Here is a 144,179-nt window from a genome sequence, read left to right as displayed (position 1 = left end):
TGTGCAAATGCCATGTTGGAAGCATGCCAATTCAAATTTTTATACAAATAATTTATTTATAATAAAGGAATGTTTTTGAAATGTGGTGGGTGTTTGGACATTTATGTTTTTGGAGATGAAACTATGTAATACGTAATTCACAGTAGGGCTTCAACTAACAATTATTTTGATAATCGATTAATCTGTTGATTATCTGTGATTATTTTATTTATAATAATAATTTAAAAGCTAAAGCTAAGTCCAACAACTAAGATTTTATTAAAATGAATATTTTAGTCAACGTTATTGTGCTTCATTTCTTTGTTGCACTGTCAGCAACCAATAATGAAATATGGTTTGTGGATTATTCTTGTTTTGTTTTATAATAGTCTTTCATTGACATCAGAGACATCAAACAAGTGTCTCTAAAATCTTGTTTGCATATGCGCATTTTCAAATTCGGCACGTCCTGACGTAATGCATTGGTTCTCATGTCTAACAGTGCTTTTTTTTGGTCGGATTCTCCCATAAAGCTATAGTATAACTTCAGTAGACTTGTAAAGATTGTGTTTCACAGTATTTATTATTATTTTAGCTATATAGTCCCTGGTCACTTTATGCTTGAATTGTATGGAAAGGAGCAGCATGGACATTCTGTGAAATATGTTTTTTTTTATGTTCTACGGAAAAAAGAAAGACATATGAGTTTGGAACAACAAGAGGGTGAGTAAATGATTACAGAATTTTATTTCGTATGGTTTTTTTAGTGAATTAATCATACTGTTTGTAAAACTAAGGGTGTAATAGTGCTGAAGAATGTGTGTCATGCATGTATTTTCTGTTCAGGTGAGTCTAGACATTTCCAGGTGAGTCTAGCATATAAAAAATGCCAAGCTGGCAAGTTGGTATAATTTATGAGCTGAATCTGAGCAGGTGTACCGCGTTCCAAATATAGCAAGCATTCATTATCTTTCCATGGCAATACAATATGTGTTATTTATTCCCGTGCATATAGCTTTCCTTAAATCTTAAAGGAGCTTCTAATTTGTCCAACGTTCCTTATCCTCAGAAAAGTGGAGAACGCCTTTTAAAAAGATTTTAAAAAGCCTTACTGTCCACATACTTAATCTTCTGTCAAAATGACCTTTGACATCCACTACGCCTTCCTTTACCTGACCTCAATATATTTCTAAGCATAAATGCGACTCATTTACACACTTACCTCGCAGCAGTTTTTACAAAGGATGTTTCGGATCCAGTCGGATGCCGTTAATTGGCTCTCTGACTGACAGAAGATTCCTGCAACTAAACTACTTCCTTGTAACTATGTCTACCAAACCCAATTATCTCTCCTTAGAGCCTTTTCTCACTAATTACTGCCTCTCAGTTGCAATTTAAGACTCATGAGATATAAAAATAAAAAAAAGCATTGATAACAAAAATAAACAGGCCGTTAAATATTTCTGGCACTTCAGATGTTTCCGCAGTGCACAGCTTGGCGGATGGCATCCTTTCTCTTTGACAAACACACTGCGAATGGCTGGAGTACAAGAAAATAGTGGAGAAAATTGACCACGTGTTGTCGGTGATCAATATTTACTGTGGAGGAAGACGGCGACAGACAACTTACACCTGTGAGAGGAACATCAATACATACATAATAATGGCAACTTAAATCGTTTATGGGGAATTCAAACAACATTCGAAGCATTTAACAGCTTTTATTCACTACAGTGTTGCGTATAAAATCCACTGGTATCACTTTACCATGCCTCAAGACATTGTTTAGATGTTTTCTTTCAAGACATTTGTCAAGTTTTTGTCCTTAAAATGCTCTGTGTATGACTGATTTCTTACACATCTCATACCAAGCCTCCATTGCTAATTCCAAAATGACATTTTAGAGCTATAGTAACAGAGGCTTGCACCAATGATATGCAGAGTAATGCAGTTATTGGAGAGAGATTGATAGATTGCTTAAGCGTGTGTGAATTACTTGAGTCTGTTCGTCTCTCAACAGTGTTCAGCAACTAATAGCGAGGCTGTAAGTTTAGCTGCTTCAATAACAGCGACGTTACTGTCTCGATGCTGAGAAATGTCATGTAGTTTTGCAGATGCTGAACTATTTTGTTGATGAAGTCGCAGGGTAGCGCTGACAACGTGTTTCTGTGCGCGTGAATGTTTCCGTCTGTGTCGTTACTGTATGTGTGTGCGTTGTACGGGAGAGAGAGAATGCTTTTCATAGATAATTAAACGTGATTTTTTGTGGGGGAAACATGGAAATAGTTTCTAAGCATTTTTCTTTTGCTATCCTAACTATTGAAGTATTACACTGTTATTATATTATTAGTTGCATTTAATTATTAGCCTATTTAATTATTTTGCTAACTGTGACCCTATAAGAACAGACCTGCAGTCCATATTTCCTTCCCTCTCTTCTCCTTCCTTTCCTCTCTATCCTTCCTTCCCTCTCTCCCTCTCTCGTTCCTTCCTTCCCTCCTTCTCTTTTTCCTTCCCCCTCTCTCTCTCTCTCTCTTTTCTTCCTTCCCTCTCTCTTTCTTTTTTCTTCCCTCTCTCTCTCTTTCCTTCCTTCCTTCCCTCCCACCCACTCTTTCCTTCCTTCCTTCCTTTTCTTAGTCACGACTCACCATGTTGAGAACAACTGCAATGGTAAGTGTCACTATAATTTTTCATGATAAGGCTCGTTCACACCAGAGACGATAGCTATAATGATAACTATAATTGTTTTAATAATCATTCTAAGTCCACACTACAACTATAATGATAACACAGAGGAACAATATGATTTAAATCACTCTCAGAGGGATTTTTCCAGCTGATGAATGATAAAACATTGACAGCTAATTCACCCAAATTTAAAGACCTTGAGCATTTAAAGCAGCAATTGTTCATGCTTACAATAAACCTAACATTATCATTTGTTGGTGTGGACGCTAATATAGTTATCATTATGGCTATCTTTTTAGTTATTTTTTGTGTAAACATGGCTCTAATCATATGTAGGGAAGAATGATGAATCTTGTTATGTCTTAGGACACTAGATTTAGGGCTGCATCAGAGAATGCTGTGAATCTATTGATTTCAGTGGGGAGTGTGTCTTATGGGACTTAGAGGAAAAATTAAAAAGTTATAAAGAGCAAAAAACAGAAGCCCTGCCCTCATCTCATCATTAGAAATGTAATCTGCTGTTATTAAGTCAGTTTTTTTTTTAACTATGCCAGCCCTAATTGATTCAAATACGATGCGGGAGGCTACTTGATCACAGGATCGGATTCTTTCAAGCCTGAGAGCCAAGCGTGAGGGAGAATCTGGGTAAAGCTGTTTTTTTTTAATCTGCAGACTTTCTATGGGATCAATTTGCCCGGCATTGACCTAGACACAGATGTCCCAGAAGGCCCTTACTTTCTGCAGCAACTATACGGGCTTTGCTCTGGTAAGGATATCTCATTTGTACAACTTTCCTTCCTACTGTACCTAAGCAACCTTTCCTTTTTAATTTATTCAGCTCCGTACTCTAAACAAGGATGAAGTAATTTGCTTTATTCAGCATTAATGAGCTGCTGTGCTGCTTTTTTCAGGCTTGTAATTAAAGTATGTATAGACATTATAGACAACGTGCTATTTCAATTTGCCACTTATAGAGATTCCTGGTACCATTTTGTGACAGTGCAGACAACAAACAAACAAAACAGATGCATCATCAATATGTTTATAATAATAATAACTAGTATTTATAGGTGCATTTCAAGGCAGTCATGGATAAGAGCAAATCAATAAAATACAAAGCAATACAAAACGCAAACATACAAATCAAACAATAAAATCGATAAAAGCTATTCTAAACAAATAAGTTATGAATGGTATGGTCTGTGCTGTCGACACGATAGATCTCAGATCACAGTTGTTGTTGGTGCGTCCTACAATGTGAATAGAAGCCGATCCTTGACGCACATTGCCGGCCACAGGCGGTAAGGAAAAAACAGATTGCAATGAGTCCAGGGGCCTCATTTATAAACGTTGCGTACGCACAAAAGAAGGCGTACGCCGCTCTCTACGCAATAATTGGTATTTATAAAAAGCAAACTTGACGGTAAAATGTGCGGTCCTTCACGCAAGCTCTGACCCAGGCGTACGCACAAAAACGGGTGAAATGAGAAATGGCGACACCGTCGGCAGATGGAAGAAACACGTGAAAGTGTGTGAAACTGTAGACCGTTGTGTAAAATAAATGGCAATACTTCCTCTCCTAAATAACACGAAGACGTCACAAAGCAAGTATTACAATTAACAGCCTACACGAACACCCGTTTGATCGATCTGCAACAGAAATGCAAATTAACACATATTTGCAAAAAGAAAAGTGAAATATGTTCTGCAATAATATTGGCATGTTATACAATTCATCCTCATAAATAAGATGGTAAACAGAACGAAATAATGTACAAAACTGATATTCTCGCCAATGTGTCCGTCTGGCGGAGCAGATATAGCTAGATAGTCAGTCAGATAGATAGATAATTAGGGAGAGATAGATAGATAAATAGATAGATGTATTATTTGTCCACTGGGGAAAGTTGTTCTCTTACGAGAGTATCTCTCGTACTGCGTAATAGCTTACGCTAGGGGAAAAACTCTTTTCCGCGAGATATTGAAGCCAAAAATTATCCTTAATTTTTTATTAATGTAAAACGCTTTGCAGCAGCAAGCAGACATAGGCGAAACAGCTCGCGCGCCTATTGGTTGCTCTGCAGCAAATGTAGCAGCCTATCGAGAGAGACTCTGCGTGACGTAATGACCAATGGGGGCAATTCGCGCCCATATCGTCACGTCCCGCCAGAAGGGGCGTGGTCTCACCCTATAAATATGCTCGTTAGGCTGATACAAGCCGATTTTTACCTCTTCAGCGAAGCACACGCATCGCTGGATCCGGAGTGAGAAGCCGCGCCGTCGAAGCAAGCCTTTCAGCGGGACGAGCTCTGGAGTCGCTGGCCTCGCCGCCTTCAACTGCCGTACCTGCTGCGCTTTCCGGCGTTCTATATCCTTTCATACTCTGTGTGTATTTACTCTGTTGAGAGTGTTTGCTCGCTTACTTGACGCGACTCACACTTCTCTCACAAAAAGAGCTGCGTCTTTTTAAAGGGCGGATGCCCTCATTGCGAGCTTTTGCCCATGGTGACTCTGAGGACTCGCCTGGCATCATTCTCCGAGCCTTCACCGCAGCCCGCCGTGGTGCCGCGCCGCAAGAAGCGCCGCGCCCAGCGCGCTCCCGAGCTTTCTCCAGCCCGCCAAAGCTCGCCGGTTCGCCCGCCAGCTTCGCCGGCTTCGCTCGAGTCGCTCACTGACGGACAACGGCCGCCGCCTGCCGCCGCGTCCATCCACGAGTTTGACGAACCCACCGAGACGTGTTCTCTTCTGGCATCCGATAGTGAGGATTGGGCGAGCTCCGTGGATCACCCCTCCGCTAGCGTTTCCCGCCAGACCACTGGTAAGAGAGCCGGCATTGAGACTGAGCTGATGCGTCTGCTCTCTCAGGCCGTGGAAAGCATCGGCCTCGATTGGGAGGCGCCCGCGCAACCGCCGCGCAACAGGCGAGCTCTGTGGACCTCCGCCTTCTGTCCGCGAGTCGTCAAGGAAACGGGCCAGCATCAAGACCGCGAGCCCTAAAAACCGCGGCTAGCTTTCTTTACGTTATAAGAAATCTACCCCGCCCCCCATGGGCGTGCGTCACCGGCAAATGAGAAAAGAGTGTGTTTTTAGTCCCCGCCGAGGCCGGACTGATCTCCATTTCTCAAACATTTCTCAGCTCCTAGTTTGAGCGGCTGAAAATGTCATTATTGCAGCAATGAGCCTGTTGTATAACACGCACACCTGCATACAAACGCCGACACACACAAAACTGTGATGACGCTCTCTTATCTGCTTGCAGTGTAGTTCTCCCTGTGGCCCAGTGGCGGAACCTGAAGCTTTCACGCGAGAGACCCGTGTTCGATCCCGGCTCTCGCAGCAGATAAAAAATTTTGTCTCGCCGCGGCCAGACTTCCACCGAAATTTTTCGCTCGTTCAGTTCCAGAAAATGCGACTGTTCCAGTGTATTTTGCAGTAAACAAGCTGGTACCACGGCCCGCTTGCCTGCACATAAAGGCCGTTTCCATGGCGACCCAGAAAAATCATTGTATTTCTGGTTTTCCGGCCACAGCCGATGGTGTTATAAGTGTAATAAAATGCTCACAGCCCAGTGTTCATTTCTACACACAAACACAGCCCGCCACGGTACAGGGCTCGCACAAATGAAATCGACGCATGTCAATTGTGCATTAAATGTAGTGAATGTGCCCACAACCCAGTGCCCACAAACACTACCACGGTTTCTGTAAAACGAAACCAACACAAGTCTTCCTAGCCTCCTAGGAAATCGACGGTGTTTCAGTCTCGCCGTGGCCAGACTTCCACTGAAATTTTCGCTCGTTCAGTTCCAGAAAATGTGACTGTTCCAGTGTATTTTGCAGTAAGCAAGCCAGTACCATGCCCGCTTGCCTGCACACAAATGGTGTTCCCACGGCGACCCAGATAAATCACATAAATGGTGTATTTTCTGGTATTCCGGCCACAGCCGATGGTGTTATGAGTGTATTGAAAATGCCCCCAGGGCTCATTTCTACACACAAACACAGCCCGCAATAATGCAGGGCTCGCACAAACAATCCGGCCACGGCCGATGGTGTTATGAGTGTTGTAAGAATGCCCACCCAGTGCCCATTCCCACACCCAGACACAGCCCGCCACGGTGCAGGGCTAGCACAAATAAAATCGACTCAGGTCGATTGTGCAAACAATGTAGTAAACGCGCCCATGTCACCATGCCCGCTCACACTACATGCTGCGTGTCCCTTGGTTTCTGTAAAAACTAAACCAACACACATTCAGTCGGCCATGACCGACAATGTTTTCAGTGTAATAAATGTGCCCGCAGCCCCGCGCCCACATTTTCTCACAGACACGCCGATTCCTACGGGATCTCCCCCGCTCGCTTTTTCTGCACAATCTGCCATAAAAAAGCTCAGCGCGGCCAGGCCGCCCGCTGTGATCAGCGCGCCCCCCGCCTCGAACGCTGTAAACACGGTGTTGTGTTCCCAGTATGCCCGGGCTCTCGAGCTGCCGTTTTGTCGCGGCCGGAGCCCGGATTTTATTTTACCTCTAGCTATTCACGCAGATGCGTGGTCTAAGCTTCCCGGGGTATCAGAATGGGTGCTGAACACTATAAAGAGAGGCTATTCGCTACAATTCGCTCGACGCCCGCGCCGTTATACGGCGTGTGTCGAAACTACGGTGAAAAACGAAGTGTCTCATCTACTTCGTGCCGAGATAGCGAAACTACTGAGCAAAGGGGCTATAGAACCTTTATCTCAGGCTCAGAGCGAAGGGGGCCTATACAGCAGATATTTTCTGGTACCGAAAAAGGATGGGGGTCTCAGACCCATTTTAGATCTACGACAGCTGAACAGAGTGCTTGTGAAACGCCAGTTCAGAATGCTTACGACCAGGAAAATCCTCGCGCAAGTGCGCCACGGGGACTGGTTTATGTCGATAGATCTGAAAGACGCCTATTTCCAAATACAAATAGCGTCCCATCACAGGCGATTCTTGAGATTCGCCTTCGAGGGCCAGGCATATCAATACACAGTCCTGCCGTTCGGCCTGTCCCTAGCACCTCGTACATTTACGAAGTGCATGGACGCGGCGCTCGCACCCCTGAGACTTCAGGGCATGCGAGTCCTGAACTACTTGGACGATTGGCTGATTCTAGCTCGATCACGATCGGAGCTCATAGAACACAGGGCCGCATTACTCGAGCACCTCGAGGAGCTGGGCCTCACAGTCAATTGGGCGAAGAGCTCACTGTCTCCCAGTCAAAAAAAAAAAAAAAAAAATTCCTTTCTGGGAACCGTGTTGGACTCGCTGTCCATGACAGCACGCCTGTCACCAGAGCGCGGGCTAAATATTCAGCGCGGCGCGAAATCCTTCCGCCATGGCGCGATAGTTCCGCTCAAAAGGTTTCAGAAAATGCTGGGGCTGATGGCCTCAGCAGCCTCTGTACTCCAGTTGGGCTTGCTCCGCATGTGCCCACTGCAGATGTGGCTGAAAGCGCGGGTTCCACCCAGGGCATGGACAGCGGGTCTGTTTCGCCTCAGGGTCGACCTTCAGTGTGTTTCAGCTCTGGAACCTTGGAAAATAACCGACTGGTATCAGTCAGGTGTGAGTCTGGGGACCGCTTCGAGTGTGAAGGTGGTGTCTACGGACGCCTCCACCTCGGGGTGGGGAGCGCTGCTCGAGGGCAGACCGCTAGCTGGCCTGTGGTCAGAACGGGAAAAGCTCCTTCACATAAACTGCTTGGAGATGATAGCAGTCGACAAAGCGCTACGGCGTTTTTGTCCCCAGGTAACAGGCCACCACGTCTTGGTCCGGTCGGACAACATGTCAGTCGTGGCATACATAAATCGCCAGGGCGGCGTCAGGTCACGAAACCTTCACAGGCTGACGGAACGCCTCCTGGTCTGGGCTCAGCACAACCTGCTCTCACTGAGAGCAGCGCACGTGCCTGGTCACCTGAATGTGGGACCAGACAGACTGTCCAGGAACAATGTTCCAGCAGGAGAATGGTCGCTGCACCCGCAGACGGTCCAGCTGCTGTGGAAAACGTTCGGCAGAGCACAGGTGGACCTATTCGCGTCCCACGAAAACGCTCATTGCCCGGAGTTTTTCTCGAAAAGCAAGGACGCGCTGGCTCATGTTTGGCCCCGCTGCCCCCTATATGCTTTTCCTCCTGTCTCGCTCCTGCCTCAGGTGTTGGAACGAATCAGGGAGAACGGATGCCCAGTGCTGCTCGTAGCTCCGCTCTGGACAAACCAGACGTGGTTCCCTGCCCTGATGCAGCTGACCAGCACTGCCCCATGGCCTGTACCGTTGAGGAGAGACCTCCTCTCTCAGGCGGAGGGCTCGATTTGGCACCCTCGCCCGGAGTTGTGGTCCCTGCACGCATGGGCCATCAACGGGTACCCGCTAGCCTCCCAGAAGGAGTGTTAAACACGATCGGTCAGGCTAGAGCTCCGTCTACCAGGCGGCTCTACTCCTCGAAATGGTCTGTTTTCTCTGCATGGTGTCAAGCCCAGAGCTTTTCACCTGTGGAATGCGGGGTTTCGGAAGTGCTTTCCTTCCTTCAAGAGCTACTGGATAAGGGCAGGACCCCATCCACGCTCAAAGTATATGTGGCGGCCATAGCAACGTTTGCAAAACCGGTGTCTGGCCAGTCGCTGGGGAAAAACGACTTAGTCGTGCGTTTCCTTAGGGGAGCTCGGAGGCGGAACCCTCCCAGGCCCCCTTCAGTCCCGACGTGGGACCTTTCCACGGTCCTGGAGGCCATGAAAGGCGCCCCGTTCGAGCCAATCCAGCTGGTGGACATGAAACACCTGTCGTTCAAAACAGTGTTTCTCATGGCTCTCGCTTCAGTGAAGCGCATAGGGGACTTACAGGCGCTTTCAGTAAGCGCGTCGTGTATGGAGTTTGGGCCTAATGACTCGAAGGTCATTCTCAAACCAAAGCACGGGTATGTCCCGAAATCCCTCAATACACCGTTCAGGGCCCAGGTAATTTCCCTGTCCGCCCTTCCGGTTCTCAGTGAGGAGGAGGATGCGAGTCTCCTTTGCCCCGTCAGGGCATTGAGAGCTTATGTGTCACGCTCGTCTGTTTTCAGACAGACGGAGCAGCTTTTTGTTTTGTTTGGCGGGCGTTCCAAGGGACTCGCCGCCTCAAAACAGAGCCTATCCAGATGGATAGTGGATGCCATTGCGCTCGCTTACTCTGCGAAGGGCCTACAGTGCCCCTTGGGTGTCAGGGCGCACTCCACGAGAGGCGTGGCCTCGCCGTCTACATTTATAAAATACTATAACCTGGAGGTACCCGCCTTACAAGCTAAGCTTTTGGCGGTCTAAAATTCAGTGCTATCTGCCCCGCTGTGCGGCCCAGATGCTGAGTTTACTGCAGCCCCATGAGTGTTGACACACGTATGGCCACCCAGATCAGGCTGAAAGCTTTCACCCTGGCTGCGCGTTTTATTGTCATATAATAGCCCCGCTGGGTGCTTTTTTATAGGGAATGACGCTTCCAGCCTCTCTTCCTCCACTCTATGGGAGTTTATGGTGATTATGCACTACATGAGCCCTGGGCTTCGGCCCCCGGGACTTTGGTGTTGGATCCCTGTACGCACGGCGTGTTGCATTGTGTTCCCCTAGCGTAAGCTATTACGCAGTACGAGAGATACTCTCGTAAGAGAACGTACTCTGTTACTAACGTAACCTCGGTTCTCTCTAGAGAGGGAACGAGTACTGCGTATCTTGCCGTGCTTGGAATACGCTCTGGTTCGCTTCAGTACTAAAAACCAGCTTGTATCAGCCTAACGAGCATATTTATAGGGTGAGACCACGCCCCTTCTGGCGGGACGTGACGATATGGGCGCGAATTGCCCCCATTGGTCATTACGTCACGCAGAGTCTCTCTCGATAGGCTGCTGCATTTGCTGCAGAGCAACCAATAGGCGCGCGAGCTGTTTCGCCTATGTCTGCTTGCTGCTGCAAAGCGTTTTACATTAATAAAAAATTAAGGATAATTTTTGGCTTCAATATCTCGCGGAAAAGAGTTTTTCCCCTAGCGTAAGCTATTACGCAGTACTCGTTCCCTCTCTAGAGAGAACCGAGGTTACGTTAGTAACCGAGTACGTTTTCATAGTAAAAATGTCTTCATCAGCTACGGAATCATGGTATTCATGCAGGTATTTCATGCATATGCCTTTAGTTTGTTTTATTTTTGATAAAATAACGTATGACGTATGTCTCAACCATTTAGAAAGCTGCAAGAAATTACATTTGCGCTGAACTATTTCCCATTTCCAAGTAGATTATAACCGACATCTGTAGCTTGTCATTTCTTTTTTATTTCGGCCACAGTCCGAGGTTGTGAGGCTACAGCATTTACGGCGTCTGCAACCTTTTGCCACTCAAGTGCCTTTTTGGCATTAGTAGGCTAATGCCCACACTGTGCCCTCCAAACACAATTTTTTCTCCTCTTTTCCACCTCGCCAACGATAACTTCTACTTCACATTGAATGAAGTTAAGTTTTTTTGATTTCCTCTCTTTGTTTGCCACGATTTCGCAATCGTTGAATATTAACTTGTGGGCGTTTCACGGACTATTTATGGGCAATGGGCGTGACATGAAGCCGCAAAAGCTGCGTTACATTTAGAATTGATTGTGATTTATTAAGGGAAAAATGCGTAGGATGTGCGTGCGCACGGTTTTATAAATCCGAATATTTCTGTGCGTACGCACGTCCTATGTTTCATCCGTACGCCACTTCTGACGCAAATCCTACGCAAAGTTTTATAAATGAGGCCCCAGGTCCTTTGTTTCTGTTCCTGTTCCCTGTCCTGTGTTCCATTTTTGTAGTCCTTTGTAGTTTTTTAAGTTGATTAGTTCTGTGATCATTCCCAGGTGTGTCTCGTTTGCCTATAACTCCTCTTGTATTTAAACCCCAGTGTTTCTTGTGTTCCTTGTCGAGTCTTGTCCTACATGGATGTGCGATATTTGTTGGATATCGCCTACCTCACAGACTTCCCAGACTTTGCCCTCATTGACTTTTACTGCCAATAACCATTACCAACACATACATCCGTGATGGTCCTTGGGGGTCACTGACTGAGTTTCTGGTCTATGCACTTTTGTTAAGTGGTTCTTCCATTAATGTGGAGGTCAAGGAGGACCCTTCCCCTAAACAATTTTTGGGGGGTGGCTGCAGAGCTTGACCCACCACGATTTCCTGTGCTTCCTAGTCTGGTGATCTTAAGTCTGCTGCTCCCAAGTCCAAAGTCTCCAGCCGTCATGGTTGTTTCACCTGAAGCAACTAAGGCTGTTCCAAGGCATTCAAGGCTGGCTTCCAAGTTGCGGACCCACCGCTTATGTCGGTACGAGCAGCTGTCATATCGGTGGTCCCAACATTGTCCATCCAAATTCAGAGATCCCAGCGCATCAGAGTCCAGTGGTCCCAAGTCCAGTGGTCTCAGCGTATCCAAGTCCGGTGGTCCCAACATTGTCCATGCATCCAAATTCAGAGATCCCAGCGCATCAGAGTCTGGTGGTCCCAATATTGTCCACACATCCAAGTTCGGAGATCCCAGCGCATTACAGTCTGGTGGTCCCAAGTCCAGTGGTCTCAGGCCATCAGAGTCCAGTGGTCCCAAGTCCAGTTGTCTCAGGGCATCAGAGTTCGGTGGTCCCAAGTCCAGTGGTCTCAGCGCATCAGAGTCCGGTGGTCGTGGAGGTCCTACCGCCATCGGCTGCACTTTCTGTTGGAAAGGGATCCAGCTCTCCCTTTGTTTTTGAGTTCACCCAGTGTTGCAGAAATTACTTATATATTTGTATATATCAGAATATTTTATATATATATATATATATTTAAAATGTATTGTTTTATACTTGATATATACTATAATCTAAACTATAATTTATTCTATAATCAATGACTTTAAGTTAAGTGTGTTTTATTCAGTATTCAAAATTCATTAGTAATGCTTCATACATAGTTAATTCAGTCATAAAGACATAACTATTTTGCTCCAATTAAAAAAAAAAAAGCTTTTATTGTTGGTTGGTTTGGTTCATAGTTTAAAAAAAATTCATTAAAAAGAAATACGTTTTTTTAAATGTCATTGGAGAAAAAAAAAAGGGAAACACTTCCAGAGCCAAGGCCACTGTTGAGCTCTGTTGTTAATCGTTCGATGCAATACTGCTCAACCCTTTACTGTACAGGCTCCTATCAAAACAAACCTGAGAGGATGCATTTGTCTTAATTTTGAAATAACCTTTCCTGTTGTGGTTACATGACCCTGAATGTCTTTCTGAAGTTTTCCAAACCAAATATCTTTATATCACATCACATTCGCTGACTCCATTAGTGGATTTTGCATTGAATTTTAAATGCGTCCGCACGTCACTTTAGGGTCAGATTTGCAGGTTTCAGGGTCTGATTTCAAGTTTACAGATATTTCTGTAATTTCAGTTTAGCAAAACTAAACCTTTTAGGAGGTTAGAGCAACTCTACAGAATGTGATACATAAAACTTTGATTTTAACCTTGAGAAATATTCTTCATGTAGGAATAGCATTGGGCATTTTATGCAGTACCACTTGAACTCTGTACTTTTTAAAAAATGAATGGCTTTGTAGAAAAATGTTTTTCATAAAAGGTTATTCGAGACTTACAGAAACAGCTTCTTGTTACATTTAGGCACTTAAAGCTTATCAATTATGACTTGATTATTTAGACAATGGCAAGACAGTTTACTGAATGGAATTTATAACAGGATGGAAATGAATGTCAAATTTGACATTGCTCTTTAAGTGAAAAGCTTACACAACAGTATCAGTTTGATATTTGTAACCAACAAATTTTAAATGTTTTCATTTCTGTGATTTTTTATTTATTTTTTTTATTTATCACTCAGTGTGGGATTTTTTTTTTTTTAAAAACAACAACTAACACCACAAAACATGACAGAGCATTTAGCAAATCCACTGCTATATTTCACTTTGTGCTGTTTTCCCACCAAAATAACGTCACTCGCATGGATGATATAACTGAAGAACGTCTCAGGTTACGACTGTAACCGTAGTTCCCTGAGAAAGGGAACGAGACGATGCGTCACTTGACGCCTTGGGAACGCCCCCCAGCGTGAATGCGTCTGAGCATCAATGTCAACTAGTCCAATGGAAAGAATGAGCGTCACGGGCGGGTGACGCCATGACCAGGAAGGGATAAAGGCTCACCCGGTGAAACGCGGCATTAGCTTCAAAAAGTCGAAGCAAGCCGATCACAGGGAAGCAGGAAGTATGGCAGGGTGACGCATCGTCTCGTTCCCTTTCTCAGGGAACTACGGTTACAGTCGTAACCTGAGACGTTCCCTTTCGAGGGAACTCTCGATGCGTCACTTGACGCCTCGGGAACGAGAATACCCAAAACGCCAGAATTCCAAGTACCTGAGTGTCAGTCTGTTGAAACTAAGCACTAAGCACCTGAGAACCTGGGGCAGCATCCAGGTCTAAGCTGTAAAACCTAACGAATGTGAGCGGTGAGGACCAGCCTGCCGCATCACAAACGTCTTGAAGAGAAACTCCAAATAGTAAGGCTTTAGAGGCCGCCATACCCCTCGTAGAATGAGCTCTGACCGCCAAAGGACACGGCAGGTCAGAGTGCTCGTATGCAAGTGAAATAGCCTCAACTATCCACTTACTAACCGTCTGTTTAGAAGCAGGAAGACCCTTCTTAGGTGATCCAAAGCAAATAAATAACTGGTCGGACTTCCTCATTGACGATGTCCGATGAACATAAGTATCCAGTGCTCGCACTGGACACAAGAGGTTCAGCCTTTCCTGGTCCGCAGATGTAAAAGGAGGACAGAAACCTGCAGCACAATAGGCCTCGGAATAATGGTAGGCACCTTTGGAACATATCCATGTTTCGGGTAAGAATGCCTTGGCCATCCCCGGTGCACTCAAGGCAGGAGGGGACCGAAAGGGCCTGAAGGTCTGACTCTAATAGGGACGAAATAGCTAGCAGAAAATAGTCTTAAAAGAAAGGAACTTCTCTGAGACCAAATCTAAGGGCTCGAAGGGAGCCCCAGATAGGCCTTCTAGAACTATTGCAAGGTCCCAAGCCAGCACCCTAGTGCAAGTTGCAGGCCTCAGCCTCAAAGTGCCACGAAGGAAACGAGTGATCAGGGGGTCTCGACCCAAAAATGTACTACCCACCAGGGCGTGGAAAGCCGCAATGGCCGCCACGTATACCTTAAGCGTGGAAGGACACAGACCTGATACAAAGCGTTCTTGCAGAAACTCGAATACTGTGTTTACTGAACAGTTAACCGGATCCCACTGACGCTGGTAACACCAAGAAGTAAAAACTCTCGAAATAGTGAATATAGTTTCCTCGTAGCGGGAGCTCTGGAGCTTAGAATGGTCTCAACAACCTCGGTTGAGAGACCACTCTCTATGAGTTGGGCCCCCTCAGAGGCCAAACCCACAGTTTCCAAATCCCCTGCCGGGGGTGCAATATTGCATCCCCTGCCTGAGACGGAAGGTCTCTCCTGATCGGGACCTCCAAGGGAGGTCCGTCGAGGAGAAAAATTAGGTCCGCAAACCAAATTCAGCTCGGCCAGGGTGGTGCTACTAAATAGGCTTATTCCATCCTGGCGGAATCACTCCAGAACTCCTGGGAGCAGAGCAACAGGGGGAAATGCGTACAGACGTAGCATCAGCCACGTCTGCACCATAGCAACCAGCCCCGTGGGGACTGGTTGAGTGAGGGATAACCAGAGTGGACAGTGCGTCGTATGCTGAGACGAGAACAAATCCACTTCTGCCTGGCCATAAAACTCCCATATTTGCTCCACCGCCTCGGGGTGGAGTCCCCTGGCCTCAGCCCCTGCCTCGACAGGGTGTCTGCTCCAATATTCTGGCCCCCCTGGAATATACACTGCCCTCAGACAGCGTAATTTCCTGAGGGACCAAAATAATAGGCCACCAACGTGTTGTCTGTGGGTCAAGAACCAGAGTTTCCTCCATATAACCAAGGCGCGGGGATACTGCCGCGTGATCTTGATCGTACGGAGTGGGTTTCCCCTCAGGGAGAACCCTCTGGTCCTGAGCCACCACTGTAAAGGTCTCACGTACAGCAGGTCAAAGGGTATCACATTGAACGCTGCTGCCCTGAGGCCTAACAGTCACTGTTTCAGAACAACACATGATGGCCCCTCAGGTCTGGGAGGAGATGTCTCAACGCATTGAAGACGACCATCATCTCTAGGCAATTCATGTGCCAAGCGAGATGATGACTCCTCCCAAGCCCTGAGCTGAGCGGCCTTCCAATACCGCTCCCCAGCCGGTGAGGGAAGCATCTGTCGAGATAGCAACTCGATGGCAAAGAGCTCCCAACACCGAACCCTGGGTTAAGAACCAGTGTTTCCTCCATATAACCAAGGCACGAAGGCACGGCCGCGTGATCTTGATCATACGAAGTGGGTTTCCCCTCGGGGAGAACCCTCTGGTCCTGCGCCACCACTGCAAAGGTCTCATGTACAGCAGGCCAAAAGGAATCCCGTTGGACGCTACTGCCACAAGACCCAACAGTCTCTCGAACTGTTTTACAGTGCGTGACTGGCCTAGCTTTAGCTCTATGGTGGCTGTCAGGATAGCAGCTACACGAACGGGCGATAAAGTGGCCCGCATCGTCACTGAATCCCATACCACACCAAGGAAAGTGGTTCTCTGTACTGGAGAAAGAACACTCTTCTTGGCATTGAGCCTCAACCCCAACATCTGCATATGAGCGAGAACGACACCTCGGTGCCGAACCGCTAACTGTTCTGATTCCGCTAGAATCAGCCAGTCATCTATGCAATTCAGAATGCGTATACACTGCAGCCTGGCGGGGCCAGAGCTGCGTCTATACACTTCGTGAACGTGCGGGGTGATAGAGCTAGACCGAAAGGAAGTGCCTGATACTGGTGTTCTTTGCCCCAAAGAAAACCTCAGGAACCTCCTGTGCTGAGGGAAGATGGAGATATGGAAGTATACGTCTTTTAGATCTATCGTGACAAACCAGTCCTCGGATCTGATTTGAGTCACGATCTGTTTGAGTGTCAGCATCTTGGACTTGAGTTCCAGCACCAAACACTCCAACAGACGAAGATCTAGTATGTGACGCTGCTCTCCATCCTTTTTTGGAACAATGAGATAACGACTGTAAAGACCCGATGCAATGTCGGGTGAGTACACCTGCTCTATAGCTTTCTTTGCTAACAGGGCCTTTACCCCTTGCTCCATTACCAGAGAGATTACCATTACCCATAGAGATATATTTGGCAGTAGCTTCCGCGCTGCCAGAAAACCTACCAAGGGAACCAGCCCCTCGAGGCTGGCCTCTGGTGTAATAAAGACAGCCAGTTCGGGGACCTGAAACATACTGGCAGGAACCACCCGAACTGACTGTTTTCGAACCCCCCTCAGAGGGCGCGAGTCCGACGCAATGTCGAGTTGACGCTGCGCCAGAAGCTCGCTGGAGAACGCTGCGCCCCGAAGCACCAAGGGTGGCGGGGTTGGCAGAACGGTCCCCTGAGGGCACAGAGATGGAAAGGGCACCGTATAATGAGGTGTACACCATTCCACCCCGGTTGGGGCTGCCCTCACCGGTCTGACGCCGTGGCGCCAGACCTTTTCTTTTGAGCCGCAGCCTTCTCAGCATGAAGAACGGTCCTCGGATCCGGCTTCTGCTTTGAAGGCTTTGGCTGCTGTGTTGTGTATGAGAAACTAGCCGGCTGGAGCTGCTCACGCCCAGCAGCCCCAGTGGGTTGGACATAGCGAGGGAGAGATTATCTTGTATCTTACTCCATGATTCCCATCAAATTGAGCCAGAGGTGTCTCTCAGGGACCACATTTCTTTGGCTGCCATCCCTGAGAGATAAATCTGAGGCCCGACGGAGTTCTCAAACCCCATCGGGCCAACTCCCTCACTTCTGTCCAAATACCACAGCAGGTCAGCCTGATATGCTTGCAGCACTGCTATAGTGTGCAAGCAGGCTCGTGCTAGACCCACTGTCATATATGCTTTTCCCACTAGATTAAAAAATAGTTTTCTTTAATGGTTCAGTGAGAGAAGCCGACGCCTTCAGGGACGATACTGAACCGGGAGACATAGCTCGCAAGTGTCTGTTCTACCCGGGGTATTGCCCCATAGCCATACTCTCTTAACCCCCAAATATCTGAATATACATGAATGTGGGGCTAAAAAATGAGTAAGGCTTTTTCCATGATCTAGACAGCTCGCTGTGCAGATCGGGAAAAATGGAAGGCCCCGTGATGGAGGTGGAAAAATAGAGGGAAGGAAACTCGTTCAATTTATTTTAAGGACGAGTGCCCCCTTATTTCTGCTGGCCATTAAATATTTAATTCATCTACAGCCTCAGTAAACACCTCCACCAGCTTATTATTATATATATATTTTTTTTATATACATTCTTTATATATATACACTTTATTTTATATATAATGTATAAACTATCATATATATATATATATATATATATATATATATAGGCTATATATAATTCTCATACGCTGGGGAAGAGATGGCAAATCGAATCGGTTACCTAACGTAACCTCGGTTCTCTCTAGAAGAGGGAACGAGTATTGCGTAAGCTAGCTTACGCTGCGGGAAAGATTCATCTTTGCTGAGATATTGAAGCCAAAAAATTATTTCATAATTTTGTATCCATACACAACGCAGTTCCTCTGCGGCAGACCTAGAGCGGGCTAGCTAGCAGCTCATTGGATCGCTCAGAGAGAACTGCTTAAGCCTATGGGAGAGCGGGGCTGAACCCGCTTCCAATGAGAGGCGCCCTCGCGCTCATTGCGTCATGACCCGCCAGAATGGGCGTGGCCATGGTGTATATAAGGAGCTCTCCCAGGCTTATATGTTGATTTATTTCAGCGTGAAGCGAAACGCTAGTAGCGCAAGCACGGCCGGGAACGCAATACTCGTTCCCTCTTCTAGAGAGAACCGAGGTTACGTTAGGTAACCGATTCGTTCTCATACGAGAGGTTCTCTCGTATTGCGTAAGCTAGCTTACGCTGCGGGAACACCTGGCCAACGCCGTGCGCGCTACGAATCCACTCATGAAAAAACCCAGGGATATACCGGGGGAATTTTTTAACGTGGAGTGAATGTACAAAGAGGCCGCAGAGCGGGCTCATGAAGTGTACACATAAGCATGTATGGGGCCAGCAGAGCGGGCACATGAAGTGTATAAGCATTACAGGAGAGCACAAGGGGCGAACCGGTTGTGAGGGACCTCCAGAAATGCAGCTTCTTAGAGAGCTGTTCGTCAGACAGCTAGTAATTTTGCCTGCAAGGCGGGAACTTCCAAGTTATAAAACCTGACAAAAGTGGACGGGGAGGCCCATCCCGCGGCCACACAAATGTCATGAACGGAAATTCCACAGGACCATGCCCACGATGAGGCCATGCCTCTAGTGGAGTGCGCCCTGATGCCCAGAGGGCAGGGCAGGCATTTAGATGCGTAAGCAGAGGCGATAGCGTCCACTATCCATCTAGACAGTGTCTGTTTTGAGGCGGCCAGACCCTTGGTGCGCCCCCCAAACGACACGAAAAGCTGCTCAGCGCGTCTGAACGCGGCAGCGCGCGTAGTGTACAATCTCAGAGCCCGCACCGGACAAAGGAGATTGGCATCGCGCTCACTATCGGATGAAGGCAGAGCCGATAGGGAGATAATCTGAGCCCTGAACGGGGTACCAATCGCCTTCGGGACATAGCCATGCCTAGGTTTGAGAATGACAATCGAATCATTCGGTCCAAACTCAAGACACGCGGCGCTGGATGAGAGCGCGTGAAGATCCCCAACGCGTTTAACTGAGGACAGAGCCGTCAGGAAAACGGTTTTGAGCGAGAGGTATTTCAGATCCACAGACTCGAGCGGTTCGAACGGGGGTGCTTTCATAGCTTCAAGGACTATAGAAAGATCCCAAACCGGAACCGACGGGGGCCGCGGAGGGTTCATCCTCTTAGCTCCCCTGAGGAAGCGGATGACTAACTCGTCTTTGCCCAATGACTGAGCGCGTCGGGGTTCCGCGAACGCCGCGACGGCTGCCACATAAACCTTGAGAGTGGAGGGGGACCTGCCCTTGTCCAGCATCTCTTGAAGGAAAACAAGCAAAGACGGCACCTCGCACGACCGTGGGTCCAGCTGTTTGTCGGTGCACCATTTTGAGAACACAGACCATTTAGACGCATAGAGCCTTCTCGTGGAAGGTGCTCTAGCCTGTATGATAGTGTTTCTTACTCCCTCTGGCAAATCAACGAATAGTCGTTGATCACCCATGCATGTAGCGCCCAGCGCTGTGGATGGGGGTGCCAGATCGTGCCGCGAGCTTGAGAGAGGAGATCTGCTCTGACTGGGATGGGCCACGGGGCTGTCTGTGACAGCTGCGTGAGCTCCGGAACCCAATTCTGACTCTCCCAACGCGGGGCTATGAGGAGCACCGAGTGGCGTGTGTCCCTGATCCTCTGAATTACCTGTGGTAACAGAGCGATCGGAGGGAATGCATAGAGCGGGCGGCGAGGCCATTCCTGGGCTAGCGCGTCCTCGCTCTTCGAGAAATATATTGGGCAGTGAGCGTTCTCTTCTGACGCGAAGAGGTCTACTTCTGCTCTGCCGAATAGTCGCCACAGTAACTGGACCGTCTGTGAGTTCAGGGACCATTCTCCTGTGGAGATGAGGTTCCTGGACAGTATGTCTGGACCGTCGTTCAGATGGCCCGGCACGTGCGTCGCTCTGAGCGAGAGCAGGCGGCTCTGAGACCAAACTAGAATGCGGTGCGTCAGTAGACAGAGATTTCTGGATCTGACACCGCCCTGACGGTTGAGATAGGAGACCACGGCCATATTGTCCGAACGGATCAGGACGTGGTGTCCCTGGAAGCGCGGGAGAAAGTGCGAGAGCGCGTTCTCGACCGCCAGCATTTCCAGACAGTTTATGTGTAACGGGCTTTCCTGAATCGACCAGTGGCCGAAGGCCGGTGAGCCCTCGCAGACTGCACCCCAACCCGTGTTGGATGCATCTGTCGAGATGACTTTTCGGCAGGAAAAGGTCCCCATCGTGACGCCTAGACGAAACCATTCTGCTACTGTCCATGGCTGCAGCGCCGTGAGACACGTTTGCGTAACCCTGATCAGCTGGCGGCCCGTGTTCCACGCGCGGTGGGGTACACGGCTGTTCAACCAGAACTGAAGCGGGCGCATGTGCAGAAGGCCCAACTGAAGTACAGCGGAGGCTGAGGCCATGTAACCCAGCATCCTCTGAAAAGTTTTCAGAGGCCTGCGGGTGCCCATCTGGAACGAGGCGGCTAGACGCTGAACACTGCGCGCGCGCTGTGTAGACAGGCGAGCCGTCATCGTGACCGAGTCCAAATCTATTCCTAGGAAGGAAATCGATTGACTGGGATGAAGGGAGCTCTTTGTCCAGTTGACAGAGAGGCCCAGCGTTTCCAAATGGTCGAGGAGAACTGCGCGGTGCGACAGAAGCTCCGTCTGTGATTGGGCCAAAATCAGCCAGTCGTCCAGATAATTCAGAATGCGCAGCCCCTGGCTTCGCAGGGGGGCGAGCGCCGTATCCATGCACTTCGTGAATGTACGGGGCGCCAGAGATAAGCCGAACGGGAGAACGGCGTATTGATAAACAAGACCCTCGAAGGCGAAACGTAAGAATGGCCTGTGACGGGGATTTATCTGGATCTGAAAATAGGCGTCTTTCAGGTCTAGAGATATGAACCAGTCCCCCTGGCGCACCTGCGCGAGGAGTTTCCTGGTAGTGAGCATCTTGAACGGTCTCTTCATGAGCGCTTTGTTCAAAGACCTGAGATCTAAGATCGGTCTGAGGCCGCCGTCTTTCTTGGGAACCAGAAAATAACGGCCGTAAAACCCCGACTCGGTCATAGATGGCGGGACTCTCTCTATCGCGCCCTTTTGCAACAGCGTCGCAATTTCTGAGCGGAGCGTGCCGGCGGCCAGCGGGCTGACAGAAGATTCGAGCTGCGCGCGCGCACGAGGCGGGCGGCGGCGAAACTGTAGCAGGTAGCCGTTCTTTATAATGCTTAACACCCACGGGGAAATGCCTGGAATGGCTTCCCACGCTTTGGAGCATGCGGCTAGTGGCCGAATGGCTGTATTGCCCTGATTGCTGCACATAGCGGGCTGGACACAGTGTGTGGGCGCGCTTTGAATGTGTGTGGCAACGGGATTTGCACTCAGAGAGGAGTCTATGGGCCGTGACACAGAGCGAGCAGAGAGGGGACACGTGCACGAGCTCGTGGGCGTGTTTATGTTCTCTGATATTAGAGCGGGCTGTGCCCGTTTCATGTGATGGGGCTCTGATAGAGACACGGGATCTGTTATGCTTGTGTGTATGGGTGAACACATGATTGTGGGCACATTTTCTACACAACTGGCAAAATTTCTCTTTTTGAGATTTCTCTGGGTAGCCGTAAAAACGGCTTTTTGTCGCTCGCAAGCGGGCTGGGACACCGGCTTGTTTGTGGCGGTCAACACTACAGCAGTCGGCGAAATAACGGGGACTGGCAGAGGGCGAAGCTTTGACGGCGGTCCGGCCGCAGCGGGAGAGCACCGTCGTTTTCTTGACATTGTTAGGCAGACTTCTGATGATCAGGCTTCAGCGTGATCTTAGGTCGCGGGCCACGGGGGGGCGGCGGTCTGCGGCGGCTGTCAGAGCGAGAGCGAGGGCGAGGGCGGCCGCTCTGACTGCGCTGAGCTGTTTGAGTCTGCGGAGGGGGGCGCTGTGATGGGGCTCTGGCGGAGGGCTCGTGAGAGCGGCCCGCTGAAGAGCTAGCGCGGCGGGGTAGAAACAAGTTCATCGCCTGAGTAGCTTTCTGTACTTCAGAAAAGCGATCGACGATTCCCGTGACGGCAGATCCAAACAGGCCCGTCGGGGAGAGGGGCGCGTTGAGAAACGCGGCGCGCTCAGAATCTCCCATGTCGGCGAGCGTGAGCCATAAGTGTCTCTCAGCAACACAAAGGCTGGCCATGCATTTCCCCAGAGCTTGTGCGGCGGCTTTAGTGGCGCGAAGGGCGAGATCCGTAGCACTTCTCAAATCCGTGACGGCGGGGGGGGTTTTTCTACCGCCTTCGGCCCATTCACGGAGAATATCGCTCTGTAACACTTGGAGGACAGACATAGAGTGAAGCGCAGCGGCGGCCTGACCGGCGGCGGCGTAAGCGCGAGCATGAAAGCTCGAGGTCGCTCTGCAAGCTTTCGAAGGAAGCGTGGGTGAAGAACGCCATCTAGCGGAGGGCGGGCAGAGGTGCGTGGCGACCAAGTCCTCGACGGGCGGCATGGCTGCATAGCCTTTCTCGGCGGCTCCGTCCACCGAGCGCAGCGAGGCGGATATATCGGAGCGATTTCTAGCCGAGAGCGGTGCATTCCAGGATTTTGTCAGCTCTGCGTGAAGTTCAGGCAGGAATGGAGCGGCCCGGGTGCACGCGGGGGTCGAGCGCCGATGAAAAAAGCTACCGTCCATTCGGTTCGGGGCCTGCTCGGGTGGAGGAGACCACTCGAGACCGAGGCGTTCGACGGCCTGTGAGAGGAGGCGCATCAGCTCCTCTTCTATCCCGGCGCGGGTCCCCGTCGACTCTCTCGCGGATCCGAGAGATGACCAGTCTTCACTGTCAGAAGCGAGCAGTGAACAGGAGTCCTTCTCCTCCGCGGCGTCATCGGAAACAACAGAGCGGCCACTCGGCGGCAACTGAATGTCCGGCAGGGGCGGGGAGGGAGAGCGGGAAGCGGGAGGCGGCGGCGGCGGCCCGCATGTTTCCGCTGGGGGCTCCGGCGGCCTTTGAGAGCGGCGTTTCTTTTTACGCGGCGAGAGAATAGGCGGCGCGGGAGCGGTTTTCACTGCCAGAAGTCGTGCCCGCAGGGACGATAACGGCAGGCTTTCACAGAAGTCGCATCCTCCATCAGCGAGGGCGAGTTCTGCATGCTCGAGTCCCAAGCAGAGAGCGCAGATGACATGGCGGTCTCCGTCCTCGAGACGAGCGCGGCAAGAGCCGCAGGAAAAACGAGACATCTTTAAAAAGACGCTCGGCTCTTTTAGATATAGAGAAAAGGATACAATCGTCGGATGGCCTAGCTTGCAGGGCGGCTGAAGGTGGCGAAGACGGCCGGCTTCTTCAGGGTCCTTGAGCTCGCTAGAGGATGCCTTCTTCGACGGCGATGGCTTTTCTCAGGAACAGCAGAAGCGTGCAGCTTGCTGAAGATGAAATGAATCAACATATAAGCCTGGGAGAGCTCCTTATATACACCATGGCCACGCCCATTCTGGCGGGTCATGACGCAATGAGCGCGCGGGCGCCTCTCATTGGAAGCGGGTTCAGCCCCGCTCTCCCATAGGCTTAAGCAGTTCTCTCTGAGCGATCCAATGAGCTGCTAGCTAGCCCACTCTAGGTCTGCCGCAGAGGAACTGCGTTGTGTATGGATACAAAATTATGAAATAATTTTTTGGCTTCAATATCTCAGCAAAGATGAATCTTTCCCGCAGCGTAAGCTAGCTTACGCAATACGAGAGAACCTCTCGTAAGAGAACCACTTCCCCCATGATTGTGTACACTTTCAATGCCCAGCACATCTACCTCCTCGGAGGTAGAGCACTGAAGCATTGATTTCTCTCCCCGGGCGGAAGAGACCGCAGCGCGGGCTTCCGAGACCGGAGAGAGAGCACTGGATCCCTCGTGGAAAGGGAGGAGATAAGATCCGCGGACCCGTCTCCAACCCCGTAACGAGATCCTATTCGCGATCCACAGGAATGCATTCTCCGCGCTGCCTCGTCAGACGCGTGTCCAGCACCCCGAGGATCGCGAGCCTGGCCACTTTCCTCGAAAAGTGACAGGCGGGCGTGGAGCATGCGAAGCGAAAGCTTCTCACAATGTTGCAATCAGCCCCCTCGGAGGCTGATACCGCATGCTCCACTCCCAAACAAACTACACAAAGCTCGTGTGTGTCCCCACCCGTTAAATAACGCGGGCAGGGAGAAGCACAGAGTTTGTAAAGTTGTTTCGCCATAACTCTTACCAATAATATCGAACAGACAACAATAAATAGACAGAGACAGAGTAACACAGATCGCTTGCTGAGACACAGAAGCTAATGCCGCGTTTCACCGGGTGAGCCTTTATCCCTTCCTGGTCATGACGTCACCCGCCCGTGACGCTCATTCTTTCCATTGGACTAGTTGACATTGATGCTCAGACGCATTCACGCTGGGGGCGTTCCCAAGGCGTCAAGTGACGCATCGAGAGTTCCCTCGAAAGGGAACTTGTTTTAGTTAATGGAATATTACTAAATATTAACAGATGAAAAGTTATACTGAGGACAGGAAGTCTATGAAATGACAAATATTGAAAATATTTAGAAATATTAATAAAATATGGTTTATTTGAATATTTTAAATTTGACGGCAAATGAAAAAGAAACTCCTGAAATGTTTCTTAATAAGTTGATAGTTTTACACTTTAAAAGTTTGCCCAAACGTGAACACAAATACAGGTAATCTATGAAATTTCTGGAAAATTTAGATACTTGATACTCTTTTCATGAGATCAAAAAAAAAAAGATCCCCTGGACAGACAGAAAGTTTGTTCATTTTGTACATAATAACGCTGCGAGTTCACTAACTTCTGTCACTTTGCTTAGTTAGAACACAGTGTTTGACATTTGGTACGAAACATGGCCTAAAGGTGTGTGTACTCATAAATATATTCTTGCAAAAATTATTAATTTTATGCTCCCTAGGGAAAACACTTTTTAGTCTTCTAAAGGTTGCTAACAGTTTTTGAGGTCGTCATAATTAATTGAGGTTTATTTTGTTCTACAGACATGCCTTCAGTACGTAATTCGTAATGAGCTAAAGGTTACAGGGCGAACTGCCATGGTATAATGGGGAGATGATGCGTGCTTAGTGAAGTTTATGTAGAAAAGACACAATGGTAGTACACACGTCAGCAAGCTTCCACTTTACAACATAAATTAAACTATTGAGCACACACATCCTATTAGCGTAAGTGCACACAACGAATTTTACATTTGAATAACATTCACTGTGATTGACTTTAAATGCTAGGAGAAAAAAATATAAAAACATTTCAGACTATCCGTGAATGCATTATACTTTGTTTGTGGTGGATAATGTGGGCACTATATGTAGAAGCATGCACGTTTTTCTCATATTGCGATATGCAGGTTTATGCAGGATGGAAGTTTACCAATATACTGGAGACTTGATGCCGTTTAAAAGAAGTGAAATGTCTCATGTCTATGTGATACAATACTCAGAGACAGATAGCCCCTTTGAGGTTTCTGTGGCCATAGAGGAAAGTGCCAGACATATGGCGGCTCAATCCTGCTTGTCTCCTCTGGATACTTAGTACATTAGAGGTCCTGCCATCTATTAAGAATCCGCTTGGCTTTGATATATAATGGATTGTGTGCCGTGCAAGCTAATGTGTGTGTGTTTGTCTTCACAATCTCTGTAATCTGACATTGACTAAATAGGATTCGTGTCTTGTGGTTGTAACTGCCTGAGAGTTATTCTCTGTATCTCTGCTTCAAATAGTGTGCTGTGTAAAAAGGTAAAAATGTAGGAATGTAAAAAAAAAAACCTTGCATCACAATAAGTGTAGGCTATTGTGGTTGTCAAAACATTTGGTAGCCTAACTACACATCATTTTATCAAGTTTAGTGACAGTATGGTGCAATAATTGGTATAAGCTACTGCTTTTATTATTGCTTGATACAAATTTTACAATATCAATTTAATTATTGTGGTTTTATTCCGATCTTGATTCAATTTGGATTCATATTAGGTAGGCTACAGTAGATGTTAATTTTTCTCAAGAAAGAAAATCTCACCTAATGCTGTAAACATAGACTACAGAGAGCCCTGTCAGCTGGTATTATTAAAGGTTAAAAATAACAACTCAAATTAAATATTGGTCTAATGCGGTTTAAAACAACTTTATAATATTTTAATGATATAAGTAAAAAATATAATAAATATGTAATATAGTGCTCATATTTAGCAAAATACTATTTTATACTAATACTAAATATATTATAAAATAAAATAAAAATTCTAACCAACTTACCTGCTATGGTCATTAAAAGGCTTTCCTGAGGTAAATGTAACGTTATGTGACATTGTAGTCTACTCCAGTTATTTTATTGACCTCTTTCCGCGGTTGAAAAACACTGATTGGTCAATATTACAGTATGAGGCATATACATTTCGGTAAGTTGTAGGCTACTCTATCTTTCAACACACGTTACACACCTATTGATCATTCGTGTTTATTTACTATTAACTAGGCTAGTAAAGAGAGATGATCGGTTCACGTGCCATTTGAACTGAGGCGCTACAGCGATCTGTCACATTTAAAGCAGCACTAAGTAGGAATTCCGTTTTTGTCAAACAGCGACCCCTAGAGTCGCTGTGGAGTACTTGTACTGTCGTGAATAGCACTCACGCAGAGATGGCTCGCACTAACGGCCGGATCCCCTCCCCCTGTACACCGGTACCTGTTCAGTAGGATGGACGCTGTAACGAGTGGAAATAAGGTATGGCCCCTTTAAGAGCTGCGCGCGGCCTGTTTAACTGTCGGCAGTCTGTATTGTATGTGCGCCTCGAACACCACATGTATACGGCGCCGGGTTATTTCTGTTTGATGCTCATTTTATCAGAATTTTATCAGATCTGTTTTTTGCCGTAAAGCAATTCGTTACCTCGCGAGACCTGATATAACACGATACTTCCTAACACTGAGGCTGGCGGCCCGCCGGCCCAAAGTTGCAAGGGTGGTTTTGCGGCTCACAGGCACCAGGGGGGTGCGAGACGACCACCATTCAACACGAAATCAGTAATATAAACATTACAATGACTCCAAAGCTGTTCGGTTAAGGTAAAAAAGTTACTTAGTTCACCTTTAAAAGCGCCAAAACTGTATTTATTGTTTGAATTTCGTAATAAAATTGATAGAATCTGAGAGCTGAGAATTTGTTCCATATCAAAAGTAACCTTCTCTGTCTTGTCTGTCGGTGTCAGTGTCCTCTTTGCTACGCGATTTTTCTCTGCGTGAGAAAATGGATGTGTGGCGTGAGAGCTGTGAAAAGTGACAATTGCGCGAGTCTCACGGTCAATGCGTGAGAGTTGGCAGCTCTGTGTACAGTTGTTTTACTGTACAAAGGGGTGCTTTGAATGAAAGTGACCCAATGATGGGCTGTCATCTTTTTCTTTTTGTGGGCAGTATATCATCATTATGCTCGGGAGACATGGTCTACACTTTCATCTTTTTTTACTGGCCCAAGAATACATCCATCAAGGCCTAAAGATACTAATTGGACCATAAGTCACTGATATATGGGCACAGAGTGTCATGCACCTCATATGGGCCAACAGTCCCATTGTGAATGGGGTTGTAGAAGTTGCAAAAGTAATTCCTGTTGTTCTGATGACCTCAAATGCTGAATGATTGCTGTATTTTTTTTTTCTTAGATTTAGATCGATTAATCAATTTTTGAAGGAATAAATGACCTAAAATGAATTTATTCATCATGTCGTTCCAACCATATAACCCATATGAAACACAAAAGAAGCAGTTTAGCACAATCCTAGATAATAGCACAAACGATAATATTACTTAATTTTATAGTGAAGTGAATGTAGTGACAGATCTTTTCTTCTGTATTGTGACGTCCATCCGAGTGTAATATTTTATCAAAAAAGAAAAGATGTAGGGTGAGAATTTGATTCTGTTCATTGGTTGTTAATTGGATTTTGAGATGTGGATGTTGCACTCAAAAATGGAGGCAGAGGTCCAGTTATGACATTTTGATTAAAATTAAACAAATTTTTCAAATAAATAAATAAACAAACAAATATATGCACGGGTGAATTATTCACAATGCAATATAACATGCATTTAGAAAAAAAATATTGGCAGAATTTTTTATTTTGTGTAGATAGTTAGCCTGACAGCTCCTGGTCACCATTACTTTCTGAAAAAGAGCAGTGTGAGCCACTAAACATCTCATTTTGTCTACTACAAAAAGAAAGTCACTGAAAGTCTGGAATGACCCTGAGGGTGAGTAAATCATAACAATTTTCATTTTGAGCAAATTACTTTCCACCTACACTTTTCCTTCATCTGATTTATGTGAGTTAATACAAATATGAGATGTATATGCACATATGCACACACATGTACAAGATGCAAACAATTCATGGAGAAACACACGCAGGCTATTGTATTTTCCCTGTTTGAGTAAGGACCGCAATTATCCCTGTGTAGTCCCTGTAGATGGACAGTAACTGCGGCCTGGAGTGAACTGTCTATGCTTGAATTAATGATTCTCAATGCGGTGTCTTGACTAGATATCAGTTTTCTGCTTTATCTTAGAGTCCTAAAGAAATGTCCTTTGAAATTCTGTCTCACTTTGGAATGCTGATGTGTTATGACTTTTAAAACTTTACAACTTTTTAGTTTTTGGAGTTTTAAAGGGTGCCCAATAATGTGGAGTTTATCAGTTTCCCAACCTGCACACGCACTTATCTCAAATAGCCATGACAAAACGATCCTTGCAGTTTATAGAATCTAAATTGCCACATGGGACACATTCAAGGCCAGAGGAATGTTTTTTCCACAAATTTCTCGACATCGCCTTAGAGCTGGCACCGTGATGTCCTCCTGGAGCAACCTAGGGTTAAGTGGCTTGCTCAAGCTCACAATGGTGATAGGTTATGGAATAGGTTATAGCCAGGTTATTTCAGTCCTTATGGGATTGAAACGTTCCACCTTTTCTTATCAACCCAAATTTTCGACCACCAGGCTACACCATTTGTTCCTTGAAAATCGTTGATTTTTCTCATTTAAAGCTCAACACAAAGGTAGTATTTAAGCCTATAATTATACACTTCCTGCTGTTTTCTTTCTTAGTCATTTACACAGGTGGGAAGCTTGGCTTTGGATATTTTCATACAAATTGTGGATACAGTATACAAAATTATACATTTATTTTTACAAGTTCATAAATGATTGCTCCCTCAAATCTCTGTGTAACGAAGCATGTATAAAAAAAGTAAATAAATGAACAAAACCCAGTGTGCTTTTGATATTGTAATTTGAACGATTTCTGATTATGTTAATGTTTACATTTATGTTTTGACTTTGAAATGAGCAAATACTGATCTCTGGCTCAGTACATAATAGGCTAAGTAAATTATCATTTTAAAGCATAAACTAATTAATATTCATTAGCTAAAACTGGAGTAGAGCTGGAATGGATTGACTACCAGACTATTCAGTAGTTTTTCAGTTCTTGTTTCTGACCAGTGGAAGCCATCTTTTGTGTATCAGCATGTCACCTCAGAGCAGAGCAGAGACACTGGAAGGATTTTTTCTTTCTCAATAATACAAGCCTTTTTGCATCATTGCACATTGCTTTTTCAATACCATGGGTAGCTATTTTGTCTCTTGTATTCAACCCCAAGGATATCCACAGACTCCACCTGACATTGCACCTATTTTGTGAGAGGCACAAATGGCCTGGGCGCTGTCGGAATAACAGGAGACATTTAGTTTTCATCCATGTGTTTCTTTTACATGTCCAAATGTTGCCAGACAACATTGGGCTTCCCTGTGATGGCATTTTACCTTATGGTCTTCAGTTTTTGACACTATTTGAAATTTCTGATTCATTACTCCTGGCGTAGTATTGAATGTTTGTGACTTGAGATACCAGGTTGTCTGGTTTCTCGGTGGCCTGTCAATTTCAACGATGAAAAATGTCCATCAAATGGGAATTGCTATTGATGTAAATCCTTCAGCCTGTGTTAAAGCGTAAGCATCTGTCTCTAATTTTCAATTCTCGAAATGTAAAAACCAATTTTCCAATCTGACAGTTTGGAGGTTTTATCAATTTTTTCAGGATAAAGAAAATCCTCTAATGCCCTGCACATGCTAATTTACAATCAAAATAAATCAGACATAGAGCGCCAAACAGGTGGCGTGCTCGTACGTCATTGTCATTTGCGGTACATTAAACTTAAAGGGATAGTTCACCCAAAAAGGAAAATGCTGTCATCATTTACTCACCCTCAAGTTGTTCCAAACCTGTATGAATGTTTTTCTTCTGTTGAACACAAAAGAAGATATTTTGAAGAATGTAGGTTGATGAGCACCATTGACTTACATAGTAGGAAAAAAAATACAATGGAAGTCAATAGGGAAGTCAACTGTCTGGTTAGCAACATTCTTCAAAACATGTTCTTTTGTGTTCACCAGAACAAAGAAACTCGTACAGGTTTGGAACAACATAAGGATGAGTAAATGATGACCGAATTTTCATTTTTGGGTGAACTATCCCTTTAAATTTAATGTACTGCAAATGACAATGATATCCTTTAAGCAACTTCGTTGAGCAAACTTCCAAATATAGCATAATTCATGAGAAAGATAGTAACCAAATGTGACTCGCTCCATCATTTTGGGTCATTCTGTCACAGAAACACATTCTGCGATTTATGCAATGAATGAAAAAACGTCTGCCTTCCAATTATATAATTATGTTATTGTCTAAATTTAAATAGAAGCTGCTATTTAAAATATAAATGGTCTCTCGAGATTGCAAACCTTTTTTGTTTTTGAACAAAAAGCTTTTTGTCAAAGACTTCGTCCAGTTCAGACTCAGACCGATGATCAAAACATATACAGGTATAGTGTCCTTCAACACCTCCAAAGCTTGCACAGTCATATACCTCTTCATGGGTTCGACATTTTTCTCGGTAACGTTACGCAGTTTTGATTTAAATGCTGTTGAATGATCACGGTTGCTTTCTTGTGTGTAAACAACTTCTAACCGCTGCTCCTGGTTATACAGATATATTGAAGTCTTCTCATGACTGAAACATTGTTTGGGCAATCTTTCAAACCTTATAAGGTTCATCCATGTCTTTTTCCAGGTATAACTTGTAGAAAGCTGGAAGAGATGAGTTTGAACTGAAGCATCTAGCAATCATATCAAAGAGCGTCAAAACAGCATTTATTGTTTGAATTTTGTGATACTGTTGTTGACATAATTTGGAAGCTGAGACTTAGAGCGCATTACAAATGTAGTGGCTGATGCAACATTAGTGAGCTGAGACTGTGACATCCACAAGCTGCTGACCAGGCCTTCATCGATTCTGACAGGTCTGTGAAGAAAATACTATCTCAAGATCACGCCAGGGGGACGGCTAGATCATTTATTGATTAAGATGACCTTGGTCACAACCTCTTGAAAGTGCATGTGTTTTTACAAAACAAGCCACAGCTATATCGATCCGATTGGAGCTGGGGAGTTTCCTTCAAGAGATTTGCGAAAGATAGCTAGTCCATGAAAAGAAAGTGCAAACAACTGGCTTCAAGTTAATTACTTTCCGCAAGGTGATAATTGAGACAAGGCCTGGAATAACCAAACCATGTGCTGAATGAAGATAACGCCATGCATTCAGAATAGCCCGTTTGTGCCCTGGAACAAATTTTTTAATTGGAAGAATGGACTAGTGCAACAGTGATAGGATGATCAGTTGACTGCTAATAGTCTGTCAAAAGCTAGAGAATTTACCTGTTCAGAATCACTGTATGTCTGTGATCTCATGAGTAATGTATATATTTGTAAGTATTCAAGCCTATGAGAATGTATGAATTTTAGTACATTTGCTCAGACTCTGAAGCATACATACTGACACCATCTCAAACTTAAAGTCGGCATAATACAGAAATTGCGATAATCGTTTTTTCTCAATTGTGACGTATATACAGGTGAAACAGCCTCTCTAACAAGAAAAAATGTAGGGCGGGACTTACCACTTTGGTTGTGGTTTGCTATTGGTTGATCTCATATGAGTGACAGATTGTCCCGCCCTCGCACCAGTAAACACGTCATCAGAGAAGAGATGGCGCTGCAAAGACATCTCAAACAATCTCACATTTGCATTCAAAATGTCATAATTGGGCGATTGACACCTAATGACAGTTGTCATAAACATGCATAAAACCTCCTTCATATTCATGACATGTGTCATGTCATGATTATGAAGGTGTCATGTCAGTCTTATGCACACCCCTTCAAGTGTTACCAATTATTATGTGTATGAATAAATCATTTATAAGAAATACTGCAATATTCCATTAAAAAATAAGAATTGTCCAATTTGACTTCATGGTGACTTTAAGCAGTTTACATATGAAAAAATTTTGAAATGTACAAATGGATATTACAAACAGGGTTTAAAAAGTTCTTCACTCACCGGCCAATTTGGCTACTCAATTTTTAAGTTACTGGCCATAAAGAATTTCTACTATCCAAAGACAAAAGAAAAGAACCAGAATAACTACGTCACAGCTTATATATATAATTTATATACAAAATTCAGCACTGCATGGCAATGCCTAGAGGTTGGAATAATGGCAGGATGCACCATTTCTCCACTGGCTTTTACCATGGCGATGGAAGTAATCATTAGGGCATCAAGATGGGTAGTAGGAGGAGAGCGCTTGGCTTCTGGGATGCGACTACCACCAATCAGAGCATACATGGATGAGATGACAACCATGACTACAACAGTAGCCTGCACTAATCGGTTATTGGGGAAGTTAACAGATAATATTGAATGGGCACGAATGCAATTTAAGCCCTCTAAATCAAGGAGCATCTCAATAGTTAAAGGAAAGGTAGTAGATAAAACATTCTTCATTAATGGTGAGGCAATACCAACAGTTTCTGAGGAGCCAGTGAAGAGTCTTGGGAGATGGTACGATGGGGATCTAAAGGACACAGTTCGGGTGGGAGAAGTTAGACGACAAGCAGTGGAAGGGTTGAAGAGCATAAACAGCTGTGCTCTACCTGGCAAACTAAAACTCTGGTGCTTTCAGTTTGGTCTACTGCCGAGGTTGCTGTGGCCACTGACCGTGTACGACGTTTCTTTGACAACAGTGGATAAGCTGGAAGCGTTGATAAGTTCATACATCAGGATATGGTTGGGAGTTCCACGCTGCCTCAGCAGAGTGGGACTTTATAGTAAAGGAATATTGCAGCTGCCAGTCTCTGCTTTAACCGAGGAGTTTAAGTGTGCCAAGGTCAGACTGGAAATGACCTTAGTAGAGTCACGCGACAAATGTGTAAGGGAGGCAGCCCCTGTGTTAAAAACTGGTAAAAAGTGGTCAGCAAAGAAATCTGTAGTAGAGGCAAAGGCTGACCTTCAAAATGGTGATATCGTGGGACAGGTACAGCATGGAAGAGGGGGTTTTGGGCTCAGTTTAGCTCCTCCTAAATGGCACAAGGCAGGCCCAGCTCAAAGGAGGAAGCTGGTAGTCAACGAGGTGCGACAGCAGGAGGAGAGGATGAGGTGTATAAAGGCCATTTCCCAGGCCAAGCAGGGAGAGTAGATGAGATGGGAGAGTGTGGAACAACGTAAGATGGGCTGGCAAGACCTTTGGTCAATGGAAGAGAGTAGGATCAGTTTCCTTATTAGGTCAACATATGATGTTCTCCCATCACCGCAGAACCTAAACCTCTGGGTAGGAGAGGATCCCTCTTGTCCTTTGTGTTCATCACCTGCCACATTAAGGCACATTTTGACAGGATGTAAGGTGGCTCTTAGCCAAGGTCGGTTTACTTGGCGCCATGACCAAGTACTGCGATGTTTGGCTTTAGCATTAGAAGGCAAGCGTAACATGACCAATAAGTTGCCACCTGTTCTAGCAAGACATTACACGCAGAAGACAATATTCCTCCGCCCAGGCGAGCAACCACCAAGAAAAGGTGTTAACACCAATTCTCGCCCAGGACAACTGGAAGCTGCTAGGGACTGGAAGATGCTGGCTGATCTTGATCAACGGCTTATTTTTCCACCTGAGATTGCCACCACTAACCTACGACCGGATATTGTTTTGTGGTCTGGATCAGCACGCATTGTTCAACTGATAGAGTTAACAGTGCCATGGAGGATGCGGTAGATGAGGCATATGAGAGGAAGAAACTGCGGTATGCTCATCTGGCCACTGAAGCAGAACAGCGAGGATGGAGAGTCCAGGTTTATCCAGTGGAAGTGGGTTGTCGAGGTTTTGTGGCACACTCTACAACCCGGTTCCTCAGAGACATCGGATTCAGCGGCCAAGAGTTGCGTCGCACAGTAAAGAACTTATCTGAAGCAGCAGAAAGGAGCAGCAACTGGCTGTGGTTGAGACGGAAAGATTCTAGTTGGCTGTGTGCAGGCCGCCACGCTACGGTTTCGTAGAATTCTTGAAAACTTGAAGAGTCTGTTGGTTTATTTGTATACGTTCCTGTGGATATTGTGTGAATGAAGGGTGGTTGGGCAGATATTGTGTTTTGCGGTAGGTGGTACGCCATACGGAACCGTTGTCAACTGAAACTGCATATTAACGCACCAGTGGGGCTCGACAACCTTAGTCAAACGGGTTGGCGCGTATGGTCGGGTTGATTGTGAGATTGTGGTTAGGTCTCAGCAGCAGGAGGGATGTAGAGGTCAGTAAGCTGGGCTGAGTTGAGTGGGGGACGGAGGGGGGTGACTCTGGGACGCCAGAGTCACTGTCGAGCCCTCTTGAGGTGTCGTGGGCTAGTCGACGAAACACTGAGGACGAAAGGTGCCCACTTGAAGACCCTAGAGATGTCCCCTACTCGGCTCAATCCAGACGGTTGTCGTGCTGGTCCTGTAGTTGCAGCCGTCGCGTGTGCTGACGCGCCAAGTACACTGCAGCCGTTAACGCCGGACAGAAGGGGAGTCACACCACCATATGGAAAGAAGCGTAAATGGATGGAGAAGCATAGTTTACTGTAAAGCTACGTCTTAGTTTTGCTTATCTTGGCGAAAGCCGAGTACAGATCAGCATGAAGTTTTAACATCTACTCTCGTGTAATGGAAATCAAATTTTTTATATATATATATACTGTATATATATTATAAAATTTGGATTTCATACATGAATTTCTTATTCAAACAAAATCCTGTCATCCAGCCATCTCCTCCCTTCCTCTTTCATCCTCATCCTTTTCACCAAAACTGTGTTTTAGGTGGACAGATCAAAAAGAACATCAAAATAGGATGTTGGAAAATAATAATGTCTCTTTCTGTTAACCAAATGTTTTTAAATCTTCGCTATTGCTTCAATGCAAATGAACAAGCGTGCCGTTATTTGTTGTGTATTTGTTATTTGTTGCATCATGTTCATATAAGACAGATATGCACAGATTCTGTTTTTAATGATGATGACTCAAGAGTTGAGTATTTGCGCTAAATCTGCGCAGATTTGGCTTACACGAACTTCCCCAACATAAGAAATAACACGCCAAATTGGCTAGTGATTTGACAGCGTTATCCGCCACAGTTGATTTTTACCCGCATTTGGCGGGTTGGCAGGTGTTAATTTCAAACCCTGATTACAAATAACAAATATTGAATTAATGGAATTAAAAATATACATTTTGTTGTACATTTTTGTTATGCTGGTTTAAAGTCTCCTTATTTTCTGATAGCAATCACTGTTAAGTGGTCTAAATGTATTTTTATAAATATATATCATCTGTGGAAGGCGGAAGACCATAAAATGTTCGTTCAATCATTGCATTCGGTCCGAATGAAATGATAACGTGTTCCCTGTCAGTCAACGTGTGTTTGCATACCACTGCGCAGCCTGTTGATGATAGGAGTCATTCAGAGGCCTAAAGAGACCGTAGAGAGGCAAAACCACAGAAGCTATCATTTAGACACTCACCTGGATCTGGATCACCTGAAGAAGCTCCTGCTGATGAGTAAAATTGTCAAGGACAAGATGTATAAACAAACCACTTCAGGGACTTGAGTGTCGCATGTAAGAGAGTCCCAGTGGTCTTGGCAAAGTGTGATGTGAGCCTGAAATCGTTATCACTTTATAATCACTACATAAGAGGAACTTAAGCAATATAAAGCTGACTTTAAACGGCAGTTAAATCAACAAAAACATTTGTCAGTTACATATTGTCCCCACGGTAGGCTACACCACGATTTCATCCAAGGGGGACACCCAAATCACCCCAACTCAACCCAAAGCAGCTACGGCCCTGATGCCAATAAAGAACCTTTATTTGTAAGAATAAAGTCTTTTATGATTATACCAAAAAAAAGTATGTAAATATTATATGGCTTTATTTGCGCGTAACTGTTATCCATCAATATCTCAAAGCAAGTCACACTCACTTTTTTGTATTTTGGTTTCAAGCTCTACCTATTGCTCTGAGAACTGCAGAAAAGCATAGTCTCTTCTCTTCCTTTAGCTACTATATGCAGCACAATGCACATAGACGTTTTGGGGGGAACAGAATGGTTGTCCCTTGAGTCTAACTGGAAACAGAGTGAGGTGATATGAATAACAGAGCAGCACAGATATCTTTTTATCTCCCGCTGTGAAACGTACAGACCTGGGAGATCAGGATTATATCATAGCTGTGGGCCGTCGCTGCTGAGTTTGCACAATCCTCTATAAGTTTGTTTTAGTCTACTATTACCTGCTGCCTCCTTTAAGTAGAGGGCTATGTTCCAGAATCTAATGAGCTGCCTCTAAAGGCAGTGTTTTAAGGCATCACAGTTGCACTTCTGACACAAAGGTATTTTTAAAAGGTTGGAAACTTAATTATGCTCCCTCCTAAAAAACTATCTATCTATCTCTCTATCTCTCTATCTATCCATTGGTGACTAGTGACTTTCAGGATATATTAATCAATAGTGCAGTCTACTCTGTTTTTAGTTGTTAGTGAACTTTTTCCTGTTCTATCACACTCAGAGCAAACTTCTTGATTGCTTTACCTCTATTTTCAGTCGCTAGGATTCTTTTAATCAAAGGACAAGTCTTACTACGTTTGGGGAGGTTTTGAACTGAAGGAGGTTGGACATAAAAGCACCGTGCAAGAGGATGAAATGAAGATTCGGGCTTTGAAGAACGTATAGATATAAAGTCCAATATACTCCCTGCTAGGATAAGATCAGCAGAGGTAAAAATATTTGCATGTTCAATTTTTTCATCTCAGTTTCTTTTCAGTGACATATCACTTCAGCTACACCTAAGGTGTTTGCATCTCACTTTGATGTGTATAAACATGCTACTGATCCATAAATGTAAAAGCAGAAGACTTTTCGGATAAGTAATCTAGGTTATGCATAAGAAGCTGATGCAGCAAGTGGACCTGGTTCATGGTATAACTAGGTCATTATTCACTTTCCTCTGCATTTGATTTCAGCTTTCGCATAGCTTCAGTTTAGCTTTCTATTTAATTTTCGGAGATCAGGACCTCTTTTGCTGGAGAATGAAACATTTTCACTTGGAATTATTTTCATGGGTTTGAGCATGATTATTTCAAGAGGTTGCGTAAGAAGTGCCAATGAGAACTGAAAGCCAATGATCTTGTACAGCTTGGAAAAGACAAGTAAATTTGGTGGTCGTTGGATTTTGTCAGTAAGCGTGGTAAGAAGTGAGCCTTTGTACTTTTTTTTCCAACAATTTAATCAAGGTGCTTTTTTTTAAAACATGGTTTGGCTTGTTTTTCAGCTGATCCACATAGTTACGAACAACAGGGGCAAATAGACCTTAATTAACAGCAGCGCCAGCTTTGATTTTTAACAAATGAAAGCGAGGCTGTGAGGGATAGATATCACTTCAGTGGGCTGTCCCGTTATTTAATGTGTTTTTGGATTGTTCTCCTGACGAAACACTGCAAAAATATCTTTCAAAAAAATTTCAGTAGACAAAAAACGTACTCGGTTACTAACGTAACCTCGGTTCTCTCTAGAGAGGGAACGAGTACTGCGTAATAGCTTACGCTAGGGGAAAAACTCTTTTCCACGAGATATTGAAGCCAAAAATTATCCTTAATTTTTTATTAATGTAAAACGCTTTGCAGCAGCAAGCAGACATAAGCGAAACAGCTCGCGCGCCTATTGGTTGCTCTTGCGGCAAATGCAGCAGCCTATCGAGAGAGACTCTGCGTGACGTAATGACCAATGGGGGCAATTCGCGCCCATATCGTCTCGTCCCGCCAGAAAGGGCGTGGTCTCACCCTATAAATATGCTCGTTAGGCTGGTACAACCTGGTTTTCATCGCTGAAGCGAACCAGAGCGTATTCCAAGCACGGCAAGATACGCAGTACTCGTTCCCTCTCTAGAGAGAACCGAGGTTACGTTAGTAACCGAGTACGTTCTCTTACGAGAGTATCTCTCGTACTGCGTAATAGCTTACGCTAGGGGAACACAATGCAACACGCCGTGCGTACAGGGATCCAACACCAAAGTCCCAAGGGCCGAAGCCCAGGGCTCATGTAGTGCATAATCACCATAAACTCACATAGAGTGGAGGAAGAGAGGCTGGAAGCGTCATTCCCTATAAAAAAGCACCCAGAGGGGCTATCATATGACAATAAAATGCGCAGCCAGGGTGAAAGCTTTCAGCCTGATCTGGGTGGCCATACGTGTGTCAACACTCATGGGGCTGCAGTAAACTCAGCATCTGGGCCGCACAGCGGGGCAGATAGCACTGAATTTTAGACCGCCAAAAGCTTAGCTTGTAAGGCGGGTACCTCCAGGTTATAGTATTTTATAAATGTAGACGGCGAGGCCCAGCCCGCGGCCGTACAGATATCTTGCAGGGAAACCTCGCTCGACCATGCCCACGAAGAGGCCACGCCTCTCGTGGAGTGCGCTCTGACACCCAAGGGGCACTGTAGGCCCTTTGCAGTGTAAGCGAGCGCAATGGCATCCACTATCCATCTGGATAGGCTCTGTTTTGAGGCGGCAAGTCCCTTGGAACGCCCGCCAAACAAAACGAAAAGCTGCTCTGTCTGTCTGAAAACAGACGAGCGCGACACATAAGCTCTCAATGCCCTGACGGGGCAAAGGAGACTCGCGTCCTCCTCCTCACTGAGAACCGGAAGGGCGGACAGGGAAATTACCTGGGCCCTAAACGGTGTATTGAGGGATTTCGGCACATACCCGTGCTTAGGTTTGAGAATGACCTTCGAGTCATTAGGCCCAAACTCCATACACGACGCGCCTACTGAAAGCGCCTGCAAGTCCCCTATGCGCTTCACTGAAGCGAGAGCCATGAGAAACACTGTTTTGAACGACAGGTGTTTCATGTCCACCAGCTGGATTGGCTCGAACGGGGCGCCTTTCATGGCCTCCAGGACCGTGGAAAGGTCCCACGCCGGGACTGAAGGGGGCCTGGGAGGGTTCAGCCTCCTAGCTCCCCTAAGGAAACGCACGACTAAGTCGTTTTTCCCCAGCGACTGGCCAGACACCGGTTTTGCAAACGTTGCTATGGCCGCCACATATACTTTGAGCGTGGATGGGGTCCTGCCCTTATCCAGTAGCTCTTGAAGGAAGGAAAGCACTTCCGAAACCCCGCATTCCACAGGTGAAAAGCTCTGGGCTTGACACCATGCAGAGAAAACAGACCATTTCGAGGAGTAGAGCCGCCTGGTAGACGGAGCTCTAGCCTGCGCGATCGTGTTTAACACTCCTTCTGGGAGGCTAGCGGGTACCCGTTGATGGCCCATGCGTGCAGGGACCACAACTCCGGGCGAGGGTGCCAAATCGAGCCCTCCGCCTGAGAGAGGAGGTCTCTCCCCAATGGTACAGGCCATGGGGCAGTGCTGGTCAGCTGCATCAGGGCAGGGAACCACGTCTGGTTTGTCCAGAGCGGATCTACGAGCAGCACTGGGCATCCGTTCTCCCTGATTCGTTCCAACACCTGAGGCAGGAGCGAGACAGGAGGAAAAGCATATAGGGGGCAGCGGGGCCAAACATGAGCACAGCGCGTCCTTGCTTTTCGAGAAAAACTCCGGGCAATGAGCGTTTTCGTGGGACGCGAATAGTTCCACCTGTGCTCTGCCGAACGTTTTCCACAGCAGCTGGACCGTCTGCGGGTGCAGCGACCATTCCCCTGCTGGAACATTGTTCCTGGACAGTCTGTCTGGTCCCACATTCAGGTGACCAGGCACGTGCGCCGCTCTCAGTGAGAGCAGGTTGTGCTGAGCCCAGACCAGGAGGCGTTCCGTCAGCCTGTGAAGGTTTCGTGACCTGACGCCGCCCTGGCGATTTATGTATGCCACCACTGACATGTTGTCCGACCGGACCAAGACGTGGTGGCCTGTTACCTGGGGACAAAAACGCCGTAGCGCTTTGTCGACTGCTATCATCTCCAAGCAGTTTATGTGAAGGAGCTTTTCCCGTTCTGACCACAGGCCAGCTAGCGGTCTGCCCTCGAGCAGTGCTCCCCACCCCGAGGTGGAGGCGTCCGTAGACACCACCTTCACACTCGAAGCGGTCCCCAGACTCACACCTGACTGGTACCAGTCGGTTATTTTCCAAGGTTCCAGAGCTGAAACACACTGAAGGTCGACCCTGAGGCGAAACAGACCCGCTGTCCATGCCCTGGGTGGAACCCGCGCTTTCAGCCACATCTGCAGTGGGCGCATGCGGAGCAAGCCCAACTGGAGTACAGAGGCTGCTGAGGCCATCAGCCCCAGCATTTTCTGAAACCTTTTGAGCGGAACTATCGCGCCGTGGCGGAAGGATTTCACGCCGCGCTGAATATTTAGCCCGCGCTCTGGTGACAGGCGTGCTGTCATGGATAGCGAGTCCAACACTGTTCCCAGAAAGGAAATTTTCTGACTGGGAGACAGTGAGCTCTTCGCCCAATTGACTGTGAGGCCCAGCTCCTCGAGGTGCTCGAGTAATGCGGCCCTGTGTTCTATGAGCTCCGATCGTGATCGAGCTAGAATCAGCCAATCGTCCAAGTAGTTCAGGACTCGCATGCCCTGAAGTCTCAGGGGTGCGAGCGCCGCGTCCATGCACTTCGTAAATGTATGAGTGCTAGGGACAGGCCGAACGGCAGGACTGTGTATTGATATGCCTGGCCCTCGAAGGCGAATCTCAAGAATCGCCTGTGATGGGACGCTATTTGTATTTGGAAATAGGCGTCTTTCAGATCTATTGACATAAACCAGTCCCCGTGGCGCACTTGCGCGAGGATTTTCCTGGTCGTAAGCATTCTGAACTGGCGTTTCACAAGCACTCTGTTCAGCTGTCGCAGATCTAAAATGGGTCTGAGACCCCCATCCTTTTTCGGTACCAGAAAATATCTGCTGTATAGGCCCCCTTCGCTCTGAGCCTGAGATAAAGGTTCTATAGCCCCTTTGCTCAGTAGTTTCGCTATCTCGGCACGAAGTAGATGAGACACTTCGTTTTTCACCGTAGTTTCGACACGCGCCGTATAACGGCGCGGGCGTCGAGCGAATTGTAGCGAATAGCCTCTCTTTATAGTGTTTAGCACCCATTCTGATACCCCGGGAAGCTTTGACCACGCATCTGCGTGAATAGCTAGAGGCAGAATGAAATCCGGGCTCTGGTCGCGGCAAAACAGCAGCTCGAGAGCCCTGGTATACTGGGAACACAACACCGTGTTTACAGCGTTCGAGGCGGGGGGCGCGCTGATCACAGCGGGCGGCCTGGCCGCGCCCAGCTTTTTTATGGCAGATTGTGCAGAAAAAGTGAGCGGGGCAGATCCCGTAGGATTCGGCGTGTCTGTGAGAAAATGTGGGCGCGGGACTGCGGGCACATTTACTACACTGAAAACATTGTCGGTCAGAGCCGACTGAATGTGTGTTGGTTTCGTTTTTACAGAAACCAAGGGACACGCAGCATGCAGTGTGAGCGGGCATTGTGACATGGGCGCGTTCACTACATTGTTTGCACAATCGACCTGAGTCGATTTTATTTGTGCTAGCCCTGCACCGTGGCGGGCTGTGTCTGGGTGAGGGAATGGGCACTGGGTGGGCATTCTTACAACACTCATAACACCATCGGCCGTGGCCGGAACACCAGAAAATGCACTCTTTATTGGATTTATCTGGGTAGCCGTAAAAACGGCTTTTGTGCGCAGGCAAACGGGCTGAGACACCGGCTGGCTCACTGCGAAATACACTGGGACAGTCGCGATGCTTGGAACTGACCGAGCGAGAAGTTTTGGTGGAAATCCGGCCGCAGCGGGATCTGAACACCGTCGCTTTCCTAGAATGGCTAGGAAGATTTTGAGTAGGGATGTCCCGATCAGGTTTTTTTGCCCTCGAGTCCGAGTCATTTGATTTTGAGTATCTACCGATACAGAGTCCCGATCCGATACTTATATAATACATAAAAAAAGAATAAAGAAGAGAGAAAAAACAGATCCAGGATGTTCCTTATTTTTTATTTAATTCACCTTATTTTAACATTCAACAACTCTGTTAACAAACAGAGCAGTTCTGTGAGGTAGCTTGAACAATCAAGTAATAAATAACATAAAATCTTCACTTTTGGACTTTAGTGCAACAGTAAATATAGAAAAAGTCTAATATAAAAACAAATAGCACCTCAACTTAAAATACCCGGCAGGCATGTAAACAAAAAATAAAAATGTTTTAAAAGTGTATAAAAAAATAATGAGAATATATATATATATATATATATATATATATATACATTAGGGGTGTAACAGTTCACAGAATTTGCGGTTCGGTTCGATACGATACAGCAAAAAGAAAGAAATGCCAGAGAAATTTCCTATTTATTAAAAGAAAAACTATTTTTAAATAAGTTTGAGTTTTCCTACATCTTGAAACTTTCAGGTTTATACATGGGGGTAATCTTTGAAGGATGAACAAATAATATTTTGGAAATCACATTAAAAATAACATTAAAATATATATTTATATAGGTCCTAATATTTGAGTTTTGAAGTGCAACATTAAATCCATGTTCATTCACGGCACAATGTTTCTCCTGGTTCCCACGTCAGCGCTGTTTGATCTAATAGAGATCTGCGGTTAATAACGGAGAAATTTGAATGCTTCTCACTAGATCTCGCAGCGATGTTATTACTTCAGTGACGAATTCAAATGTTTTCTTCACTGGATCTCTTAGCACAGTGTCGCTTGATCAAGATCGGCTCGCGCTGCACAGATGTTGCTGGTCCGAACTGATAATGGTCCGTTAAGCACAATATAATGAGAAGCGCAGTTTCGTTCCGCTTTCATTCCGTTTGCCATTTGATGTTGCGCAACGTTGTGGTGATCACGCCAGCGCAGATTTTGTCTGCAGGAAAAATGGTCCTAGGAATCGTTCGGTTTGTATGCGTACCGAAACGGTTCAATAATTACGAATACATGTACCGTTACACCCCTAATTTACATATATCCGAGTCTGAAACCCACGTGATCGGGCCCGATTTCCGATCGCATGATCGGATCGGGACATCCCTAATTTTGAGGCCTCGGGCTTGATCTCAATCCTCGGCCGGGGCCCGCGCTGAGGGGGGCGGCGTCCAGCAGAGCGAGAGCGCGGTCTTTGGTCTCGGGCGTGGCGGCGCTGTGAAGCGGCGGCGGGCGGTGCAGGCTGCGGCTGAGAACTGCGAGCAGACGGCTGTTTTGAGCGGCCTGCAGCGGAGCTCGAGCGCTTCGGAAGGAAGTGCTTCATAGCCTGCGAAGTCTTTTGCACCTCCATGAATCTGTCCGCGAAATCTTTGACGGCAGATCCGAAGAGGCCCGCTGTTGAAATGGGCGCGTCGAGAAACACAAAGCGCTCGGCTTCCGTCATCTCGGACAGCGTCAGCCATAAGTGTCTCTCAGCCACGGTGAGAGAGGCCATATTCCGTCCTATGGCCTGTGCAGCGGCTTTAGCAGCGCGAAGAGCGAGGTCTGTTGCGCTTCTCAGGTCCGCCACGCAGATCGCTTCGGGTCCTTCCTCGTCCAGTTTAAGGAGAAGGTCGGCCTGGAAGATCTGCAGGATAGCCATAGTGTGCAGCGCTGAAACTGCTTGCCCGGCGGCGGTGTAAGCGCGTCCGTGCATGGCTGACGTCACTCGGCAGGCTTTAGATGGTAGCGTCGTGTGAGCGCGCCGTCCATCGGAGGGTGGGCAGAGATGAGACGCTACAGCTGGTTCCACAGGAGGAACGGAAAGGTACCCTCTGTCCTTCGCGCCATCCACCGAGGAGAAAGCAGCAGAGGCAGAGGTACGCAGCCTGGCGGAGAAGGGGGCGTTCCACGATTTAGTCACTTCCTCGTGAAGTTCCGGGAGGAAGGGCGCGGGCCTTGACTTTGACGGAGCCTCGTTATTTCCGAGAAAGCGTCCGTCCAGTCTGTTGCGCGGGCGCCTCCCAATCGAGGCCGATGCTTTCCACGGCCTGAGAGAGCAGACGCATCAGCTCAGTCTCAATGCCGGTTCTCTTACCAGTGGTCTGGCGGGAAACGCTAGCGGAGGGGAGGTCCACGGAGCTCGCCCAATCCTCGCTATCGGACGCCAGAAGAGAACACGCCTCGGTGGGTTCGTCGAACTCGTGGACGGACGCGGCGGCAGGCGGCGGCCGTTGTCCGTCAGTGAGCGACTCGAGCGAAGCCGACGAAGCTGGCGGGCGAACCGGCGAGCTTTGGCGGGCTGGAGAAAGCTCGGGAGCGCGCTGGGCGCGGCGCTTCTTGCGGCGCGGCACCACGGCGGGCTGTGGTGAAGGCTCGGAGAATGATGCCAGGCGAGTCCTCAGAGTCACCATAGGCAAAAGCTCGCAATGAGGGCATCCGCCGTCAGCGAGCGCGAGGGCCGCGTGATCCTCACCCAGGCAGGAAACACAGATGACGTGACGGTCTTCGTCGCTGAGCGGCGCGCGGCACGAGCCACAGGATGGCATCTTTAAGAAGACGCAGCTCTTTTGTGAAGAGAAGTGTGAGTCGCGTCAAGTAAGCGAGCAAACACTCTCAGCAGAGTAAAGATACACAGAGTATAAAAGGATATAGAACGCCGGAAAGCGCAGCAGGTACGGCAGTTGAAGGCGGCGAGGCCAGCGACTCCAGAGCTCGTCCCGCTGAAAGGCTTGCTTCGACGGCGCGGCTTCTCACTCCGGATCCAGCGATGCGTGTGCGTCGCTGAAGAGATGAAAATTAGCTTGTACCAGCCTAACGAGCATATTTATAGGGTGAGACCACGCCCTTTCTGGCGGGACGTGACGATATGGGCGCGAATTGCCCCCATTGGTCATTACGTCACGCAGAGTCTCTCGATAGGCTGCTGCATTTGCCGCAAGAGCAACCAATAGGCGCACGAGCTGTTTCGCCTATGTCTGCTTGCTGCTGCAAAGCGTTTTACATTAATAAAAAATTAAGGATAATTTTTGACTTCAATATCTCGTGGAAAATAGTTTTTCCCCTAGCGTAAGCTATAACGCAGTACGAGAGATACTCTCGTAAGAGAACTCAAGACAACATGAGCTGTGGAAAATGTGAAAATAATCCAGGACCTATAAACAACTTTTTACAGCGGATACACTCTTTAAAGGTCCCGTTCTTCATGTTTTTTTGAAGCTTTGATTGTGTTTACAGTGTGCAATATAACATGTGTTCATGTTTCGCGTGTAAAAAAAACACAGTATTTTTCACACAATTTACTTATCTGTATGTTTTCACTGTCCAAAAAACGGCCTGATGACTTCCTTGTTCTATGAACTCCCTCCTTCAGAAAGTAACGAGTCTGATTGTGCCAGCGGTTCCTGTGTTGTGATTCGACAGCAGCTTATCGCACGTTGCCCGGAAAGGTCACGCCTCTTACCATAAATTGGAGATGCATGCGCTGATTGTTATTGTAAAAATGTCAAACATATTACCTTATCAATTTGAGCCGGAATCAGACCCGGAGAACATAGATGAAGAGAATCGATTAGAACCTGTTCAAACACGACTTTTGCAGGATGTTTCACAGTGGTAAGCTGTTTATTTAGTAGTTGTCATCATTTTAATTGGTTAAATTGTAATGTTAAATGTTACAAACCGTTATAAAAGCTTGTGGTATATGGTTTTGTCCGTCTGTCGAATTAACAATGGTGTTGTTGAATTTTTTTAATAAGTCCATTGTTTATTCCTACCTTAGTTACACGTGTGCACGAGTTTTGATTAGTAATATATGTTTTAGGTGTACATGTGGTAGCCTAACTGTGACAAAATGCCAACTGAGGTTGAAAACATCTGCTGCAAAGAAATACAAAAAGTACTGTAACACCTCCTAATTAAATAATTTTTTGTTGTGTATAGTTCTTTTGAAATCGTTTTCATCCAAACAACTTTATATGGTAACACTTTACTTGAAGGGGTGTACATAAGACTGACATGACACCTTCATAACCATGACATGACATATGTCATGAATATGAAGTAGGGTTTCTGCATGTTTATGACAACTGTCATTAAGTGTCTTTCGCTCAATAATGACATTTTGAATGCAAATATGACATTGTTTAAGATGTCTTTGTTATGACACCTTGACATAAACCATAACATCATAACCTGTCAGTGTCTTTGTCATGACAACTTGACATTAAATTAAGTTAAACTGTCATGTGGTTGGTTTTGACATTGGCTGTCATAAGGCCATTATAACTGTGTCATGAATATTTTTCGTGACCTCAACTACAGTGGTACAAATTGAATTTGTCATTAAACAGTTATAATGGCTTCATGACACCCAATGTCAAAACCCACCACCTGACAGTTTAATGTAATGTTAACCAATAAAGCTAAGTGGTTTCTTAAGTTTGATAATTAATCTGCTATGTCATGTTTATGACAGGTTGTGTTGTCTTAGTAATGTCAAGTTGTCATGACAAAGACACTGACAGGTTATGATGTATTGGTTTATGTCAAGGTGTCATAACAAAGACATCTCAAACAATGTCATATTTGCATTAAAAATGTCATAATTGAGCGAATGACACTTAATGACAGTTGTCACAAACATGCATAAAACTTCCTTCATATTCATAACATGTGTCATGTCATGATTATGAAGGTGTCATGTTAGTCTTATGCACACCCCTTCAAGTAAAGTGTTACCCTTTATATAAATAGTAAATACACTTTATTTTTACCATGAATCTAGCCTTAAAAAAGCTGCCATGTTGTGTAAAAGAAATCGTTGCCATGCATTACAATAATTTATTTATTAAAAGTTGAATGTTACGTGACTGCACATTAAATTATTACTGCCTCACGTCAATGTATAGGTTTGTCGCGCGCGATCATTGGTAACTAATATAACTAATGATCGTGCGCGAACTCGACAATCGACTACTGTGGACTTCGAACGAAAACAGGAAGTAAATACAGGTATGTGAGCTGGCTGAATTAACCAAGGGGGTAATCCATCAGCCGGAAGTTGAAGCTGCCTGCGGGGGCCGCCATTGTAGCTGGCTATCACCTGCTGTTAGCATCCCATTGACTCCCATTCATTTTGGCGTCACTTTGACAGCGAATAACTTTACATCTGAGGCGTCCAAGGACTCCACTTGTCCATTATTTATTTCTAAAGAAACACGATAATGTATAAAAGGCTCCATTACTTTGTACCTTACGTTACGGCCCCTTAGAAGCCATTCTTGTAAAAATAGGCTAACGATTGCGTCATAACCACGGGACGCTCTGTCGCACAGTAGAGAAATTACCGTATAGACTGAAGTAGAAGCTCGTAGGCAATCGTTTACTGTCTATGAGCCAATCGGGTGGACATGGAGGCATAAAGTCAAGGGAGAAGCCCATAGATAGAGAGTTCATAAAAGCAACGGGACAAAATATTTCAACAACAGATTTGTTTCAGATTTCAATTCAGATTTGTCCCGGCACAGCTACTAGAAGGTCAGAACGGATGCTCACGTGACAACTACGTCGTCAAGCTCAGTTTGAGTGCCCATGTTGGGCTTCAACTCTCTCCGTTGAAATCAACGGGGTCGCTGTGTTCATTTCTTTTACTGTCTATGGAATTAACATCCTTTTTGGTACCACCGTGGTCACTCTTAATAACACCACTCACATGGCTGTGCACTTGTAATGACAAATCGAGGATGTTAAGAGGCTAAAAGCAGGTTTAGAACTTGCCCCATTGAAGTCAACAGGGTGCGAATTTTAAAAAGAGGATAACACGGTGTAGGCAACACCGATTTTTGGCGTTTTTGTCTGTACTGACAGCACTCCAAATGTACAAAAAAAATTAGCTCAATGTTAAAATTGACCGGAGTTCTCCTTTAAGACATGGAGGTTGTGATCAAAACTTCGTTCTCACATGCAAAGACAGAAGCAGGCTCAGGCTCCGGGCCAGCAAAAGTGACCACAAAGGCCTTGTTTTGTCTTCAACATGGACTCTTTTATAAATATTCTGAGCCAACTTTGTCTTAGGAGTGTTCAAATTATACCAAACCTTCAAGGGGTTCAGTATTTGAAAGCAAGTTGATTTCCGAAAATGGATGGCAAAGCCATACATAGAATTTGGAGGAGGAGTTGGAATTGGAGATTTTTTCTATTAATTTTGAGACCATCTAAAAAATCCTAACCAGACATGATGCGATGACATGCGATTAAATGTACCTTTCCATGTTCAGAGTTTTTTCCTACTTAGCCACAATGCCAATATGCGACAAGCAATGGGATTCTATTTTTTAAAATATTCTATTTTTGTGGCATCATGGCTGGAACAACAGCATACAATGTATGAGAATGATAATCTCTGGAACTGATTATGTGCTTTATACAGTGGTGCAAATTATTTGAGTAATGTTTACTGTCTTTTTGGCAACTTTGTAGTTTTACTGAGTATCAAAGATAGTAGCAACTTTTATTTTCTTGACATTTTTTTTTAATAAGTGTAGTCTTTACTCCAATACATTTGTGATGAGTATTGCAATTTTTTGCTACAGAAAGTTTTTTTTCTGCTACAAAAGAAGTGATATCGCCATCTTGTGCATTTTGCCCTTACTCACTCAAACTTGTCAACAAGGCTACGTTACATAAATGTGTTACAAGTAATGCACATAACATGAGATTACTTTTGTAATGTAACAAGTTACAAGTAACATGCATTACGTAATCAGATTATCTTTTTTGGCATAACTACGATTTACAATCTAATAACACAAATACATTTATTTACAGCCAGAAAAGTGACTGTAGATGAATTATTTTCAAGAACAGCAGTCACAGTAGTATGAATTGTGGCTGAAATATAGCTAATGATGCATGATTAATCAGAATTTCCTCCCAATTTAAAATCAATACTTGGAAAATGTAACAATGATATAACTCCTTAGATGTTAATTGATGTTATAACATTTTATTTATTTATTTGATACCTGCAAGAGTCTCCTAGGATAGAAGGAATAGATGGATATTCCTGATCAACTTGGCATTTCTGACTGGCCGTCGGCCGTCTTGGTTTGGAAAAAGCAACAAATTCCACATACAAAGGCTTGCCATTTGGTAAGTGTCCACTGGATGGTTGATGTGCAACTATGCCATCAAAACCCATGCATACACACAAAAAAGGCTTGTTGAGTAGCTGTCCACTGTAGGGACCTCTATGCGTGAAAGGGTTAAATTTGATCACGCAATAGCATACCTCTCCTAAACAAGCTGCATGATTTAAGGTATCAATAATGTCAAAAGTGAGGGCCAAAATGTAAAGCTTATAAAAGATTTGTTCAAATCCCTTACTCTTAGCAAACACATAACTTTAAACTAAATACTGATGGATATGTCTTGCTGCAGTATATACATAAAATGAAAAGATCATGTCATAAGAAAGAACATGGCATGATAAGACCATCTTATCCTTATGTTCCAAAATAACACTAAATGCATCTGTCGCCATCTAATCACTGATTACACAATGACAAGTTCAGATAAGCACAAAGCCACAATTCAAAACATTTCCCTTGAGGTGTTCCTATCAGCGGAGAACTGATTGCTGATCTATACTGCTGTATGGTGCATTAATGCATACTGACATTGATGCAACTGAACAGCACATGTGGATGTTAGGCGTTATTTGCCAAAAGCTGCGCATGAGATAAACAACAGATGGCCACGTTTGTATGCAGTCGCGCCTCGCTTGTTTTATTTACCATTGAACACACCCCTGATCATCAGGCTTTGCTTCCATGAAGTATTTATTCTCTACTGAATGTTAGAGACGCATAACAAATTGTCCTCTAAAGACAGTGAGTTGGCATGTGGCCGCTCAAATGACACCTTGTTTATCTGTCTGCGCTTGCGAGTGTGAAGCTCAGTGCTTCGATGAGGGACAGCACTGCTCTGATAAACCGCTGAGGATAAAAGCAATCGGATGGTGCAGGTTTGGGATAGCTATCAAAGATCACATGAAATGGCTTGACAAGCCAGTTTTTTTTACTGAGTCTACATTTTCTATTGAAATGGAATGTTGGAGTAAAATTTTGATGTCTCGTCAAATCCATGAACTATGATTTGCTGCTTGCTAATGCTAGCGATAGGCAGGTGATATAACGAGAAGGGACATTCTCATTGTAGAGAGCATTTGATTGGACAAAAATGTTAACACGCCCCATGAGTGTAGTATGAGTCATCACATTTTTGGTTTGTTTTTATCAGAAGAGAAAGGCTGTTTTGAAGTATGTCTGAACCAAAATGACCAAATAAAATAATTAAAATATCTGAACATGGAAAAAAAAATACACAGAAAATCTATGCAGGAGGGATATTCAATCTATAGGCATATCTGTTAAAATACACTCAATAAAAATAGGCTAAACATATTAGCAACCTTATAACAACATGCTAAAATCTACTCAAAACACAACTATAATATAAACCGGTTTAAATCTACACTGAATACGTTCATAATCATAGCAACATGTTAAACTCTACTCTAAACACATTAGCAAACTCATAGCAACATGCCAAAATATACATAACCTTATAATATGCTAAAATCTAGGCTACTCCAAACACACTAGCAAAATAGCAACATGCTAAAATCTACACACAGAACCTGTACGCAACCTTATAGTAAAATGCTACAAACTAATCTCAACACGTAACCTCATAGCAATGTCCTAAAATCTACTTTGAACATGTTAGCACCTCGTAGCCACATGTTAAAATCTAAATTGAACATAGTTAGCTACAGTTAGCCTACTATTTTGTTCTACTCTTGAACTAGGTTTCTTCACTGGTAATTAGAGCAAGTCAAAAACTGCAGTTACATTTTTCATTCTTGTCATGTCCGTGATCGCAGGAGGTCTCAGAAACAGCACCGGGCTGGATAATCTTTCAAATCCGTGCTCACTTACTGCCAGACGAGAGGGTAACGAGGCCCAAAACAGTGGTAGAGAGACAAATTGGACAAACAGCTGGGCTTCAAGAGAGCAGGATGTTTGTGTGGAGGACAGGACAGCTGGGGAGGCACACATGAAATTGGCAGCAGGAATGTCATGAGTGATCATTTATTTTTTCATGCCATAACCTCCTGAATTCACATAAGAAACATAGCCTACAACAAATATAAACCCCAACATTTCTTTATAAATAGCCATTTTTTATACACATACTGTATAACCCAACAAGTAATTTCAGATGATTTTTGCACATTTCTATACCTTCAAATAAGTAAGTTATGTTGAATTATTTCAAAGCACTGTGGCACCACTACCATGCAGAATGTAAAGTTATGTGGCTCATCAAGGAAGTCTAGTGAGCATTTTGACAGGAGGATGAAAATCACCTGAATGTGGAACATTAAAACAGCTTCTAAAGACCTGGATGAGACCTCCAACCTTCAAATTCATCTTGAGCTATATGCCAATGGCTCTAAGAGGCTAGATTGAGAGGTTGTCTACCAGTAAAGAAATTTGTTTATTAGTTCTCTCAACTGCAAAAAAAACACCTTGCGTTTGCCAAAGAAGATAAAGACTGGAGTTTGAAAGATTAAAGTCAGGAGACGACTGGAGTGTTTTATGCCAAATGCACACGTGACGCCATTAATCACGACAGGGGAAACAATGTTATTGGGGATGCATGTCTGCAGGAGCTGTTGGATGAATCTACAAAGTTGCTGGCCAATGGACCAATACCTGGGAATCCTGCTGAACACAATGTAGCCAATTATGGAGGATCTGTTTGGAGATCAAATGTGTATTTTCCAACATGATAACAATCCCACGCACAGCGCAAATGCAACAAAGATGTGCACAAATTAAAGTGTTCATGCTCAGCATTTTGAAGTCTTCAAGTATCCTCCTCAGTCCCCTGACCTTAAACCCATTGAAAAACTTTGGCAAATTATAAACCTGAATTGTGATAAGTAATGCAGGTCTTCCAATGAAGCTCAACTTTGGGGGAAACTAAAGGAGGATTGGAAAACCTATATCCCATGATATGCTGGAGATTGCCTTTCTTGCCAAAAAATATTGTCATTTTAACACCTTTTTTAAAACCAAATTTAGTATATTCTTCATTTCCAATGTAACATACTCTTCATATTTTAATTGTTTATTGAACCTGAAGGGTCATTAAAAGCAATTATTGTGCAAATATCCCCTCCGGACATGACCTTTGGCCCCTACTGTACTGTACTTCACCCCGAAATGACAAATGTTTACTCTCTCATGCTATTTCAAACCCTCACACTGTTAATCAGGAGAAATTCTGAAGCAGAAACTGTAACAGTTTTCCTGTGAAGCACTAAACTAAAATTTGGAATTCTAAAACAGTGACTCGTTCTGCCTTATTTAGAAGATCCCAGAGCACGAGGGCTCATTAACCAGACTGTGAAGAAATCTTGATGTCCAAGCTACGTCCATCTCATATTGGCCAGAGCGAGTCCTGAACCAGTAAGTATGATGTTAAAAGTAGTTTATTGATGAGAGAGATGAAAACTGTTTATGTGAAGAGCACTTTGCCTCTGAGGAGTAAGAGAAATACTCATGTGAGAAGCACAAGAACATGTCTTTCCCTTCTTTTCCCTTCTAAAAATGATCTTTCTAACCTTCATGGAAAACTAGCCAGAATAATTTAATCAATTTGCATCTATAATGGAGAAAAGCAGCTTTGATCTTAAAGTGAGCAAGTTATGAGGTGCTCAGGGTTATTGTTGCTCGGCTGATGAAGTGTGAGTCTAGAAACCTAATATTAAAGAGGCCATATGTGACCCTGGATCACAAAACCAGTCACAAGTCGCACGGGTATATTTGTGGCAGTAGCCAACAATACATTGTATGGGTCAAAATTATCGATTTTTCTTTTATGCCAAAAATCATTAGGATATTAAGTAAAGATCATGTTCCATTTAGATATTTTGTCAATTTCCTACCGTAAATATATTTCTGTCAGGTCCATAAAGTCAAGAACACACAGACAAAATAATTAAGAATTATTTGAATAGATTGCAAACAGGTTGATGTTCCTGAATTGAAATTTGGCGGTATGGCTCTGTTCAGGGAGTCCTCTGACCTTTCATGAGCACCATGAAATAGCAGAGAGTCAGAGGACAGCAGCAGCAGCATTAGGGAACGCTCACACAGTTTTAGACTGTGAGAGCTAGAATATCCCCCTGTGAACAGAGCAGGCAACATGACATAGCAAATGCCACGTTATGCATAAGGAGGAGGTGGCGGGCAGCAGAAGCGAGCAGCGAGCCAGCAGAGCGAGCAGCAAGCATGTATGAGCAAGGTGAATGAGCTTTAAATAGGGCGCCTTGTTTGAGCTTTGGCCATTGAACAGCGAGGGGAGTTAACCAGCTAATGCAGCTCAGCTGGAGCAGATCAGCTGACGGGACAGTGTTGATAGCAAATAGCATAAGCAGCGGCTTGACTACCTGGCCTGCCAGAACTGACGCTGACGCTCAATTTCTGTCAGGTCCATAAAGTCAAGAACACAGACAAAATAATTAAGAATTATTTGAATAGATTGCAAACAGGTTGATGTTCCTGAATTGAAATGTGGCGGTATGGCTCTGTTCAGGGACAGCAGCAGCAGCATTAGGGAACGCTCACACAGTTTTAGACTGTGAGAGCTAGAATATCCCCCCAAACAAAACCACACCTGGCAATCCTCTGTGATACAGAGGATGATTATTTAACCACATGAGCTATTCCCCCCAAAACAAAATTGAGTGTCTCGAACGGTGTCGACTGAGCCGCCCTAATTTAGCGATTTATAATAGTAAAATATTAATTAATTACTGAAATGACTAATCAAGACCGCAATAGCTAAAACATGCTGTTACCTAGATTATCTGTATTTAAACTGTTTGACAGTCTACAGTGTAAGCTCTATGGATAGATGACTAATCCACCTCTGAGAACGAGCTAGATGAATAAATTAACAGCTGATAGCGCATTCAGGGGCGTTAACTGAGCAGGGCGCGAGCAAATTAATGATCAAATGTGTTTTATTATAATAACGAAACAAATCAGAGACTTGAGCTCATGGCTTTCTGGTCGTCAAGAATATCCCGAACATCGGGACGGAGGTATCGTTCGTAAGCAGCAGAAACCACCGCCCCATAGCTTAAAGGGTTAAACCGGCGCGAGTGTCGCCGCCGTAGTTGTTGCACAATGCGTAAGAATGAGCTGTATACGGTCCGGAGGCAGTCCGCAGAAGTTAATTCCTATCACAGCAAGCTGTTTGAATCTGCGCTGCATATAGTGGTAAAAGCCAGCGTGAGCAACGCGATCAGTTGCCAATGACAACAGATAACGCACGTAGCCAATATGTTCACATAAGCATTTTTATGAAAACGACTAGTTAGATAGCCCAAATGCCACACGGATAGCATTAACAAGAAGCATGTTGCCAACACACTGATAGCATTAACAAGAAGCATGTTGCCAACACACTGATAGCATTAACAAGAAGCATGTTGCCAACACACTGATAGCTTTTAGCAATGAAAAAAGGAACTTAGCTTCGTGAAGATTTTCAGAGATGAATGGAGAATGAATCACGTCGAGTCCTGTGTCAATATTTGCAGCAGAAGCGAGCAGCGAGCCAGCAGAAGCGAGCAGCGAGCCAGCAGAGCGAGCAGCAAGCATGTATGAGCAAGGTGAATGAGCTTTAAATAGGGCGCCTTGTTTGAGCTTTGGCCATTGAGCAGCGAGGGGAGTTAGCCAGCTAATGCGGCTCAGCTGGAGCAGATCAGCTGACGGGACAGTGTTGATAGCAAATAGCATAAGCAGCGGCTTGACTACCTGGCCTGCCAGAACTGACGCTGACGCTCAATAAAACGTTTATTTTTGTGAGTGAATGAAGCACAATCGCGAACATAAATGGACAACTTAAACTTTCCTATCCTAACAAACCATACATCAAGGAAAAGCTTATTTATTCAGCTTTTATGTGATCTATAAATCTCAATTTCAAAAAATGTACCCGTGTGTCTGGTTTTGATATGTTTTCATGCTTAAACAGGGGCGGACTGGCCATCTGTGTGATCTGGAGCATCACAGAACGGCCGGTACTCCAGGACGGCCGGCGGGCCGGCCCACCACCCGCCACACATGCAGTCATAACCTGTTTTTTCCCCCCACTAATCTGTTTCACACTCCAGTACTGTAGGTGGCAGCAATACACCTTTAAGTTGGATGCCAGCGCCGAGCATTATCAGCTCGGCCCAAAAAAACTGCGATCGCGGCCGAAGCAGCTGTGCGGACTGATCTCGATCACGCGAACATTATTACACAGAGTTGCGCGATCCACTGAGAAGCATTTCAATTCAGCGCAGAATTCTCTATCTCTATTATAAACCCACAGATGGCTGTGATTTAAGCTAGTTAAAAGCCAGATTAAACAGCGCTGATATTCTCAACATCTTGACGCAAAAAAACAGGTGAAACATTGTTCCAAGAACAAACCAGTTAGAAGACATTTCACTCCACAACTTATGAATTAACTGTAACTTAGTAAAACAAATTTTTTGGCAGAAATGTGCCTGTATTCATATTAAAAATGCTGTTATATTAATAGTCATGTAGGCCTATAAGTGTAGGCTATTAAATGTAATGCAGTAATGTTTTTGTTTAGAAGTTATGGCAGTTTATTTATTTATTTTGCATTAAATATTTATACTAAATGTTTATGCTACAATAGGTTTTTAGAGAATAATATATATATATATTACAATTTTTTCAGGAATTGTTGAGAATATCAAGATATTTTATTATTTCGCATATGATGGTGAAAAGTAAAAAAGTAAAAGTTAAAAGTAAAGGTAAAGGTAAGGTAAAAAAAAACACCACCATGTTATATGTATAATAAATATTTTTGAGGATAGCCCTTCTAGATTATTTTATCCCTTTAGCCCTCGCACACAAAAAGGTTGGAGACCCCTGGTATATAGTAACTATATGTTTTATAATTACAAGTTTGTGTAATTAGGGTTTCTGTAGCCAGTGACATTTCATTATTTGTATTTTATTTTCAATGCAGATGTAATGGCATTGTAAATTTTGTTTTGTTTTATTTGAAGACTGAGGCTTCATTAATAAACAAAACCCCAATTGTCATCATTGTTTTTGAGATATTACTTGCTGTGAATACCTTGTCTGATATAGGTTACAGTATTGTGGCATAGTATCAGGACATCCTAGTGGCTAGGGGCGAATGGCTGGAGGATGGGCCTATTTGGGAGGAAGTCCAGGGCTGTTTTTTAGCCCCAGTCCGTCCCTGTGCTTAAAAGTTCAAGTAACATATTTTACATTGTTGCAGCACCTCTCTTCCCATTTTCAACACACTACTTGAGAAGCTTGACTACTGAGACTCAGCAGTGTGAATATAGTAACCTGTTATATGGGCCTAAAAGGACATGGCAAATGTGTGAAATAGATGTAAAATAAACACGTGTCTTTTCATTTAAAGACTTTTATTTTATAATCATTAATACAACACAAGTATTCACTCATGCAGAACTTATTCACTTTAATGTATTGCAGTGTATTGCATACACAACTCTCCAGCATTGTGTTTCTGAATGCTAATGAATCCTAAAGTTTGTTTGAAATATTTGCACACTTTTGATTGGATAAACATCATCCTATTATGACACATCATTCATCTTTATACCGCTTAACTTTTGCTGATGTATCAGGCTTTCAGAAACTGTTTAACATAATGATGTTATTTATGTTAAGAATTCAGTTTAGATTCATTCCATTTAAATCTTGCACAGCTTAAGTTTTAGGACTGTTAATTTTTTCTTTTTTCTTTTGAAAGACGTTGGCCTTGATGTAACTTTTTTGTGCTTCTCTATCTGTCATTCAAACCTATGTAACCTTTTACCACAAAGCGCTCAGAATTATTGGAGAAATGAAGAGCCATGGACCTTTCAAGCCCTTAAGTGCTATATATGATCTTTACATTAAAAAAGGGGCTTGCAAGAGCTCATGTATTTTAATACCATAGAGAGGAAGAAAGACAGAATTGTAGAAGAGATAAAGAGGTCAATTCTCGCCTGAGGTAAGACAAATGGGAGCTGTTTTAAAGTTTGATATGTTCTTATATAACAATCGCTCTTTAATGGACCCCATATGGAATTTTAGAGCACCGTTTTCCTACCTGCAATCGATTACCAAAGAAAAACAACACTCATTCCTAGAACTGTATGAATTTATAGAGTCATGTGCCATCCTGATGTTACATAATATTTGAAACAAATGAAAGATGTTCCCAAATTGAGAAACTCTTAATTATGAACATGTGGGTCCATAACCAAAGAAAATTTCTGTTTTCATTCTGTTTTTTTTTTATACTGACTCAGTTCGGAGGATTCTCTGTGATCTATGAAGAGATCACCTCAGGCATCCCAAAACCAAGAAAAACATTGCTCTGAATGTGATGAAACCAGTTTTAGTCTCTTTTTCCATTACCCTTGTTTCCTTAAAGGTGCTGTATGTAATTTTAAATTTGAAAAATACCATAATATGTTTGCAGATATTTAGGAAACATGCCAAGTTCACATACTTATTTCTCTGGAAAGCAATATACAGCCAGTTATTCTACTTTGAAATGTGAGTTCCGTGTCGGAATGTCTGTTTTTGTTTTGGTCTGTGTGACTCCGCCCACTGCCAATTTACCCATATTATTTCAACACCATGGGCCCTATTTTAACGATCTGAAACGCAAGTGTCAAAGCGCAAAGCGCAAGTAACTTTGTGGGCGGATCCTGGCGCTGTTGCTATTTTCCCGGCGGGATAAATGCCTCTTGCGCCTGGCGCAAATCTAAAAGGGGTTGGTCTGAAGTAGCTTCATTATTCATAGGTGTGGTTTGGGCGTAACGTGAAATAAACCAATCAGAGCGTCATCTCACATTCCCTTTAAGAGCAGACGCGCTTGTTCTAAAGCGGATTCCTATTATAACGGCGGATTTGCCAGGCGCGCGCCAGGAGCGGTTCACAGCCGAGGAGAGCAACGTTCTCGTCAGGGCCGTAAAACACAGAGAAGTGACATTGGGGATGGAGAAACCCACCCAAATTAACTTCTGTTAAACAAGCGTATAATAATTTGGGTAAATGTGTAAGCTACATGTATGCTTTTATAATAAATTGTCTATCTATCTATCTATCTATCTATCTATCTATCTATCTATCTATCTATCTATCTATCTATCTATCTATCTATCTATCTATCTATCTATCTATCTATCTATCTATCTATCGTAATAATGTATGATTTGCAAAAATGAAAACTGCTGCTTAGATGAGAGAATCGTATGCGCGTTGTGCACCCGCTACATTATGGCCAAACATGCGCGCTTAAAATAGCATAATGAACAACGCGCAACGCGCCACTGACTTTAGACTAGTTTTTTTCTGGTCAGTGGCGCAATTGTTTTATAGAACAGCAAAATAGCATGAGGGAAAGTTTGCGCCGGAACACGCCTCCTCTTTGCGCTGAACCGCCCCGGGGAGCGCAAGTGTATTTCTTAGTTAACTGACGTGCGTCTGTGGAGGGAAAAGCCCGCTTTGCGCGGGTGCAAAATAGGAATGATACATGCGTCAGTGTACAAAGTCATTTGCGCCGAGTGCAAGATAGGGCCCCATGAGTTTCCAGTTGCCAGAAAACACAGTTTCACAGTTTCAAACAAACTGGGTCAGAGATCGCAGATTCTACCCAACCTAAAAAGCCTCGGCATCCATCTAAATGTCTCTATGAACGGGAACATATTAAAAAGCGGATTAATCAAATCCCCAACTTACTTATCAGGGGCCGTATTCACAAAGAATTTTAAGGCTAAAAGTAGCTCTAACTGGCGAATTTAGGAGCAACTCCTAAAAATAATGGGCGTGTCACTCCTCCTAACTTCCTAATTTTTTTCACTAAGAGTAATTCACGAAGCATTTTAGCCCTAAAAGTAGCACCTAAGTCTGCATGGGACAGCTTAAAAGAAGTCGAGAGGACTCCTAACTCACTAAGACCTATTCACAAAGGATTGTAGTGCATACCACCGCCTCTCGCAGTCGCCCGGGGTCCACGACACAAGCGGGAATGCTGCTTGATATCCCAGTGCCGAATTTCACTTTCATTATGTTTTTGGGGCAGCAGCAGTAACTGATCCTGCGTCCAGTTGGGCTTTCTTTTCCGTTTTGGCGAGTTCATAATCCACCGTCATTCAACATTATTTCAATAGGAGCAACATTCCCTTGCTTTAAGTAGTCTATTTAGGCTAATAGGATGTCAATTAACCAACAAGTGTTCATGCAAGTGTCGTTTTTTCATTATTAGGCAAGTGGAGGTTTTCATTGGGGTATTAGGCTACCTTGATTTAATTTAATTGAATTCACGACTTTTCTCTCTCTCTGCCTTTTTAGAATTACACTTCACTGGGGCCTGCACAGACATGTCATTATATATGCATTTCGATTACATTACTATTATTATTTTGTGTAGGACACAGACATATTTAGATGTCCTAAATCCATGATTTGTTGCGTCTGTGTTATGTTCCGCATGATGGCCCTGTCATCTAACAACCAATCACCGTGATCATTGCGAGGAAGCTCGTGCATGAGAATTGACGTCATCCATAGCAACGAAGACTCACTCTTAGTTTAGGAGTTGCCATTTTTCCTTACTAAGAGTAGGTCTGAAAGGCGTTGTGAATAACTTTTAAAGGTATTGTAGGTAGGAATTTTATAAAAAACTTTTTCCCAAATTTGTTTAAACTTTCTGTATATATCGATGCATAATTAAAATGTAAGTACTCTGATAAAAAGAGTATAAAAATCGAGTGACTCTAGACCGTTTAATCTGCACTAAACACAGCTCATTATTTCCATCCAGGACGAAACAAAGGATTGGCTTAGGCGACTGTCACTCTCTCGCAACCATGGCAACCACCCTTTTGCCACGCAGGACCTGACCACTTGCGCGTATCCGTTTGATTTGAGAAATTCAAGAGGCACGGAACCTAGGAATAGCAAAACAATGGCAGAGAAAGACCAATCAAAATTCACATATGCAGTTCGCGAAGGCAAACCTTAACCAGGCAAAAAAAGGAAGACAGTAACGTTACTAGAAAAGGTAATGAACAAAAAGTCTTTGGATAAACAACGAAATAAAACGCGTGTCAATATTGGCGTGGCTTTCCAGCGATGGCGAGAACTGAGAGACCTCAAGGGGCTGAAAAGTGACGCCTTGTGACGACCTCCTCTGCTTCGCCCTCGACCCGGATCTGTCCTCGAGCTGACGATGCAGTACTTCTCTCTGGAGTGTAGTCCTCATCAGAGTCAACAATGCTTTCATCATGGAAACTCTTACATGCAGAACACCATATATGTTATGAATGTTACACGAAATTCATCTTCATCACAGTGTAAATGATGGCAATGGAAAAACGTGTATCATGCAACCTGTTTTTAGCTTTACCTTATAGATAACTAGCTCGTTAGCGAATCAATATATATTTTAAACTTTACCAATATCAATATGCTAGCTTGATAGTGAGTACTAAAATCCATCTTATTTGTTTATCTTCATAATGATAAAGTTAGATTTTTTTATTACATGTGATTCTGACATGATGTCACTACATGCACTGCGCTCCTTCCTCTCAGGTAAATAATGCGTCTTCAGCTCAGCGGTCGGAGTCGCGCGTTCATGTGTTTTGGGGGCGTGGCTTTGGAAGGAGCCCAGAAGGGAGGGGGTGGAGTGAATGGAAATAATGAGCTGTCTTTAAAACAGTCATGAGAGGTCTACAGACACTTGATTTTTATACTTTCTTTTTCAGAGTACTTGCATTTTAATTATGCATTGATATATACAGAAAGTTTAAACAAATTTGGAAAAAAGTTTTTTTTTTTTATAAAATTCCTACCTACAATTAACCTGGCCCTAGCCAGATGAATTTCGCTCCGCCTAGCTTCACTCACATCCATCTGGAACCTCTTCCATTGAGAGTGATTTCTCCAACCAACTTTATGGTTTAGCCAATCAGGACGCAGGGCGGGAGTTTCATAGATGTGACGTAGTGGAGAAGCGACCGTGAGACTGTTTTGATTTAGACAACAATGGCGGCTCGCATCGAGGAAACAAGCGTTAACATTGATGCTGTTAACATTGATTTCATCCATGTTGTCCAATCTACCTAATATTGTTTCATTAAAAGAACATCAGAGAACGGCTCTTAAGGCTTTTGTTGGTGGAAACGATGTTATATAGATCAGTGCCTTCTCCCGACCGGATTCTTCAGCGTCACGGGTTGGCTTCGGTGTGAGTGGTTGAAATAGCACGTCGATAAAGATGACAGACAAGTGGCTTATCCAATCATATGCAAGGATTTTTGATAAGGCCCAGCCTTCTGAAACGCCATTTCAATGGATCGGTTCCAGATGGATGTGAGTGAAGCTAGGCGGAGCGAAATTCATCTGGCAAGGGCCAGGTTAACCTACAATATCTTTAAGAGAAAACTCCTAGCTAAAATATTTTAGTGCGATTTAGGAGTACTCCCTGTGGTAAGATAAAATTATTTGTGAATACGGCCCCAGGTTTATAATTTCCCAAAGTTTTAAAAGGGTTTAAGGTCAGGGGACTGAGGAGGCTACTTGAAGACCTCAAAATGCTGAGCATGAACAATTTTTTTATGCACATCTTTGTTGCATTTGAGGAGTGTTTGGGATTGTTATCATGTTGGAAAATACACATTTGGGGCCGTATTCACAAAGAATTTTATCTTACCACTAGGAGTACTCCTAAATCGCACTAAAATATTTTAGCTAGGAGTTTTCTCTTAAAAGTTATTCACAACGCCTTTCAGACCTGATCTTAGTAAGGAAAAATGACAACTCCTAAACTAAGAGTGAGTCTTCGTTGCTATGGATGACGTCACTTCTCATGCACGAGCTTCCTCGCAATGATCACGGTGATTGGTTGTTAGAGGACAGGGCCATCATGCGGAACATAACACAGACGCAACAAATCATGGATTTAGGACATCTAAATATGTCTGTGTCCTACACAAAATAATAATAGTAATGTCATCGAAATGTTTGTGTAGGCCCCAGTGAAGTGTAATTCTAACAAGGCAGAGAGAGAGAGAAGTCGTGAATTAAATTAAATTAAATCAAGGTAGCCTAATACCCCAATGAAAACCGCCACTTGCCTAATAATGAAAAAACGACACTTGCATTAACACTTGCTTGGTTAATTGACATCCTATTAGCCTAAATAGACTACTTAAAGCAAGGAAATGTTACTCCTATTGAAGTAATGTAATGGTGTGTTCACACCGAACGCGAATAAAGCGTCAAATACGCGTCTATCGCTTGAACATTCGCTCGAGTTCAAATTTTTCAACTTGCGCGGAAGACATTCGCGGCAAACGCGTCGCCCAATTCGCGTCATTTGCAACGCCCGGCGCGAATGATGCGCCTATTCGCGTCTTTGCATTGACTTTGTATGTAATCTACTCGCGCAAATAATTAAATTCGCGTTCGGTGTGAACACAACATAATAGTTGAATGACGGTGGATTATGAACTCGCCAAAACGGAAAAGAAAGCCCAACTGGACGCAGGATCAGTTACTGCTGCTGCCCCAAAAACATAATAAAAGTGAAATTCGGCACTGGGATATCAAGCAAAACTAAGCGTGAGAATGGGAGAGGATTTGTTTGCAGATCAATGCAGCATTCCTTCTTGTGTCGCGGACCCCGGACGACTGCGAGAGGCGGTGGTATGCGCTACAATCCTTTGTGAATAGGTCTTAGTGAGTTAGGAGTCCTCTCGACTTCTTTTAAGCTGTCCCAGACTTAGGTGCTACTTTTAGGGCTAAAATGCTTCGTGAATTACTCTTAGTGAAAAAAATTAGGAGTCCTAAAGTTAGGAGTGACACGCCCATTATTTTTAGGAGTTGCTCCTAAATTTGCCAGTTAGGAGCTACTTTTAGCCTTAAAATTCTTTGTGAATACGGCCCCAGGTCTCCAAACAGATCCTCCATAATTGGCTACATTGTGTTCAGCAGGATTCCCAAGTATTGGTCCTTTGGCCAGCAACTTTGTAGATTGTAGAAACAGAGGGGCGTTTTCGACCGTGGTACCTGATTTGCTCAAGTCACCGTGAGGGTAGGGTTTAGGGGTGGGGTCGGGTGAAGGGCAGTATTAATTTCATTGCATGATTTATAAACACCCACCAGTTTGAAACACCCACAGATTTAGAAACGGCCACTTCCGCGTGAGCATTGAGCCTGAGGAGGATATGGCTCCACCTCCAAACCAGTGCCATTGGTTGAGTCAGTGTTGCTATGCTGAACTGGTTGGAATTCAAAAAAAAAAAAAAAAAAAAAAAAAAAAGTAACATGACAGTGACAACATGCCAGATGTATTACTTTGGATTTCATTCCTACACACATTCATACTATATACAGTAAAGCTTGTTTACGCCACTATATAAAAAATAAAAGAGGTAATTTTGACTTTTTATCTCACAATTCAGACTTTTTTTCTCGCAACTGCAAGTTTACATCTTGCAATTCTGCAAAATAAAGTCACAATTCTAAGAAATAGTCACTATTCTGAGACATCAACTTGCAGTTGCAAGAAAATGTTGGAAATGTCAGCTAGCAGACCTTTTTTTCTAATAAATGGACTTCAATAGTTTATTCTCGCAATTATCACTTTTTATCTTAACTGTGACTTTATATCTCAGATTTGTGCGTTTATATCTCACAATTTTGAAAGTAGCTGCAACTATATCTCGCAATTCTGAGAAAAAAATGTCTGAATTGTCAAAAGCAATTACCTTTTAATATTTGTTTTACTCCCTGGCGGAAACAAGCTTCCATACTATAGCTATAACTAACATATTTTAAATGGACGCGATTTACTGTAGGACGAAGCTACAGTGTTTACACTTCTTAAGGAACTGAACATACTTATTGTCTCAGCATATTACACTGATATAGGCAAATATATTGTCATTAAAAAATACATAGTTTTGGGGTAAAAAAAAAGACAGATGAGTGCTAATGTTAATTAGTGCAGTTTGCTTGTGCAATTGTTTTCGTTTTCGCATCAGTCTTCACATTAATCAGAATCACACACCGAACTTCATAAGTTTTGATTTATTTGAATCAGAACTTATCACTTATGAGTTCTTGTCTTCGCTTTGTGTTGGATCTAACTGTGCAGTGGAACAGATATCTTGCGCTTGTCTGCCTTGTACTGCACCAGGAACCATTGTGAGCATGAGGAGAATACATTTGCATGAAATTAAATAATTGGAGGACAGATCAAAACATTACACTGCTAGCGGTTAGTGTGAGGTAATTACTTTCAAGAGGGAGGGAGGGGGACGGGGGAGGGGGATGGGGCAGATGGTTATGCTTTTAATTTAAATGAGACAGATTAAGTTTCCATAACTTAAATGAAATGGCTTGGTTAGTCATCTGTGCAGAGAGAACGTATGATATATCCCATTCACAATTCACTGTAATAATTAAGTTGCTGCACTTTTTCACATGACCCTTTGCTTATGGTGTATAAAGTCACGGACCACTTTCCAAGACCAAGGATATCAATAATATTTGGGGGAAACAACCCAGACTAACTGAAATAAGGCATCTGTGGTGACATTTCTGCAAAATGATAGCTACTTTCCTTTTTGCATTTCGGTTTTATGCAAAGCAGATGAACATGAATCGGATCATCGTACAGTATGTATCAATGAATGACACATTTTTGTCTGTCACGGTTTTCACGGTGTGTGCATGAATGTTTGTGAAATGATGTTGCTTATTCCGATCACTGGGCACTTTTTGCACTTAAATTTCCTTATTCTTACTGTTGACCCTTAAAAGCTGTCAGTGATTAAAATGTTGATTTTGAAGATGTTGAAAATTATATTTTTGAGAAAGTTTGAGATCGCGAATATGAGCCCGATGCTGAATGTACTGGGAAATGAGCGCTGACAATGACAGTGATGATTTTATGAAACATATGCTCAAACTGAACCCTTCCAAGCTCCAAAAGTTAACAAAACTGCTTTATTTTATTCTTCTGTAATTGTTACTCTAATATCAGGAGAGTTTTATATTGTTGCAACAGAGATCCATCCGTGTTAGATATAGATCCGGGTCGATCAAGACCCGAATATGTAATAATGATTGGCGAAACATTCATGCATTTAAGGGTTAAAAATTATGCATGTGTTTGTCTAAATTCTATCACATTATTTTGGCAGTTAATGTTTTGGGCGGGTTTTTCTTGGAGTGGGTGGGTTTTGGGCTAGAAATTGTGGACCCAATTGGGCAAGCAATACTGATGGTGATGTCAGCTAAAAAGAAAAGTCGTTTTAGAGGCAGAGCAAGTGATTTGATTTTAATAAAAGGTTGTTAAGACAGCTCTTAGAAATTCACAGTAAGACCAAGAATGTGTGTATATTGATTTCTTGTTTGTGTGGTATTAGGCATACAGCAGATCTCATATCCATGATTACTATAGTCAAATATCTTAATGGTGTCTTCAACATATTGTGATAAAACAGTTTTACAGACAGTGAATGTCATTAAAGCCCGACAACATCTCACATTGAAAATGTGAGTTAATTTTCCTTGTAAAGTGTGGAATAATGAACTAGTCAGAGATCTTATGTCCCAGTGAGTGATGCTTCATATTGTGTCTGTCTAATGGGCTCCTGTTGCTGTGGAAACAACATTCTTTTTATCTGGATGAATGGAGTTCCATTATATACGGGCCCTTGGTTAGTGAGTCCACCAACACCAAAAGAGAGGTTTTACAAAAAATACCAATAATAACAAAAGACAGATATGAAAAAGGAATTGCAAGGTTGAATTCTTTTCTGCCCCACTAAGGCCAATGAAATATGTCAAAACAGGACTATAAAGCAAAAGCTACAAAGTGAAAAAGACAAGGACAAAGAAAACGAGAAAAACAAGAACCTTTTGAGCCATCAACATCAAACTAAATATAAGTCACTATATCTGTAAATTTTTCAGATTCACTTTGGCGTGGGAGCAAAGGGGAGTGAACGCGTGCCCGGGGGCATTCTGTGAAACGGCTTTCCTTTTGGAAATGAGAGGATAAATGAGTATTTCCCTTTCTTTTTGTTATGTGTTCACTCGTTTGAAGTTTCTCAATCCTCTGATAAGGGTGAACGGCAGTAAATCAGTATCAGTCTGCGCTGTGGTCATTTAATTGTTTAATTGTATATCAAATAGGTTAGAGCAAAAGAAAGAGCTTGTGAGCCATGAAAGTGCATGTAGCTATTAAGAATAACTGATGAATTATTGACAAATAATCCACACTCGAGGTGGTAACCCGGCTTAAAATGTTTTGGACATATTGGACCACTCCCTTATCGATGATTACAATCGCCAGGTAGGACCCTCTGGGAGCGTCAGGAGACGCCATAGGGGGTGGGGTAATGTCACGGTTCGCAGGTTTGCCTGTTCATGTCTGTGTGTACTGTTTTGGTCTGATTGGCTATCAGCGTCAGCTGTGCTGACTAGCAATCAGATCAGCCACAGGTGCGGCTCGTTTATGTGTCCTATATCTAGTCTTGTGTTTGTCATGTTCATTGTTAGATCGTTGCTTGTTTGTTGCTCACGCCTTGTCTGGCTGTCTGTTCAGTGACTCTCTATCCAGTTCCAGTATCTCCGGATTATTCTGTCTCCAGTTCCTGAGCTTCAGACTATGTGCCCCGGTTTATTGTCGGCTCATCCTCGTTTGATTTTTTGTCTGCGAGGATTTGGATTTCAGCACACTGCAGTCCCCGCGCTGCCCAAGGACCTATCACCGACCTGCATTATCAACATTGCCCTGTCCTGTCTTGGTCTTTTGCTGTTTACATAAATAAACATCACCTTTCATTCGCAATTGGATCTTGTGTTTCGTGACGTAACAACGATCTGACCGTGATGGATCCAGCGAATGTTTCTGAACTGACATTTTGAACAATAACAACGTTCGTTTTGATCGTCAAGATGAGCAGATTACGGCAACCGGTCGAGCAGTTCAGGCCTTGGTAGCGCAGGTCTCGGAACTAACCAACCAGCTACAACATCTGAGAGCCGAGCCTGCCCACGTTCCCAATGCGCCCAACCCACCACCCGCTGTTCCACCCGCTGACCAATCCGCTCGCAGCACGGAACCTCGTCTGCCACCCCCTGCTGCTTATTCTGGTGAGCCCCAATTATGGCGTGCATTTTTGACAAAGTGTTCGTTGTTTTTTGCTCTGCAGCATTCATCATCCACCACTGAAGAGTCCAAAGTAGCGTTTGTGATAACACTGTTGTCAGGACGAGTGGCGCTATTGGGAATAGCAGTGTGGGAACAAGGACATCAGTGTCTGGCTTCATTTCAGACCTTCAGTGATGAACTCAAGAAGGTGTTTGATCGTGCCGTGTCAGGCAGAGAGTGTTGGCGGATTTACGGCAAGGTAACATAACTGTTGCGGACTATTCCATCAAGTTTCGTACGCTGGCCGCGGAGTGCAGGTGGAACAGCGAGGCGCAGTGGGACATGTTTCTGCATGGGTTGGCCGACCGTATCCAGAATGAGATTTACACCCTGAAATTACCCACAACGTTGGATGACTTGATTGACCGGGTCATTCATCTTCAGGTCCAGAGAGGACCTTCATCACTTCCTGCGATACGTTTGGCCCCTCATTCAATCCTGAACCCATGCAGGTGGGAAGAGCTCGCCTCTCCCGAGAGGAGAAGGAGCGGCGAAGAGCACAGGCACTCGGTCTCTATTGTGGAGCCGCGGGACACTTTGCTGTTAAGTGTCCCGTAAAAGCCAAGGCCCGTCAGTAGGGAGGAGGTTAATGACGGGTGGCATTTCCCTGGAAGAATCCTCTAGAGAAGCCCCGCTCCTGCCGGTCAGACTGCACTGGGCTGCCACACATTATCGGTGTGAAGCGTTAGTTAACTCTGGGGCGGAGGGGAGTTTCATGGACCAAGACCTGGCGCACAGACTCAGGATTTCGGTCATCCCACTCACTCATCCCATCTCCGTCAACGCATTGGGTGGACAACCTCTGTCATCCATCACACACTCTAACGGACCGGTGAGTCTTATCACATCAGGCAACCACGTGGAGGAGATTCGGTTCTTACTGATTGACTCTGCCTTTGCTCCTGTGGTCTTGGGTCACCCTTGGCTCACCCTCAACAACCCTCACATAAACTGGCGTCAGAACACTATTATGTCTTGTCGATTCTTTGTTCACAAAGTTGGACCTACGTAACGCCTATCATTTGGTCCGCATGAGGGAGGGGGATGAGTGGAAAACCACCTTTAACACACCCAGGGGGCACTTTGAATACTTGGTCATGCCTTTTGGCCTGTCCAACTCCCCCGCGGTTTTCCAGGCACTCGTCAACGACGTGCTGAGAGACATGGTTGACCAGTTCATTTATGGCTACCTGGATGACATTTTGATATTTTCCTCGTCTCTCCAGGAACATGTTTAGCATGTCATACGAGTGCTTCAGAGGCTGTTAGAGAATGGGCTTTATGTGAAGGCGGAGAAATGCGTTTTTCATGCACAGTCTGTTCCCTTTTTAGGATACATCGTGTCGTCTGAGGGAGTGCGCATGGATCCTGACAAGGTTCAGGCAGTGGTTGATTGGCCAACTCCAGATTCCCGGAAGGCGCTGCAGAGGTTTCTGGGTTTTGCCAATTTCTACCGGCGTTTTATTTGCAACTACAGCCAACTAGACGCGCCTCTGACTGCCTTGACCTCCACCAAGACGACGTTCAGGTGGTCTAGTGCAGCTGAAGCTGCATTTTCCAAACTCAAGGACTGCTTCGTTTCAGCCCCCATTCTTGTCGCCCCTGATCCCTCTTATCAGTTTGTGGTGGAGGTCGACGCATCAGAGGTGGGGGTAGGTGTGGTTCTCTCCCAGCGCTATTACGGTCCAACGTTATTCGGTGGGGTCATTGTTCCAAGGTGGCTTGTCATCCGGGAGTCAATCTTACTATTTTTTCTTATTAAGCAGAGGGTTCAAGTGGCAAACTATGGCTCGTGAAATGTCGTTTTGTATTGGCCTGCTCGATCTGTGCCAGTTGTAAGACATCTACTCGACCTCCTGCTGTCATAGACCACGTCTTTCGTATTCATGGCCTCCCGACGGACGTGGTCTCTGACAGTGGTCCCCAGTTTATGTTCCATTCCCAGAGCAACGGTCAGACGGAGAGGGCCAACCAAGATTTGGAACGCGGGTTGCGATGTTTGGTGTCACAGAATCCGTCCTCTTGGAGTCAGCATATCTCATGGGTTGAGTACGCTCATAACTCATTACCAGTGTCGTCCACGGAGAGGCTCTCCTCCGGGTGGGTTTGCCCACCAAGGCCAAGGCCGATCGCCACCGGTCGAAGCCTCCCGTCTACGTCGTTGGTCAAAAAGTGTGGCTTTCATCTACTGATATTCCTCTCCGCTCCTTTTGTAGAAAACTTGCTCCCAAATTCATTGGCCCAATTACCGTTACCAAGATTCTTAGCCCAGTGACGGTTCGCCTCAAACTTCCTTCGGCGTACCGGAGAATTCATCCCGCCTTCCATGTTTCAAAGATTAAACCCCTTATTCATTCTGCTATTAATCTGCCTACCCCGGTTCCCCCACCGCCGTGAATCGTAGATGGGGAGCCTGTTAATCTGTTAGTCGTATGCTGGACTCAAGGCGGAGGGGACGTGGATTCCAGTATTTGGTGGACTGGGAAGGTTACGGTCCGGAGGAGAGAAGTTGGGTTCCTGCCCGGGACATAGGACCCTCTGGGAGCATCAGGAGACGCTCCTAGGGGGTGGGGTAATGTCACGGTTCGCAGGTTTGCCTGTTCATGTCTGTGTGTACTGTTTTGGTCTGATTGGCTATCAGCGTCAGCTGTGCTGACTAGCAATCAGATCAGCCACAGGTGCGGCTCATTTATGTGTCCTATAAGCGACTGAGAAAAACTGTGATACTTGCGGTTTGGGGTTTTGAACAAACTTTAACCAGAGCGTTTGAAAAATATCAAAACATTGCTGACTTGCAAGTGCTGTAAAGATAAACGTCTGACTGCTTTGCCTGCTTTGTTTAAATATGTTTAAAAATATCTCAATGGGTTGATTATAGTGTTCTTAGAAAACCAGGTTACGATGTGAAGGGCATAACAACAGTAGCATTGTTGCAGAGTCAATGTGATGATGCGTTTGCCTGCTGGCTTAAGTAACATCAATAATTCATTTGAACGGGGTGAAGAGTTATACATTTTGCAGTTGTTAAACTTTTAGCTTGAATAAAATATTAATGAAGTTGTATTTTAGGGCTTGGCTTATAAAGGATTTTTGGAGATCTCCTGAATGCCTCTGGTAAGGGGATGCCTATCAATTACACTTATGACAAAAGGACTGGGGAATCGTTTCTGTAGCCTGTAGAACTTTACCTATAGTACAACATCATTAACAGAAATTACAGTATATAAGATTAACACGTACCAGCTGTTGTGATTTTGGGGAAGCTCATGGGGGGTTAGTCTTGATAGATTGACTGACTAACTGACTGACTGACTGACTGATTGATTGATTGATTGATTGATTGATTGATTGATTGATTGATTGATTGATTGATTGATTTTTTCCTAAGTTTCCTAGTCCAAACTGTATATGAAAATATTTGAATATCAACAGTTTTATGAACTCAATTTATCAATTTGAATGTTAATTTTAAAATAATTACTGATCTGTTAAACATTACATAATGTAAAAATATTTCAGAGTAATATTTCCCCAATCAGAGTAACAATATTTCTATATATAAAAAAGAAATCCTAGAAACAAAATATTGAATAATATTGAAAAAGATCAAATCACTGAAAAAAATGTTTGCTAAAACCTTAAATAAGCCAAGCACACTAATAAATCCACATAAAGTTTAAGTCAAAAATAAACAGCAGCCATATTACCCTGTAGCCCAAGACTGGTTGCCCACTGAAGCTAAGCAGGGCTGAGCCTGCTAGTACCTGGATGGGAGACCTTCTGAGAAAACCAGGTTGCTGCTGGGAAAGGTGTTAGAGAGGCCAGCAGGGGGTGCTCACCCTGTGGGCTGTGTGGGTCCTAACGCCCCAGTATAGTAATGGGGACACTATACTGTAAAAAGAGCACCGTCCTTCGGATGAGACGTTAAACCGAGGTCCGGACTCTCTGTGGTCACAAAAAAATCCCAGGATGTCTTTCGAAAGAGTATAGGGGTGTAACCCCGGCATCCTGGCCAAATTTGCCCAGTGGCTTCTGTCCATCATGGCCTCCTAATCATCCCCATGTATATATATACCAATTGGCTTCATCAATCTGTCTCCTCTCCACCAGTAAGCTGGTGTGTGGTGGGTGTTCTGGCGCAATATGGCTGCCGTCGCATCATCCAGGTGGATGCTGCACATTGGTGGTGGTTGAGGAGATTCCCCCTTCTATGTGAAGCGCTTTGAGTGTCCAGAAAAGCGCTATATAAATGTGATTGATTATTATTATTAATATTTATTAAAATGAAAAATAAATTAATAAGATCCACTGCACATTAAAGCATTGGATGATCTGTTTCTAAATCCATCTCATGTTTCTGATATAAAGGTGAATACAAGTGAATGTTTTTGAGTGCTGTTTTCTTTATCTGTTCACTAACTTTGTTTACTTTTTAACTATGTTGCAAGGCCTTGGTTGGGAATGAAGTGTTCCTGAAATATGAGATGTCTTCATGTAATAATTTCAGTAATTATCATAATCAAACATTTTCTCGTTCTGCTCTCTTTTTAGTGCATTGTACTTGAGATAATAGATGGATTTAATTATTCTCTGCTTAATTGTATATAATTATCAAAGAATTGAACACAAGAACTATGTGGACTTCACATGCTCTCAATGACAGCAAACCATTCAAATAAGTTCTTCCACCTTTCTCAACCACGTTTGTGTACAAGTGTGGCTGATTAAACAACCTCAAACTTCATTGTTTAACTAAAGTTCACTACATTTTATTTCTAATTAGTTCTTGCAAATTGGCATGCATTATATGGAAGCAGGTCAGAATAACTGAATTAACATATTGTTACTAGTCCCGTTTGCATCTGTGTAGTATTGTAGTATTGTTTTTTTTTTTTACACTCCATTATTACCTTTATGATCTTGTGCACGTTCATTAGTCATTCCGGACTACATCTTATTTTGTGAGCCTAAACATTTCCCAAATATATTGTAAGTTACACAAATGATATGTTTTACAAAAATAGCTGTGGGGTATAAAAACAGCCAAGGGAAATAATTCCATGGTTGATATGTCTAAAAATACTGCAGCCACACAAAAGACTAGTCTGTCTGAAATGGGTCATTGTCACACCTTCTTTCCAAAATTGCTCTGACGCAGTAGATAATAACACATTGATTCGAATAAATTTGACGAACCAAATAAATATTACAAATGCAACTCTCTGCTTTCATTGTGCCATTAAATAGGAAGGTCTAATTAGTGCCATGGGGAACAAACCATGAGCAGAACATGTAATTTCATAGTTAAATTATGGTTTCACAGGGATTTGAATTTGCACTCTGAAGCCCATTTTAATACATATCGGACATGGGGACAATTTTTTGTGTGTGTGCGTGTGTGTGTGTGTGTGTGTGTGTGTGTGTGTCAATTTTCATTTTGGGTGAAATATCCCTTTAAATAGGCAAAAGACCACTAAAGATCATTTTACTTTCATCACCGTCTCCGTTTCATCACCCTGGGAATCCTCCAGGTCAGCCACTTACAGATTGTAAGTAAGGCATTGATCTGTAGAGCTTACAGCCTTATTTGTTACTTATCCATTTTATTATGAGTGCAATGCTCATCTGATTGGCAGTGATTTGTGATTGATATTTTTGTCTAGAATCCCATCTGGTTTGGACATGTTGTAAGAAACCCCTTACATCAACCACATAACAAAGAATTAAAATACATTAAAATACATTAAAAACACCTTAGCAATCACATAATGATGCACTACTGTGGTGGTAAGTTTCACACAGTTTCACGTATACGTTTTTAGGAAAATGTAAAATAATACCATTTTCTCTTTTAAAGTTCATAAATGCTTTGTGTCAGACTTTAAAATACATGAGGCCACCAGGGCAGTACGATCTGCATATTGTTTTTTCTCAAGGCCAAGAATTTCCCTATAGGTGTAATGTGTGTCCATTTGACTGTTGAATTTGCTGTCCACAGGAGTCTTGGTCTCTTGGAATGGCTCATTCAGTCTCCCTCTCTTTAGTCTCTCTTTCATATTTGTCACATATGGACACACACACAAGCCCAGCGCTGACAGATGCCTGTGTTCTCCATGGGCTCATTATGACCCTGTCCACCACAGAGTTACTACCCATAAAACATGCGGCATTTCATCAGGAAAGTGCTGGAAGCAAAGCCTCTGTCCAGGGCCTGCTCATAATAGGTCTCTGAGGCTCTGGTGTTGATGCTCTGAGAAACCCCAAGACCTGCATGCAGTCATGTGATGACCCCAAAATGACAAACTCTTCATTTGTATTGATTTCGACTAGGACCCGAGGTCTGTCAGGTATACTAATGTAAGTGGCAAGCCACTGCTTTGGAGTTATTTGTATGCTTTGGAGTTATTCAGCCTGAGAGAGATTCTTCCTTATGCTAATTGACTCCACAAAAACGTACAGGTTGATACCTTTCCTGAAATGGACCCTCAACACCCCATCATCAACATTCACCTGACAATTGTTACTGAATCAACAAATCGCTTGCATGGGAATTCTGTGTAATGGATCATTTTGCGGTCTCCATTCTGCACGCCTCAAATAGCGCTATTTAAATGGATTCATCTTCATCTTCTGTACATTGCTGGGACTGAAAGCATGTTTGCAACAGAATCAGACGAGGTGAAATGCTGACATCTGTTGAAAGCAAAGTCTGTTTCCTGTGCATTTTGATGCTTACCATTTAAGTGGGATAAATAGGGTTTAGTTCATAGAGAAGGCGTTTTCATATTGCGCTGCATGCTTTTTCATTTTTTTTTTATGTAAACGTGCTAGATGGACATCTTTTACCATTCAGCATTTCGCACATGAGTACTGCGTTTTTGATGCAGTGTAAAGTTAAAGTTAGCATGAAAAGGAAGTTGCGATAGTCTTTTCTTTCATATTGTTACGCATATCCAAGTGAAACGGCTTCTCAGACAAGAAAAAATGTTGAGCGGGACTTGATTTTATCCATGGGGAATTGATTGGATGGTTTGATGGTTGTGGTTTACGCCAGTAAACACATAATCAGAGAAGAGAAGAGATGTCACTGCAAAATGGAGGGGACGTTATTTTGATTAAAGATTATGAGGGTACATGAATTAAAAAAATTATAATAATACTGTGGCAAGGGGAGCGTGGTCTAGCGGAGTCTGTAACGGGAGAGAAGATTGGGAGGCAGGTGCGGCATAAGTGGGTCAAGTGCAAATGACGAACACCTGTGTCTTGTTTCAGTGATTGGCCTGGAGAGAGAATAAAAGCCATGTGGAAAGAAGACAAGAGAAGAGAGACCAGCGGAGAACTGTGGGTGCAACGCGCAGCAAGCTGTACGATAGCGGAAAGAGTGTGGGAAACCTGAGACGAGAGAAGCCAGAGAGAGCGAGGAACGTATTGGAGAATTGCTGACACTAGTGGACTGAGTTAAACGCTGTGTGCGTGAAGTTGTTTTGTTTCTTTTGTTTCTTTGTTTCCAATAAACACCCGCAGTCTCCGAAAGCCGACCCTGTCCTATTCCTTCCCTGAGTCATTAAATATCTGAACATTACTACACTGGTGCCGAAACCCGGGAAGGGAGATGGAAACCGCCGCCAGCCAACCGACTCCGCCTGCATCATCGTCCCCACTTGCGAACGTAATAACATCCCTCGCGGCCCTCCACCATGAACAACATCAGGCTCTGTTGGGTATGAGGAGCGACCTGGAACGGCATTTTGACCTCCTCGTCCAGGGCCAGCAAGAGGACCGCGAGAGGTTCCGGAGCTGTATGGATCGGCAGGTTCGGACCGGAGTCACGCCACCACCGACCGAGCTCCCCCACCGGACTATGAGCAAGATGGGTCCCCAGGATGATGCGGAGGTCTTCCTGGACCTATTCGAGAAGGCAGCAGAGGCAGGTGGGTGGCTGAAAGAGCATTGGCCGGTGCGCCTCATCCCATTGCTATCCGGGGAGGTGCAGGCGGCTGCCCAACAGCTGCCGCTCCAGAACCTCCTAGTCTTCGATGACATAAAAAGGGGCATCCTCCAGAGAGTCGACTGAAGCCCAGAGCAACACTGCCAACGGTTTCGGTCGCTGGATCTGGGCGATAACGGCCGGCCCTTTGTCATGGCCCAGCAGCTCCGGGACTCCTGCCGCAAGTGGCTACTGGACGAGGGAAGCGACGTTGAGAAGATCATCGACCGTGTGATACTGGAGCAGTTCATCGCTCGGCTCCCGAGGAAGACAGCCGAGTGGGAAACGTCTCCTCCTCCGTCCACGCTCTTTCCACGCCAATCACTTGGCCCACTTCCTGCCACTAGGGTGACAGGGAGGTCTGGGCCGGCCTGCTGGCGTTGTGGGGACCCGGACCATTTCATTGATAGGTGTCCCATGATGGACATAGGGACAATGATCCGGGTCCCAGACGTCCAGCAGGCTGGCCGGTACCAAATCCCTGTGAGTATTAAGGGGTGTACCTATCAGGCTCTGGTGGATTCGGGCTGTAACCAAACATCGATCCACCAAAGCCTGATTCAACCCGAGGCATTGGATATGAGCCGCATGGTTCGAGTAAGGTGTGTACACGGGGACGTGGTGAAGTATCCCTTAATGTCAGCTGTGATTCAATTTAGGGGACAAAAGCATAGGATAGAGGTCGCAGTTAACCCGCACCTCAGGCATCCACTAATTTTGGAAACCAATTGGCCAGCGTTTAGTGAATTAATCAGGGGCTTATGTGTGGATGCCTCTTGTGGTCAGAAAACGCAGGATAGCGAGGCGACGGTGCGGCTGGGAGAGGCAGAACCGGGACCCTCGGGACTAGTTTCAGGGGAACCAAGCACAATCGAGAGACAAATTATCTCGGAGTGCGATGATTTTCCTCTGGAGCAGTCTCAGGATGAGCCAGTTAAACACGCTTTTGAACAGGTCCGTACCATCGACGGTCAGCCTCTCCAGACCGACCGTCCGCTCACCTATCCTCATTTTGTGATTATTAAAGATAGGTTGTATCGAGTGACACAAGACACTCAGTCAAAGGAGGTTACAATCCAATTATTGGTACCAAAAAGCCGTCGGGAAATGCTTTTCCAGACGGCTCATTCTAATCCCATGGCAGGACATTTGGGACAGATAACAACAGTGAATCGTCTCATGGCCCGTTTTTTTTTGGCCAGGCATTCACGAGAACGTGCGCAGGTTAGAGTTCTCAACGGGCCTGAAAATTACAACCCGACCCGACCCGGCCCGTGGCTTTTAAAGCCCGGACCCGATGTAACCCGACACATCAACATGAATTATCTGCCCGAACCCGACCCGCGGCCCGACGCCACCCTTACCTTTTGATCGGTGAGTGATGTAGAATAGAATGACTGCTGCGCTTGACGCAGAGAGAGAGAGAGCCCCGGCCGCGCGCGCGCGCGCACTCTCACGTCTCACACATTCCGCCCATCCAGCTGACATAAACCACATTTCAATAAACGAAAAAAACTATCCAGTGATTAAATGTTTTCTGTATTGACGCAAATCTTGTGCGATGTCCTAAACTGCCGAGATAATCACACAACGTGTCGCGCCGCCCCTGAGCAATGGTGATTTCACCTGCAGCAAGTTTACTTTTCACCAACTCCATCTTCTTCTCCGGGCTAAAGGCGTGCACGCAGCGGCGTCAGGTCTGCCCTCGCGTCGCGATGCACGTTGCACACAGCAGCCAGACTTTCTTTACAGTGAACAGCAGCGATGAATAATAAATGTTTTTTTTTCTTTAACTGTACAATTCAAAAGATTAAGCCCGAGGTCCGACCCGACCCGAGTCATTTGCAAATATTTTCGACCCGAACCCGGCCCGAACCCGCGGGTCCCGTCGGGTTTGTCGGGCCGACCCGACCCGTTGAGAACTCTAGCGCAGGTGGTGCTCGTCTTGTCATGAATGTCAGCTGGTGAATCCGCCGGCCTCCCCAAAAGCGCCATTGCGCCCGCTTCCTTTAAATGCAGGTCCCCTTCGAAAGAATTGCGATGATGTAGTCAGGTTGCAGGCAGACTTTGCCGACGTGTTCTCGCCCCTACCCGGTCGAACTAATCTTATTCAGCACCACATTGAGACCAAGCCGGACGTGGTGGTTCGCAGCCGGCCGTATAGGTTACCTGAACACACAAAAAATGTGGTTCAATCTGAATTAGAGGCAATGCTCGAGATGGGGGTAATAGAAGAATCCCACAATGATTGGGCGAGCCCGATAGTTTTAATGCCTAACACCGACGGCTCTGTTCGTTTCTGTGTGGATTACCGCAAAGGTAATGCTGTGTCGAAGTTCGACGCGTATCCAATGCCGCGGATTGACGAACTGCTTGATCGGCTGGGCACTGCTCGCTTTTATTCGACATTGGATTTAACGAAAGGATATTGGCAGATCTCCTTATCGCCGTTATCTAAAGAAAAAACAGCCTTTACCACGCCGTTCGGGTTACACCAGTTCATTACACTTCCGTTCGGGTTGTTCGGGGCTCCAGCCACCTTTCAGCGTCTCATGGATCGAATTCTCCGGCCCCATGCTGCGTATGCATATGGAGCATGTGCGTGCTGTCCTGAGAGCACTGAGACTGGCTGGACTCACGGCCAACCCGAAGAATCGCGGATCACCCGTTGGTATCTGGCCTTACAGCCTTTTAAGTTCCATGTGGTCCACAGGCCGAGTGCACAGATGGCTGTGGCCGACTTCCTCTCCAGGAGGAGGGCGGTGGGGGTATGTGGCAAGGGGGGCGTGGCCTAGCGGAGTCTGTAACGGGAGCGAAGATTGGGAGAACATTACTACAAATACTTATGTGCATGGATAAATCATAAGTACTGCAATATTCCATATAAAAATAAGAATTGTCAATGTCAGTTTTTAAAACCGTGGAGCAATCAGAAGAAGCTGCAAGCATTTACAGTATAGCAACTGTCAATCATTTATTTAAAAATAATAATAATTTAATAAAAAACAATAGCGTTTAATTAATCTGTTTTTTATCATAGCATATTATCTTTGCTATGCTTTTTTACTAGTCTTTTTTTTATTTTTTCACTGATGTGTACAGATAACTTTTGAACTCATGGAGCTCATTTTACATAACCAAAGAAGAACCAAAAATCGATAGCAAGCAGACTTCTGATAATGCTGCATGACCAAATTGGCCAGCTTGAAGCCTTACAATTGGCTGTCATCTTCAGTACTTTTTGACCTTGAAAAGTTTGTCGAGGAGAGACAAATAAAATGATCAAATACAGTCATATATCCCCAGTGTCTCAGCTTGGGGATTGTAAGAATGTGTGAATAGGTTCTACACGACTATAAGTGTGAAATTAGCCAAACCTGTCTTCACTTGTTTGTCACGAACTAAACACAGCACAAACTTCAGATGGATACACTTAGTATTTCTATCATCACAGTGTGCTTTATGATTTACTTAGTCAATATTGTTTTGGTTTTTTATTACAAAGAAAGATCTAGAAACGATGCATTGCCATAAGATTTATTTTGCTCCAAAATTGTGATGTCAAGTCTGAGATTCATGAGGTTGTCTATAAACCACAGCAACAGCAAACCACGAAACATCCAATCAATTACCGATAGACAAAATCAAGTCCTGCCCTACATTCGTTCTTGTTTGAGAAGCAGTTTCTCTCATGATACAATATGGAAGAAAAGACCATTGCAACTTCCGTTTCTTGCCGATTTTAGAGTTTAGATAACATTCTCTTGCGAATGCCACTGCAAATTATCAATATACAGATTTTTTTTATTTTTTTATTTTTCATTTAACATGCCTGATCACGAAAAGGTGTAAATTACAAACATATCTGATGGAAAAATCGGATTAGTGCTATGGAAAAGTGTCTGGTTTACACATTATTTGTGCCTAATTAATGGCAGCCCCTTGTGTCCAAAATCTAACATGATCATGGTCTTGAGTCAGTCAAACAGCCAGCCAAGAATCGTATAACTTGTGCTTGCATAATCTTAATTTAGTATTGAGCAGACAGACATCCTGGAGTAAGATCTTTGAGAATCTTGGCTTACTCATACAGGGATCCTGTCATAGAATCCTATGGGATACAGAGAGGATCCTGATTCAGTATGAAGCAGGTGGGACGCTGGAGGGCAGGCGCATCCTGGCTGACATTTTATATGATTTCACAGTGTCTTTGAGTTTCAACGGAGCAATGCCAGGAAAGTAGCCAGAGGCGACATCATATCAGACAGAGACCAGCTTAGCACAGGACTCAATTCTCCACGGTGATGTGCCAAAAAATGCATTGAAACATGGTTAAATGGAGAACAGATGAACCTTATATAATAAATTCCAAATAATCAAACATTTTCAGGAGCAATAGCCTATACGAGATAGTTTATAGAGATGTCAGCCTTATTAATCTTAAGAATTTATAGGCTACTTTACTGTTCATGGACCTACAGGATAGGACCTAGATAAGTTTAAGCAAAAGACAGTAAAAATAGATGCAGCTACACATAACATTTTAATAACACTGTAAAAATTACATGATAAATAAGATGACAACATATTTTTAAATTGCTATATAACTCATCAAAATGAGTTAAGCAATTTTCGACTTTTTTATAAGTTATAGTTCTAACCTGCGATGAGTTGAAACGCCATGTGAAGAGACGACTCAACGCCGGCGATATGTTATGCCTAATTTCTTAACCTGATCACATGTTCCTAATTAATTATTCATGAAATTCGTTATTCACCATATCTGTTGTCCAAATCCAATGTTTGCTTTTTATGTTAACTTTTCCATTATTTACGATTTCATAATTGTTTCACAGTTTATATTAGCCTACACAAAAACAACATACATTTTAAATATAACCCATGTTGTGGAATAATGTTTTGCTTTCGTATTTCATACGTTAGCAAAGGTATTCAGTGTCAATAAATACCATAGTATTAAAGCAAATATTCACAAAGGCTATAAAGAATTTACTATTTTCCCCGGGTTTTTAATGCCCGGTTTAGTGACGTAATATCCGGTACATTAAGCGCCCGCCCGCCGCCCATTCAAACCTTCAGGAGGAGGAGGAAGCTGAAACAGCGTGCGGTGCATGAGAACACAGTGAGTTTGACAATTCAGCTGTATGCAATAGTTTTCAGCTGTCAGAAAGAAAATATATATGCGTAATGAATATGCCAGATAGCTTGCATTGAGTAACGTAAGCAGCAGGAAGTTAGCTAGAGCAGAAGCTAACTTTGTTGTTTACTTCAGAAGTGTAAGTGTTTTACACTTTTGCTTCTTCTACATCGGCTCCATTTGCTTGGCATTAAGAAATGCATACTGCAATGAAACGTCTATTTGTGAAACGGAATATGCATTAAATACTCTTGCAGTCTAGAAAGTCCTAATATAAAGATTTTAGATTTTAATCAGAGACACATTTAAGAGATTAATGTTTACTGAAGTTAAACGCGAGCGATATTGTTTCATGTTGATGGCTCGTGTAATCTCGCTAACGTTACCATTGACAGTTAATGGCAGCCGCTCTTCTGCATAAACATCAATGTGTAAACTCAATTACATAAAGGCCAGCAGTTATTGCAGCTAAACAACATTTCCCTCGCCAGATTCCAAAAAAATAAAGTGGACCATATCTCTTTCTCCCCCGTTGTCATTATCGTTTAGCTTGTGTCTGTCTGTGTCTGTGGTAAATGTGCCTGAGGAGCTGTTTCCTCTAACATTAGCTGTTGTGATGTTGGCATTATTACTGAAGCGTTTTATTAACAGGAGCTCATAGGGTCACACTACCAATGTTCCTGAAGCGCACTGCTCTTTTTACACTCGAATATATCCATTTAAACACAGCACAGGGCCATGGATGTGTGAAAGGTTTGCTTGTCCAGTCTAAGCATATTAGTTATGCAGTGACCGTATTTGTAAATTGGGCTTTTTTTACATATTAAAGCCCCATATGCTTACAAGTCTACAACCATTGTTTTTTTAAATATCACGCATTAAAGTCATTTTTTACAAGACTGAATTATATGGTAGCCCATTTCTAAAACATAAGAAAACATATGCTTTAGTAAATCTTATTTATGACATAAAAAGTCAAAACTATGACATAAAAAGTTGAAATTGTGACAAACTAAGACATAATTATGAGACAAATGACAAAATTATTGAGGTACTACCGGGTACTACTAATGGCCTCAACAACGGCAAACATACTGCTGTTCTCCACTAATGCAGCATCTAGTCAACAAATTATATGCTTTATAGTGATATGAAAACATGTATGGTAGTGTGTTTTAAATCCGTATCTGAAGTGTCCCAGTCTGTGCAGCACGTCTGTCAAAACAAACTCCACGAGGCATCAGTGATAGTTTTTATTTCGCCAGTCTGCTCTCGTATTGTATAATGACCCCTCTCAGCCGTTCCAGCAACTGATGCAACCCAATCAATATGGATCAATATAAAAACAATCAATATGGATTTTTGCCGATAATCGATTGTTCCAGCAATCCGTTATCGGTACCGATCAATCGGTCAGCCTCTAAAATGAACTACAGTTTGTTGCTTTGCATGTTGGTCAGATGGCTCTGCTTAACTTAAGATCATTTTCACACTGAACACGAAACGATTGATTGCCTGCTGTTTTTTTACTCCTTTAAACATTTAATTTGTGAGTTCTCAGCTGTTAAAAATACCACCATATGTATGCATACAAATGCGCATTTAGCCACTAGAATCAATAGAGCTAGACTAGTTTCAATGAATTTTAAAAACCTTCCAGCAAAAAAACAAAACAATTGTTTGCCCAGCAAACATGATATTTCTACTGTTGTCCATCAATCATGTTCAGATTGTTCAGGATGCAACTGGTTGTGTGTTGCTGTGATGTTTGTTGTGTAAAATGGTGTATTTACTTTGAATCATTGTGTTTTTAGGTCATGATTTTGGAAAAGGTAGGAAAAAAAAATGTTGTCTAGGTTAATTAATTCTTGTTTGGAGTTGAGAAATCCCTTCAGGAATTAATTAGAGACACAATGTATTGATTTTTCTGTCTTTTCCTGAATTCTGTGCTTTTAACAGTAAAGCCTAATTCACTTTGTGCAGGCTTAGTTCCTTTCCGTTCCACTTCGGTTGGTTTCAATTTCCTTTTTGGAGTGCCTGGGAGAAATGCGTAGGAATATTCATAAGCGCTAACAACATCACTACGGCTCATCCTGATGCCCTGTGTAATGATGTCTTCTGTACGTAGTCTTGGGGCGAATAAAACAACTGGATCAAAATGTGCAGTGTAATATATCTGCAGTGCCAAGACATCTAAATAAGGTTTTTTCTGGGACATATCTGAAACCGGGAATGCAAACATTAGTTCTGTCACTGTTTATTGTCATGGTTCTTCAGTTCTGAATTGAGGTGAGGAGACACATGATTAATTCCAACCCTTTTAAACAACTCTAAGAATCATTCAGTGTGCTTTCAGTGAAGTGTAAATTGTTGGATTTATCGGCTTTTCGATCTGAAATGATGTCCTGTCAGAGGTGGACTTTCTATCACCCGTAAGCTTTATTTTGGGTGTATTTAAAAACACTCTTCAAGGTCAGTGAAGATGGAGACACTCTTACCCATAAGCCCACTCAGTTTAACACACTCTTACCCAGGGGCCTCTAACTCAAATTAACAGGGGGCCACCAGTCAGGTGGTGTTTTCAACAGATTCATCCGAATCGAGTCCCGAATTACTCCGTGTTGCCAAGAGAGTTGAGGCTTAGCCGGCAGGTTTGAAGTCCATTGGTTCCACTTCCAGCTTGCTCTGTTGCTCTTTATGGTGTGTTTAGAGGTGTAAATATTTGTTCTGACATGTGATTTTGGTTGCAATCCTACTATGCAATGCCAATGCATTGTGAAATCAGAAATTGGGCCAAAAATCCGATCAGTTTTGATTGATTACCGAAAATGCACGAACTTAAAAAGTGCACTTTGTAATAGGGCTGGGTATTGACACAAATTTCACAATTTGATTCGATTTTGATTCACAAGCTTGCGATTCGATTCGATTTCGATTATGATTCGATTCAATATTGATTATTTTGGATATCAGGAACAATACATGGCAAATTTTTTCAAGGAAAACAAATCTCTTAACTAATGCTGTAAACTATGGGAGTCAGTTAGGCTCCATTAGCCGACTATAATGTTGAAGGTAAAAATTAACTGATTTGTTGCTATACAAACACTTAAATCACACTTTTATTTATTTTTATAATAAGAAAGTTATATGAAATATAAACATTTAAACGGTGGCTGTCATAAAAACTTGCCAGATTTATTCAAACATGCATTAAATATTGAAGAACATTAAAAGATATAATGAATATGTAATATGTTGCATATATTTAGCAAAATTCTCCTTTCTAGCTGACTAAATGACTAAGTTTATGGTCACATGGTTTTTCTGAGGTAAATGTGACGTTACATTACATTGTTTACAAGCTGTTTAACTGACGTCTTACCACGGTTAAACACTGATTGAGCGATACGGATGACATGATACGGATTTCGATAAGTTGTAGCCTACTCTATCTTTTAAAGGAGAACTCCGGCGCAAAATGAACCTTTGGTCTAATTACACATTGTTACCTAGTCAACCGTTATCTGAGATTTGTTTTCATGATTATCGAATGTAAATAGTGTCTCTAAAATCTCTAAAAACAGTTTAGCCTATAAAGCTAGTATAACGCTAGTATATTGGGCATAGTGTAATGACAAATAAAAATCGCTTGTTAATACCACTAACAAGGCTCAAAATAGCCCCACACTAACACGGTAGCATAATGAGGGTCCCTACCTTCAAACCGAAGCATTGAGAACTTTGTCAGTGTCCAGACAGTTTAATAAGAAGATATTTTAAACATACAGTCAACTTCGCGTATACAGGCAGAAGCCATCTTTGAAAAAGAGTCTCTGCCAGTTGATCTACGAACGCGCAATCCAAGTGCGCTGGTGAGAATGTGAACGAGCTATAAGTTGTGATAAGGTGAGCGCGAACAGCAGGCTTGGATCGGCGTTCGTAGATCGACTGGTAGAGACTGTATTTCAAAGATGGCTTCTGCCTGTATTCGCGAAGTTGACTGTATGTTTAAAATATCTTCTTATTAAACTGTCTGGACACTGACAAAGTTCTCAATGCTTCGGTTTGAAGGTAGGGACCCTCATTATGCTACCGTGTTAGTGTGGGGCTATTTTGAGCCTTGTTAGTGGTATTAACAAGCGATTTTTATTTGTCATTACACTATGCCCAATATACTAGCGTTATACTAGCTTTATAGGCTAAACTGTTTTTAGAGATAACACTATTTACATTCGATAATCATGAAAACAAATCTCAGATAACGGTTGACTAGGTAACAATGTGTAATTAGACCAAAGGTTCATTTTGCGCCGGAGTTCTCCTTTAACACACTTTCAGATGCTCATTCATGTTTATTTGGCACTGTAACTGGTGTTATTAAGGCGGAAGAGAAGATCATGTGCAGCGCTGCTCCTTCTCTTGAGCTGAGCCAGAGCGATCTCACGCCACAGCGCCAAAACGGTATTTATGTTTTTGAATTTTGTAAGAAAATGGACGTAATTCGAAATTTGCGACTTTCTTTCATAATAATATTCACAAAGATTATTGCGTTTTATTGGATAGGATGTGCGCTACAATGTTCCATTCATTCATCAAATGAAAACAGGATGACTAATCGATTCTTGAGATTTAAGAATCGATATCGGTTCGTAAAAATGAGAATCGATTAATATCGAGAAATCAATATTTTTTTACCCAGTCCTACTTTGTAATAATGTCAAATTAAAAGTTTTACTTTAAAGTATATTTTAAATAATAGTTTTTTTAGGGATGCACTCAAATTAAAATTCTGATGGAATTCACATGAATTTTTACACCTCTAGTCCTGTTTTATGATTCGATTCATCAGAGATTAAATCGGAGCCATTTTGCACGTGCATCCAGCAGATGTTGTTTACGAGGGGTCGAGATTCGAGACTCTGCGGCGCTCAAGGACGGTAAAGGCCAGAAGGTCTATAAAAGATCAAGACCCTCGATGGAACGCTCTCCCAGATGTTCAGGTCTTCAAGAAGCTCTTCCAGTACATAGAATGAAACGTCATTTCCTCTGGATGGGCCGTTGTACATGCTTGTGTTTCAATGGAGCCGCTTGAGAGGTTTTTCATTTCAGGTTTGCCTCCACTGATTGAAGGCGAGCTGCACCGGTAGTCTTTTCAGAATTAATTAGTATAATTTGTGATCCACACCATTTTCTCAAGATGCTTTTAGGTAGATGTTTATCAGTTCAAACACATGGACACACGCGTGTACATGCAATTCTTCATTCTCAATTATTCAAATGTCTATTTTTGTGGCTCGATGCCACATGGGCTTAATTGTTTCTGAGAGGTTTGCCATGTGACTTTGGCACTGTATGTTGCTTTAGTTCTCATGATGCATTTTTTCTTTTGCTTGGAAACATACGCAGTTATTTTTCTTATTGTTACAGACATGCCAGTACGAAAAGTCAATGATTCATTTGACCTAGACGCCAAGGTCCCTGCTCATCTCCGGCGCACATCTATAACAAGCCTCACACTGACCTCTGACCCCTCGCACAGATGTGTTAAGGTTTGATGCCGCTCTTTCAGTGGTTTCTGTTTTAACACCTCTGAACTTTATACTCTGAATTACAACAAAACTTATATTTACTGACTTTCAGCACCTACTGTTTTCTAAAAAAATGGCATTTGTGCATTCATTTTGATTAGAGCAAGACATAATTTGTACTTTTAATCCATGTTGCTTTATGACTGATGACAATGCAGATTATTATTATTATATGCAGTTAAATAACTTATTATATGAATTATGAGGAAATTTTAATGATGGTGTTTCCTTTTTTTGACACAATGCCTACAAATGATCATTAGATTACAACTATAAAAATCAAGAATCTATTATTATTTTTAATATATATAATTGTATAAATAACAATAACAATCTTTTATTAGGCATTTAACAATAACAATATTATATGCAGTTATTTAACGGTTATATTATGAGTTATAAGGAAATCATTTGTTAAATTCTCATTAAATTGCAACTATAAAAACAATGCATTATTTGTATTATTATTATTATTACATTTATTTATTTAATTATTATTATTATTAACTTATAAACAATAATGGATTTCTATTATTATTATTATTATTATTATTATTATTATTAATTATAATTAAAATTAATAAAAATGATTTACCATATTGTTTTGAGATCTGAATGGTCACAAAAGTATTACATATATTAAAATTCATATAGACAAATATTAAAAATATCAAATGTTAAATTGTTTGGGCACTTTCTAATTGTTAGGCTGCTGTACATATTTTTGAGAATTGATGAATATTTTATATATATATATATATATATATATATATATATATATATATCAGTGTTTCCCCTAGGATTTTTTTTCAGGGGGGGGACTGCTAGTGTTGCGGAGCGGGCGTGTTACGGATACGTGGTGTATTTGTTTTTTATTATTAATTGAAATCATGTACTATGAATCATTAAACTTATACAACATTTTTTTTTTTATATATATATGGAAAAAAAATTCACACTAATTCTGTGTTGTGTTTTTTCTGGTAATAAAATGAAGACATAAAACACAAATTTTAGCATTTATCATCAATTTTAATCATATGAAATTAAATAAACTTTTTGTCAAATAACTGGCTGCACAATGAGCTTTAGCCTAACTGTTAAAATTAAAACATGGATTATTCCTTAAAAATTTCAGTTTTGATGATAATTTATTTGGATTAGTGTTAGTGTATTATTACATTGGGACATATCTAAATTCTAATGTACAACAGTAATATATTTCTGTCAAGTTAAACCGAACTTTTATTTTGACGGGTTGCCGTGAAGACCTTTTGAGGTTCTGTGTGTTTGTCATGATGATAGTTTTTCTCAAATGAAGCACGAAGTGACTTTCAGAGTGGATCTAGAGCCTGGAGAGGAAGTTCATGCATTTGTGTCTTCATATAGGCCATAAAACAGCGCAAGCGTCACACGTGCTTCAGTGTGTGTGTGTGTGTGTGTGTGTGGTAAATTAACCCTTTGATGCGCAAGCTATGGATACCCCTTCTAATGCGCAACATGGGTCTAAAAAGACCCGTATTCATTTCCTATGTTATTTCAGTCATGGCTGAATGTTTCTTTGCTGAATCTTTAAAATATATGCATTTTATCATTTGTTATTCCAGGTATTGATTAAATATCTTGTTTTTGATTTCCACAAATCATTATGTTTATGTTTCCTTTCTTACTTTATAAACAAACACAGTTTTTGTATTTCTACATCAATTTTACATACATGGGTCTAAAATGACCCGTATTCATTTCCTATGTTATTTCAATCATGGCTTAGTGTTTCTTTGCTGAATCTTTAAAATATATGTATTTTATCATTTGTTATTCCAGGTATTGATTAAATATCTTGTTTTTGATTTCCACAAATCATTATGTTTATTTTTTCTTTCTTACTTTATAAACAAACACAGTTTTTATTTCTACATCAATTTTACATACACGGGTCTAAAATGACTGTATTCATTTCCTATGTTATTTCAGGTGGCTTTGACAGTTACAGATTTTAAAATCAAAAGGCGGGGAAAAAAGGACCCTAAACTCTTAACACATCGAACCATTTCAGCATAATGGCTTATTCAAGACTATACGGTTCTTAATAGAACTTTTAGGCCTATTACATGTAAATAAGCTTTAAAGGGGCATTTGGCAACTATTTCAACTTAATGAAACCGTTTAGAAATCATTTGGATGGTTTAATAATTGTTCTGGTGAAAATGGTGACTTTCCCTGCTCCCCCCAACGTTCCTAGGCGGAAAACCAACCTTGCAACATGGGGACTAACGTCCCAGTAAGTTGGAAACAGGAAGTCTTGTGAGAAGCGAGAACGAGCGAGAAACACAAAATGCTTTATGGCAATTCGACATAAACACACACGCCGCCCTCAATGTGTATGATGTATTACCCACCTCGGTATAGCTCCACACGATAAAGTTGGCCGGCTCCGATAATAACAAATGCTCATGAGCAGCGGTAGAAAGGGGGAGGAGGGGCCGCAAGTGAGTTTTTTTACAACATTGTTGTGAAATATACATCCCACAGCTGTAGGGGGAGCTCGTTGAGAAAACATGCGACAACAAAAGTGAAAATCAGCGAAGAAATAGCTAGAGTTGCTGAGTTCCCCTTTAAAAACCCATCTTTTTTTAGTGTAGCTAACATTAGCTAGCTAGAATAGAATATGTCGACAGCTAGCTAGCTAATAGTATTGGATATGTTTCTCTTTCTCACAAGTAATTTCTCACTAGGATTTCGTGGTCAAGTAACCATAGCCTAATATTCAAATATTATGTCCAGTTATCTTTTACAAAATATCAAATATTTTCTGTGGTTAAAATAAAATAAGACTTGCATCAAATATACAAAAGCAGCAGTGTTGAATTGTGAAATGTGTGGCAGGTGAATAGTATTATGTAATAATACCATAGTAATAGTATTTATGCAGTAAATATGTTCCTACTTGCAAATATGTGCAAATATCAAAGGTTTCTATATGGGTCATTTTTGACCCATGTATGTAAAATGTATGTAGAAATACAAAAACTCTGTTTGTATATAAAGTAAGAAAGAAAACATAAATATCAATATTTAATGAATATCTGGAATAACAAATGATAAAATGCATATATTTTAAAGATTCAGCAAAGAAACACTCAGCCATGACTGAAATAACATAGGAAATGAATACGGGTCATTTTAGACCCATGTATGTAAAATTGATGTAGAAATACAAAAACTGTGTTTGTTTATAATGTAAGAAAGGAAACATAAACATAATGATTTGTGGAAATCAAAAACAAGATATTTAATGAATACATGGAATAACAAATGATAAAATACATATATTTTAAAGATTCAGCAAAGAAAACACTCAGCCATCACTGAAATAACATAGGAAATGAATACGGGTCTTTTTAGACCCATGTTGCGCATTAGAAGGGTTGTGATACAAAAACTATTTTTATTCAAAAAGTAAGAAAGTAAAAATAAAAATAAGGATTTGTGATGATCAAAAACAAGTTAATTGAGGAATACCTGGAATACTGAATGATGAAATTAATTTCTTGCAAAGATATAGAAAATTAAAACTCAGTCGGGTCTATTTAGACCCATGTTGTGCATCAAAGGGTTAAACTGCGCGTCGGCGGCACCATTCATTCACACAGAACATGCAGGATTCGTATTTAAATAGTCTTTGTGTTTTAATATTCACACACACTAGTCTACATCGCGATTTGATTTCAAGTGTACTGAACTGCTTTCTATTTTTTCCTCAAATTTACAAATTCCGTGAAATTCCGCGTTTTACACTAAATTCCTTTTTTATGACTGTATTTCGTCAGCATTTTAGGGGGGGCGGGGGGTCGTTTTGCGGGGGCGGGCCGCCCCCCCAAAACAATGGTAGGGGAAACACTGTATATATATATATATATGATGCATTTCCTGTAAATACTGTTGTTGGGTGATATTCCTTAGAGACCCACCAAATGGTGTGAATAAAAACTGCAATATCAGTAAGAAATGTTGGTTAAACCAATTATTGGATGCTAATTATTGGTCTGTATCTGCCAATGTTCACGTGTGCAACTGCTTTTGCATGAACTACTATCATACATTTGACAAAACATATCAAGCCTCACAGATCATTAATTGAAATGTAATTTAGAATTTTGTTTGATGTGCATTTGATTTAAGGTTTTATGGTGAGGAAGTGGATTAATACTTCATAACTATTGCTATTCAGTTCTTCAAGTGCTTATGGGAGTTATTTCCTCTGAATAGGCTAGAGTGGTTCACAAAGGTCCTATGATATCCTGCGCACAGAAAGATGGCATCGAAATGCTTAGAGCTGAGATCAGAGGTGAGTTTCCCCATTTGAATTTCAATTCAAAGACAAAGATCATGAACAAGCTTGAGATGCATCAAGCTGATCTGTTTTGTCAGCAGCGACACTCAATCTGTCTGGCATTCACACCTCGCATCCTGTTTAAAGCTGCTCTGGCGCTTTGGGTTTTAAAAGATTTGTATAGAAAAATCTGCCGTCCAGACTTGCATGGCTTTGCTCCATTAAAATGTTAACTAATATACTGCCACTGGGTTTTATGCTGTGATGTATCTAGAGAAAAGAGACACAATATGAGGCCAATTTGATTGCCTGGAGTGGCTTCTTCAAAGCATGCTTCAGACTTACTTATGTCTATGATTTTTAGCTCTCAGATCTGCAGATTTTGAGTCTTGAAATGACAGCGTAGCCAGTCTCACTCTGTCCTTGCTGTTTTCTCTCTCTTTCTCAGAGGAGGACCTCCCTCAGAGTACTACTGAACATACATCAATCAACGTCATTTTCTTTGGCACATTGGCCAAGGACTTCTCCCAGTCTGTCAGACAAGGGGTAGGCTTCTATAAAACTTTAAAATATTCATTGGAGTATTTGGAAAATATATGGAAATGTACATATTTTTCAGGCTGCCAAGATATAAAAAGGAAGGAGGAGGAGGACTGGGTCATATAGCTAAAGTAGATATTGATGGTTTTCATCTCAGTGTTTGTGTATTTGCCCTATAAAGCTCACTTGTGAATTGTAATTATTATTATTATTATTTTTTTTTAAATAGCATTTTGACCAAACAGTCATTATACCCAAAAGATTCAGATTTAGGGGTGCAAATTATCGATTGATTCATTAATCGTTAGTTGATCGACCTTATCGATCGATTAACGATTAAAGCTGCAGTAGGGAGTTTGAGAAAACGTTGACTTAGCCTGAAAATTTGAACAAGCACAACTTAAATGTCCCAGCCCCTTGCTCTCTGCTGCGCTACAGCCCTCCCTCCACAGCTCCTCCCCCACAGCGGAGCCTGCCGTGAACGCATAGGCTAGTAAGCAGGGCCACCAATGACGGCGGATAAACAGTTACGGCACATTCACTAGTTGGGACGAAACATCAACAATATGCTTTACATTGACTAAGGCCTGCCCATACTTTGACTACAAACTTGGTCCTCAAATCATTACGTATTTTACAATACATGTAATGTAACTTTATAACGTTGCACCCTTTCTATAAGTTATAAATAGCTAGTTAGATAATATAACGGTAACTAACGTTACAGGATGTAAGTAATTATTCTAGCGATATATAATGCTAGATAAGGTGTGCTAGTACATTATTTCAGCAACATGACAAGCCCGTGAATTAGCAGGTTTCAATTGTTGCTTAGCAGAGTGCGTGACATTTTATCTACATGTTACGCGGCTAGAGTTTTGACACCGAGTCAATGGGCTCTGTCTAATTCTTTCTTTTTCGCTTGTTTATCGTCATCGGTCTTTTACCTTTTACCCGTCTTTGTTTTATGAGCAGGTGCCACTCGAGAAATTAGCAGTTTAGGTTGTTTCTCCGTCATAAGCACAGCTGCGGCACACCGGGAATCTTGAGTTTGAACGACGGTACGCGCTGTGCAAGAGAGGGGTGTGATCAGCGCGTACACAAGTGTGATTGACACTGCTAAGACATTCCTCCTGGCTCTGATTGGTTGTTTCTGACTGGGAGCGGTGTATTTCTGCAAATGGCAATAGGACCATTGGGAGGAGCCAGAGGAGCTTGATTTTTTTCACAGATTATCTGTCTCATATTCTACTGTCAGGACATAATGACAGTTTTAACAAATGTAAAAAATAGGCGGCTATTTTCCCGAGAATGTAAATTTCTCACGGTATCAATAGTGTCTTTGATCAAAATATTGCTTATATACTGAATAAAAATGCTCAATTGATGTTTTATTGTAACAGTTGGGATACGGTACAGATAATGGCATTTATGTAGTTTAACAAAATAAATTATGCACAGAAAATTAAAATACATAAAAAATAATTGTGCACTGGCTCACCTGTTGCATGTGAAACATTAAGCAACATAAAATACATTTTAAATAAAAATCTATATGGGTAGGCTTAGCCTACACTATATTAAGCCTACATATAATAATCTAAACTACTTGTATGAAAAACTTGAAACATTAGCAGCAGCACTTATAATCCCCCTTGGTATGAGAAAGGTAAAAGTAAAGTCTCATGTTTGGTTTCTTTTTTGCCGCCTCAAGTTTGTGTCGGGTCTCTCGCGTGAGAATCTTGTAAACAACAGCACGCATCTGTGTAGTTCATTCATTCACACAGACATGCGATTCATATTTAAACAGTCTTTTTGCGGTTTACAGACACTATTGCATATCGCGATCAGAACAAAGCACTTAAGAATAAAAAAAAATTCTATTCCACCTCAGCTGGATCCGTTGCTCCTTGAAATGAAACTAAACCGGCACAGTATTATTCCTCACAGCGTCGTAAAGTACATGAGTCTGATTAAACTTGATGTGTTTTATCCAGCTGATGTGGGCTTTGGCATGTTTGCATCTTGCCTCAGATTATTTGCGTTTGAATAGCGCGCGCTCTCCGGGGGCGTGGTCACAGTAGCACTTAATGAGCTATAATGAGCTGAAAAGAAAACGACTGACAATTCTCTCTTTTCTTACAGATTACATAAACTGAGAATATTTGTTTTTTTTTAAGGTAAATTACTTCATTTAAAAGAAGAGAATTCAGGCTCCATACCTGTGTGCCTGTATGCCTGCGTGACTGAGTATTCGCTGAGTTACAGTTCATTTTCCGGACACGTTTCAGAATGAACTTCACATTGAGAGAGATGGCAGAACGTGCATCATGTTTATTTTTCTTTATTTGGCAAAAAGCACAACACTTTGTTTTTATTGTAAGTATACACAAAAAATAGACACTTAAGGATTGAATGATGTATAACACTATGTAAGATCAAAATCAATATTAATATTAAAACTGATATCAATATCAGTATTTTGAGTCTCTTTTGCACTGATAAGAAAAAAAGCAAGCTGGTCACGCCTGCTTGACCGCCGACCCCAGGGGGTTAATGCAAGAAGCAAAATTCAGTAAATATTTAGGTAAAAATAGCAAGGCATGGTTTCATGCCGGTTATTCATGTCAGTATTTATCAGTATCTCACAAAAGTGAGTACACCCCTCACATTTTAGCAAACATTTTAGTATATCTACTCAAGGTACAATACTATAGAAATTAAACTTGGATATATTTTAGAGTAGTCAATGTGCTGCTTCTATAGCAGTATATATTTACTGTCCTCTGAAAATAACTCAACATACAGCCATTATTGTCAAAATAGCTGGCAAAAAAGTGAGTACCTAAATGATAATAGCTGTACGTCGTTCATTAGTTCATGTTGTTGTCTGCTTGACAGGAGGGACCATACAAATTGTTGTATCTTGTATTAGAGCAGTTCAAATGCTTGCTGTACAATTCTGACCACTGGATGTTCAACATTTCACCTCATGGCAAAGAACTCTCTAAGGATTTGAGAATTAGAATTGTTGCTCTCCACAAAGATGGCCTAGACTATAAGAAGATTGGTAACACCCTGAAACTGAGTTACAGTACAGGCCAGGGTCATACAGAGGGTCAATCAAAGAAGTTGAGTCCTCGTGCTGTGCGTCAGGTGCAGAAGCTGGCTTCAAAAACAGACGCATGAGTGCTGCCAGCATTGCTTTAGAGGTTGCAGAAGCGGAAGGTCAGCTTGTCAGTGCTCAGACCATACGCCGCACACTGCAACAAGTCGGTTTGCATGGCCGTCGTCCCAGAAGGAACCCTCCTCTGAATCTGGCTCACAAGAAAGCCCGCAAACAGTTTGCTGAAACCAAACTGTCCAAGAGCATGAATTACTGGAACCAGATAGTGTCCAGCGTGTGTGGCGACGCCCTGGTAAGAAATACCAAGAAAATTGTGTCTTGCCTACAGTCGAGAATGGTGGTGGTAACATCATGGTCTGGGGCTGCATGAGTGCTGCTGGGACTGGGGAGCTGAGCTTCATTAAGGGAAACTTGGATTCCAACATGTACTGTGACATTCTGAAGCAGAACATGATGCCCTCCCTTCAGAAACTGGGCCGAACGGCATGATAACGACCCCAAACACACCCCCAACATGATAACTGCCTTGCTGAGGAAGCTAAATGTGTAGGTGATGGAGTGGCCAAGTATGTCTCCAGACCTGAACCCTATTGAGCACCTGTGGGGCTTCCTCAAGCGGAAGGTGGAGAGATGCCATGCTAACATCCAGCAGCTCCGTGATGTCATTATGGAGGAGGGGAAGAGGATCCCAGCAACAAACTGTGCAGCTCTGGTGAACTCCATGGCCAGGAGGATTAAGACAATGCTACATAGCAATGGTGCTCACACAAAATATTGACACTTTGGACACAGTTTTGACATGTTCACTTAGGGTGTACTCTTTTGTTGTCAGCTATTTTGACAATAATGGCTGTATGTTGAGTTATTTTCAGAGGACAGTAAATATATACTGCTATAGAAGCAGCACAATGACTACTATAAAATATATCCAAGTTTAATTTCTACAGTATTGTACAAAACTGCATCAGAAAAATAGCAGAGGACAAAGGAGTTTTCTAAAAACATAAAAACAAAGAACTTTTAATTAGTCCTTTTTTCAATCCGATTAGTTGTTTAATCCTAGAAATAATCAACAGATTTATCAATAGTCAAAATAATTCATAGTTGATCACATGCCCTAGTGATTAAAGATATGCACTTTAACTGTTTTGTCCAAGTCTGGTGTGTCAAATAACATTTCATCTGTTTTCATAGGAGATTTTGTCCTAACAAGTGTGGGAACTGTGACAATTGATGCATGACAAGACATTTTGTCAGTTGTTTGGTTTCTATTTTTGTCACATCGCGTTGAGTAGCCCTACCCGCAGTAAAGTTTTGTTGGTCTATAATCTTGAAATCTTATGTTTCATCTGGTTAAGATACAATGTAAGTGGTTTGTGTCCCAGAAGGGCCAATTCAAGAACAACAATTGTGCACTTGAGCAAATCACAGAAGCATCTTCTAAATGAATAACCAGTTTAAAACGTAATTTATGTTAAAAATATTAAATGTTCTAATAATGTTGCTATGTTGAGTGTCAATATATGTTTCTAGAAGTAGATTAGTTTGAATGCGATCAAAGAAGAAATACTGTATAAAGAATCTAAGAATCTACATGAAAGCCCTGCCATATTCTATGTGGCAAATATTTCTGCCTGAGTTCACTTACTTTGAAAACAGGTCATCTGATGTAACCTCAATTGTGTGAAGATGGTTTGAGAGGGTGCAAAGCACTGCAGTTGCATAGCCAGTATTTTTCTGCCTTTCTCCTCCAGCAACACAATGGTCAGCTCCCCATTGACAGACAATGGCTTTGAGAGAGAAAATCAGCCTTGAGAGACGTGCCTTCAGTCAAAACTCTGCCGTTTACTCCCCAAGGATCCTTCTTTGTGTCACTCTCAAAATTATCTGTTACTTACTGGAAAAAAAACATGCCGTGTCACCACTCATATTTCCCGGAAGGGTCTAAACTTTGGCTCTGAAACTTCCTATTCTCGAAGTTGGAGGGCGAACATTGTGATATGCAATGGTTAGTCGTCATGAGCGTTTCATTGTATGACAGCAACAAAAAAAAGTGCAGTGTAGAAAACAAGTTTTTGACAAACAACCTCTACTTTTCTTTGTTGTTGCCAGGAGCTTTTTGGAAGACCGATTATAAAACTGCCATTTGGCATGGGTAACAGCGATTCTTAAAACAGTGGCATAAGATAAAGCTTTGAATTGATGAGCTATCATGATACTTGGCAGCTCCTATATAATGATAGAGCTAAACATTATCGGTCTAATCTTTGAATACCTGTGAGCAAGGATTAAGCTCTTAGATACGTTCTGTAAGTCAGCTTAATTTATCCAGATGCTGAAGTCTGAAAATAATCACAAGTTTGAATTTGATCCTAAAGATTAAGGGATGAGACGCCATTTGTTTGGTAGTCCTTTCCACTCAAGGTCATTGTTAGTGGTGTTTGCCAAAACAAGAATCTCTATTATTGCTCATACTTGGCTTTCGGGTCTTGACCCGTTTGAGCTATACACATGAATGATACCTCAAATCATGTGGCTTGTTGTGCAGATGTTGTTTCTAAGCCATCGAATTTATGATGTTTGCCTGGTGAGTGATAAAGCAGGCATAGAAAATCCCATATACAGGACAAGGAACAAATAAGGAAATGTAATAGCCAGAAAAATCTTTAGACAAAATAGGAGGGAAAAAAAAAATCTGTGCTTTTTGTCACATGATACAACAGGCTTTTTTTCCTCTTTTTTTTTTTCTCGTTGTTTGAATAATTCATTCTTTGGCATTGAAACTCTTGTTCTTGACTACCAAAGGAAGCAGGTTATTAATAATATTTTATATTTATATACACACATTATGTATAATGAAGTTAAAAATGATATAGCAGTCTGCATATTTAAAAACCACATATGAATATCCAACCCGATCTCACGGCAATTCTGACGTATTTTACTGGGTGGCTAATTCGTACGGATGCGTATGATTTTTGCTTATTTTACGAGTTGCCCATTTCATATGAATTTGTACAAATGACCCGCCCCTAAACCTATGTCACTGGGGTTTTGAAAAAACGTATGAATTCGCCATAATACATCATAAAGTGCATTACAACAATGATTTTTTTTATTTATTTTGATCTTAGGATGTTGTCCTATTGGCAGACTTCACTATCAGAAAGTCTCCATCTTTTCTCAGAGACAAACTACATCCTTGTCAGCTAGAGATGGATGGCAATGATGCCTGTGTCTATGTGAGTTATGTGCTTGCATTTTTTTAAATCCCCACCATCCTATTCTTAAACATCAAAACCATATTTCTTACTATAACAACTTTTTTTCTAATATTTTTTCAATTGCTTGTTTTGTGATGTTTGATAGGTATGTCCCTCGGCGGCCCCCTCCCAAGGTCCCTCCTGTTCAGAGGTGCAGTAAGCATTTCTTTTTATGTAGATATAAGAGAAAAATCCTTTCCAATTTGTCCTAATACCATATATGCAGTTTATCCGCCAGAGATCAAGGAGATTCTTTATCTAAATTGGCTTGAGTCTACTGTCTCTGTCAGCTTGTCTCTGTATGATTGTGTGATTGGCTGTTTCTTCACTTGAGTACAGCGTCCCTTTTAATTTGCCAACCTCTTTTACATTTGCTTGAGCCAGATCAAGTGCTTTAACTCTACATGCCTCCAGGCACATTCAGTCTAGATTAAAATGAGAAATTCAGGGAAACTTGCTCAGTGTTCATTTTCTTGCCTCCATTGGATTTGTTGACATTGACTATTGATATCTGATATAATTATTGTGCATTATTGTAACCATGTTATATTATGCTCAAATATTTCAGTTTTCTGTTTGTGGTAATCAACATTAGGCCATAAATCAGATTATAGAGTTTAGCTTGTATTGAAGCCAGAACATTCCTTTAATGGCAATATTCCCTGTTTCTGTGAAGGCCAAATACACTTATGTTCCTCTAAACAATTTGAAGCACAAGACGGTGGTGAACGTCTATGGCGTGGTGACCTTCTTCAAACAGCCTTTCCCCTCTAAAGGTTCAGGTCAGTGAATTTTCTTCATCCCAGCAAGGCTGTAATAGGCTATCCCATTGTTATTTGAGCTCTCTGGAGAGTGAGTCCAAAGGAAAAATGGCTTTCTAAATGACTTTTATGGCCACTTACGAAATATCCGTCAAAACAGAGAAAAAAAAACTTGGTTAGACTTTATTTAAGGTGTCCGTGTAACAGTGTAATTATACATTTAAGTACCTAGTAATAATAATTAACTACATGTAATTACTATAGGGTTAGGATTAGTGTTTGGTTTAAGGTTAGTCACTTGTAATTGTATCATTTATAGTTATTACTACATTAACTAAATGTAACGTGTAACCAGTGTTGTGTGTAACGCGTTACAGTAACGTAACTACTTTTTCGGGTAAAAATTAGTGTAACGCGCTACTACTGAAAATTTGGTAACAAAACGTAGTTCCTTTTTCAATTCGGCGCAACGTTACTTTTCCCAGGGACAGATTTGACAGCGATCGCCATCTCCGTAGTGAACGCCTACAGAGAGAAATGCACATAATGGATTACATAATCAGAGAGTAGCCTATTTCTTTTCGTTTTGAATTGTTTCGTTTAAAGACATTTCAAGCTTTCTATATATAGATATATTTCTCATGTCTGTGAGGCATACGCTGAGTTTCGGTTAATTTTTGATACTCCAGTTCACGCGCAACAAGTGACCGCGCCGGCGCCTGCATGTCAAGATTATATTGTCTGCTATATTTACTGCTTATTTATTAAATCCTGGCAATTGGTTGATAAAAAAAAATATTAAAATGAAGATACAATTTATACAAAACGAAATTAATTTTAAAGAAAGGCTTTTCTCAAAACAAAACTTAATGGAGTGGTGAAAATCATGTCTGACCCACTCAATGGGTCTCATTCATGAAACACGAGCAGAATGATTTTTTTTGTAAATCGTGTGTAAAGTGGTTCTGGCGTAAATTTTCGGATTCATTAAAATGTTCGTATTTTCCAAATGTTAGTTGGTACGAAAGAAATCTACACCTGCTCCCAGCCACGCGTAAATAGTGAGTTTAACATCCGAACGTTTTGCTGCATTTTAATTAACCTTAATCGGGTACATATTTACACAGCATTTTGAAAAAAAATATTATGTATAGTAGGGGTGTAACGGTACACAAAAATCACGGTTCGGTACGTACCTCGGTTTTAAAGTCACGGTTCGGTACGTTTTCGATACAGCAAAAAGTAAGAAATGCCAGAGAAGTTTCCTATTTGTTAAAAGAAAAAATATTTTTTAAATAAGTGAGTTTTCCTACATCTTGAAACTTTCATGTTTATAAATGGGGGTCATCTTTGAAGGATGAACAAATAATGTTTTGGTCATCACATTAAAAATAACATTTAAATATATGAAGAGTTTAGATGCAAAAGCCATTTGAAATTTTCTTCTAGAATGATAATTTTTATCAAGCTTGTATATTTAAGTTCAGTAATTTCACTTAAATGGCAATGAAGATTGCCTATTAATTGTCATTTGAGTGAAATTACTGAACTTAAATGTACAAGCTTCATTAAAATGATCATTCTAGAAGAAAATTTCAAATGGCACTAATAGAGGCTTTTGTATCTGAACTCTTCATATAGGCTATTTATTTATATAATATTTGAGTTTTGAAGTGCTGGAAAAAGATGTGTGAAGTACTTGAAAGCATTTCACTATTCCAGCCAAACTGGTTACAGTTAGTGTTACTATATTAAATCCATGGTGAATGTTGCTGATCTGTGGACGTAAACCCAGCAAACATTTGGACGTGTAATGACCGTTGAAAAGACGTCCGTCCGACACGTCCCGTCATGGTTGAAAAATAGTTCCAAAATGAAAGTTGAACCGACGTCTTTGGCGTCATCTGGCCGTGAATTCCACGTCTCTTCTGGCCGTGAATTCCACGTCTTTTCTGGCCGTGAATTCCACGTCTCTTCAGCGCGTCCCTGGACGTCTACATGCGTCGTCATTTGTGTGTTTAAATGTGTTGCTGCATAATTAAGTGTATATAAGCCTGCATTTAAAATAATCACACACATTTTGTGTAACATCGTGACAGGGAATCAAGTCTTGAAGTTTACACATCTTGACAAAGGTTCTAAAAAGGTCCAAAATTGGTCTAGTCAGACCTGACCATCAATAAAACGTTTTAATCACGTGTACATCACAAACAAGAACACATTTGTGGACATAAGAAAAAAAGAAGCATGTTCTGATTTAGCACATTTTATTGATCTTGAAAAGCCAAAATGTATCTTAATATTTTTTCAATGTTTAACATTTGTTAACCAAACTAAAATACCAATTACAAAATACTGAATTATTATGGGATAGTTCACCCAAAAATGAAAATTCAATGAAGAAAGGTATACAGGTTTGAAACATGAGGTTGAGTAAATGATGACAATTTTCATTTTTGGGGAAACTATCCCTTTAAACACATTGTTTGGCTCAGTTTTTGTATCCACCAGCTGTTCGTGTTTCAGGTGTTCTGCCATTGCTGCATCAATTTCAGAGTCTGTAGCATTTGGGCTCCACCTCTTCACAGCATCTAAGGGAAGAGAATATATATATATATTTAAATAAATAAAATTATTATTAAATTAAAATTTGAGGTAAATGATATGCACTTATTTTCAAAATATTTTTATGGTCTACAGCTAAATTAAAAAAAAAACATGGAACAACACGAATGAATCATGAATGACATTTTTAAAGCAGTTACTGAAAACATACATGTTAAAATCCAGCTAAACATTTCATTCCATTTCAGATCATTTACTTTCTGAAAGAAACTCTCAAAAGGCTACATTAATAAGTTACAGTAATGACTGTATCATTAAACAATATACTTGGTATAACGTTACCGTTGTTGTATACGTTCAAAGTTACTTTTAGCCTACTGGCTAATTTTAGCCAAACTCAGTAAATTTCAGTTGACAATGTGGGCATAATTTCTTTCGGTTCATTCATGTCACACAAGTAAAACTCAAGCACGTTAATCTAATACAAAATGTACTTACCCAACAGTAGATTTTTAATAATATCGACACAACTCCCTCCTCTCCTCGTGTTTGTTCAAAGTTCCAGAATCTATGGGGAGAACGTGTTAACATCTCGCGAGATAATCCCATCGCAGGATTTTGTATCGCGAGATCTTTTGTTACTACATCTTGGCAGCACAGTTTATGGTTTGGGCAGAGGGTTTGGGTAATTACATCCAACTCAGACATAAATGGTGACCGGGTATATTTCTGTTTTACATGTACATACATTCCATAAAAAAATAACAACGAATACATCAGGTACAACAGGTTAAAATAATGATTAAAATGCAGTGGCTTTGCAATCACTTGACTATACTGTGCATTTTGTGATTATAATTTATAAAAACAAGATAAAGTAAATATATATTCATTTGTATATAAATCGTGTATTTTATAAAGAATTATAAATCCTGATATTTTTTTTCTGTCTTGCTAGACTAGACGTGCAAAAGACGCCAGTGGACGTATAGTATTCACAGCCTGACTAGACGTGTAAAGGACGCCAGTGGACGTCTTCACAACCTCTTAAAAACTTCATGGGCAACTACATTAATTATTGCAGTATTAACCATGCGAGGATTAAGCGCAGCTTTTGCATATTTAACAAGGATTTCATAGAGGGTCATGATGGACTATAAATGCACGTGTAAAAGACGTCGCCAGGTGACGTCCTCTCACCCGATACACTAAACATAACTACACGAGCTAAAAGTTAAAATAACAATTATACATGCAACTGTAGACATGTACAAATGTATCTGAATGCATTTTTAGGAAATGTTCTGTGTTACATTTTTTACCGATTTATGACGTCCTGGCCGCAACTATTTTTGGCCAGGGACACGACGTTGCCGTCGGACCAATGTTTGCTGGGAAAGTATTACTAGTTCATTCACGGCACAATGTTTCTACTGGTTTCCACGTCAGCGCTGTTTGATCTAATAGAGATCTACGGTTAATAACGGAGAAATTTGAATGCTTCTCACTAGATCTCGAAGCGATGTTATTACTTCAGTGGCGAACTCAAATGTTTTCTTTACTGGATCTCTTAGCGCTGTGTTGTAACGGTTGTAACAGTGTCGCTTGATCGAGATCGGCTCCCGCTGCACAGATGTTGCTGCTCCGAACTGATTAACGATCCGTGAAGCACAATAGCGCAGTTTCGTTCCGCTTTCATTACGCTTGCCATTTGATGTTGCGCAACGTTGTGGTGGTCGCGCCAGCGCGAATTTTGTCGGCAGGAAAAATGGTCCAAGGAATCGTTCGGTTTGTATGCGTACCGAACCGGAAGCCTCTAACCGAAACGGTTCAATACGAATACATGTACCGTTACACCCCTAATGTATAGTAATTACATTACAAGTTTTTTCTTTTTGCTTTTATTATGAGAGCCAGCAATAGCATTTTTTCTTGAAGAACTTTTTGAAAAAAACTTTTTTTGCAGTCAAGCTTCATGTCGAACCATTTTCTTTTCACTTCTGGGTCTGTTTGATTAACAGATGAAACTCCATTCACTGCATCTGTAATGCTGCCAAGCTTCCTTATTTTAGGACCTGATACGCCACTATGTACGCTTGAAAATAAAATGTGGCGTTTTGAATGAACTTCTGATAATAAAACTTCAATTTCAGCATCTGAGAAATTTTTCTTTTTCATTCGCTTTTGAGAAGACATGTTGAAATCCTTCGTTTGGTGTCATATGATGTAAAAGGAATTGGAATGTCCGCAACACTGCTTTATGCTCCCATATTTAATAAAAAAGCAACGTATGGGAATATGATGCCCATATATAGTTGTCAGTCGGATTTAATGGGCGGGATTTATGGTAATTAAGAATGAGCGTGCACGCGCCTCCCATTTACGACTGATTGGAATTCATTAACACACACACACACACACACACACACATTTCACTCTCACATCTGACGTTTACAAAGTATTTGTGAATCAGGAGAAGAGTTTTCGGGAAGGTCTCTTTACGCACAAATCACTCACATATTTACTTGTATATTTACGAATGTTTTATGAATGAGACCCAATGTCTCCCAATATATCGTGCATCTTACTCATGCTTTTCACTTTTCATAATCAACATAGATGGAAAAAAATAACATTATAGCCCATTTAATGGCTACAACACGTATAGGCCTACACACTCTCTATTTGTACAAATTGCTGCACATTCATTTAATTCAGAATTTTGCACACACAAATTGAAAGGCATTTGTTTACGTGCAAATCATATCTGCAACATTTATCAAGTTCACGGATAATTGTGCATGCATTTATTAATCATTATGATACTAAAATCATAATAAAGTAGGCTATACTATGTACAAAAAAGCAGATGAGCCCAGAATATGAACGCAACGTGTTTAATTACACGTTAAGCATTTTCCTCCCATAGAAAACCATTATAAGAAGAACAATTAATTTGTCTTAATGCAGATAAGAATATCCCCTTATTATGTCGAAATAACAAGATACGTTTTTTTCTTCTTCACCATGCGGTTCAGGACTTCCATAGAATACAGCCTGAATATAATTGCTTCCAGAAATTATTTTTGGGGGTGCTAACGGGATGCTTTGGTCTTTCTTGGGGGCTTTCTTTCTAGCCCCTCCCTGATATTTCTTGGCGGCCCATGCATATGCCTATCTATTAACGGGTATTTCTTCATAAATATTACAAATTTTGACAAATGCATTATGCATTTATGGCATTATATATGGCATTATGCATAGTAGAACTTAATGTAGGCCTACACATTTAGGAACAGATATTGGGTTCTGCCCAGTCAAGCAACATAAAAGTAACCTAAAAGTAACGAGTAACGAAAAAAGTTACTTTCCATATGGGGTAACTAAGTAAAGTAACGGATTACTTTTTTTAAGAAGTAACGAGTAACGAGTCACACTACTTTTTAAAAGTAACTTCCCCAACACTGCGTGTAACAAGGACACTGTAAAATAAAGTGTTACCAAAAACAAATTATTTAGTTTGAAACATTATTTGATCACTGAAGTGCAAAGAATAATGTACAAAGACAGCCAAAACAAAACTGCGACCTTGGCTTGTACTGATCGTGAACAATGAGGTTTGCTCTCTGCAGTGTTTGAATAAGATGATTTATACCATCAAGTCGCAGACTACATCTCAAGAAAAGCTGAAGCAAACCAATTGTCAAACAAATTTCTTATGGTGCATAACTATACTACCTTCATGCAATTTTCATAATCAATACATTTTAGTTCATTGATCATGGCTTGGATTGTAACATGTACGCTGTGGTAAAATGCCAGAAATCGGTCTCTGTCACACTCAATTGGCTTGTTGAAGTAACAATGTTTTGATAAGTGAAGAGAATGTATGCACCCATTCAGTGTAATCAGTGGACGGAATTGTGCATCATCTCCAAAAGGTGACCAATTGATCCTGGATCAATGCATTTTCTCAGTTTTGAAATAGTTTTGATTACATAAAATTAATGAAAAGAGTTTACCACATTTTGCACTCTGTAAATGTTTATAAAATGTTGATGCATAAGTGTGGCTACTTATGTCATTAACAGTACAAACGGTACTCTAAGACTTAACTACATTTAGTCATTTGGCATAGTCACAACAGGATAAACCTCAAGCTGGAGTTTTTTTAGTCAGCACCTCATTATTTGTCACTAGATTACTGCTCTGCACTGAAGATCACAGATCAATCAGATGTTAAAGTGAGCTGCAACATCTTCTCCAAAAAACTGGAGGATCACCCAGTCATCTTCAGAGTTGGGGACATTATCCGACTCCACAGATTCAAGGTGAGGAGGTTTGACCTGTTTATTCATTCTTCAGAATATTGAAAGTGGGCCTAAACCACTTATGTGCTTTAAGTAGAGTTGTCCAGTTCTGGTATTGGAGGGCTACCTTTGCTGTGATTCAACACACCTGACTACTAGAAACTTCCAGACAGTTGCGTTAGAGCAAGTTGCATCTAAACTTTGCTGGAGTGCAGCCCTCCAATAGCAGAAATTGACACCCCTGACTTAAAGCAATCTAGCAGTACCACATATTCCCTGAAATCACACATACATCGCCAAGATATTTGTGAAAGCCTCACGTTTTATGTGAAGCGTCTCATTTGTGTAGAGCTGAATAATGTGTCCTACATGAACTGCAGTAGAGTAGGCACCGCTAATAGGGTGCAATAGCATGCAATAGCACAGTAGTTTGCCGACCTCCCAAAAACTAAAGATCTGTCAGTGTCTGTAAATTCACCCTAAATCTTAAAAAGGTTGGTCAAATGTATTCTAATACCCAAATAAATGTTTTGGCAACATGCATCAAGATGAGTTTCTGGAGTATCTCTACTTTCAAGTCATTCAGACTTTAAGGCTAAGTGTATCTTTTCCCATTTCCTCCCAGGCAGAAATATTCAATGACTCCATGACACTCTTGAACACTTATGGTTGGTCTGCAGTCACATTCGATGGAATAATTGACAGCCCAGTGGCCCCTCGTACCTCCAGCAAATCATTTCACTTCGGAGAATCTGATAAAAATACAGTGCAGGAGCTTCGCCAATGGGCTGCCAGCCAGTCTCTGATATCCAATGACCCCACTGTCTCGCTGTCCTCTGTACATCCCGGGATGTACTTTGATCTTACCTGCCAGTTGCTGGCCAAGGCTGTCATGGATAGTCGTTGTATCCTACTGAAGGTGCTTTCTGCTATTTTACCTTGAATCTGGATCTTCAAAATCATTGAATCTTAAATACAATTTGTTCAACTAACGGTTTCCCAATTTGATCAGGTGTGGGATGGGACCAAGTGTGAACACCCCCTATTGAACGTTGCAGTTGCATCCGACGCATTAGTAGGAGAATCCACTGTTGCTAAAGACAGGATGAACCTGACAGCCAATGTTCTGGTCTATGACAATCACATGGAGGCAGCTCAAGACTTAAAGGTGAGTTTTGCCATTGATCTTGCTGTGGGTCGATAGCAGGAGTGACATGTCGAAAGTAGTACGTCCTGGTTACATTCATACTACACACAGTCATACTATATAGAACCATACTTTTTAACGCTCCCCAAGTAAGTACTTATTCAAAATAAGTACCTCGACAGTTTGAGATTTCAGACGCAACCCTAGAAACTTTCTGAGCAGGTGTGTTGGAGCTAACCTTTGTAGAAAGGTCTTCCAGGAGCAGGATTCGACACCCTTGTTCTATAGATATGCAAGATTATGTTGCATCCATCGCAGGAGACCCACGCACCTACTCCAGCACTTTTAATGATGAATTAGGTGTCAGGTAGGACACTTGTGGGCACATCTTCTCATGGTTTATTTGGGAGGCGTTCATTCCGTTTCAGCTTACTGATTGTGTTTGCTGCTCTCACTTTAATACTGCCCTGCCTGTTTCCATTGTAAAAAACCCTCAAAATGTCCTCTCCAATTGATTGTCTTATAACGGCTTTTGAAACGCATAGTCCTCCAGAACTACTGGCTACATTTTTATCTTCCTTTTTATAAATATTTAAACAGGAGCAGGGCTGTAAATGCTACTTTGGAGCCAGATTGTTACTTTTCTTTTTGTTATTGTACATTTTTGGTTCATTATTGCAATATTTCGAAGAGGATGGTGATTTGTGTTTTTGTTTTAAGCAGTACTGCATTTTCTTTTGGCTCTCAGCATAGTGGTTCTTTTGAATATACACTGTGTGAGTTATGAACAAAGGTGGGTGGAGTGAACCGAGTGTTCAAAAGAAGAAACCGCGAGTTTCTGACTATTCAAGTTCTTGATGTTAGAGCTTCTATTCAGCCACGACCCCTGCTAAATTCCTTCATTATATTTTTTAATTAGAATACATATATAATTGATCTGATTACTTCCTCACAACTGTTGTAGTCCACTGTCTGAACCTGTATCAATGCAGGCTTTGCAAAAGGCCACAGAGGGACAACTCTATGTGTTGTTTTGTACAGTCCCTGTAAGACCACTTGAATGTCATCATGGAACAGCGCCATATTACATTATGCTCAGTCTTGCTTGAGCTTTGCTTTTTGGGATGGTTCATAGTTCATGTTTAGCCTAATGTCTGGTCCACTTTGCAACTTAAAGTGTGGTCATATTACCAAAATTTCACTTGCAAAAACAGGTCCATTGTCAGTGTTGAGATTTATGAAGCTCTGCTCACACAGAAGTCACTTTTAAACCAAGCAGCTTTCTGTTGGTCAGTGCCACATTCAAGTGATCAACTTGAACGTGAAGGAAATCAGTGTGGGGAACTTTTTCGCCGTCACAAATATCCCAATTATGCTTATTCCTATTCCTATTGTAATGACTGGATTTCGCCTGCAAAATTTTGCTGAGCAATGGTAAATGTGACAGCAGCTTTATTCTTGCTAAGAACCACTGGCACATGAACAATGCATTAGGGTATTCTATTTAATAATCAAAGTATCAGTAAAATACTTTGATGAATGTTAAAGGAATTTTTTTTTTTTTTTTTTGGTAACTTAATCCCCAATGATCCAAAATGCAATTTAACCACTAAAGATTGCATTGAGTCAGAATATTTCCCCACCATTATCAATATCCTGGGTGAAATCGTCTCTAATATTGTGTGAAATTGCTTGAGCTCAGTGTTGAGGAGGGAGAAAAGGCGAATAAAGCCAGCCATTAGGATTAAGTGGTCTGAGAGAGATAGCTTTATGAGAGAGGAGAGAGAAGGCCAAATCAATACGGCTGTCATGGTGAACGGGGTCCTTCATTGTGGGGGTTTGCGCACACACACTTTCTTGACTTCGACTTACAACATATATCACTCACCCTCCACATATCATATAGGTCTAGGGTGGCACACATTAAAGGAGACATCCAGTATATTATTCTGTTTTATTACAAATCACATGGAATGTTCCACTTTAATGGCAATACATTTCTACTATTTTGACTTTTTGTTCATCATTCTTTGTGGTGTAAAGCATGTAAAGGCCTATTTTAGTCTTTTAGCCTATTTCAGAGTTAGAATTACTATTGTGTCCCCCCCCCCCCCCCCCACTGGATCTTCTTGAGGAATCTCTGAGGACACACCAGATCTTTCACCTATTGGTTTTCCCTGCCTGTCTTGTGAAATTGTCTCTGTTGCATGCTTTTTGTTCCATTTGCATCATCTGAGTCCCAGGCCAGTTGCAAAATGCCCTTGTCATCTCTCTTATAAACTGGGAATGGATGCCTCATACAATAATAATAGAGATTAAAGTAGTGCCAGACTTTTACTACTACTTTTACTTCAGATTTGTTCAACTCCCCTAATCCTAAGTATTACAATTCAGGGCATAACTATTCACCATAAGTATTACAATTCAGGGCATACAGGCATGCATGATACCTCAAATTGTGTGGCTTGTTGAGGAGAGGTGAGTTATTAAATTTCTAAGAGATGTTAACGAATTCTAAAATAAAAATGGAAAAATCACAGAATTGCTTTGGAGGAGAGACCTGAGCCATGGGACCAGATTATCATTGGCTCCCATGATAGCCTGGTATTAGGATTTTGCATTTTGGTGAGCGAACACACGTTGCTGTTTATATCAGGTTATAATATGCATCTCAAATGCAACTCCTCTGGCCACTTGGATTTCAAGGAAAGGGTGTCCGATCTGCTTAAAACATCCTAAATGAATACGAACACCTGCAGCATGGCTAGAGCTGATGCAGTATACTGTGACATCCTGCCTCTATACACATGTGACTATCAATTATTCATAGTGAGAGAGAAATCAAGCACCTGGGTTAACTTAACACCCAGACGGCCCCTGCCTGTAATCGCTTCAGACAGCCTGCATATGACACTTATCCAGAGAGAGTGAGTGAGTGAGTGTGTGTGTGTGTGTGTGTGTGTGTGTGTTTAGGACATTTGTTCTGCAATAGTCTGAGATCTTTAAAAATACAGATGTGCACAAATATATACATATGAACAATCAATCAAAATCCTGCATTCTTAATAAAGTATTTAATAAAGCATTCTTAAAGGAATTTTAACCAAGTATGTTACAAACTTAAAATGAACACCCTAAAGAATCATACCAACTTGTGGAAAATGGGCATCCGATGACCCCTTTTAGACTTAATCTTCTTAATCTTAGATTTAGACTTAATCTTCAAAACTCTAATAATTTACACTGTTTAATCATTTGCAAATCTAAAAATTGGCCCGCCCCCCCAAAACGACCCCCCCCCCCCCCTAAAATGCTGACGAAATCCAGTCATAAAAAGGAATTTAGTGTATAACGCGGAATTTCACGGAATTTGTAAATTTGAGGAAAAAATAGAAAGCAGTTCAGTACACTTGAAATCAAATCGCGATGTAGACTAGTGTGTGTGAATATTAAAACACAAAGACTATTTAAATACGAATCCTGCATGTTCTGTGTGAATGAATGGTGCCGCCGACGCGCAGTTTCATTTACCACACACACACACACACTGAAGCACGTGTGACGCTTGCGCTGTTTTTTTGCCTATATGAAGACACAAATGCATGAACTTCCTCTCCAGGCTCTAGATCCACTCTGAAAGGCACTTCGTGATCATTTCACCGCTTCATTTGAGAAAAACTATCATCATGACATAAACACACAAACTCAAAAGGTCTTCATGGCAACCCGTCAAAATAAAAGTTCGGTTTAACTTGACAGAAATATATTACTGTTGTACATTAGAATTTAGTTATGTCCCAATGTAATAATACACTAACACTAATCCAAATAAATTATCATCAAAACTGATTTTTTTAAGAAATAATCCATGTTTTAATTTTAACAGTAAAGCTCAAGTGCAGCAAGTTATTTGACAAAAAGTTTATTTAATTTCATATGATTAAAATTGATGATAAATGATACAATTTGTGTTATGTCTTCGTTTTATTACCAGAAAAAACACAACACAGAATTAGCGTGACTTTTTTTTTCATATATTAAATTTTTTTTTGATTGTTTAATGATTCATAATACATGATTTCAATTAATTAGACTGCTTTTTGATTGCAAAAAAAAATTACACCACGCTCCGCAACACTAGCAGTCTCTCCCTCCCGCCCCCCCCCCCGCCCCCCCCCCCCACCCCTGAAAAAAATACTAGGGGAAACACTGATATATATATATATAACGCATTCTCATCCTTTGGCGTCATATAGGTGACGCCATATGACATTTCGTCGAAATCTTACGCACATGGCATCCTTTAGCGTCAATATAACACGCACTGTTATGGGTAGGATATCTCAACTAGTTGACCGTCATGACCCATTAAATAAAATAATTAATTCTCGCACTCGTCTAGAAAAACAAAATGTAAATCTTAAAATGATTCTACACCGATAAAACCCCCCCCAAAAAAACATATATATACATATATATTATATTCTAAGCACTTATTAAATATGACTTGTGCAAGCATGTGGTAGGGCACTTCAGGAATTGTCAGCTGTCAGACAATGGAGGGTCTGTCTTAAGCACAGTATTTGCTGACAAAATGCTGCGGGTCTTTGAAAAGAGAAGCGAGAGCAGAGAGAATAGATGCAGAGTTACAGACTCTTTCAGAAATCTGCACAGCTATTTTTTTTTTTTTTTTAAAGGCTTGGCAGCCCATATTCTAGCCTGGGCTAGAAAAATAAAAACACAATGCTTTTATGAGGCAGTATGTTGTCTTAAAGGAAAATTTCAGGTTAAAGTAAACACCCCTTTTACATTCGTAGTACACATTATTCCATATTATTATATTCCATATTATTATTAATATAAATATTAGGTTTTTTTTAAATAGTTGTCAAAATATAGTAACTTGCTCTGCATCTGAAGTAGTCACATTATGGAAGTACAAGGGATTATGAATGGACCATAATCACACATTAAAGCAATAGTTCGAAAATTACAATTATTTTTACTCCCCTTCATGTTGTTCTTTGTTGATGACCATAAAACATTTTTTTTGGAATATACAGTAAATATATTTTGCACCCAAAAACTGCTTATCAATTACCATATAAAATAATTTTAAATATAATAAAAGAAAAAATTATTATATTCGTACCATGTTGACTTCTATTGTAAATTCATAACTATCAAACTGAAGTTTAAAATGATTTTATGCGATACATGCTGTCCATAGAGCTTAACTTATATTGAACCTGGAATTTCCTGCGAGTTTGTGGGTGTTGCATTGGCCGTTTTGTTATTTATTGTGTGCTACGTCATATCTATATTGATGAATGATCCAAGGGTATGTTCTTCTGGTCATGAAACACTTCATTATGTTGCTAAACTAAGCTTTTTTCACCCATCTGGTCAGCGCCATATGTTTTTCAGTGAGTTACCTAATATCTATTATATTTATACATGTACCTTAGGCTGTAACCTTGTGGGTTTTGAATTATTGTTTGATGTCTTTACAAAATACTTTCTCAAGAGTGCGCTTTGCCTCTATTTGTTCATTTTCACCAGTGCGTGTTACGGAAATTGGTTTGTTTGCAGAAAAAGGCATCTTTTCTTGTTTACGGAGCGTGCTTCCCCGGCCCCATTCGTTTTTTCCATATAGATGAGGGTCTGGACAAGGTTTGTGCTATCCAGCCACACACATCAACAAAGCTGGGGGTAATGGAATTTTCCATGTAGGATGTGAGAGTTGAGGAACGTTGGCGTTTTTCTGCTGCTTTTGCCAGCGCCGTCAGAAGAGCTTCACGCCAGCTTGTGCACACCTGTGCCGAGCAGCCCGGCTCCTTCCCCTGCTGTGCGTAACCAACCGTGCAGTGTGCTCGAGTAGGTGAATACCAAGTGTATGTAGATTCGTCTCTACCATTGGCTTTATGTTCAGTCATTTCTCAAGGAAAATGTTGGAAGCCCGATGGGATGGGATTTAAATTGTCATCATGTTCTCATTCTCATGTCATTTTCTGTGAAGCTATAGATGCTCATAGAAGCTCCTTTTTCATATAATATAAGTGAGTTGGGACTGGGGCTTGCAAGTAACAGAAATGCATCATATAAGTGGTTCATGCAACTTTGTGTGCTATGTTCCAAGTCTTCTGAAGCTGTACAATAGCTTTGTCTGAGAGAAACAGATGTGCTGACCAATCGTCATTGACATCAATAACGAATGAATAGAATAACTGTTTAAAGGTACACTATGTAACTTTTGCCACTCTAAAACAGAACTACATGCATTTTGCAGAGGAACATTATGGTTGTGCTTTGGCTCTGCGTGACTACACGGATGAATATGGTGATCCTACTGCTCATAAAATATTCACTACTAGTGCTGCACGATTAATCATATCGCAATCGTAATCGCGATGTCAAGCCTATGCGATTATATGACACAAAATACTGCGATTTTATATGAAATAAACAAATTAGGGCTGTTAACGCAGCATCTGTTATTTTTTGTCATCCTTTGGCTAGTGTTACATGATCCCGCTCTTATTCATGCGAATGCTTTAAACCATTCAGCAAAACAAGTCAAAAGAGAGCGCCGCTGCCTGTGAATGTCCTGACTGAAAGACGCGCGCCAGTATCATGTGCATGCAGACCGCGCGCCAGAATACAGTTCTTTCCGCTTGAAGTGAACGAACAATAACACACACAATTATGCCAAAATATCATTTGTCGAGTGTCTTCATAACATAAGAGCAGTCTTATGATGGTCGTAAAGAGTTGCGAGAGAATAAGGCGCGTGTGAGATCCGCGTCTCTTGTCAGCTACTCTTAAAGGGCCAGCATCCAATAATGCTTTCTGTCAGTAAAGTTAATCAAAGAACAAAGGGAACAGAGAAAAAACACTCACTGCTCTTGACCAGAGAACTTCTGTAGCTTTAAATAGGATTTTAGTCCATATAATTTATCATTTATGCAGCGCAGACTGTTTGATAACTTTATTCAATTTCTGTATATGTCCTACCTGTAGACAGGAAGAGCACAGGTAAATATGACATTTATTATGGGTTTATGTGAGGATTGTTTGAAGTGTACTTAAATTAAAGTTAAATTAATTTTTATCCAGACATCAATGGCTTATTGATCATTATAGGTGTTATCAATCATTTAGTTGTTGTTGCTAGTTTGAGTTGAGAAATACACATTTCAGAATTATCACTAATCTGTGTGTGCATTTTGCTTTAGAACCAAGCAAGTTGACTCATGAAACCATTTGTTTATTATATCGCTATCGCAATATTGACCTCAATAATCGCAATATGACATTTTCCCCAAATCGTGCAGCCCTATTCACTACGTGGCTTAAGAGATCTCAAGCTGACTAGCTGAAGACGTTACTGTCGCTATACCCATTAATAGACGCTTGAAAATAAATTCTGGCACAACAACCACCATAATGTAGTGACCCTTCACTAAATAGATAATGCTTACAATAAACTCTGTTAGAGGGCTACATATGGAAATTGACCTGTTCAGTAAAATACCTTACCTTACCTTACTACCTGTTGAGTTATAAAAACGCCATCACTGCTTTTACATTGAAATGTCGACGCTTTTTACATTTCTAATCCGTCAGTTCTCAACATCTCCAAAAGTTAATGTTGATTCTCATTTGTTATTCCCTGGAGGTTTGAAATTTATTTGCTCCAACTTTCTTGCTCGTTGTAACAACTAACCTATGCCATTCCCGAAGCAATTTTTCTCTATTTACAGATATGATGAGACACGCACGGGTGACTGAGGCGAGTGATGTATGTTCGCATTTCCCTCAAACCATCCCAACAGGTCTAAAATATACTGGTCATAGCACTTATTAAAGGCTTACCATAGTGAATCAGGGTAAGTCAAAAACATATTTTGGAAGAAGGATTGATGATGTATTGACTCATTTGAAGCAGCCATATCACCCTGTAGCCCAAGACTGGTTGCCCACTGAAGCTAAGCAGGGCTGAGCCTGGTTAGTACCTGGATGGGAGACCTCCTGGGAAAACTAGGTTGCTGCTGTAAGACGTGTTAGAGAGGTCAGCAGGGGGTGCTCACCCTGTGGGCTGTGTGGGTCCTAACGCCCCAGTATAGTGAAGGGGACACTATACTGTCAAAGAGCACCGTCCTTCGGATGAGACGTTAAACCGAGGCCCTGACTCTCTGTGGTCATTAAATATTTGCCCCTTGGCCTCTGTCCATCATGGCCTCCTAATCATCCCCATATGTACTGATTGGCTTCACCGCTCTGTCTCCTCTCCACCAGTAAGCTGGTGTGTGGTGGGCGTTCTGGCGCAATATGGCTGCCGTCGCATCATCCAGGTGGATGCTGCACATTGGTGGTGGTTGAGATTCCCCCTGCCATGTAAAGCGTTATATAAATGTAATGAATTATTATTATTATTATTATTATTTAAATGTTGTTAATTTTGTACAAAGAAAAGTTAGTGTACCTTTTAAATATTTATTTTGCAAAAGAATTTTATTTTAAGTTTGTTTTTTATATTGATTTTTCTTTTAAACAATCACCTTTGTCTTCCAATGGGGGAAAATCAGATAGGGATTGTAAAGTGGATTTTGATGGTAACTATAAGCTGGGAAAGTGTTCAATAGATTTTAAAATCAATGAGTTTAAAGTTTTTATTTAATTTAAAGTAAAACGGTGAAAATATTTGTATCCATGAAAATGTTTTTAATTAGTGTACAACTAAAATACAGATAATAAACAGCTAATAAAATACATTTTAATAGGTACATACAAAATTAATTAAAGAACATTCCAAATAACACAACATTCTGAACTTGTACGAATAAAACTGGTTGAAAATATGTCTGAGGAATAATATTTTTTTTTAATTCGAATTGATTTTTTACAGTAACCAGCATTTCGGTAATGCAACTATCGTTATTGATTTAACGGTAAAACTGATATATATCGATCATTAGTTTGGAACGGCATGATGGTGAGTAAATATGGACAGATTTTTTTCTTTTCTTTTTTTTTTTACCATTACTAACTTCACTGAAAGGTTCTTTGGGGAACCAAAAATGGTTCTCTATGACATCGCTGAAAAACTCCCCCTTTTTGAAGCTTTATTACTTTATTTAGTGTATTCAAAATCAGAAAGTAGTGATGGTGGTGATGATAATGGTTGTAAAAAAAATGGTACAGCATATCCATTTATTTCTTTTCAAGAACAGACTACAGTGTATTTCTCATATCTCACAATTTTTTGTAAATAATGGTGGAACAGACTTACATAAAAATGATCAATTCTTGTCTTGTCTGTCCAGAAGAAGAAATCACTGAGTTTAGTGAGACTGTATTGTCTGTTTTTGCTGTTGGATATGATGAAAAACATTTGGTTCTCAATAGATCCAACCATGTTTCTTCAAGGCCAACTTTATCAAGCCACACTCCAAGTTCTCTTTTTTAGCTCCAATCTCACACCCCAGTTTTCAGTTGTCAGCTTATCAAGCTAGATGGTAATGAGCTGAATCAAATTTGCACTCTTGGATATGGTTACCATACCTTGTTCCGTTTATGGAATAAGTCTGTTTCAATCAAATATTGATGCCGAATAATTGATGCCACCATTCAGTTTATTCAAATGATTTGGTTGGCTCCGTCACAATGCCTTTTTAGGCTGTTTAGAAGCACTGTCTAGAGGCTGTATTGCATCCAACCAGTTCTTGTGAATGCCAGCACTATGGCTTACTTCAAATCTCTGCACAAACAAAGACTTGGAGGTAAAATCGGGTAAATAAAGAGATGGCTTTCGCCCGAAACCCCATATATGACGTCAAAAGTGTACAGCTATAGGAGGACTCCCAGAACCGGATTATAAATGCAGAACAGAAATCTGACACCATCTTGTTTAGAGGTGTTTTGATATCATATCCACTTGTCTATTTAAAATCCATAATATGAAGACAATCTTGTTGCACAAGAGTTCATTAAGTGATTCTCGGTCTCTGTCTATCTTCATGTTGCTCATAGTGATCTCAGGGGACCAACATTTTTTTCTTTCCATCTTACTGTAATGTTGTTACTCTTGTTACTCAACTCTAGTGCTGTAGCTCCACCTGCTGGACTGATAATTATTAAAGTACTAGAATAGAGATGAAAAAATGGTCAAAGTATAGAAAGTATTTATTAGTTTATTTTGTATTGTAAGTTATATATTTTCAATGCAGGTCAAAAGGTGGGGAAAAAAAATCAAATAAATTTTTCTAAAGAAATTAAGTTTTATTCAGCAAGTTTTTTTTTAATTGATCAAAAGTGACAGTAAAAAACGTCTATAATCTTAGAAAATGTATATTTCAAATAAATGCTGTTCTTTTGAATTTGAACATAATTTGCACAAAAATATTCTTTTCAACATTGATAATAATAAAAAATGTTTCTTGAGCAGCAAATCAGCATAATGATTTCTGAAGAATCATGTGACTCTGAAAATTGGAGTAATTTAAAGTATAAGTAGAAAACAGTTTCAATTGTGATACACAATAGTACTGTTTTTACTGTATTTTTAATCGAATAAATACAGCCTTGGTGAGTATAATAGACTTTTTTTTAATGTATCCTAATTATTACAAGCTATGGACAGGTGATGCATTTAATTTTTATTTAGTTAGTACTGTGAACAAATATTTACTCCATCCTGATTCTCTCTTTAATTGTGTATTTCTCTTTGAATGGTTTCATATCTTCAAATTAAATTTTAACCTGAGAAAACCTAAAGCATATTTTTGAAGTCATTATTTCATTTATTTAATAGGAGAAAACCCTGTGAAAGTAATTGCCCCCTTAGGGTTGAAACGAAGGAAACGGCTACCTTTTGGGAAGGTGATTAGTTTTAGGACAATTAACAAAGACCGCCTTTATATATAGAGAGAAGCGGCTTTAAAACTTATATAGGTACAGAATGTTGAGAAGAAATTTTCCAAAACAGCTTAGGAGTAAGTTGAAATATAGCAATTCGGAAAGGGTTGCAAAGCAGTTTTTTTTTTTTGTCTGAATGGCTGAAAATTAGCAAAATAAAAGTTTTAGAGTGGTATAATCAAAGTCTCGGCTTGAATCCTATAAAGATATTGTGGTAGGACCTGAAAAGAGCGGCTCGTACTTGAAGAATTTCCATATTCATCAGTCTTTAGAATTGAAGAAACTGATGTTGTAATGAAAACATTCTTCTGTTTGCGTTTACGTTTAGCCCGGCACGTTCCTGCGGTTCTACAATCTCCGTTCACTCCTTCAGCGAGCTCCGGACCAGCAGCCTGATCAAGCTGAACATCTCAGTTTCCACCTGCATGGGGGGTCGACGTATGGACGAGGTTTACGCAGCCTTCCTGCAGAGAGCCCTGATCTACAGTCCCTCAAGAGGCGAGTCTGAAGACCACTGAAAATGCCTGTTTTGTATATTTTTAAATAATTGTTTTCATTACAAGAAATATATTATTTATCAGCATAACAAATTTGATTAGTGATGTAAACATGGTGCAGAATCTTAAAGATTCCTTATTTTGTCTCATTATGTTACTTTGTACGTATGTATGTATATATGATGTGTGTGTGTGTGTGTATGTATATATATATATATATATATATATATATATATACATACACACACATTATATATGCATACATAAGTACAAAGTAACATAATGAGACAAAATAAGGAATCTTATATATATATATACACTCACACACACACCGTCTTGATATATAAGAAATTGCTGAAGTTTTGAGTATTTTGATGGCAAATTAAATGAGGCACACTAAGTCATATTCATTTTCATTATAAAATAACTTCTCTTTCTTTTCTTTTTTCTCTCTCTCTATCTCTACTGATCAATATTCAGCGTGCTAGAGAATCATGTCGATCTGGATGAGTATGATGAAGTGAATGATGGCACGTTACTGGAGATTTGGTACACACCGCCAGAGGCTGTAGGTTGGTGGTGCCTCTTTTTGCTTTTCTAATTTATATCCAGTTTTGTGTCATGCTCAGCTGGCCTTCATCTGTATGCTTATGTTTCCTTCTAGTCTTGCCAAATGATGAAGAACCAGGTATAGATATATTATATATTACTAGGTTTATATATGACTATTGTATGACTTCTCAAAGCTTTTTCTCCACCACAGATGAAAAAAAAATGATAAATAATCTTTAATATGTAAATGGTTTTATTATATTATATATTATAATGTTGTTGTTGTTGTTTTTTCATTTCAGATGAAGCAGATACAGGACATTCTTATACAGGTAAAAAAAATAAGTCACGTTGTAACGCTCAGCCTAATTAAGGCAGGATACACCACAAAATCTACGGTCTATACTAGGGATGCACCGAATCCAGATTTGTGGGGTTCGGCCGAATACCGAATCCACTGGTTAAGATTCTGCCGAATCCGAAACCGAATACCGAATCCTACTCTCATCCTCAGTCCATTAACACAGTAAACACATTAATGAAGTAAACAAAGTGGATTTTTCATTTTATTTTATTACTGTAAATAATAAACACTACTTTTACTTTTATAACTGTAAAAAAATAAAAAAAATAAGCAACATTATGCATTTGAACAGTGGCGATATTGTGTAGCCTATTGTTTAGAGTCCTTGCCACCATGAGACAAATCGGCATTGCAAATTGAACATGTAGCTACACTTGAATTGCCTTCTTTTCACTGAAAGTACTGCCAAACAACACTTTTTCTGCTCACGAGTTCTATTTTCACTTTCTCACAGCCAACTGCATTCGAACGGTCCACCTAACGTTACTGTAACGAGTGGAAATAAGGTGTGGCCCCTTTAAGAACTCCCTGTTGAACTGTCTGCAGTCCGTATTGTATGTGCCGTGCGCCTCGAACACATGCCCATGTATGCGGGTTATTTCTGTTTGATGCTCATTTTTATCTTATTTTGTTAAGTAACGCTGTGGACGGTAGAACGTGTGACAGACAGTTACACAAGTTCGATTGTGGAATAAAGTGCTAGTTGTGAGATGCCAATCGCCTCCGTGAGTCTGTCTGGCCTCTGCAATAACTTTAGCTGTGAGCTATCCCTATTTTTCTTCCTGACACAACGCGTTATACTACAGGCTTGTTCGACTTGAACCGGCGCTGCACAGACAGATCAGTTTATGACATCAAACTACCGCGAGAGCAATTCAAAAGCATAAGGAGCCGTCTGCTCTCTATTCGTTCACGCGGTACTTTGATGTCATTCACTGATCGGTGACTTCGACGTAGCGCGCGTAGTGCAAGCCTAGGGTTCGGTTCGGTGGAAAAAAATTCTGAGGTTCGGCAGAAACCGAACCCCGTTAAAAAGCCCAATATTCGGCCGAATCCTGGATTCGGTGCATCCCTAGTCTATACCCTCTATATGATTTTTTTTTTTATATATATATATATAGAAATGTTCTATTTGCTCACACCATAAACACAACAACAAACAAGATGGAATGATACCTCAAAGTGTATTAAATAGAAAGCACCAACAATAAATATATACAATATAGAAAATAAGTCCTGTGAGTGTGTGTGTTCCAGTCCAGTGTATGTGTGTGCGTTGAATCGGCCTCACCGGTAAGCCTTTCAAAGTCTGTGCACATGAAGAGGAACAGCTGTTAAACTGTGTGAGAACTTTCTTAAGTGTTTTACAACCTAAGTTTTCTAGTTTTGTGGTGTGAAATTTGTAAATACACTTTATTTATTCCCGTTAGCACTGTTGTTGTCTCATCTTTTAAAACACTTAAGAAAATTCTCACACAGTTTAATCTGACCCCTAATTTACTTCGTAACTCTGCCGATTAGGCCGAACGTTACAACGTCCTGCTCATATTAATCCACAGTGTTGGATTAATATTAGGGGAAAAGACACTGGGAAATGTTAAGAACCAGATTCAAACCTACTGTACGTCACCTTCACCACATCTCGATATGTCGCATCACATGTGTTAAAGTCACCATGAAATCAAAATTGACCATTTGTATTTTTTTATGGAATATTGCAATATTTGTATTTAATTTTATAAATGATTTATCTGTCCACTATTATATATACTATTCCCGATGGACAAAATCGAGTCCCGCCCTACTATTTTTCTTTTTTGACAAGCCTTTTCACTAACCGTGCGTTCACACCGCCGCCAGCGAGAGCGTCAATGTGGCCGAAAGTCATTCATTTTCAATGTGAGCCGGTGGCGAGCTCCGGCGAGGGCGGCGTGGCCAGAGGCTGTAGGTTGGACGGTGAGAGCGGCGAGAAGTTGAAGTCAGGTCAACTTTATGGTAATAAGCTATGACGCGGTCTATTGGCAACCAATCGGAATGTAGAAGTGCTCCCCTTGAGAGGATTCCAGAGAACGCAGTCATTAGTTCCCAAGCAAAATAGAGGAGAGGTTGATCATTTGAATTTGATAATAAGGCGCGCAACACTATTTATAGGCAAGATTTTGCGCTAGAACGCTTGTTTTTCAGCGGGAATGCAAATTAGATTAGCACTTAACCATGAACACAAAAGCCACACCACACAAATGGCATTTAATTGGTTTATTTCATTAGCAAACATGTCACTATAATTGTTAAGTTCTTTCCATCGATCAATTTCTTACTTTCACATTTAAAAGATTCCATGAGGTTAACTTATACCCTACTTGGTCAGTCTGCACAAATAACGATCAACATGCTTGTTTGCTTTGCGGCTCCTTTAAATAAAAAAGACCAAGCATTCGATCTACGTCAGAGTCAGAGTGTCCACAAATCTTTCTACAGCGTCGTTGGCAGGGTGGTGAGAGCGAAATTCGCCGCTCTCGGCGCCGGCGGCGTGAACGCACGGTTAGTATACATTACAATAGAGAAGAAAAGACGTTTCATGGTGACCTATAACCACTAAGCCACAGCTCTGACAATACTAATATTTAATGTGATTGTTCAGTGCGGACATGTGAGCACAACACGCAGCAGCTCACACTGGCCCGGGTGAAACGCTCCACCCCGCCGCTGTCATGTCATGTCCGAGCCCGGGTGAAGAAGTACCATCCTCAGCAGTTATACCAGTGCCTGAAGCTCTTCTGCTCCAAGTGTAAAACAATGTGAGTCTGACACTCTGCAACCTGCTCCTGACTCGCATCCATGAAAAGAATACAGAGAAGGTTGAATTTATACTTAATTGTTCGTTGTTTAAAGTGCCCTATTATGCTTTTTCAAGTATTACACACTACAAGAAAGGTAATGTAGCTGTTTGTGAATGTAAATGGTTTGCAAAGTTTCAAAGATTAAAGTGCAGATAAATGGATTTATTTTCTCCCAAAAGAAAGAACTGATTCTGAACTGCCTGAATCAGTAATTCCAGTCTACGCTTCTACGATTCGTGGACGCTTCCAGATCGAATAAATTATATTACCTTACTTTCTGCGTGAACCTACGTAGGCTTGTAAATTTGCATAATGCCAGCCTATATTCTGCATTGGCTGCTCGTGAGCAACGTCTACTTTAACCCCTAAACACTGTAGTTGTAGCTGAGACTGGAAGAGTTTAGTTTGTGTCGTCAAAATGTCAAGAATACGCTGTTTTCTGCGTTGCGAAAGCAAATCCACTTTGATGCACTTCCAAAGGATGAGGACTCAACTTGAATTTATATGTTAAAACCGACACCATTGTTACTGTTTGTATCAATGTGTATGAAAGTGCTGAGGCCGTTTCTTCGCGCTGTAAGCAGTAGACCAATCACAACAGCCTGGGCCCTCTGACCAATCAGAGCAGAGTAGACCAATCACAACAGCCTGGGCCATCTGACCAATCAGAGCAGAGTAGACCAATCACAACAGCCTGGGCCATCTGACCAATCAGAGCATAGTAGATCAATCACAACAGCCTGGGCCCTCTGACCAATCAGAGCAGAGTAGACCAATCACAACAGCCTGGGCCCTCTGACCAATCAGAGCATAGTAGACCAATCACAACAGCCTGGGCCCTCTGACCAATCAGAGCAGAGTAGACCAATCACAACAGCCTGGGCCATCTGACCAATCAGAGCATAGTAGACCAATCACAACAGCCTGGGCCATCTGACCAATCGAGCATAGTAGATCAATCACAACAGCCTGGGCCCTCTGACCAATCAGAGCAGAGTAGACCAATCACAACAGCCTGGGCCCTCTGACCAATCAGAGCATAGTAGACCAATCACAACAGCCTGGGCCCTCTGACCAATCAGAGCAGAGTAGACCAATCACAACAGCCTGGGCCATCTGACCAATCAGAGCATAGTAGACCAATCACAACAGCCTGGGCCATCTGACCAATCAGAGCATAGTAGATCAATCACAACAGCCTGGGCCCTCTGACCAATCAGAGCAGAGTAGACCAATCACAACAGCCTGGGCCCTCTGACCAATCAGAGCATAGTAGACCAATCACAACAGCCTGGGCCCTCTGACCAATCAGAGCAGAGTAGACCAATCACAACAGCCTGGGCCATCTGACCAATCAGAGCAGAGTAGACCAATCACAACAGCCTGGGCCATCTGACCAATCAGAGCATAGTAGACCAATCAAAACAGCCTGGGCCCTCTGACCAATCAGAGCAGAGTAGACCAATCACAACAGCCTGGGCCATCTGACCAATCAGAGCATAGTAGACCAATCACAACAGCCTGGGCCATCTGACCAATCAGAGCATAGTAGACCAATCAAAACAGCCTGGGCCCTCTGACCAATCAGAGCAGAGTAGACCAATCACAACAGCCTGGGCCCTCTGACCAATCAGAGCAGAGTAGACCAATCACAACAGCCTGGGCCATCTGACCAATCAGAGCAGAGTAGACCAATCACACCAGACTGGGCCATATGACCAATCAGAGCAGAGTAGACCAATCACACCAGACTGGGCCATATGACCAATCAGAGCAGAGTAGACCAATCACAACAGCCTGGGCCATCTGACCAATCAGAGCATAGTAGACCAATCAAAACAGCCTGGGCCCTCTGACCAATCAGAGCAGAGTAGACCAATCACAACAGCCTGGGCCCTCTGACCAATCAGAGCAGAGTAGACCAATCACAACAGCCTGGGCCATCTGACCAATCAGAGCAGAGTAGACCAATCACACCAGACTGGGCCATATGACCAATCAGAGCAGAGTAGACCAATCACACCAGACTGGGCCATATGACCAATCAGAGCAGAGTAGACCAATCACAACAGCCTGGGCCATCTGACCAATCAGGTCTTGGATGCATGTAAACCTATTTTTACATGCATCCATGTAGGAGACTGTCAAAAATGGCATACGGTAATAACGCATAATAATGCATAACACATTATAAAGCTTAAAAAAAGAGCCAGGACATTTTTTTATATAACTCCGATTGTATTCGTCTGAAAGAATAATGTCATATACAACTAGGATGGCTTCAGGGTGAGTAAATTATGGGCTAATTTTCATTTCTGGGATTAACTATCCCTTTAAGATTTAAATAAGACATTTTTATTTAGCAAGGACATATTAAATTGACCTAACGGGACAGTAAAGACATTTATGTATCACTATTTTCACAAAAGTATTAAGAACAACAACCTTTTTCAACATTGATAATAATAAGAAATGAGGTTCAAATCAGCGCATTGAATGATTTCTGAAGGATCATCTAACACTGAAGACTGTAGTAATGATGCTGAAAAGTCAACTTTAATCACAAGAATAAATTACATTTTAAAATATATTAAATAGAAAACAGTTATTTTAAGCCGTAATAATATTTCACAATATTACTAATTTTACTGTATTATTTTTTTTTTAATCAAATAAATGCAGCTTTGGTGAGCATAGGAGGCTTTCAAAAACATAAAAAATCTAACCAGCCCCAAACTTTTAATTGGTAGTGTACATTTTGTTTGTATGTCACAGGAAAGACGTTCCCGATGACGGTGCTGTTGCTAAAGTCTTTCGGGAGTCTGCGCGAGAGAACCAGCCTTGCGACGAGCAGTGGGCCGCCACTTCATCAGCGAGCTCTAGAGAAGCCGGCAGAACCATCTCAATGCACATATCCAGAGACATGGTGGGGCAAAGCACTCACATGCAGCTGATATTCGTTGAGGGTGCGTCCGACTACAAACAAAAGCTTTTTTATATATATATATTTGTGACATAAGTTTAAAAATATAGCTTTGTATCTACAGGAACAACGCTGGATGAGATTTGCGTGTTATCACGCGATTACAAAAACCTGGTTCCCGTGAGATCAGAGAACGGCAGGATGGCCCTGATGGATCTCACAGCTCCCTTCCTGTTCTCTGGAGACAAAAGATATTATGGGTAAGAGGACAGGCGTACATACTTCATTTTAAACTCCCCTGGTATTCAGTGTGTACATCTCTCGTCGTGTAAACACTGTTTGACAAACCCCAGGGAAGGATGCGATCACGTCTGTGTTTAAATTTGAGTTTGTGTGCGTGTCTCAGGTGTAAGCGGTGCTCTCTGAACACGTTTGAAAACCATGTGTTTACTGGAGTGGAGACCTATGATGGACAGGCGGTTGCTGAAGGTATCATTTTGGCCTAATTATGCCTATTTATTATGCCTTATTTTTATGATATTTTTATTATTCAACATTTCTCTTATCTAACTTCTGCACTGTCAAAGCAATTAATACAGCAATCAAAACACAAAATATGCACCATATTTTCAGATAACTTTTTAAAATTCAAATTGACATCAAAATGTTTATAATGTATATAATACATTTATAATGTAAAATGTATATAATTTAATAAAATAAATGACTAATTTACCCAGTATAAGAAAATGTATATTAACTAAGAACAAATTTCTATAGGTGCCACATGAAACACAGATTTTTTTAATGTCAGTTTCTGTTCTTAATTCTAACATTCTTAATGACTCATTCATAAAGAAAAAATGTATGTATTATTTCATCACTTTTTAACACATTAGTTTATTTAAATTTTTTCTACTTCATATTAAAATTACAATTTTGCATCATGTTTGCTACCTCAATTCAATTTCAAGAATTGAAAACTACATTCTCAGTTCAGTTCTGAATGGCTCAACCCTAATGAAAAGAGGGAAATATCATCTAAATATAATCATTCCTCTTTAGGGTGCTGGAGAGGCTGTGGCGTATTTAAAGCACATTATACACAAACAAATTTTAACACTTGTAAAATGATAAGACAAAATTGGACATAAGTAATTCAATATTAGAACAATTTTTTAAGAAACCAAATATAGTAAAGAGGCAAAATATAGTCTTGGGTATGAGACCTGTGTTACTTAATAAAGTTGGGTTATATTTATTAAGAATATTGAGAATTACAGCGCTTAAAGCAAACACAAAAATAGATCCCCAGTTGTAAATGATTGGTTACAGTTAGTTTCCAAAGTACATTCTATGGAGATGATAACATGAAATTAAGAGCAAAATAATACTTTTTTTGTCATGTTTTATTAGGTATTATGTCTTACAGGTGTAGTTAAAAGTGCATTATATAAATATGTGAAAACAAGTTACTTTTCATTTTGGAAATGTATAAATGTTTTTATCTATTTATTGGGTGTTTTGTTTTAGTTTTTTATTATCAATGGGATAGTTCTAGCCTGGCTAACCTCATTGAGACTTGGGTCTGGGAACCACATGTATATTTTCTCGTATTTGAGGCGTGGTTTACGAATGCCCAGAGCCGTTTATTGGGTGCTAAGAATGTCTATCAAATGCGCCTGTATGTAGCTCATAGCCAATCGTTTCAATTATTCCAGATGACGTGTGTAGAGCGACAGAAATTAGACGAGGAAGAAGACGATGGGTCAGAGATTTATGTGTACACGATGGCGTTCAGCCACTATTGCCGTTTGTGCAAGACAAACATGAGGGTAGAAGGTATATATGGACACTCTACAGACACGTTTTTATCGGGGGGAAAAAGTCGTCATCGTCTCGCTGCTCCCTCCCCGTTCTGTGATTGGTCCCCTCGCTGAGGCGAAAATCTTGTCCATGGAATCCAGGCTGCCTAGCAGCGTGGATAAAATCGCACTGCGCAAAGGCAGCATGGGGAAACCCAGGTTAGGATAGTTCACCAAAAATGAAAATTACCCCATGATTTACTCACACTCAAGCCATCCTAGGTGTATGACTCTTCTTTCAGATGAATACAGTCGGAGTTATATTAAAAAATGTCCTGGCTAATCCAAGCTTTATAATGGCAGTGAATTGAGGGTCTAGATTTTGAAGCCCAAAAAAAGTGCATCATAAAAGTAATCTATATGACTAGGCTGCATTTATTTGATTTAAAAATATATGTATATATATATATTTGAATATATTTTAAAATATAATTTATTTCTGTGATGCAAATCTGAGTTTTCAGCATCATTACTCCAGTCTTAAAGCGTCACATGATACTTCAGAAATCAAAAAATATTCATTAATTATTATTACCGGTGATGTTGAAAACAGTTGTGGACAATTTGTCCCCAAAAAACATTCTTTCTTCCCCCAAACTTTTGAACGGTAGTGTATAATGTTACAAAAGCTTTCTATTTCAGATAAATGCTGTTCTTTTGAAATTTCTATTCATCAAAGAATCCTGAAAACCATGTACTTAACAGTTTTTAACATTGATAATAATAAGAAATGTTTTTTTGAGCAGCAAATCAACATATTAGAATGATTTCTGAAGGATTATGTGACTGAAGACTGGAGTATTGATGCTGAAAATTCAGATTTGCATCACAGGAATAAATTACATTTATATATATATATATATATATATATATATATATATATATATATATATATATATATATATATATACACTCACCGGCCACTTTATTAGGTACACCTGTCCAACTGCTCGTTAACACTTAATTTCTAAGCAGCCAATCACATGGCGGCAACTCAGTGCATTTAGGCATGTAGACATGGTCAAGACAATCTCCTGCAGTTCAAACCGAGCATCAGTATGGGGAAGAAAGTTGATTTGAGTGACTTTGAACGTGGCATGATTGTTGGTGCCAGAAGGGCTGGTCTGAGTATTTCAGAAACTGCTAATCTACTGGGATTTTCACGCACAACCATCTCTAGGGTTTACAGAGAATGGTCCGAAAAAGAAAAAACATCCAGTGAGCGGCAGTTCTGTGGGCGGAAATGCCTTGTTGATGCCAGAGGTCAGAGGAGAATGGCCAGACTGGTTCGAGCTGATAGAAGGGCAACAGTGACTGAAATAACCACTCGTTACAACCGAGGTATGCAGCAAAGCATTTGTGAAGCCACAACACGCACAACCTTGAGGCGGATGGGCTACAACAGCAGAAGACTCCACCGGGTACCACTCATCTCCACTACAAATAGGAAAAAGAGGCTACAATTTGCAAGAGCTCACCGAAATTGAACAGTTGAAGACTGGAAAAATTTTGCCTGGTCTGATGAGTCTCGATTTCTGTTGAGACATTCAGATGTTAGAGTCAGAATTTGGCGTAAACAGAATGAGAACATGGAACCATCATGCCTTGTTACCACTGTGCAGGCTGGTGGTGGTGGTGTAATGGTGTGGGGGATGTTTTCCTGGCACACTTTAGGCCCCTTAGTGCCAATTGGGCATCGTTTAAATGCCACGGCCTACCTGAGCATTGTTTCTGACCATGTCCATCCCTTTATGGCCACCATGTACCCATCCTCTGATGGCTACTTCCACCATGTCACAAAGCTCTAATCATTTCAAATTGGTTTCTTGAACATGACAATGAGTTCACTGTACTAAAATGGCCTCCACAGTCACCAGATCTCAACCCAATAGAGCATCTTTGGGATGTGGTGGAACGGGAGATTCGCATCATGGATGTGCAGCCGACAAATCTGCGGCAACTGTGTGATGCCATCATGTCAATATGGACCAAACTCCCTGAGGAATGCTTCCAGCACCTTGTTGAATCTATGCCACGAAGAATTGAGGCAGTTCTGAAGGCAAAAGGGGGTCCAACCCGTTACTAGCATGGGGTACCTAATAAAGTGGCCGGTGAGTGTATATATATATAGATATAGATATAGATATAGATATATGTATATGTGTGTGTATGTGTATGTTCTGGTCAGAGTTATAATTATTTTTGTGTTCAAAAAAAGGCAGATCCAAGCATCGCTTCAGTGTTTCCTTGTCCAACGTTTTGAATGTCTCTTGTGACACTGTTGTCCTAAAGAGAATTTGGACACTTCCTCCACATGTATATTTGGGCAGTTCATCTGTTTCTGTCACACAGCTCTGGGAGTTCAGCTGATGCAGTACAGATTGTTAATCCAGTTTGAACTGGATGATGGGACTGACACATTAGAGGCTCTGCTGTGGGAGAACGCTGTGAGTATATCAATGCCATTTCATTAAATATCTGGAAAAAGTGCACATTTTGTCATTAGTATAAAATGACGACTTTTTGTTAAAAAGTTGTAAAACACACAAATATAGCTGTACATTACCTGATCAGCAGAGGGCGCCATTTTCTCTTTTGAAATAGGCTTTAGTGGTTTTCTCTCTGTCTTATTCTTTGCAGGAGAAGTTCTTCCATGTTTCTGCTATCGATGCTTCAGGCAGTCAGGATTTGCAGGACAAGATTCAGACCATCATCGACACAATTCAACCACCACAAAGCAGTTTGGGTAAAGATTTCATTCCTAATGATTTTCTTTTTCTTTACATTCCTTCAATATTTAGAGTAAGATAATGTCTTTTTTTCTGTATTTTCTTTGCAGAAGAACGTCCATGGCTGGATCTTTGCCTCTCTGTCTACACTGTAAAGGACAATGACAGAAATAATAAAGTTTGCTACCAGATCACTGACTCCGAAATCAGAGAGGAATAAAGAAGTTAAGTTAAAGACAGTTTGATTAAAAGTAAAATATCATAGACAGGCACCTGCAAAGAACAAGAAAAAATGAGTTGCTAGAAATCTTTTGTGTTAAAGGGATAATTTACCCAAAAATGACAATTTTGTCATTACTTTTTCACCCTCAAGTTGTTCCAAACCTGTATGAGTTTCTTTCTTCTATTGAACACAAAGGAAGATATTTTGAAGAATGTTGGTAACCACACAGTTGACGGCATCCATTGACTTCCATAGTAGGAAAAAAATACTATGGAAGTCAATGGGCTCCTTCAAATGTCTGGTTACCAACGTTCTTCAAAATATCTTCCTTTGTGTTCAACTGAAGAAAGAAACTCATACATGTTTGGAACAACTTAAGGGTGATTAAATGATGACAAAATTATTATTTTTGGGTGAACTATCCCTTTAAGAAATGTAAATATGTTTTATGGTCAAACACAATCAATTCATTCATCTATAAAATAAAGTATATTTCTATTTAGAATACATAACTACTTGTTCTGTTTGGACCTGTGTGTGGCATTATTTAACAAGCCATCTGGAGTGAAACTGATGAGCATTGACAGCAGGTGGTTGATGCTGGAAACAAAATGTCGTGGTGTTTCAGTCCACTAGGTGGCGCGTTCACTGTGTTGTATCTGTGAAAGCAGCGCCTCCCTGACAGAGCTTCATATTCTCAGAGATCCATCAGGAGATCATAAACGGCTCTCAAGGACTTTCACTTTATCGAGATGCTGGATGCTCGTTCCTTGACATCTATTTTTCCTCTTGTAAGAAACGCTTGGAAATATCTCTGCGGTTCAAGGGCTTCAACTAGCTTTGTTTTGTTTGGCTGAACACCTGTTTGACCTGCTGTTACAAAACTATTGATTTTAAAAAATGGAAACTAGCGATGTTCATCTAAAAGAGAGACCAGTGAGTGGGACGACGCTTGATGTTAATTCTACAAGTACGCCTTAAAATACTGGATTTATCAGGTTTGGATATTTTCAAGGGATATACTACTTACTGGAAAACGCAATGGAAATGCAATTTTTAACTGTATTTTGTTTGCTCATTAGTTGTGAACTCTCAGTAGTTCTCGCGAGTAGCAACAAAACGACTGATTTAACGTCAAAAATTGTTTCATCCTACAAAGTGCGTAAAGTTAACACAAACAGCCATGAACGACGTGTGACGTTAAATAAAATCCGTTATGATTTAATTTACCTCCTTGCTGGTAAGGAAACTACAGATGTGATTTCATTGGCCGGTACTACAAAACATTTAATGGTGAGCGCATCTTCCAGACAGAAGTACGAAAAAACTAATGTAATGGACAATAGCAACACAAAAACATTTCTGAGGGAAATAAACAGCGGGATTCATCGTCGACGAGAAAGAGCGACGGCGGGAGATGAAGGCATCGAATCTCCGGAGAATGAACTCGAGCGCGTGGAGTCACTGCCGAAGCATGTAGCACAGATCCAGCCTTCAGGCTTTCCTACTGATGTCACGTCTGTTCCTGAATGGGGCACCTCACCTGTGGAAGACTTTGAGGAAGTCTTCACTCCGTTCATTCCCCTTAACACACGACCAAAAACCCCTGGGGTGAAGAATCCGTTTTTCCCCGTGACAGGTGAATCGTATGGTGCATATGCTGTCATGTGCATCTCCATCGTCATTTTCACTGTGGGGATTGTTGGGAATATAGCAATCATGTGCATAGTGTGCCACAATTACTACATGAGAAGCATTTCAAACTCATTGCTGGCCAACCTCGCCCTGTGGGATTTTATCATCCTCTTTTTCTGCTTGCCACTTGTTATATTCCACGAACTCACTAAGGATTGGCTCCTTGGGGAAATCTCCTGTAAAATCATTCCATACATTGAGGTAAACGCCATATTGGATTAAGAGAACTGTGGTTGGTCACTTTCAATGGGTGATTGAAATGCAGTTATTTCTGTTACTTATATGTCAAATTGGTTAATAATTGAAAAATGTTTATGGTAGCTACATGGGGCAAGACTTCTAAAAAGAATCATTAAAATAAGATCATCTCTTGTGATCAGGTATAGCCCTAATTAACTTATCCAATCACACATTCAATGTATTTTTCCATTGCATCTGTTTAACGTGTTCATCCTAGGTCCTCTATGATATAAGGTGAGCTATAAGATTAAGGGTGGGTCAGACTCGTGATTGAGTGGGTCAGGTTCACCTGTAGAGCCGGACCTGGTTTCATGAATGAGTTTGACTTTAGTCTAGCAGGTTCTCAGACGTACAGTAAGCTACTTTTTCACCTGAAACTGGTTAAATTGCTGGTTTATCCTTGGTAAATTCACATGGGATTCACATGTAAATGCTTTCATCATTTTATACGTATTTATTTATTGCTTAGTGCTCAAGGAAGGTGTTAGTTTCCTTCAAATGCCTGGGCTACTAAACCGTACGTGTTAGGTCACTGAGTCAGGTAAGTTACTGTACTGTGTATTTGCTTAGCAAGATTTTTGCTACTGTTTCTCAGCCAAGACAGTTACTGACATGAAAGTGAAACGCCATTAACAGCTCTATAGCCTTTTTTTGTAGCAACGTTGAAATTGCAAAATACTTGCATTGCGTTATTAATTTATGTATTTGCGTAAAAAGCTACTCCATTCAGCGTCTGTCCAATTTCACAATGTAATTCCACAACACAAGATAATAACAATTTTTGACTTTTCTTTGCATTTGGGTCCGCTACCTATTCCAAAGACTTCTTGCATTAAAGCGCCAACATGATCAAACCAATAATCCTTAGACTAATGTTATCATATAACATACAGATTAAAGTGTTCTTCCAACATTCCTCAGTAACAAATTTTCAGAGCTGACTTGTTTGCCTTTTTATTAGATTATGCTTGAAAAATAATCTAAATGAAATATGCTGTTAAATTAACAAGAAGGCTGTGTGAAGGTGTCTAGTCAGAAATTCAATGCAAATGTTATGTGTAGGTCAGGACAGACATCTTTGTTGTGTTTTGTCTACTTGAGTAAGGGGGAGTGTCTCCGCTGCAGACACAAAGAGATAGTGGTATTGCCCTGAGGCTGCGTTCAGATTGTATCATGCGTTTCTGAGGAATTGACCTGATTGGTGCCATAGTTGTGGCTTTAATCTCCTGATACTACAGAGCGCAAATGCCTACACCCTTGATTCAGAACAACCCGCTTACTTGATCACAATGTTTCAACATAACAATGAAGTCTATGGCCCTAAATGGAAAGGCTGTGGTGTTTAGTGGGATTGAATTTCCTTACTGTTCCACACACTTAGGAGTTCAATACAAGTTGCGCTCAATCTATTAAAATTTCTTATGGTCAAAATTATGCCACAAATGCTTTCAGACTCATTCCTCCTTTTTCCTGAAATAAATGAATCAGAAATCGAGGTTACGGTATAAGGCACTTCAAATTTAAATGAAAAGTGACCATTTAAAAAAAAAAAAAAAATTAAGCATAAATCTGAAGCACTTATGTCAACTTTTATATTATATTCTGTTCTTATCCTTTTTACAGTAGCTTAAGGTGTTACGTCGACTCAAACTATTTTCGTCTTGTCGCTATACTATTGAAACGGTGAGTATTTTAATGCTTACAAATTGGCTTCATTCGCTTCCATTGCAAGTGCCTCAATGTAACCCAGATTTTTGCTGCTTTAAAAAAGAAAAAAGTCCAATTTTATTTTTTGGTAATCAACTTTGAGAAGTGCTGTCAATTAGGCTTAGCTTTAATTTCACCCGCAATGTTCCTTTAGGATCCCACCGCTGTTTCCAGGTTTGTCAGTGGAAGGGTTTTCTAAAAGTTTATAAGTAATGACCACGCATCCCCTTTACCTTGCAGGTGGCGTCTTTAGGAGTAACTACCTTCACTCTTTGTGCTTTGTGCATTGACCGTTTCCGTGCCGCGAGCAACGTCCAGATGTACTACGAGATGATCGAGAACTGCACCTCCACTGCAGCCAAGCTAATGGTGATTTGGATCGGCGCTCTGCTCCTCGCCCTGCCCGAGCTTCTAATCCGGCAGCTGGTGAGAGAGGACCGTGAGCCTCCGGAAGTGACGCCTTGCGAACACTGCGTGGTCCGAATCTCCACGGCTCTCCCGGACACGCTTTACGTCCTCGGACTCACCTACAACAGCGCTCGTCTCTGGTGGTACTTCGGCTGCTACTTCTGCCTTCCCACTCTCTTCACCATCATCAGCTCAGTGGTGACCGCACGCAAGATCCGCAAGGCCGAACGCGCCAGCGTCCGAGGCAACCGCAAGCAGATCCAATTGGAGAGCCAAATGAACTGCATTGTTGTTGCTCTGGCTATCCTATACGGATTTTGTGTCATTCCGGAGAACATCAGCAACATCGTATCGGTGTACATGGCTACAGGTGTGCCGCGTCGCACGCTGGATATCCTGCATCTGGTGAGTCAGATGATGCTGTTCTGCAAGTCCGCGGTTACACCGGTGCTGCTTCTGGCTCTCTGTCGGCCCTTCAGCAAAGCCTTTCTGGACTGCTGCTGCTGCTGCTTTGAGGAGTGCGGCCCACCAAAGTCCTCGGACCCCAACAGTGACGACAACGATCAGGACGGCACCACCGAGCTGGAGCTTTCACCCTACAGTACTGTAGGGTGCAGGGATCCATCTACCTTCCCAATAGCGGGAACTCACTGCTAAGGTTGTACCTTACCTAAGGGGTACACATTAGTTTTGTGCAGTTTCTGATTTTACTGTGCTTTGTTTTGGGAGAGATGCCCACAAACTGGATATTTTAACTTGTGATTATAGGGACAAAGAACATCCACACGTTTATTACAGAACACATTGTCTTAGAGATGCAACTGCCTATTGATGTTTACAGAAGACATGAGTACCATGTGTAGTTTCTTGGAAGTCTAGAAGGAGTATGGATTAACTCACATGCATTTGTTATATTTGCACAATTTTCTTACCCCAGTATCTTTTTCTTTTTTTTCTTTTTAATTTGGTGTATTTGTATTTTTGTTCAAAGTATCTCTGAGACTTACTGTACGGAAGGTAATATATAGAAAATGGCTGTTCATAGTATGTTTTGGTGTTGTGGAAATTGGCGATTCTTGTGAATCGATTTAACGTTAAGCCTAGCTCCCTTGCTATGTAAGTATTAAATTCACTCTGTATTTGCTAGCAGAAATACTTGTGATGCACTTCAGCCACTGAAAAGCACTGAAGACTCTGTTGTTTTAGCCAAGACATGTCACTTTTGAATAATAATAAAAAAAAAAACATTGAAATGTCTTACAGATAAAACTTGAGTGTTCTACTGAAACTGGACACGGTGTTTTCTATTTATTCAGATTATGTGATCTAACCAATCAGTATATCCTTTACCAATCAATTCTTCTCCAATGGCTGGTTCTTTCTTGATGGTGTTGGTTCACAGGCCTCTGGGTCATCAATGCCATACAGTACTCTAGTACACAGAGGCTTTTGTTTAAGGCCATGGCCAGTTCAGCATTAGGCATTCATGCTGCAGCGGATTCCATGACCTCACGGATAGAAGTGCGGACTGGATTGGGAGTGTAGGGAAAGATGTAGGAAGCCTGTTTGGCTTAACAAGACAGCTGGAGTTTCGTTATTGTGGTCTGGTTGTTTATTGGCCGTTTAGTATCAAAAGGAAAAGTGGACTTTTGCTCTGCTTTAGGATCAATCTCATCTCTTTTACTATACATTTAAGCTCAGCTCCAAAACCTAGTGCGCTGCCTTGCCGTCTACTTCCTACACAGGAAGTTTCCTTCCAAGGCAACATCCTAACAGAAATAGAATCTCATAAGTGACCAAATTAAAAGGATCTACAGAATGCAGAACGAGTTCACTCAAAAGAGACAACAGTTGTTAGCGTGTTGATATCAACATTTGACCATTCTGCCATCTTGAAAGTTTTTTTTCTTTTTCCACAGAGCATGTTACAATGCATTCTGGGATTTATTTCAGATCCAATTAAAAGTTTGGCCAACACAGAGTATCCTAGAAGGTGTTTTCTACCGTTTGGAACAGCATTCACATCAAGACCCTGATGATATGATATCTTAAGAATACACTACAGTTCAGAAAGAATTCAAGATTTTAGAAATTAATACTTTTGTTCAGAAGGGATGCTTTAAAGTCCTCCTGTAGTAAATCATTTTATCCCTTAAAACTCAACTTTGTTCACCAAAATGACATATTTAAACTTTTTTTTTCCTAGAAAAAAAAAAACCTCTACACCCTTGCCTTATTTAGTAGACGTGGTTCTATGAATATGCAACTTAGCCCCGCCCACTCACTCACACCGGCTCAGAGATCCACTCGTTGACGATCACACATTGACCAAGGTAGTTTTGTGACGTCAGAAACACCATCGATTTCAAACCTTTTGAAAAACCTAACCTTTTTTCACTGCAATTTTAAAGAAAATACTCAGCAATGGTGTTGACTTATGAATTTGCACATGGTTTGTCTTAAAACATATTAAAAACACCACATAGACATATAAACAACATTAAAGCTTGATTTTAACCACAGGGGGACTTTAAAGACTTTAACAGTAAAGAAACAGTAAAGAATTTTACGTTATTAGAAAAGATTTCTATATCACATAAATTCCTACAGTATGTGCACTTTCTACTGTGGATATTTGAAAAAATATTCAGGCTAATGTTGTTTTGAACCCCATTGATTTTAATGTATGGACAAAAACATTTGAAAGGACATTTTTCAATATTTTGTATCGCACAGAAGAAAGAACAATACAAGAGTGATAATATTGACAGCATTGTCTCCATCTTCTCTGTATAGTTTTCAATTGTTCCTAGCTTGACTTTTTAATCAAAATCTGTTTCTATCATAAAGAAGATTAGCTTGTATTTTATTTGAAGGCACTCGTGTTCAGTGATGACATTCTCATGCATATTTAAATAGATTGCATCATTCAGACCCACACTTTGGCCAAATACATTATTCATAGGCACCAACAAACAGTCATTCTTTTGAACGGCATGTCATATTAATATTTCATGAATGATGAGTGCTTCATGCCACTACGTTGTTGGCTCCCACAAGGACTAAATTCAGTTTTGTTTATTCTTACTTAACTGTTATCGCTTCTTATTAGGGCATCTTATTATAATTTCATCATTTCTTATACCATAATGAAGGTTTACTATAGCATTTGTTCATTTTGCCTGGTCTGGTTATGCACACTATCTTGTTTACGCTGATGGGAACAGTTTTATGTGTATAGGACACAATGGTACAAGACACTCCGCTTTTTAGCGTCTTTTCTAATTGGATCCATCTGATTGAGTGGATGCCGTTCACGGAAAAGAAGGGCTTTATTGTCTTGTTTTTCCTTTTGTGGAATTGTCCCTTATTTCTAGGTCACCGCCTGTGGTGAACGCTTGAATGCGTTAATGAGTTCCCTGTGAACTCTTCCCTGTGTGTGAGCGGCTCGTCTTTTGTCACACACACACTGTACTGCAGTCCCCCTCCTCGGCGGCCTTGTGAAGGGGAATTATGGGATTGTTGGCATTGCCAAATTGCTGTTTGTTGTAGGAGAACCTTCAAGTTTGTTTAAAGCTCCCTTTTGAAAAGCCTAATTGAGCTGTTCTGATGTTCACGCAACGGAAGCGCCCACATTCCCTCCCGTTGCCCCGTCATCAGCATTATCCTAAACCTTTGATTTGGTCCTCAGGGAAATCACAGCAATTGTGTCTTATGACAGTTTGACACTCTACATTACTTTAATATGCTCAGCCATTTTAATGTCATTTTGAGAATGAGCAAATTAAAATGAGCAGATTTTTTTTACATTTTATTTCCTGCTCAAAACTGGAAGATTATCCTTCGCAAAAAAAGGGGTTCTCAAACCTGTGGGATTGTGGAATTGTGCACCACATGACTATGTACGGGAAATTACCTCTGCTCATTACATAATGAGTGTCTCATTAATTATTAAATTCCTTTTATCTCGGCTTGGCAAAGTCATTTTCCCAGTAACAAATGCTTTAATTAAAGTACTATTAATATTTATAGGGATTAAGGGGCTATTGTAATTGCTATTTGCATATATAATTTAGAATTTATACAGTGGCACTAAAGCCTGAGACCACTGCACTCTTAAGAATAAAGGTTCTTTATTGGCATTGATGGTCAAAGAACCTTTAACATCCATGGAAACCTTTTATTACACAAAGGGTTATTTATAGTGGAAAAAAGGTCATAGATTACTCAAATGTTCTTTTGCAAACAGGAAAAACATGTTTTTTTAAGAACTGTCCACTGAAAGGTTCTTTTGGGAACCAACGATGGGTCTTAAGGCATCGCAGCGAGAACCTTCTTCTGGAACCTTTATTTTTTAACCCCCTAAACTACACCTTTTGTATTAAGCTTATAAAACAGTCATAATTATAATTATTTTAAACTAAAACCATATTGTATCTAATCAGTAATTTCTCATTAATGAGTGAAAGCGCAAAAGTTTTGAATGTTTTTACCATGCTATTGCTTAATTTACCCCCATTTTAACTCATTATGGAACTACAGCAAAAACAGTGTGATACAAGAAAAGATATATTTGTATCAATATTTAACCCCTTCCTAGACACCCTCATTTTGGCAAGTGGGGTATTAATGACATACCTAAAATAAAAAGGTTGCTGTTCATAAGTCATTCTGAATAGACACCCAACCAACATATATTTAGAAAGCCAACACTTGAGAGTTTACAGTTCAAGACTCAGAATTACTCAGACTCGTATTAATATGGAGATATATAAGCTCAAATATATATATATATATATATATTAAGAATATATTTTTAAATGTAAGTTTTGTTTGTATGTGGTATAACAACATGCTTCATTTCAAATCTGAGGACGATATCTCTAAAACTATGCATTTTATAAAGCATTTTCTAAGACCATGTTCATGTGAGTTTAAAGGGAAGGCTAATAAGATGCTAATAGAATATTTTATTGCCCTCTAAACACATCCAGTCTATTGTATAATGTCTGGCGAGGAGAATTCATCTTCTATTGTTCTCACTCAATGAACCTTTCACACCTCTGCCGGTGGTGTGCCAAATTTCGACTGCCACCCAAATTATTACCACCCTAGTTGAAGTTGCTACCTAATTTCCTAATCCTAACCCACAACTAATCCTAAACCTACCAATACTAAGGGGGTAATAATTTGGCACAACACCAGGACTCGACCACGGGTTGCCCGAAGTGCAACGGCACTAAACAGTATGCCATCGGCGCCGACAAAATTAGGTAACTAAGTACATTTAGAAAGTATTCTAATTTCATCTTTTATTTCGCTTCAATGCTTAAAAATAAAGATTCTTTGCTCTCTTTACGCTTGCAGTTCAACCTCAGGTCCACAAAACTGAAGGCTTTCAGACCTGTATTATGGTCTTATCTGAAAAATCCAGTTCACTTTAAATGTCAAATTAAATAGAAAATGTGCCGAAGCATATAATGGTCCACAGGACTGAACATGCACCCTGAATAGATGTTAATCAGCATTCTGAGTCACCAGTTAAAAACAACCACCAGACACAAATATTGTTCTTGAGGCGTTTAGCCATGTAGCGTTTATGCTAATGCTGTGCGTGTGCGTAAACAAGCATTTCATGAACCAGAAAAAAACAGTCAGTGCTTTTAAAGGGAAATTGATACAGTTGAAAAATGGAGGAAAATCCAACACATTCCTCTGGTTGTCCCAGATGTTTGGACCCAGTTGTATTTGTTTGGAGGAGGGTCAAATGTGCACCAACATCCACTGGCATAATAACGCTTCCCTGGGTGTATATAAACAATCTCTGCATTGTCTTCCTCCCTCCTTCTCTCTCTGAAATAGAGAAAACATCCCTTTTCAAACGTCTCTGTTCTTCACATATAAAGTTAAGGCAGCTCAGTTCTGTTTTTATTTACATTTGCAAATACAGAAAGTCTTTTTCATGAAGTGATTCTTCATTTTGATTCAGTTTCCATTACTCTTTCTTTTCCTGTACAGTATGTGTGTCTCATCGAGGAGCTAAACCTCTTTGTCTCGGGATATCAAAACACATTCTGACATGGACCTTTTAGCTAAATAGACAAAAAATGAAATTTGTAGAGTTTTCATTTGGACAAAGGAAACTGTTTGCGTCACTGTGGCATTCGGGGTCGAAAGGAAACAATCACTGCCCTGTGTGGATGTTTTATGGCATGTGGGAGAAAGCCAAAAGGGCATTACTGGCCCGCGACTCAGTGGCCACAAACAAAAGGGCCGCAAGGGACACTGAGGTGTTATAATTCATTTTAAGTATTCGAAGGGCCAATGGACTATTAATAATAAGTGACATGCATTGATATCCCCAATTATCGCCACCTTATCTACTAAGGTGAATCCATCTAAATTTAGCAAATATCCTAGTTAGTTTTGCTTGCTCTAAGTTTTTTTTTTTTATCATTCCTTTTTGAAGCTAAACTCTACTTTAAAAACATCATGGCTGCTCTGCTGTCAAAATCCATCAAAGTGATACAATCAGAAGTGTCTCTGCACAATTCAGTGGGTGAACAGCTTGAGAATGCCAGAAGGTCACCTTTTTCCATAGCAGACCTCACATGCTTTGCACGAAAGACCGGGCAACTTGTGCTGAGGGGTTTCCAGAGAGAGCTGTCATGGAAAGAATTCAAAGGCAATCCTGCATATAATAGTCTTGTCACTTTGATGTGGTTGTCACTTGTCACTTCTTTCCCAGAATGCAAGGTAGGAAAGGTCACCATTAAATTAAAATTTCCCCTTGAGAATTTTGTGTAACTCAAAATTATGTCTATTTAAAAAAAAAAAAACAATTTGACCTTTTGTATGATAGATTAAAAAAAATAGATCAAATAGATTAATCATGAAATAAATTCAGATACGTTTTGCATGATATAGATAGAACCATATCCATGTCTTAATTACATTTGTTTTATTTTAAATATATCATAATATGTTAAAACGATCCCCGTTCACACGGATCTGCAAATGCAATTAAAAACGTTGTGTTCTGCTGCCAGGCCAGTAGTTGGCGATGTCACTTTGTAAAGAAACACTATATGCTTGTAGACTGAACACGTAATACACATACACATGACGTCACAAACTCGTTTTATTGTTTACACAGAGACATTAACGGCGTCGTTTTAAAAAGCCAAAAGTTTGTCTTTTCAGGCCCCCAAAACGCCATTGCCGTGTAAATGAACAGCCTAAACGTATAAAGATTCTCGCTGAAAAATGGTGTCGTGTAAATGGCCCCTAATTGTTGTAGCGGGGTCCAAAAGTCTGAGATTCAAAATTTTAATTAAACAAGAATATAAACAAAGATTTGCTGTTTTTTTAATGACATTTTTTTTTCTTTTAATGTAAACTTCTTGTCTTCGATTTTTGGATCCCACTCAACATATATCCAAAATTATATTTTGTTCTATAAATTAGTTCTAGCACATTTATAAATAACCACAAAATTGTGAAATATAGAATGCCAAACTGTGATTCCACTTTCTCTGAACTATGTGGTAGTAGATGGAGGAAAGACAGCTGCTTCTGACTCCATCAGCAGAAAGTCACAGGAGAAAAAGAGGGAAAGAAGAGAAGAAAGTGGAGAGAGGGTGATGTTGGATATTGCCCATCTGTGCACAGGAAGGGCGATGCATTACTTCTGGCCCTGAAGCTGACAAGTGAATTGAGTAATTGTTGAACGTGCCAGGCCTGTGTTAATGAGACTTCTTGATCCCCCAGCAAATCTCTCCTTATGCATGAGTATAAATGAGCAAGATGTCCTTAATGAACATTCATTTGAACTTATTCATTAATATATTGCTGGTTATGTCCACTTTAGACATTCTAATAAGAAGTAAATTTGCAACTACGTCAACTAACTCTCATTAGAGTATTGGTAGACTATTAGGTTAGGGTTTGGGTTAGTAGAATAGGTTGACATGTAGTCTTAAAGTTACTTATAGTCAGTAGGATGTCATTTGGGTGACCATCAAAATAAGGTATTAGCAGATATTAAGCAGACAGGTCGTTTAATGAGAGTTAGTCCACATGTTGCTGCAAAGGTTATAGTCAGCAGAATGTCTAAAGTGGACCATCAAAATAAACTATTGCCATTTTGCCTGATGTTTGAAAGGTTGCAGGTTGGGGTGACTTTTGTGGTGTAATGACACAGGTGGCGTCAGGGTTCAATCCAATAGTCAGTACTAGGTACTAGGCTCAGTACTGGGACCGTTGCTGTTCACTACATGCTACCCTTGGGAGATATCATTAGGAAGCATGGCATTAGTTTTCACTGTTATGCTGATGATACTCAGCTCTATATTTCTTCATGCCCTGACGAAACTTACCAATTCACAAAATTAACGGAATGCATAGCTGATATAAAAACTGGATGACTAGTCATTTCCTACTACTTAATTCTGAAAAAAAAAAAACAGAGATTCTAATTATTGGACAAAAAACTTCCTCATGATATAACCTAGAATACTGTCTAACACTTGATGGCTGCTCTGTCAAGTCTTCGTTGTTGGTTAGGAACCTGGGTGTGCTCTTTGATACCAATCTTTCATTTGAAAGTCATGTTTCTAGTATCTGTAAAAACGCATTCTTCCATCTTAAAAATATATTTAAATTACGACATATGCTCTCAATGACAAATGCGGAACAATTAGTTCATGCGTTCATGACTATCAAGGCTAGATTATTGTAATGCTCTACTGGGTGGTTGCCCTGCACGCTTAATAAACAAACTACAGTTGGTCCAAAACGCAGCAGCTAGAGTTCTTACCAGAACCAGGAAGTATGACCATATTAGCCCGGTTCTGTCAACACTGCATTGGCTCCCTATTAAACATTGTATACATTTTTGCAATATTGCTGATTACTTACAATGCACTAAATGGTTTAGCTCCCCTGTACTTGAGCGAGCTCTTAACGCATTATAGTCCTTCACGCCTTTTGCGATCTCAAAATTCCGGCCAGTTGACAATACCTAGAATATCAAAATCGACTGCTGGCGGTAGATCCTTTTCCTATTTAGCACCAAAACTTTGGAACAGTCTTCCTCACATTGTCCAGGAAGAAGACACACTCTGTCAGTTTAAATCTAGACTAAAAACACATCTCTTTTGACCTAGCAATAGCATACACAATTCATTATCAACTTCTATAATTCAATGTTAGGCTGCATAGATTAGGTCAGCCGGAACCGGGAACACTTCCCATAAATCCTGATGTACTCGTTACATTATAAGAAGAATGGCGTCTACGTTAATATTAGTCTCTCTGTTTATCCCGAGGTTTACCGCAGTCCGCTGGATCCAGGCCGTATCCGGATCTGATGGAGGACCTGCGCCTGGACATGACGACAACGCAGTCCTGAAAGTGTCAACTAGTCTCTCCCCTGTGAAGGCCTCCTTCTCCTTCCCTTTACCTCTGTACAGATAAAACATTGTCAAAATGATTCCAGTTCACATGGATACGTGGAAGCGACAAAAAAAAATTGTATTATGAATTCTTAAGACCAGACAAGTAATTTGTTGAGGTCAATTTGTAAAGAAAGACTACATGCCTGTGCACATATATATTCAAACGCGCATATCTATAGACTAAACACGTAATACGCATGTGCACGCGTCAGAACGCTGTCGTGTGAGCGGCCCCTAAGTTAATAACTAATGATTTTTGCAACAGAAGTGAGTCAATCAAAACTAACTTTAGCTGGACAGTAACTTTATTCTAGAGCTGCTGTAAAGCCAAAACAATCTCTGTTATTTTCATTTCCTATTAACACTGTATAGCTGCTTAGAAACAATCTATATTGTTAAAAGCGCTATATAAATGAAGGTGACTTGACTTGACAATAGTCACTGACTGGTGCTGGCGAGCCTCTGGTTCAGCCATAGACTGTAAATAAAAGGGTTCAGCCCATGATCAAAACCCTTTACATAGAGCTGAATGAGTTGATCTATGGCAGAGGTAGGCAAGTTCGGTCCTAGACAGCCGCTATCCTGCAGAGTTTGGCTCCAACACTGAAAAAAACCTCTCCTGCCTATAGCCTTAGTAATCCTGAAGACATTGATT

At 41.4% G+C, this 144,179-nt stretch overlaps 3 protein-coding genes across 5 annotated transcripts in view; all 3 read left to right on the top strand.

Annotated features, from left to right (window-relative positions):
- The window catches only part of grm8b (glutamate receptor, metabotropic 8b), a 205,371-nt gene extending 205,286 nt beyond the window's left edge, over positions 1-85 (top strand). For all 3 annotated transcript variants that reach the window (XM_056264900.1, XM_056264898.1, XM_056264899.1), the window contains one exon: positions 1-85. This exon is cut by the window's left edge and continues 480 nt beyond it. The gene's annotated coding sequence lies outside the window, so the exon portion shown is untranslated.
- Positions 86-81,424: 81,339 nt separating this feature from the next.
- Positions 81,425-130,241, top strand: pot1 (protection of telomeres 1 homolog). The gene is made up of 21 exons (XM_056264904.1): positions 81,425-81,454; positions 86,900-87,021; positions 91,330-91,408; positions 91,842-91,939; positions 98,195-98,302; positions 98,430-98,474; positions 99,000-99,105; positions 105,850-105,980; positions 106,585-106,878; positions 106,972-107,127; positions 118,352-118,521; positions 119,001-119,092; positions 119,185-119,208; positions 119,375-119,404; positions 122,078-122,234; positions 125,052-125,242; positions 125,324-125,459; positions 125,606-125,688; positions 129,417-129,511; positions 129,705-129,810; positions 129,904-130,241. Exons 2-21 carry the CDS (start codon positions 86,902-86,904, stop codon positions 130,011-130,013), a joined length of 2,331 nt encoding a protein of 776 aa, XP_056120879.1. The 5' UTR covers positions 81,425-81,454; positions 86,900-86,901; the 3' UTR covers positions 130,014-130,241.
- A 130-nt stretch (positions 130,242-130,371) lies between these two features.
- gpr37a (G protein-coupled receptor 37a) lies at positions 130,372-134,763 on the top strand. Its single transcript, XM_056264910.1, has 2 exons — positions 130,372-131,912; positions 133,899-134,763. The coding sequence occupies exons 1-2, from the start codon at positions 131,058-131,060 to the stop codon at positions 134,721-134,723; spliced, it is 1,680 nt and encodes a 559-aa protein (XP_056120885.1). The 5' UTR covers positions 130,372-131,057; the 3' UTR covers positions 134,724-134,763.
- The last annotated feature ends 9,416 nt before the right edge of the window (positions 134,764-144,179 follow it).

The sequence above is a fragment of the Rhinichthys klamathensis genome, unplaced genomic scaffold, assembly GCF_029890125.1.
Source record: "Rhinichthys klamathensis goyatoka isolate OS25496 unplaced genomic scaffold, OSU_Roscu_1.1 h1tg000228l_1, whole genome shotgun sequence".
Taxonomy (NCBI): domain Eukaryota; kingdom Metazoa; phylum Chordata; class Actinopteri; order Cypriniformes; family Leuciscidae; genus Rhinichthys; species Rhinichthys klamathensis.
Note: the sequence above shows the minus strand (reverse complement) of the source record. Positions and strands in the feature narration are given on the sequence as shown.

Coding starts and splice junctions, on each gene's coding strand:
- pot1 (XM_056264904.1), top strand. CDS start 86,902: ATGCCAGTACGAAAAGTCAATGATTCATTTGACCTAGACGCCAAGGTC. Junction 122,235..125,051: donor TGCTCCAAGTGTAAAACAAT/GTGAGTCTGACA, acceptor TGTATGTCACAG/GAAAGACGTTCCCGATGACG. Junction 129,512..129,704: donor CTCTGCTGTGGGAGAACGCT/GTGAGTATATCA, acceptor TATTCTTTGCAG/GAGAAGTTCTTCCATGTTTC.
- gpr37a (XM_056264910.1), top strand. CDS start 131,058: ATGGAAATGCAATTTTTAACTGTATTTTGTTTGCTCATTAGTTGTGAA. Junction 131,913..133,898: donor AAATCATTCCATACATTGAG/GTAAACGCCATA, acceptor TTTACCTTGCAG/GTGGCGTCTTTAGGAGTAAC.